Source organism: Lygodium microphyllum, chromosome 15 (genome assembly GCF_053477565.2).
Source record: "Lygodium microphyllum isolate KBCC chromosome 15, Lygodium_microphyllum_v1.1.10, whole genome shotgun sequence".
In the NCBI taxonomy this organism is placed as follows: Eukaryota; Viridiplantae; Streptophyta; class Polypodiopsida; order Schizaeales; family Lygodiaceae; genus Lygodium; species Lygodium microphyllum.
This window is the reverse complement of record NC_141149.1, coordinates 100286531-100430709: the sequence shown is the minus strand read 5'-3', so window position 1 is coordinate 100430709 and position 144179 is coordinate 100286531.

The window sequence follows — 144179 nt, the reverse complement described above, 5'->3', positions numbered from 1 at the left end:
ATGTATCTAGTACCAAGAATGTTGGCATTAGCTATCGTGGGGGATCGAGTGCTAAAATCACAATACAAGGCTACTGTGATGTCTATTGGGCATCGAATTTAGATACCTGATTCTCTATAGGAGGGTATATCTTTCTTATTGCAGGTGGAGTTGTATCATGGAGCAAGAGACAAACGACGTGTCATTATCTATTTGTGAAGTTGAATACAAATCAGCTTGTGATGCAGCAAAATAAGTCATTTGGGTTGGAAATTTAAAGAAACCAAAGCAATTGGAAAAACTGTAGCATCTTGATATTCAAGACCGTTTTATTCGTCAACAAGTGGAAAACCAAATTATAGAGCTGGAATATGTAGCAACAATAGAGAACGCTATTGATTTCCTCATAGTCCCTCTCAAGGGATAAGCTAAATGCTTGCAGTGTTTTGGCTAGATTGAAACACATTTAAACCCTGTTTTATTTTATGGGGAGTGTGAGAAAGTTTAAAATAAAACATATAAAATATTAATAAATATTGCTAAACCAAAAAATAATTGAATAGATGTTAAAAAAAAGGGTCACACCTATTCAAGTACGACCCAACTCTTTGTAAAAAAAAACTGATTATAATTCTCTCTCTCTCTCTCTCTCTCTCTCTCTCTCTTGTATGAACAATTCAGTACGTAAATCTATGTAGTACTCTGGTGCCCACACCCCCTTCCTTCGCCCAACTCAACTCGGCATAGGGCTGCTAGCGCAAAAGACAGCTCGAGCAACAAAGGAAAGTGGGCACAGCTGTTGGCAGGACAGACCTGGTGAGATGGATTGGGGAATCTGGCAGTCGAATGTAGCTAACAAGATAGACTGGGAAGCAACAGTTCACTAGGATTCAATCCATATATCACCAACTTAGCAGCTAGATGTAGTGCTGCCAGTGTAGAAGATAGTCGGAGTAGCAAAAGGAAGCAGATCATATAGCTAGTGGGACAAACTTGGCGAGACGGATTGAAAAAGCTGGCAGTCAAACACATGGGAGATAGATGCAACCAAGTATCACTACCTGCAAGGTTGTGTATCACCACCTTCAAAGTTTGAGGGCAAGACTTGCAACTGCGATTGCAAAAGAAATAAATTGAGTTATAATGGTGGCTCTGTTGGCAGCATGGCAGCTGCACTGAACACATCCGAATTAAAATTTGGCAAAGGAAGATCTTGGTCAAGTTTGGGAGTATGGAGAGAGGTTCGAGAAATGACAAACTAAGAGCTTAAATAATAGTATACACTACAAGGATATAGGGGCATAGCAACATGCAGTTTTGCGATGCATAGTGATGCAGATAGCAATGGTACTCAGAGAAAAAAAAATCAAGCGAAACCTGAGCGTGGCATTTTTTCGCAAAGAGTGAAAGAGAGAGCGAAAGAGATCGTGGCTTTGGGAGGGAGAGGGAGAGGGAGAGGGAGAGAGAAAGAGAGAGAAGGAAACCTTCTTACTGCCATCGCCGTCGCCGTCGCCATTTGCGAAGAAGAGGAGGAAGTGCACAAAGGAAGAAGAGGGGCCTCGTGAAAAGGAGATGAAGAATCCATCCTTGGGCATTTGTGGTGAGTACATTATTGCTCCCTCTCGATTTGTTCTTGTTCTTTCTTCTTTTCTTTTGTTTATTTTTGTTTTGAGAATGAGGTGTATTGAGGGAGAAAGAGAGGAAATGAGAGAGAGAGGAGAAGAAAGAAAAAGGAAGAGAGAATGAGAGAGATAATAAATATGAATGATAACAAAGAAAGAGAAAGAGAGAGAGAGAGAGGGAGGGAGAGAGGAGAATGAGCGAGAAAACACGAGGGGGTGGAGAGAAATAAAGAGAGGGTTTGTCGCAAAGAGGAGACGAACAATCCATCCTCCTCTTGGTTTGTTCTTATTGTTTCTTTTTTTTTGGTTTGTTTTTCTTGAGAATGAGGTGCATTGAGGGAGAAAGAGAGGAAATGAGATAGAGAGAAGAAGAAAGGAAAAGAAAGAGAGAGAGAGAGAGAGAATAAACATGAAAGATAACAAAGAAAGAGAGACAGAGAGAGGGAGGGAGAGAGAAGAATGAGTTAGAAAACATGAGGGGGTGGAGGGAAACAAAAAGAGGGTTTGTCATGCGAAGAGAGAATAAATATGAAAGATAACCAAGAAATGGGGAAAGAGAGAGAGAGGGGGGAGGGAGAGAGGAGAATGAGTGAGAAAACACGAGGGGGTGGAGAGAAACAAAGAGAGGGGCAACAAAGAAAGAGAGAGAGAGAAAGAAAGAGAAGGGGGAGAGAACATAAAACAAAGAGCACAAAGAAAGGTGCAAAGAAAGGGGGAGAAAACCAAGACTTTAGTTGACGTTAATTTTGTTGAGTTACAAGAGAAGAAGTCCCTTCTTCTCAAACAAATTAAGAAAGAAAAAGAGAATGAGAACAAAAACCAATTGTTTGTCGTAATGTAGACAAAATGAAAATTGATAATGGTCGTGATGTTCAAGATCGTGAGGCGTATCTTAATCAGTGTGTCCCATGTCCTTGCTCTCAATGCAAGCTGGCAATCAGATGAAAGTGTTGTTTGTCTATAGAACACATATGATGCTTCGGTGAGTTTTAATTAGAGATAATTGATCATGGGACCTCAGACTTTGAGCAAATGGTAAGAAAAATGCGTATTAATTATGCCTTATATTCGTAAACTAATTGAATATTATATACAAAAACATTAGATGTAGCAGTAAAATTTGTACACGGAGGTGACGTCTTATCCCAAGGAGGAATGTACCTATTGCGGCCGGTTAGAAGAGTTCATGGGCATGCGATGGATGGAGTGCCTGAGCCAATCCACCACTTGGAAGGCACAACCCAATCTATACCATCAATACTAGAGGAGACATGTAGCCTTTCAGACTTTCCTATAATCTTGGAGCCTGAGAGGGAGGCAATGATCGATGCATTGATACCCATGGATGCCGAGACATTTGATCCACTAAGAGAGAAAGCATCCATACCATTATATGATGGATGCTGAGTATCTCACCTGAAGACGTTGCTTGCACTCCTAAGTGTGCAAGTAAAATACGGGTGGAGCGATGCGAATGTGACCGAGTTATTCAGGTACCTTCTACATATGCTTCATTGATTTCTTTTTGGCACCATTATAAAAAATAATTGTGCTTTTTCAAGGTTTTTTATGATTTATTTTAGGTTGATAAAGTATCATATATTACTACTTGGAAATATCATGCCCGAGTCTCATGATGATGCGAAACATGTTTTACGAAAGCTTGGTATGGACTAAAATATTATCCATGCATGTGTCAACAATTGCGTGCTATTTCAAGGAGAGTATAACACTATGAACACATGTCCAAAGTGTGGTGCTCACAGGTATTGACAAGACTTGTAAGGGTAAACCATCCCTCAGAAAGTTCTTAGACAGTTTTCACTTATCCTCCATATATGTCACATGTTTCGTACATCGGGCATGGCGAGCTTGACAATGTGGCATGCACAGAATAGATCCACAAATGGAGTCCAATGAATATGAGTGGATTCACACACATGGAGCCACATTGACTCTACCTTTCCAGGATTTGCAACATGAGAGCCAAGGAATCTTTGGCTCGGTCTTGCTATGGATGGCATGAACCCATTCACCATGTAGTGTGTGGCATGTAGTGCTTGTTAACTATAACATCCCGCCATGGCTTTCTACACTTGATCCTTAGCTTGCTCATTCGTGGCCACTACAAAGTCAAGAATATGGACGTCTAGCTCCATTCATTAGTCGATGAGCTTAAGTTTTTGGTGGGAGGAGGGGGTCTTCGTGGAAGATATTAGGAAGTGCGCCGGTCGATGGTCTAGAAAATATACAAGCCATTCTCATGTGGACCATGCATGACTTTCTGGGATTCAGGGAGTGCTCAGGTAAGTAGGCTTCTGTTCTTGTTGGTCATATCTATCATAGCTCATTTAGGTTTGTGTTCACTAAATAGAGGTGTTGGGATAGGTCTGGTTATCTCATGTTATCATGCATGTCCATTGTATGGGCCATAGTTAGACTCTCGAAGGTCACAAACCATGAAGAAGATAGTATATCAAGGATACACCTCTTTCTTGCCGGAGGATCATAAACTGAGAGAAAGTTTTCTTGGATGACCTCTAGCACGAATGAACGCCTAAAGCTGGTATGAGTTGAAAATGGTCCACACGGAGTTGCATCCAAATGAAATGCGACGGTTCTCAATTTTCTATGAGTTGCCATATTGAATCCACTTACATATCAACCACTTGTTGTATCCCATGCATATTTTCAAGAATGTGGGCAACTTACTATGGGAGCACATCACAAGAAAGAGAGACACTACAAGGGTACGAATAGATTTGAAGGACGTAGGCAAGATGGATGCGCTTTGGCCACAGTCAAGTGTTGATGTGGTGGCTTGCAACTACCTCGCGCTCCTTGGGTTTTTTCCATTAAAGAAGAGCACATTGTGAAGCAAATTATCAGGTCTATCCACACTTTCTCTCAAATACACTTTTTCTAAAGACGACCAACTATTACTATCATGGCTAAAATCCCATGATTGGTATAAGATATGTCAGGTTTGTACTACAAATGGATTGTAAGTGGCCTGCCTATTTTGCTATTTGAAGTTTATCCAGTGTTCGTAATGCTTCTTCATTTGTGGTAGTTTATACTACCGATCACAATCGCAGGATGCCTTACTCCAAAAATACGTAGGGCGATTTATAGGTTGTTAAATTTAGTGCAATGGATCTCACAGAAGAAGATTAAGACATCCTCTATTGAATCCGCAAGGTGGGGAGCAGTGGAGACAGTCTATCTCTTTGAGAAGTACCTGCCCACTAGCATGCTCATGATACAAACCCACCTCCTAGTGCATGTTGTAGATGAAGTGGAGATTGTGGAACTTGTCCATACGTGATGGATGTTCTTCTTGGAGTGCTTCACGAAAGACCTGAAAAGCTTTGTGGGACATCAAGCTCGACTAGGAGGTAGCATGGTTGAAGGTTGGTTAGTATCTGAGACGTTAGTGCATATTTCACAGTGGTGGCTACCAATGGTGGATTCAGACAACAGTATGCTATGGTGCCTAAAGGACGATGATAGATTGACCGGAGATGTGGTGGTTGGAAATGGGGTAGAAAAAAGAATGGATGTTGCAATGGAGGAGAAAGTGAATTGTTTTTGTATGTTGCACCATGCATCCATGGAGACGTGGCTCGTTAGGTACAAGTAAGCTAGGAAAGATTGGAAAGAAACGCGGTCAAAATTTCAACGCAGTACGTGCTATGGACCAATTTGATATTTCGAGGGCATGGAGGAGATGCTGCGGCTTATGTCTATGCGATGGTTATATGGAGCTTTGATCATAGCCTCTCGCGAAGGGATGGAGATCTCTACTGAGGAGTGGGAATTCTTGAGGAGATGTAGTTCAAAGGTGACCACATGTTTTATAAGCTGTCGTATCTAGATTTTACATGTGACAACTAATCTAACTGTTTCAATATACAATACAAAATATATAACGCGGTGTGGTTACGTGGACAATGTTTTCGTGTCGAGTGCATCGACAAAATGCACTTAACGAATTGTGGTGTATGGCAAAGTTTGAGAAAGAGAGCCGACGGCGAGCCACGGATCCAAACACCGTTATAGAAGAGATGGAGTATTTTGGGATTATCATAGCTTCTCCATGATCATATTCGATGTGCAGTGGTTCAAAGTGGTACTAGAAGGAGCCGGGGCAACTGTTCTATGAGGTCCGTTTAGATTTCTCAAAATAGATTCCAAAAAAAGATAGACGGATCTGCACGACACGTTTATCTTGCCGGCCCATTGTGAATAGGTGTATGAACTATTTTTTAAAATTTTATTACAACATGGTATATGTCACAAATGTTGAATCTCTCTTGCCGTGATTTTGAACATGTAATTTTCTATCCAAACCCTTGACAACCTCGATGGTGGTATTTTGTACCTTCAGCTCCCCGAAGTACGAGAGTGTATGATGAAAGCAATGTTCCCAGCATAGATGAGGACAATATGTAGATGGAGGGGCTGATATTGCAAGGGATGGAGCTCGAAGATGGCTTGAAGCATGTAAAGGAGGCAGAATTAAGTAACGATGATGGAAAGACAGGAGACCAAAAATTCTTTGAGAACGAGGTGGACTCATCATTTTGTGGTGACCTATCTATTGACCTTCTAGTATATGCAGAGTTGTGCCAAAAGATTGACATGAGACCATAGGCTATGTCATACTTGTAGCATCCTTCTACACAATTCGTTGATGAATCACTTATAAAGGTACTTTAGAATATGCATTTTAAGTAATATTATTTTTTTCAGAGTTATTATATCGTGCTTTGCTTGAATCTTTATATTGATTATGCTAACATCACTTTTTTTTTGTGAAGGTAGCCTTTGACGATATTTTGGAGAGCAAGATGAGTCAAGGGATGAATGACAAGGAGTTGTAGGACATATTTATACGTATGTCTCCAGATCAGATGGCTCGATTTAAAGATATGGCAAACCAAGAGCTATCTCGGACACCGTTAGGCTGTTTCGTTAGATCTACATCGGTACGCTCTGATGCTTCGATTTCCAGTAGACGAGGTCATTGCTCCAGACTTGGGCATCATCACTTGGGCCAGATGATGGAGGGAGTAGTTTTGGGGGATGCTGTGCAGATGTGGATGTGGTGAGCCAGTGGTTTGCTTGAGATACATGTGCTGCTTCTTGCTCTCGTACAGGTTTGAGAGAGGATGGCTCATGTGGTTGTTGTGGAGGCACTGATGCAGTGTCTTCGTCTCATTGTCCTGGTAGAGTTGCGTCACCTGTAGGATCTGTCACACCTGTGGAGACATCTACTCTAGTGACTCCAGCTTTTGCTTTAGCTGTCCGTAAGTGACACAACTCTACCAGAACATTTTGCATTCATTTTGACGACCATTGTACACTTAACATGTAATTCATTTGTAGAATGTAAATACAATACATAGTACTACATGTGCAAGCTGCCCTATCACAAATTTTTTTCCTCTGTAACCGTCGCTATTGGTGTTGTAAATTTACTTCACACATCACTATTGGCATTGCAAACCATCGCTATCGGTGTTGGTATTTGCATCGTTATTTGTGTCACTTTAACCATGAAAATTCCAACGCCGATAGCGACTCCAATAGCGATGATTCCATGGAGACACTAATATCGACACATTTAGCGATGACGACGAGGGCAAATTTTTTTGATGAATCTTTTCATCGCTTTGAACGTCAGGATGAGACCTGTATCTTGTAGTGATAGATATAGATATAGATATGTACATCCCTACATGTAAGAGATTAAGATCATAGAGATTGCTTATTTTTCAAGGACAAGGCTTTAGTGCTGCCTTCAAGGCAAAATCGAGATAAACCATTCACAATCCAATTAGATGCTCTTTGATACCTATATAGAGCTCATGATGGGAGACTCACTTGAATATACTATGTTTTAACATTCAAAATGGCTTGTAAGTCTAGCCATCAAATGATATATTTGAGTATGGGAAGATCAATTTTCATTGAATCCTTAGGTTCTATTCCATGTGATACAATCAAGATACTTCTAACTGGCTAGGTGGCAAAAATGACACATTGTTGGACAAAGGCCCATTCCTCAACATGTAATCATCTATTTTTTCACCATTCCTTGAAAGGTGTTATCATCTACATTCATGTCATGTGCTTTTGAGAACCATGCGCTATAGGCCTCTTAATATGATGCTTCATTATGTATGCTCCACTTAACTTGCTAAGACCTTCCTAGTTAAACATCATTGCATTCCATAACATTGCCAATCTCCTTAACCCTTGTCTATGTAGCATATCATTTAAGGTTAAGCATTGGGACTAAGGTGCTATCATTATACGATACATTTAACTGTGCGGAGGGATGTAGAAAGGAATATCACTTTATAGCAACACCCTCCCATCTAGCTTTAAGAAGTGCACCAAGCCAAACATTAACTATTAAATTCAATATTTCAAATTGTTAACATGGCCCTTTGATGGTTTTTCCATCAAGCTACACCACTGAGCGTGAAGTCACTTAGCACATCTCACATCGTGTCAAGTCACTTAGCCTAGTGAGATTGATCCAATTTTTAAAGCAGTGCTCCAGAGGACGAAATGATTCTATGCTTTAGTGCCATCAAATACAATGCTCTACCCTATGTAAGTCATACATATTCTTTGTAGAAAGTAATGTTGTACAACTAAACAAAATGTCAGTGTTGTAGATTCCAATACCTCCAACCTCTTTGTAGGAATGCCACGGTTAATTATCAACTCCCATTCTAGGATCTCTCAAAATAGGAGATGTGGAAGTGCCAGCCAATTATGGATAGTAGTAAAGCACTAGGATCAATGTAAGAGGGAAAGTTTTCCACGTAGCCATCCTTTGTTTAATTTTCTCATAGCAATCAAGATAAATTTCTTTCATATCTCCAATAAGTAAGAGAAGTTTTTGGTTTTAGAGACCCTAAGTGCAATAGGGCATTCTAGATCTCTACTTATTCTACCAATGCTACATTAATGTGGTTGAGATTCTGAATCACATTAATGTTATCTTCATAGAGATGTTTCAAGACTTCAATCTTGGCCAAACTAACTACTACTAGAGGCACATTGGTCTTTGAACTAATGTACCAAAATAGGCCAACTTTGATGCCTTTCCATTAAGAAGGTTATAGTTAAAATATTGGCTACTAGATTAGGATCACAATACTTTGCTAGCTTTGCACGCATTTCACAGCCTTTGAAAACAGTATACTAACTAATATTGCGCACTCACTAAAATCCAACAAGTGCGAGTCATGGGCTTGCAAGTGGTTTACAAAAGATATAGTTTAAGAGTTGTCAAGATAAATTGTCTAACTCCTACATCCTAACCATTGGAGTGGGAAAGAAGGATCCCCCTAAAGATAGGCAACATGAGGCAAAGCAAGAGTTTTAAAACAAGCTCAAATCAAGGTCCCTTCATTCTTATAAGTACTGTCTAAGCAATTCTTCCTTGAATATTTCATCTCAATGAGTTCATTCATGCTTAGAAACTAATCATGAATATGATGCCTCTTCATGTTTTAAGCATGTGGATATCAACTTATCATACTCTAATGATCCAAGTACTATATGGAACTAGCATGTCCGATTAAAAATGAAGCAAAAGAGCAAAGATTCAAACCTCCTCTGCTGGGAGTCATTTGGTACTATAAGTTGAGATGAGATCCAAAGAAAAGCAAAAGAGAGCAACAGAAGCGATGTCCTATCACCATCCCAACATTGCTTAATAAGTTAACGCATTGCATATCTTCGTGTTGCCTCACAAACTCTAAGCAAATGGTTGAAAGCATCTCATTGCCATTCATCAATCCATTCTAGCACACAAACAACTAGTGTCCTCACTCTCATCCCTTGGCTCATGACATAATCAACGATACCGAGTTCGAAAGGCTGCCTTGTGGCTTATGCCACACATGCTATGATTTTCCGACCGTTGCAACAACATATAGAATGATCATTTAGAAGGTTAATTTCACCCTCGTTAGCAACACCTACCATTCACACTGTGAGTGCAATACAAAAAGGGCTTGTCGCAGAGCTAATGGCAAATCGCGCACCTGTGATTGGAAATTTCTCCTAAATTTCATGCATGTTTGTCTCCATGCAAACATTGTGATTTGTGGAAAATGACGTGCAGTTAAAGTATAGGCGGAGTACTCAGCTCCTGAAGAAGTTTCAGCATATAGCACAGCCACTAGCATTGATCTCTGTGATGCCTCCTGTACGACTGCATGGAAGTTTCCGCGTATAAGACAGCAGCCTCTGGCGGTCTGTGAATCCATAGCTATCAAGATGCCTTCTGTAAGCATTGTGTCCAGCGATAGATCCAGCTGCCATAATTAGGAATACTGGGAATTGAATCCAGGACGTAGTGCCAGCCATTCAAGTAGAGAGGGTGAGCAATGCTGATCACGGCCTGCTGTTCTTCGCAGACGTCGCCCACCATCTGCACTTTGCAGTGAGCATTATCACAGTTGCAGAGATACCTAGCCGTGATACATTCCTTGCAGCAGCGTTAGCACCTTGCAGTCGAGATAGATGGCAATAAGCAAGTTTCATAAATTCCAAAGGTCATGAAAAGCTGCTGGACGACGCTAGACATATTCAGTACAGAAAATTTCTATCCACTGAACCGCACCCTCTAATGACAACGATGGTCGGCAGGGAGCGGAACACTCCGGCCTTAGCTTTTGCATTCCCCTGACTCGCTAACCCTAATCTTTATTATAGAGACCATTTTACATTTATCAAATCCTATATGGATATGGTTGGGGGGTTGATTTCACTTGCTTGACACTTTCCTATGGATATGGTTTTGGAGTAGGTGATCACTATGATTGCAACTCATTTCAGCAAACTCGAGAGCGCCCTACCTCAAAAAAATATACTAGGCACTAGGGTAGATGTGCGAGTATAAGGTCATCTAGTATCACCATGCAAAAGAACATGACTATGGGCTAACTGGACCTCCTATGGGTGCACGGGAGGCATCTTCTACGTGTCCCTCCCATGCAAATTTGATACAGGCCCCACTACCACGTGGCTTACGATTTTTTGGATGAAAAAATAAAAACTTATAATGTGTGGAAAACGGGCAATGGAAGATAGCTAGGAACTGCCACATGAAGCCACCTTGTTGACTAGGTGTCCTATCATGGCCTTGCATGTAGAAGTGTGGGGGGCACATTGCAACTTGTCGACCTTGCCCCAAATGGAGGTTGCCTGATCTTGCACATGTGGATGGACTTGCTTGGGAAAAATGCTTGCTCCTCTCCTGTGCTTTCTTTCCTCCAAGCCAACTCATCATGCTCACTTAGATCTTGTCCCCTCATTACTTGCATCCACACTCGTTGAGCCACCTCCCCCTGCACCTATCTCTTATCAGTCACACAAGATCTTCTCCCATGGGGTAAGAGCACTTTTTCGCTTCCTTCTCATTCTTGATACTCATAGTTCAATGTAGGGCTTCTCGTTTGTTTCATTGGAAGTGACGGTAGAACATAATTATTCCAAATTGTGGACATTTGTGCGGGAATTGAAGTGAACATGAAACTTTTTGGTAATGCAACGTTGTTTCACTGATGTTCCATTGCATTGCATGATCCAATTCTGGGATCATCTTGCATTCAAAGTGGACACGTATTATTTGAAGCTAAATTGAGGGGTGAAAGAGTAGGGGAAAGAAGACATGTAGCCTTATGTAGGTAATGCTCCCTTGTCCATATGCAAATGTTGCATTTCGTGGGCCAATTCCCTATAGGGCATTCCCTCTCTCGATCATGGGATGATTTTGAAACATTCCATGTTCCGTACATCATCATTTGGAATACTTTTGATTGCTTGGTTGTGCAAAAAAGTTGTTTACTTTGATGCAACTATTTTGCTTTGTATCCACCACCTAAATTTTTCCTCTTTACGTCACTACTAGCATTTTAGTATGCTAGTTGTGCTGATATTGAAAAAGCTAGTGGAATTTCATGCTAATTGAATATGTGTTTGGAGCACATGATTATCCCTCTACTGGTGTTTCTAAAGTTGAGCACTAAAGTTGCATCGAATTCACTTTTGGAAAGTCGATTCAGCGTGGAACCACTCAACTTAGCCCCAAGGCTTTTAGGCGCTTCAAGATAGAGTTAGCAAGTAAATATGATGGGGATACATATCATTTGATTGCAAAGAACTACAACCACTTCTGTAATGATGTTGCAAAATAGTTAACTGGCTCATCAATTCCTAGTTATGTGAACCATTTTGCAAAGCTATGTATGTTCTTTATAGCATTTTTGATTTAATTACTGATACAAGCATTGGGTCTTTAGAAAATATGCAATTATGCCATTGTTGTTTTTTGCTTTATCATGGTTAGGCTTGTGGTTCATACCCAAGGAAGTTTGAATTTTGATTCATTTCCAAAGCCAATTTTTTTTTCTAACTTGGGGCATGTTGTGTAGTGAATGCATGCCATTGTTGTTTTTTGCTTTATCATGGTTAGGCTTGTGGTTCATACCCAAGGAAGTTTGAATTTTGATTCATTTCCAAAGCCAATTTTTTTTTCCAACTTGGGGCATGTTGTGTAGTGAATGCATGTCAAATGCAAAAACTTGTCCTCTCTACTGCATGCCTTGAGTAGTAGTCGTGCTAAGTAGATAGTTTATACACCAGCTCAAATTTTTGAAAGACTAACATGTTGAACTTAGTCATTGTTTGAACTAGCAGTCTCTATTTGCAACTGTTTACTCCTTGATAACCTCCAATTCAACACTATTTGTTGCCATACTTCAGATATGGAAGGTGAGAAAATAGTACCTAAAAGCTCTTGCATCGAAGCTTGTATTAATAATTTAGTTTATTGCTGCATACTTTCATGCTATGTATAGGCATTCTATGCTTATGGTTGTTAATGATTGGTTATATGTATACATATTCTATTTTGATGATTGGTTCTAGTTTCTACTTTGATTAGTCTTGGAGATCACCAAGTAAAGTAGGTAAAACTCTCACTCTTATCTCCATCTTTGTTTGATGTCTTCCTATTCACATGTAATTCTGTACAAATTGGGAAAGGCGGGGGGGATAGGAAGACATTCCCCTATGTTGAGCTAGATAGGAGGCATTGCTAGGGAAATTAAAAAATGGTTTATAACATGTTGTTCCATCGATAGTGGATTAAATCTACTGCATACTTATGAAGTTTAGTTGCTACAATAAATGTAAAGTTAGCATGCCATACAAAAAATCGTAAATGCTAGGCTTAGATGGCTACAAGTAGAGCCTAACAAACATTGCTTTAGGTTTAGGGCAGTCCTATGGTGAGCATGTGGCTATAGCATGACGTGCTTTGGTAGCTCTATGCTTGGCAAGCCTTACCAACCTCGCTTCAAATGAGTGGATGGATGGTAGGCTAAGGGGCCTTAGATATTCGATAGGAATGGGTTGACCTTCCCATAGGATAGCTTGCAATCTACACTCATTTATGGCATGCTGCCAATCCCACTCTTTGTGAGCTTGTCAAAAGGCAACATGCTTTCCTCTTTGTCATTTCTTTGCCTTCATAATGACATGCTATTTGGCTCTCTTTTGGGACTGACCTTCATTCTTTCCTTCCTAGCTCTCTCAGCTTCTTCTCACTTGCAATCTTGGCCTTCATGCTTTGAATGTATTGATTGGAGGTCAATGTAAGTGAATGGGTGTAATCCACCATGAATGTGCACACTCACTTTTACATGAGGCACATTTAGGAGCTCCAATGTTTGTGGAAGTTTCTCAACCAAGGTGGCTTGCACATTGGGCAATGATGGTTGCTATTGAAGATCAGCCAACATGATGACAATAGCCTCCTCTTCATTTCCCATCTTAGGTGTGTTGGGCCCATCACTACAAGCCTAACTATCCAATGCTTGCACATTCTCTTGCATGGTTGTATTCATGGCCACAAACTCCATGTGGGCACAAGGGTGTTGATCAAAGTTGAGTGTGTCAGAGAGAGAACTAGAGAGAGAAAGAGGAGAGAGAAGACTGTAGAAGAGAGAGAGAGACTGTAAGAAGAGAGAGAAAGAGAGTGATGAGGAGAGAGAAATACTAGAATTAGAGAGAGAAAGACATGAAAGAGAAAGAAGCCATAGAAGCTGTGAGCAAAATGGGAGAGAAGGACAATAATTGTATTAATGTATCAAAAAGATATGAAAATTAAATATCCTCTCCTTTTATACCAATGTTAGTGTGACATGGCATAACATCAATATTATTTTTACACTAAATCCTTATTCTTCCGAGCTTCTTATAATCCATCCCTTCCAAAAGGTTTTTGCCCTTTAAAAAAACTTGAAAGACTAGAAAAGGATGGATAGAACAGAGTACTACTTTATTTTTACAGCTTTACAAATGGAAAAATGAATGAAAAATGACCAATATATGGACTAAAATTGAAGAACAAGAGTAGAACTTAGCTACATACATGATTTAGAATACTTCAAGAGTATATGGAGCCGTAAAATCTTCAACAGATAATCTCAAAATGAAGGAGACAACTTGCTATGTAAACAGACCGTGTTGGACCAAATTTGCCATAACTTCTAGTGGAAGGGTGCAAATAAGGCGTGCCATATATCAAAAGTAGCTCTTGAAGAGTACTTTAAGCCCATGTATATAGCTTAATTCTGAAAATTAGGCACAATAAAAATTGTTCTAAAACAGCGTGCTGTCCTGATCCTGTCTACACCAAAACTAACTCCATAATCAATAGACTTCAGCCATAATGTATCCCTTAAGAAAGGAAACTCATCCAATATAGAATCAAGCGTCCAAGAAGATTCCTCGAGTGGTAAACCTCTCCATTTGATCAAATATTCCATGATAGAATGAGATCGAAGCTTCTTCTCACGCTGACCTATATAAAAGCCTCTGGGATGATGTACTGAATAAGACCTTCTTCATCAATATGTGGTAGCTCATCAATTATATCCACTGGATCACCATAGAAAGGCTTGAGCTGACTAACATGAAACACATTGTGAATCTGGGAACTCTAATCTGTATGCTAAGTCTCCAATGCGCTTTAGGATCCGGTAGGGGCCATAAAATCTATGAGCAAGCTTATTACTAGATCCATCTTTTAATGTAGAGTACCTAGACTTGGGCACCTTTAGTAAGACCAACTCTCCTTCTTGGAACTCTAAAGGCCACCTCTTCGCATCAGCATACATCTTCATTCGGTCTTGAGCTTTCTTAAGATTCATCTTACATTGCTGAAGAAGGGTTTGCATTGTTTCCAACTCTTCCTTCCCGTGAGGGTTGATCTTTTCATTAAAGATGATTGTGGGTAAGGGCACCTTGTAGCCATACAGAGCCTCAAAGGGTGAAACTCCAATACTAGCATGGATAGAGTTGTTGTACGCAAAATCAGCCAAGTGTAACCAAGAATCCCATGAAGTTTGGACATCATAGCAGAAATGGCAAAGATTAGTGCCCATAGATGTAAATACTGTCTGTCAAAAGTTACTCATAAACTTTGAGTCTCTATCATGAATTGGCCACCTGAGAGGCAATAAACTGGATCTTGGTTGGAATAAAATGGGCTGCCTTTACTTGTGGAATAGGTAATGACTGTAACAAATCTCCTGGCTTATGAGTGCTGTCCTTATTCTGTTGACAAGGCATACACTCCATGATAAAGTCCTTGACATCTTTCCACAGTCCTTTCCAATAGAAGCTTTTGTTGATCCTATCATAGGTCTTGAAAACTCCTAGATGTCCAGCTAAAGGCGAAGAATGTAGTTCCTCCATAATTTTTTGTGTAAAAGAAGAGGTAGAAGGAATGACAATCTTGCCTTTCAACCAAATAAGGCCATTTTTAAACTGATAATGCGAGTTTTCTTCCATAAGACCTTGCTATAATTTTTGGAAAATATGGTTGAATTCTTCATCCAAAAGATAAACCTCTTGTAGTTCTTCAATCCAATCATTATGCAGTTCAGTCATAGCTGAAACTTTGCAAGCCCACATACGAGAAAGAGAATCAGCCACCATATTGTCTTTGCCCCTCATATGAGTGATTGCAAAATCATAATTCTGTAGTGTAGCTACCCACCGACGCTGCTTAGGAGTAAGATTGGACTGAACAAGGAAATACTTAAGAACCCTGTGATCACTTTGGACTCTGAATCGGCTGCCATACAACTAATGGTGCCATTTCTTTATTGCATGCAAGATAGACAAAATCTGCTGGTCATAAACATTCATGGCCATTTCTTTATCTGTAAGGTTATGGCTCTCAAAGGCAATCACCCCATGCTCAGGTAACAAAATAACCCCAATGCCATGGCCACTAGCATAACACTGTATGGTAAATTCTTTGGAGAAATCAGGGCATACTAAGATAGGAGCAGAGGTAAGGACTCCCTTTAACTAGTTGAAGCTACTATCTGCAAGAGCATCCCAAAAGAAAGCCTCCTTCTTCAACCTGTCAATCAAAGGAGCTGCAATAGCCGCATAATGCTTGATGAATCGGTGATAGAATGAAGATAGACTAAGGAATCCTCTAAGAGAGGTAGTAGTAGTGGGTGTTAGCCAATCTTTTATACATTGCACCTTCTTGGGATCAATGTGTATCCCTTTTTCACTGACAATATGTCCCAAGTATTCCACTTCAGTTTGCATGAAAGAACATTTCTTCTCCTTAGCAAAAAGCCTATAATGTCTCAATACATAAAAAACCCTTCTCATATGTGCTGAGTGATCTTGTAAAGTCTTTCTGTAGATCAGAATGTCATCAAAGAATACCAAGACAAAATGAAAGAGGAAAGACTACAAAATCTTATTCATCAGGCTCTGGAAAGTAGGTGGAGCATTTGTAAGCCCAAATGGCATCATTAAGAAATAATAGAGCCCTCGATCAGTTTTGAAATCAGTCTTGACTTCATCTCCCTCTCACATGCGAATCTGATGATACCGTGACCTCAAATCAATCTTCATAAAGAATCAAGCAACCTTGAGCTCATCAAGAAAATCATGAATCCTAGGTATCAGATACATGTTCTTCATTGTGATCTTATTAAGATCCCTGTAGTCAATGCACAATTTGAAAGATCCATTTTTCTTTTTGACTAACAGAACTGGAGATGCATAAGGTGAAGAACTTGGTTCAATGAATCCCATCTGAAGAAGTTCCTTGATTTGCTTGGCTACTTCCTCTCATTCACACTTGGATAATCTGTAAGATGGCTTATTGATTGTCTTTGAGTTGGGCTCCAAATCAATAGGGTGATCTATTGCTCTCTTGGGAGGCAATGAAGTAGGCATCTCAAACAAGAGGGGAGACAAATACTTCAGCCATAAGTGCCTTGAAAGCTTCCCAATTCTCTACGAGTATGTTTTCCCTTTTTATATACCTTCACCAAGTATGGGCAAATCCCTCCAAATGCAAAGAAGCAAAATGAGTCTTCATGTCATCAGTTTTGGAGAATATGTCAAAGTAAGATTCCATCTTAGAGGTCCACTCCTCTAAATCAGATGGTGAAGATGACTGACCATTAAACTTGGCTAAAATGATATTGCCCTTCAGTTCTCTTTCATGGAATGGTTGTTGTCCCAAAATAGGTTGATCATGAGTACCATGCATTGAACCCCCAAATTGAGATGGAAATATCCCAAAAGGTGGCTGAGAACCACTATGCAATCTTCCCGTCGGTAGAGGACCCCTAGGAAGTTGAGTATTTAGCCCAAAAGCTTGAGAGTTGGCTCCATTCAAACTGTCCAAATAGTCATCATGCCTTTGTGAAGTCTCAACTACTTCATATTGGCTATTTGGAATGCCTCTTCGTCCAATAATTCCATGACCATGACCATTTTGGTTAGATGGCTGAAGTGGGATTGAAGGCTCACTGTTTGAATAGGCTTTCTCCTTGGCTTCTTTAGATCCCATTTACATCTGCATCCATTGGGAGAATTGAGCCATAATTTGAGCATTGGATTTCACCAACTTGTCAATAGAAGCCTTTGTTTGAGTCGTTGAATCTACTAACTTCTCAATGAAAGACTTCATTTGATTAGTAGACAAAACCATTTGCTCCATTCTTGAGATAGTAGGGCCTCATGACGTTCTCTATGCCTTTGTTCATGTACACACAAGGTATCATTGAGTATACTGATTTCCCCTTGTTGTTGAGGCTCTTCAAGGCTCTCTTGAGGTACATTATCCAACATGGAATCTCTGATTTGCTGAGCATAATCATCTTGGACCTTATTTTTACCCTTATGCCCTGCCATAATAGTGTAGTCTCGCAGTACCCCCTGTTAGAAAAATGGCTATAACTTTTGCTTGAGAACTTCGATTTTAAGTTTTTTTAGTCCAGATAGAAGCCAAGAATTCCCTCTTCGAGATGAGCTATAGCGCACTATAACAGATTTAGGACAGAAAATTCTACAACTGAATCTCTGAGTCTGAAACTGTCCAGGCTTGCACCCTGTTTTGACCTATAAATGCCATGTTTTGACCTTGTAAGGTAAAATAGTAACCCCAAATGGTTACCAAACCTTGTAGAAGGCTGAGTAGGACATGTGGGTACCCTATAGTACCGGCCCCTGTACTTCAGTAATGAACAGTGTACTTATAACAACCTGTAAATGTCCTATAAAATCCCTATTTTACCCTATTTTGATCGTGAAGATACTTGAGCCTTTGGAAACTCTTCAATCTTCAATTCTCCACTCGCTGTACCTGTGTGAAGGATAAAACGGCATGATAGGCTCCCTACACGGGCTCTGAATCATCGGGAGGTGGGCAAAGTTCCCCCCAGGTCGGTTGGTTGCACCCCTTCGGGATCTTTGATAGTGAGGGAGGGTCACCTCTCTTTTGTCCCACTATCTCCCCTAGCATCCACCTTTTTCCTCAGTGGGTACATCAACATGGCAATGGCATTCTATTCTAATCAACCAATATGAAATGCATTGTTGAAATATTCATTTAGCCCCTTTCATGAGATGCAATTGAATGAAATTTGGAAAATTTGGATAAGAAAAGAGTCTTACCAATGCAATTGAATGACTCACTGATTTCTTTAGTACTTACCCTTTTACAATATTTCAGCTTGGGCAAAAGAATTCAACCAAACAAGTCAAGGTTATGCATCAAACTTGGCAAATGACACCTATGATGAGGTTATGATTGAATCAATACTGAAATTCAATGGAATAGGCTGAGATTAATGGAAATAACACTAATCTCTGATCTATTGATCAATTCAAAGAATTAATTGATCAATAATGTCTCATCAACAAGTGGAAAAGCATTAGCAAGTAGATTATTGAGAGATTTCAGAGATTAAGTAAGAGAAATACATTGATTAAGCTTGAAGAGGATGATAGATGTCAGCTCCAATCCCATTGATGGAAGAATTCTTCAAAATCCACCATAAATCCACCATGAACTTTGAAATATCCACTAAATCAGTCCATATGAGCTCCAATATGCTCAAATCTGTGAAGAATCAATGCCCCGGGCTTGCTTGAACACTTGGATACCAATAATTCAAGCCTCTTGAAGAAAAGCCCCAAAATAAACCTTCAATATGAGCTCCAATGTCCTCTATAATGTCTTCAATCTCAAAGTCTATCCGACTTGTATATGGTACTAGAGAAGCCTTGGAGGTTGGAGAAGTCCAAAATTTGAAGAAATTTGAGCTTCCAGGTCTGTGGCTATGGCTGCCTTGCTGTGTTTTAGGGTTTTGAACAAAGGAGATGAAGATTAGAGTTCATCTCTCAGTAGAAGTTGCTGAATATGTGCCTAATGAAGTGCTTCAAAGCATGCAACAATCTATAGACGATCTAGAGCAGATTAGGAAGAGGATTAGATCAGGAAAATCTGCGCATTTTTCGGCGTAAATTTTGGGCTGTTGGTTGCTCCATCTGCTGCATCAATCACCTGACCAGGGTACTCAACTTGAAGCACAGAAGATAAAGAATCTTTGCTCCATGGTTTGGCTGTGAGAAATGATCAGTAGAGAGGGAACTTGAAGGATTTCTTGGGAGCCACCATTGAAGCTTCAGCCAAAAGCTTGGAAGAGAGAGAAGAGAAGCTCCCTTTTGAAAAGTAATTGGAGTTTAACCCCAAACTAAGCTCGGCTAAGTCTCCTTTACCCTGGTTACCTCCAGTTTTGCATGAAATTTGATGACGACTTGCTACTTTAGCCTGCTGCCACCATATCCAACCTTGAAGATCTCTAAATGTAGTCTCTTACTAATTGTAGATGGTCTGCAACTCTCCACTAGTCATTGTCTTTACCAAGTACTTGTCTGAAATTGATTTTTGCTGGAGAAAATAGGACTGAAAATAGAAGGAAAAATGGATCAAAGACCAATGCTCTGATACCACTTGTCAGAGAGAGAATTAGAGAGAGAGAAAAGAGAGAAGACTACAGAAGAGAGAGAAAGACTACAAGAAGAGAGAGAAAGAGAGTGATGAGGAGAGATAAAGATTAGAATTAGAGAGAGAAAGATAGGAAAGAGAAAGAAGCCATAGAAGCTGAGAGCAAGATGGGAGAGAAGGACAGTAATTGTATTAATGTGTCAAAAAGATATGAAAAATTACATGTCCTCTCCTTTTATACCAATGTCAGTGTGACATGGCATAACATCAATATTATTTTTACACTAAATCCTTATTATTCCTAGCTTCTTATAGAGTGCATGTTGGTTGATAGGCCAAATAATTGTGGATTTAAATCTTGCCTTTATATTCCCAATTGTCATGGCCTTGATTAGTGCCCTTGAAGAAATGCTCACAATAAAAACCTTGGTGCCTACTGCATCACCATCCTTCAATGGCCAAATCACCCTTTCTTTTTTGAAGGTAGTCTTGAATGCCTTAAATATTGATACATCCAATCATTGAAGTTGGTGGGATGTATGAGATGGGACTTAGCAAAACGAGTTCTAACCTAATGTGGCTACCATGACCATCTAAGACTAGCAAGTGATGATTGCTCATCACATTGACACACTATTTGGCACCACACCTGTCTAACATGCTCCATCCATGCCAAGAACGGTTGCATGGTCATCCATGCATTGTTTTGCATTTGTAATGTAATTTTGTGCTTTAAGTATGGTATTGATTTGGTGAGGAAGTCAACAACATTGTCACAAGAGGGTACATAATCAAGGGTGATATAAAAGTTTTCTACCAACTCTCTTACAAAATGATATCTAATGTTAATGTGTTAGAGTTCAAGACTTAATTTTGGTCCTTGAACCACAGAGATGCATGCTTTGTTGTCACTAAAGATGGGAATTAGTTGAGGGTTCTTTAGAAAAAACATAGTCCCACATGAGATGTAGCCTTGAGATATCTTAAGACTCTTTTTGGTTGCTTCCAATGCTCGTGTGTTGGTTGATGCATAGCCTTGGAAAGACTATGTCCTACATAACACAAATTTAGGCATGTGCAAGTAGTTAAATACCTTACGTATCCAAGTGCTTCCATGTAGGGCATAGTTTCCATTTCTTGGGCTTGATTAGTGGAGAGAGAATGAGATGAAGATGTATTAAGCTAGAGATTTCAAGCAAGAGGAGTGACCATGGGATTACAATTGTTCATGAAGTATAGGAGAGAATAATATGGAAGGTATGTTGATGCATTTTAATGGATGCAGGTGGCCGATCTATTTCAATGCCGACAGGGTAATGCATAGGACCATAATCTGTTATATCAAATTGGGAGGATATTATGGATTTGGCCTTTGACATTGCATAATAAGAGTTAGCTAGGATAGGAATATCATCAATATAGAGTCCTAGGATAATGGCTGTGTTTCCTTAAAAGAGAACATAAATGTTATGATTTGTATTTAACCATCTAAAGCCATGGTGTACTAAGTGAGTATGAATTCCAATGTACCATTGCTTGGGTGTCTACTCCAAGCCATATAGAGCTTTATGTAAAAGATAAAAATGGTTAGGAAATTTGGGATCTACAAAGTTAGGAGGCTGGGATATATAAATTTCTTCATCTAAGTGACCATGTAGAAATGTAGTTTTGACATCGACATGATGCAAAAGTAATTTGAAATGAGTAGCCATCGAAACTAATACCTGTGAGGAAGTCATGGAGTACACTGAAGAGAATGTACTTCCATAATGTAGGCCTTCTATCTCTTCAAAATCTCAAGCTACCAGTCAAGCTTTGTACTTGTCAATGGTGCCATCTGGTTTTAGCTTCTTCTGAAACACCCATTTGTAGTTGATTGTGCTGATTATATAGAGGAAGAGGTATCTTTGCTTCTCTTATTACATGTTGGTTCTTGATTGTGCTATTCAAGAGATGAAGAGAAAAAATGAGATTTCTTTGAAGCTGAAGACAATGAGGATGGACTAGTGGGTTGTCATGTGCCTACCTGTCAGTTCCCTAGTAGCACGTTTTAGTGGTCCATCAGGGAACTATCCTAGATGGCTTCGCCCAGCACTCGTGAGAATGCATACGAGCTATCGTCTAGGTTTCCCAGAGTCCACCTCATAACGGAAGGTACTGGCCATCCCCACGAGAATCAACCTGCAAGCTCGGGGTCCTAATTTGACAATTGAGGTCTTGATGCATCAACTAGCTCCATCGGAGGTGTCCCACAAGGGCTTCTTGTCCAATTGGAGTGATCGTAGTTACCCTTGGTTCATGGAGTGCAACACTTTTTTCCAGCAACTAGTTAGGATTCAGGGAACCTTAACGGAGTTTTAAGACCCAACCCTAGGTAAGTCAATGCTTGGCTCTACCTAATTTCCCCTAATTAACATTTCATTCAATCTCTTGAAAGAAGCTCCTAGCTTACCGAGACCACTCATCCGTAGGACGGATCCATCAGGGATCTCGCCCACCCGCTTCCCACAACTGGTTTTCTTTAGTTTTCTAATTACCTATCACATTAAGTTATGACATATAAAAGTAGCTTCATTAATTAACCCATTATCATAGGTTCCTTTGCATAATTTTACAACACAACACACAGACAGAGAAAAACAATCTTTTGGCAAAACATATTTATTTATTATTTTGTAAAAGTTATTTACAATGCTTTTTCCCTTTTGCCTATGCAAAAGATAAATCCTCCATTCATCGGAAAATCCCTTCTATCTGTGCAGAAGAAAGCAAACCCTCCAAGGTTTTCGTCCCTTCACTAGTACCTAGGACTCTAGGATCCCATCCTGATTCGCATGAGGGTTAGGCAGTTCCTAGGAGCGATCAAGAGATTTATGGCCAGAGTCCCCTCGCACTCCCGCCTCCTCCTGCCTACTAATGGATTCAACCTCTCGCCATCGGGGCCGGTCCAACGCTCCTCGTGGTGGTACAAAACAATCCCCCTTGGATTAGGGTTTCGCATTTTGCCGTGGGGGAGGCATAGCGCGATCTTTCCTCTTATTATCCTAATTATATATTTACAATCAGATCTAACTATTACAAGCACAATTAATCATTCTTGTGCAACCAACAATACATGCACTAATTTTTTTAAAAAAAACAACAAGTGTTTTTAGCATAGGCAGCAACCCCACCCAATTCTAGGGTTTCTCTTTTAAGGTCCCACCTTATTCTTAGGGTTTTGCTTCCTACTTGCAACTCTTTTTTCTAGATTCACAAGTTATTTCGTGAATTTGAAGTCTATTTCATCCTTATGAAAACTTGCTATTTTCGCCTTAAAATATAATATGGGCATTTATACCTATGGCAAGCAATTCATGCGCTACCCTGCCCTAACCCACACTTAGCAGGATTTCAAATGCTTTCCCAAGTCTGTTTAGACATTAGAATTTGTATCGACAAATTCTTATCAATATCCAATAAGTCTTATAGACTTTCGATATTTATTTAATTTCTTGATATTTATAGTTTCAGGGTTGTTGAGTATTTCATAGTTGTTTTTGCTTCAACATCCTCAATATTTTAGGTAAGGTTTTCTCGTTGATTCATATGTGGGTCGACTCATGATATTGACGCTCTCGCTAATATAACCATTAATATTAACATTGTGTGTATTTTCAGCAAGAAAATAATTTTTATTTTATTATACTTGTATTCTATGGTTTAATCGACGATGTCCGACTATTTGTCAAACTTTCAACATTATCTAGGAAGATCAATTTTCATTTAGCTATGTCATAAATGCAATGCTAATTTTTTTTCTGAAAACTTTATTATAAGCAATGTAAAAATCATAAGTGTAATTTTTCTTTCATCTTTCAGACATCAAATTATATTACTACGTACCTAATTTATGCGCGTCTAGTATATATTCACCTATATAAATTTTTGTTGATGTAATGCATTGATTATTTCATGATATTATCTAAATTATTTTCTATAAATTATTATAAGACTCATATGCATCTGTTTATCATTAGTAGAATGAAATAGAGATAGTCACTTTTAGGAAAAATTTATAAAATATTCCCTTCCCTAACACCGTCTACCTTTTTTTAGTTATTATAATCACATGCGTCATTAACAAAATAACAATAAATATCACGAAATAAACCATAAGTACAATATTTTCTTCATGATAGGCATATAATACTTTTTCAAGTGAAAGATTATTTTCATTGAATAGTTTATTATTATATTACTTAGGCCATTTTCTTAAGTGGCAGTTCATATGCATTTTCTTTAAAATGTGTTTATAATCATTTAAAGCCAAATATAGCGATAAGCTTATAAAACATTATTTTTTTCCAAATTGATGAGATGTTACCTCTATCAGGTTTGTAGTAACGGGGGTTTCGCCAATTCCTACCGCATCATTTTCTCCATCGACCGTGTTTCTTGCTTCTTTTGCTTCAAATGGGCTTCTTGAATTTTTGCGACCTCGTGGAGACATGGATATCAGGCGAAATTAACGTGGTAGCTCGGGGAGAGTTGGTGGTTGTCTAGAAAAATTTTACCAACGTTTTGCTTAGGATATGGTTGTTTGGAAGAAAGGCATAACAAGGGGTAGAGAAAATGGAAATGAGGTAGAAGAGGGATATTTTTCTTCTTCAAGGCTCAAGCTAGAATGGAAAAGAGATGTAAAGAAATTTTTCCATCATCAGGAGGTCTTCCTTCTTGCTTTCTTTGTGAAGGAGAGGGGTTGTATTTATAGCCATGAGAGGGATGCATGCAGTCACTCATTCTTTTGCCTACTTGTCAAGAGCTAAGTAAGCTTGATAAAAAATTGCTTTTTGATTACCTACATGTTGGATGGTAGTATGGGGATGATTTTAAAATGCTTTCTCTCCCTCCAGGCATAAAAAAGGTCATGATTTTTGGCATATTTTTTAAAAAACGTCTTTTTTTCTTCAAAACAACTTCATCTGGTAGTTTTTGGCCAAGTTACCTCATGACTTATCTAGTTTATAAAGTCATGCCATCCTCTTTGATACTTAACTTACTCAATATCATGCTTGTTCTTGCACGTTCTTTGTCTACTGATTAAGGCTTTTGCGATTTGTCTTGCCGTTGCAAAATCAATGCGATCTTTGATGCATTAAATGGAATTGGAAATGCTAAATCAAATATAATACGGAAAATATTATGATCAAGCCGTCGTAATATTATTTAGGAGGCATATTTGCTTTTTTGTTGGCTGGGTTCATTGAGGCGTCTTCTCGTGTCGAATTGCAGAATTGATTTAAAACAAGATTTGATATTACATACGGTCACTTGTGTGATAACTCAATGAGTAATTTTTAAAACATTTCAACCCGAATTTGTTTTATGAAGTGTTATGGCGAGAATATTACATAGGTGAATTCCTAAGTGCTCCTTACTTGGGCCTGCTATTATACCTTCCTTCTGGGGATCAATGCTGAGGTGGAAGAGAGGGAATGAGGAGTATTCAACCTATGACCTATTGTACCAAGGAGTGGAAGAGTGATAATGAGGAGGGCAAAGCTTTGAATATGGCTAGGGGTAGTAGCTAGAATCGTGGATTGATGAGTTGAAAGCATAGACTTATTTGCTAGAATTGTGGATTATGTATAGAAGGTGAGATGATTGCTAGATTGTGTTGATTATTGAGGCTTGGTTCAAGCTACAAATGATGATAAGATAGCCATACTTCATAAAAAGAGTAGTGAGGGAGTGGAGAGGAGAAGAAGGTACTGTATATATGGGCCATCGGGGCAGTACATGTAAAATCAAGGCAAGAGTTGAAAGGAGGATTTGATGGAGTTTTGGCCTTTAGTAAACCTTAGATTGGAAGGCATTAATTGTGTTTGAACATGTGGAAGGGGTTTGTTCCATGTGATATGTGTATTGGAGGTCTTATGAGTAGAGAAATGGAAAGATAATATACAAGACCCAATGTTTGATGTGTGATTAGTAAGGGATGAGTTAGAAGATGTTGATTCAAAGGATGCATCACTCCTACGATAAATGAAAACTTTATTCTTTGAATTATACAATCTGTAGGCTTTGTGGCTATAATGCTCATCATATATGGTGAAGACAAGCTATGTGGTTCTTGGTGAGAATTTTGATTTGTGGTTGTTGACTAGAAAGGCTATGCATCCAAATATCTTGAGATGTGATAAGTTAGGAGGGTGGCCAAACCATATTTCATAGGGAGTGTGATTGCAAAAAGAGGTAGAATACAACTTGTTTTGGAGATAAGTTGCAGTAGCAATTGCTTCTTCCCAATATGCTTTGTCAAGGTGGGCCATTGAGAGCATAGCTCTTGTGGCATTTAGCAAAGTGTGGTTCTAATGTTTAGTAACTCCATTTTTTTGTGGATGATATGGTATGGTAAGCTCATGGATGAATTCTAAAGGCTTTGCAGTATTCTTCAAACTCATTGAAAGTGCACTCTCCTCCATTATCCATCCATAGAGCCTTGATTTGTAACTTGTGCTTATTCTCCATCGCTTCTTTGTACTCTTGGAACTTTGAAAATACTTGTGATTTCTTTGTGAGAAAATATATAGCAGTATATCTAGAATAATCATCGATTTAGCACCATGAAAGATTTTGCTTCGATGAGTGATGAGGGATTGATAGGACCACAAATGTTAGAATGTAGTAATTGGAGGGGGATTGAGATGTAACCGAATGAGATTTAGAGTAGGGAAGGTGTGTGGATTTTCTTATAGGACAAGCTTGACAAAATGGAAGTTGAGAGAGAGAGGATGGGATGCCTAGGACAATTTTCTCATGGGGGATAAGTTGTTGGAGGACATGTTGAGAGGCATGACCAAGTCGAAAGTGCTATAAAAGAGAGTCTTGAGGTGAGCTTGAGAGTGAGGTTGAATTAGCAAAAGCATTAGGAGGAGGTAAGAATTGAATAACTAAGAGTGTAAAGCTTACCTAATTTTAGACAAGTGATTTTGAGAGAAGGTGAAAGCAGCTATAGGATACATTGTCCTTAAAGAGGTGAGCAATGAGAGAGGCTTGATAAGTGAGCTCATTGATTTTATTGAGATTTGGAACATAATAAACTTTGTGTACCTTGATGATGTGGTTGGATGAAAGCTCCGCTTGAATGGTACCATAGCCTTTAGGTTGTTGGATGCTATTGTCCCCCATGGCTATACTGTGTGGAGTAGACATATCTTTAAAGTTTATCAATAATTCTTTGTGGAAAGCCATATGATGAGTAGCTCTAGAGTCTAGGAACTAGATGTATTCTTCTTTGAAGTCTTGATGAGATACCTAGATACTTATAGCTAAGCTCATGATTGTGTTTAATTGATCTTTTATATCATAGTTTCCAATGCTAATAAAGTGAGCTTGTCCTCTTGAGTGATATTTATTAAATCTATCTCTTTGCCAACAATCTTTTTTGATACGACATTGTCTTTTGCAAACATTGCATATGAGATGGTAGTGAGGATTTCTAGAAATGGATAAGGATTGAAACGAGTAATGAAAATTTGGTTTGTGAGATTAGGATTGCCGAGAATTCCTTTTAAGCTGGATTGAGGAGAGAACTTTGTTGATATGGCAAGCTCAACATGTGCAGACATTGACAATGGGTTGACTGCCTAGTTAGATGGGTCTACACATGTATACTTAGCACATTAGTGGTCATTATAATTCTCACATGGCCACTGACTTATCACTTATTATATTTAGTTTGTTGCATCTACCTACAACTTGCATAGTTATAGCACTAGTTGATTAGTATAGCTAGTTATGCATTGTTAGACTTAGTAGGCCAGTTTCCTTTATGTTGTAACTTATCTATACTTTGTGTACATTGTATTATGTGAGAAAAAAAAAAAAAAACTAGCAAGAAAATTTTTTGGCCTCCATCTCTCTTCTTATGTTCTTATGTGAGCTTCCTCTTGTGTGTATGGTGCACGTTTGGCATAGTAACTCAAGCAAGTCCCCCCATTGCGCGATTCTTGACATGATATCAGAGTGGTGCCATTGAGAGAGGCTAGTTTTGAAGGCCAAAGTGAAGGAGAAGAAGCAAGGATTCAACCAAGCAAACAACATGTAAGAAGCTATCCAATTCTTCCACTCTTTCTCTTGGATAGTGCCTATTGGATGCACCAGAAGTAGGGTAGTTAAAAAATCCTAGATTGTTGTGAGATTTGGTGTGCAAGCAAAGTATTATATACTCTACAAATAAGCCCTTTAATGATTTTCCCCTAGTTTTTTTGCCATTTGAGGTCATTTCAAGCCTCATATTAAATATGTAAGGCAATAGTTTCAAGGCATACTGCAATTTCAATTGTGTCAACCGAAAATGTGCCTTTCTTCTTTTGCATTTTTCTGAGGTTGCCTTTGCACCTTTTGCCTTTTCTCCTACTTGTTGATTTCATTGGGTCCGTATTTTAGAATTTTCTTAGATTTATTTTTGCTTTTCATTTTTCTTGTCATGTACTGGGGTTAACATTACCCCCCTCCTAGTCGAGTGTCAGTCCCATGGCACTTGCAGTTCTTTATTGATGAGGGCTCGGTGAGTTGAAGGGTAGTCGCATGGGTTGATGATGGGGCCTTGTGGGGATTGGTCATGGGAGAGAAGCTTTGTTGAATGATTGAGGTGGTAAAGGGCAAGGGTGTGTTGAGTGAAGGATGGGGCCTCCGAGGTCGGTGGTTGGTCACCTTCATCTTTACCTGGAAGGAAAATAAAAGTGCATTGCCTAGAGAGTGTGTCTACCTTACCGTGCGTTGTAATGTGCTTGTGTTAGTGGAACTGGGAGCCGGGTCAAGGCTTGGGTGTTGTCCCACACTTGAGAACCTAATTTATGCATAAGGGAGGTGCGATGGGTGAAGCTTAGGGAGACATGTTTAACCATAGGTGAGTGTGACCTCCCTAGGTATGTCTTGCCCTTGATCTGCCCTAAGCATGAAGTGGAGAATAAAAAATAGGCTAGGGGGCTAGGGATGGGGCTAGCTAATTGAGGCCACCGAGCACACCTAACTTAAGAACCCCTAGGTGCATTGACTATGGTGCTCATATAGTGAGTTTCTTACTTTCTCTCAATGTGATTTCTTCTTTGTTTTCTTACTCTTTTATTTTCATTCCATTTCTTTTCCTCTTTTTTTTGAAAGGAATGAAGAACTAATCTCCGTCATCATGGTCGTGAGAAGAAGTTGGGGGCCTAAGGGATCTGCTAAGAAAGGATTTTTCGTGCATATATCCTTTTAGGTTCATTCTAACTTGGAGAGGAGTTGTGGACAAAAATGGGTGGTTGCAGCTAGTGAAGCGGCTACGATTTATAACCTCTAAGAGGACCATGCAAAAGGATAGTAAGAGGGCAGATTACATCACCAACCTAGCCATGGCACAAATATTTGTGCCAGCATTAAGATAAAAAAATAGGGGCAGGAGGTGGTACTCTTGAGGTGTAGGATCTTGTCTAAGTAGTACCCTAAGTAATCTAAGATAGTTACAAGTAGTAATAAAGGTGGGATTTGGGCAAAAAGTGAACTGATTGAGAAAATGAGCAATCGAGTCTCGTAAGTCATTCTTAGTGAAGTTTAGGGTGTTCTCCAGCTTGGTGGCATTTACATTATATACTTTCGGGAAATCATATTTGCTATGGATGTTAGGTTGAAGTCTACCCCTACCCTTCTCAGATATGGCATGTACGTGGAGTTGTTCCTCTTGAAGGGTGGTGTGTTGCAAAATGACATCTAGGCATCCATGTTGCTATCCCAGATTCTCCTCCTCCACTTTGGTTGGGACTCGTAGCCTTTCATTGTCTTGGGAACCTCCATGACTTTGTTTTCCCAGTAATCAGGTGCTTCCATTCCCCAATGCATTGGATTCTTATCCCTGTCTTGGTTCCACCTATCACTGAGAGCCTTCCTCCCATGCTTATCACCTCCTCCACATGGAATGGGCACTTCTAGGGCTACTACTGGTTGGGCTTTTAATCTTCTCCTTGCCTGCTCTAACATATTCATTCTCTTATTCTTGATTTTTGCTTTTTTCTCAGTAGTGGTGTCCACCTCTTGCTATGTTTCTGGTCATGGTGGAGAGGGAGGTTGCAGGACAAGCTCATCGTCTAGTTGCCCCATTTCGAATTCTAGCCCTACTTCTGGAAGTGGCCTCTACATTTCATCTTCTCTCCTAGGCTCTTGTGTTTCTCCTTCCTTGAAGCCTAACAGGTCCACATCTTGGACTGTTAGCCTTGCCCTTAGCAAATAACTTCTTTGATCCTGTTGGCTTAGGTTGGTCCCTTCTCGTTGCGATTGAGCACACAACCCATGCCTTATGGCTCTGCGGGCAATCTCCAGCTTTTTCTTCAGTGTCTCAATGTCCTCCTCCTCTTCTGATTGTGTGACATCCAAGACAGTGCTAAGGAAGGCACATTGCTGGGCTTCTAATCTTGTTTGTGTGGCCTCTGCCACCCTACTTTCTACTAACACTCTATTTCCTTCTATAAGGACTAGGTGACTCACAAGGTCTTTCACCCTTCTCTCACTCTTTGTCACCCATTCATCGACTTTCTGTTTCATTTCTTCTAATCTTTTATTCAGTCTTTGCGCGAAGGCCACTATGTTGGTTCTTGCTCTTTCCACTTTTTTGTTATTTTCTTCTTCTCCTTCTTCAAGCATTTGATCTCTCCCTCTCTTTCTCTCTCTCTCTAATCTCCCTTACTCTTCCATCTCCATCAGCCTACTTGTCATTTCATCCATTTGTTTTGTATGCTCTTCTCCTTCTTGAGCTTTCGCTGCTTCTTATGTCATGAGCCGATCCATGGCTCCTTGGATTTTGTCCATCCACCTTGTCAGCTCTTCATTTTGCACAACGAGGAGTTTGTACTATCTTTGCAGGCCCATCAACTCTCAATGCTCTTCCTCGAGCCATTTTCTCTACTTATCTTCTTCACCTTCTTTTTCCTTGAGTTCTTCCTTCAGCTCAATTATCTCATTTTGATAGCCTGCCACTTGGCATGTTCTCTTGAGTTGGTAGGCTACTAGTGTCTCCTTCTCAGCCTCCAACTTAGCTATCACTATCTTCTTATCCTCATTTTCTTTCTCGAGTTGTGAGAGAAGCTCTTTTATGTATTTGTCATTTCCCATGGAAGGTAGCATGACAATGGGGATGGAAGTGGTGGAGGCCTCTATCTTTTTCCTCTTGGGTTCTTGTCTCGAGTCGTCATCTGCAGCCATCAATCTCTTGGTTCCAGTCAATGGGATTCTTGCATTTACATTTGGGGCTATCTCCTATGCCCTGTCCACTAAGAATTGCACCTAGGCCATGAGATTGCTAGCATCTACCTTGGGCATAGTGCTTTGGGTGGTTGTGGTAGCTGAGGTAGTCGGCACGAAAGTGGGGGAGACTAGGTGAAGAAAGCCCTTGCCCTTACCTTCTGCCATCAGGGGTGGCATGATGTCTGGCACTTCTAGTTCCTGGGCCTTCTTCTTTAAAAGGGCTCATGGCAGCTAACTCCTCCTCCTTGGAACATTGCTCTACTAACATGCGGATGGCCTTAGCCATGTCCTCATCTTCTCTCCTTCTAAGCTCCTTGGCCTCTTCATCTACCTTTCTCTTTCTCTCCTCTTTGGCCTTCTTGGACTCCTTTTGTGCCTTGAGGAAGTTGGATTTTTCTTTCTTCCATCTCTTTTCTTCAGCATTCTTTTGGGGAGTCATTTTCTTTTGCTTCTTAGCCCCTCCTTGGCTAGATTGTGTCTTGTGCTCTCCTTCCTCACTCACCATTCTCTTGCTAAATTGTTCTTGCTCCTAGAACAGTGACTTGTTGGGTGTCTCTCCAACAACCTGTTCTTTGCCCTACACCTCTCCTACTACCTCCTGGATGATGGACTTTAATACCCCACCAAATCCTATGGTTGAGGCATTGGAGGATGACTTCTTCCTTGCATTGGAGGCCAGGGACTCTCCACCTGCTAGTCTTCCACCTATGGCTAGTGCTTTTCCTGAGGTTTTAATTGTTTTTCGCATGAAACCTTCCAGGTTCACTTCCTCTAAGGATTTGGCTGCAATGCTTTCCAGCATAGATACGTTGATCTGACTCATTAGTGCATTGTACCTATGATTGGAGAATAAGGCATTTACCATCTTCGCTTGTAGCTGGACTTCCGGATTTGGGATATCGGCAAGACTGATGTCGTCATTGGTGTGGACCAGAATCTTGTCCATTCCCAGCATGATATACACATCCCTTTTGGGTGGTCTCTTGATCTTGTTGACCACGCCCAATGCTCTCTCCACCAACTCAGGGCTCAACTTGACTTCCACTCGGTGGGTTTCCTCTTCTTGTCGCATAGTTATAGTGCTGTGGTTCCTGTTGAAGGTTCAAAGGAATTTCACACTTTTCGTAGTCCATTGACTTTCTCCAAATACTTTTCCAGATTGCATTGTTTCACAATCTATTTTATGGCTTGTTCTCCCATGGCTACATCCTCCAAGTTCAAGACATCCATGAGCTTGAACTGGTCGAAGGCCCTTCTCTCTACTAATAGCCTGTACTTTGCTTGTTCCTCTTTTGAGAATAGAATTTTGTTGCTTTTCTCCTGACCTACCATTGTGGGTATGTGTCATAACACCACATCTCACCATTAATTTTCTTAAGATGATTCCTTACAGGAAGACGAGTAGAGAATGATTGTGTGCTTATAGAAACATGAAATGCTTAAGTACAGAAAAATAAATTTTCTTCAAGCAATCTGCACAATCCAACAAAAATCCATGAAAATTTTCTTAAATTATGTTTTTTCCATTTTCCTTAAAGTATGTTTTTCCACCTTACCCCCTCCCCCCTTGGAAATGAGAAGAATCCTTCCTAGGATTAGAGGGTGAAGGGTTAAGGGCAATCAATATGCATTCATGGTGCATTACTTTTGCATAAGCCAAGTGTAGAATTACACGTTGTATTCCAAGTAGGCATGGCAGTCCATGTCAAAAGGTCGAATGCCGACGTGTGTTATGTATGTCAGGACATTCGTTAGAAAGTCACTAGAGGCGATTCAGCTAACAATATGTAATTCTTCCTCAGTCAAGACATAGTCTAGGTAGGGATCTGCGAGTTCATGGTCACGATGAGTGATGGCTAAGACTCTAAATGAGGTAGGAGTCACGTAAGTCAGATCATACTCTCTGATGCTTTAATTGCACGTCTTTGCTTGGTGTTGTTCATGATGTTGCAGCCCTACTATTCCCATTGGAGTCAGAGAGCATACCATTTACGCAAGAAGGTAGACTCAGTGTCCGTTAGGGCCTTTAATGCTTCAATTTTTTGGGTTGTAGTAGAGATCGTGCATGTGCCATAAGATGTGATGAGCCATCGTTTGTGTGCTTGCTCGCGAGAGATTTCATTGTCAATTAACTCTTCAACTACTATGGGAGCCTTAACAAATATGAATTCAAATTCCTCCCAGGAGCAAGGTAGCGTGTGCACTTTGGTTGCTAAAGGCTCATCTAAAAGAATTAAATCTAATCAATCATAGCTTTTAGCAAGCATGGTGAATGTAGCATCTAAGCGTCGAATGCAAGTGACCAAGTCATCCCTCGTATTGTCAACTAAGTCCAAGGCCAAGGTAAGGATAGATCGCCACTCATAAGAGGGTTAAGGCTTGCAAGAGGTTGGATGGGGCTAGATAGCTCAGCCAGTTGATGTCTAGAGCTTCTGTGGATTTGGAGGGATCGGTTTATATTCTTGAGAGATGGGCGTGGTTCACGATTTTGTTGTTGTGCTGCTAGATGTTTGTGAGGCTCTTGAAATGCTAGCAGTGCTAGGTTGAGGCGGTTTGGAGTGGGAAGCTACATATTCGGCTGGTAGACTTGTTGAGGCTTTGTAGGCTTAGTGAGTTTAGGCTTTATGGGCCTTCTAGCTTGAGTCTTTTGTGGCTTTAGCTCCTTAACTATTATGCTATCCTAGCTAGGAAAGTTTGAGGGTTGCACTTGAGTAGCGCCCCTAGCACTCTTGGCTTTCGGCACCCACATCCAGGTATTGCTTTCATAATAGCCTTGCGCTTGACCGTGCATCGATGCCTATAGTGACTTTTTTGCCTTCTAGGTTTTGAATATGAGTCCTTAGCATTGAGAGATTGTGTCTACTTATTTCTAGGTGGTGGGCCTCAGGCCGTAGGTACCCATTTGAATTTGGGCTCACTAGCTTTGGTTGCACTCTCGGTCGTGTGCTGGCATTGAGGCTTGGTGGATTGTGATGAAGCACAACTCCCCTCCTCAGACTTGGTTGTAGGTTTCTCTATTAGTGGCTTTGCGGGCTCTGGTGTGGTTGCGCTACCCTTACTGAAAGTCATCACTATGTTTACATTGGCGATGGAAAGGTGAATGTGCTGTGACTCGTAAATCGACATTGCAATGTGTTTGCTTCTTAAATGTGCATCCTAACATCGATTCCTTACCAACATCCTTTGTGTTTGGCAACACAGAAAATACCATGGGTATACTCTCAGATTTAATAGAGACCACAAGTTTGCACTTTTCCAAAAGTTCATATGATTGACCCCCAAATGGGTTGAGTTTAGTGTTCCTGGGTTGTAGTTGTGATTGATGAATTAGAGTCCAATGATCGTGAGTTGAGGTATTAGAGTCGGCTCCCTCATCCAATCAAGGCATCGAAGGTATGTGTCTATTGGGTAGTGATCATTATTCATAGGTAAGTGAGTGCTACTACTTCCTCATCTTCGTCCTCAATCTCTATGATTGTGGTAACTCGTACGTTTGCAGGGGACTCTAGCATCGGAGGTTCATGTGATGGATGCATGGGAGGATAGTACTTCTTTATGTGATTACCATTGAAGAAGCCTATGCCCTCATTGTTTAGGGTCTCAAGCTCTACATTTCCAATTCCGACTGATGGTGCAAACTCTGAAAGGCCCTAATCCCCTAAACTTCATCTTTTTTTTATGGCCTTTCAATGGGTATACAACACTAGGTTCCCCTAGTCAAAGTCTCGCTGCTTGACTTGCTTGTCAAACCAGCTCTTACATCGTTCCTTTTCGCAAATTAGTGCATGGGTGGCTAGAAGTCGATTCTCTCATAGGCATTCTAGCTCAACTAGGTGTTCCATCCATGTCTCCTTTCCATCCTATCTCTCTTGGATGGCCACTCTTAGGCTAGGGACAAAGAATTCTACTGGTAGAATGGCTTTAGTTTTGTAGGTCAGCTTAAAGGGAGCTTGCCCCCCACAGCCATTTTATAGGCTATTCGATAGGCCCATAGAGCTGCCCCCCATGAGCTTGTTGCCCCAGTTTTGTTACTGCGAGAAGCAAAGACTACCTTAGTCAAGACATTCACTAAGATCTTGTTCATGGATTTAGCCTGGCTGTTAGCTTGAGAGTAGTAGGGTGAAGATTTCCTATGGATCATGAAAAAGGTAGACAGGAGGTAGACAGGAGGTAGACAGGAGATGGGCAATCACTTCGTTGATGAACTGCATGCCTTGATCATTGACTAGTTCAATGGGACAGCCAAATCGTGAGATTACTTCTTGCTGCCAAAGGAACTTGACCGAGCATCGTTTTTACTAGTGGCTCATGCTTCTGCCCACTTTGTGAGATAGTCCATGGCGACTATGATGTACTTAGCCCTGTAAGTATTGTGTTGCAGGACTAATCGGCCCAATAAAGTCAATCCCCCATTTTTCGAATGGTTGTCTTGTGATGATTGGGGTGAGCTCCATCTTGTCCTTGTGGACAGGGACCTTGGTCCATTGGCACTCATCACAGTGCTTCACGAATCATGCTACATTACGAAAAAGTGTGGGCCATCATAGTTGAGATTGCAACACCTTGCATGCTATTGTATCTCTACTGAAGTGTCCTCTCGTGATTTCATTGTGTGCCTTTGCAAGTAGATCATGCATCTCATGTTCACACACATATCGTCATAGTAAGCCATCTTATCCTAACCTATAGACTTGATTGACTATCAATTGATAGGGCTGTACCTTAAGGATAAGGTGCCAAAGCTGGGCTTTCTCAATAGGTCTTTTGGGTAGTCTATGCTCTAGCACTTAGACTATGTCATCTGCCCAGTATGGCATCAAATCGGCTCTAAATAGGTCCTTTTCGCAAGATAGGTTGAAAAGATGTACATCTGGTAAGTCATCACTATACCCTATCCACCACATCGGCTTCTCCCATGGGTATGCGGGACATGTGATCAGCCATGTAGTGTTGCTTCCCTTTGTATATGACCATAGAGAAATCAAATTCTAAAAGCAGAAGTAACCATTGAGCAAGGTGTCACGTAGCACAAGGTTTATTCACAAAATAAAGCAAGGCTTAATGGTCAACAAAGAAGGTGAAAGGTAGTGTCGAAATTTCTTTATGGCAAAAACCATGGCCAAACCCTCTCTCTCAGTCAGCAAGAAATAGTTCATCTCAGTATCCATGAGCTACCTACTAGAAAAACTCACAAGATAGTCTAAGTTGTGTTCTCCAGGCTAACACAAAATAGCTCCCACAACCAACTTTGAAGCGTCAATGTGTACATGGAAGGTGATAGTCCAGTCTTGGGCTTGTAGAATGGATGCAATTGTCAGAGCCTTTTTCAACTTTTCGTATGCATGTTGGCATTCCTTGGTAGATTCAAATATTTTCTGCAGTTTATTAAGTGGTCTAGCGATTAATCCATAGTTCAACACGAATCACTGATAGTATCCCGTATGTCCTAGGAAGCATTGAACTTCCTTGTAGCTGGTTGACGGTGAAGGCCAACAATAGCCTTGACTTTGGGAAGTCGGTGGCAATGCCATTCTTGGACACCACGTGCCCTAGGATGTAGCCATGTTTCACCTAGAATTGGCACTTAAGGGGATTCAACGAGAGATGATACAATCTACATCATTCAAAGACTGTGGGGAGTTTGTCTAGGTGTTCCCTCCAGCTCGAGTGAGCACACAGATTGCCAATAAACACTTTTAACTCTCTCCTAAGCATGTCCTTGAAGATGGCGTACATGAGCCGTTGGAATGTGCTGGTGCATTTCTTAGCCCAAAAGGCATGACTATGTAGGCGAAAACATCCCATTCGGTAGCGAATGCAATCTTATGCCTATCAACATCAGGATGGACTTGCATCTGATTGTAACCTGAGAAGCCATCTAGGAAACTGTAGGCTTCTTTGCCAGCCACTGTCTCGAGCATATGCTCAGTGTACAGTAGTGGATATTGTCCGTTTTCATAGTAGCATTGACTTTCTTATAATTAATTCACACTCTGACTTTTTCATTCTTCTTTAGGAGGATTACAATGGGTGAAACCAAGTCCGTGTGCTCAATTTCATAGATGAATCCTACTCTTAACAACTTGTCTATCTCCTCTTTGACTGCATGAGCCTGCTTGGGATTCATAGGGTATGGTCATTGCTTGATCGGTGTTGCGTCTAGTGTCATGGAAATGCTATGAGTCACTATACTCGGATCTACTCCCTTCAGCTCGTTGAGGGACTAAGTGAATACATCTATGTACTCTTGTAGCAGTGCAATGAGATCTGCCTCTTCCTGCTCGGTCAGGTCATCAACTCTATGAAGATGGGTCAGGGTTTCTCTCCTTCCCCAGCGGGGTTGACCTCCTTGGCCTTGGCCAGCCATTCCACAGGTTTGTTTGCTTGTCCTTGCCTCTTGGCACCAAGCAAGATCACTATTCTATCGGCTTTCTTAAATTTTGTGAATTGATGTGATAGATATTGCGGCTTTTTCTACTCCTCAGCATTCGATTCCCTAGGTTTCCTCTTTCTTTTCTCCTTCAACCATATGTGCCTTAGGTGGATTGGTAGGTCCCCCTTGGTGAGTTTGGTCTTAGGCGGTTGAGGTATCTTAGGGTCGCTATCTGAGCTTGCTTTTGACTCAAAGTTGAACTCTTCGTCTTCACTAGGAGAGGGAGTCTCTCTTGGTGGTCATAGCTCCAAAGGTGATTCCATCCTAAGTAGCAATGAGGCACTTGGTTGGGCGAGCCTTGCCTATTCGTATAGTCAATCACTTCCATGTGTTCCAACCACGTGCGATCATACTCTGTTTGCATGATTCCTCTCTCGACTCTAAAGGTACTCACTTTCGGCGGCTTGGAATCTACTCGTATTTACTCAATCTCATGTTTATTAGTGTCATACTTTATCGTGTCAATCTCTTCTTTGCTCTCTTCACTAAAGAAGGAGCAATTCTCGTACTTATCATGTGAACTATCATTGTCCAACTGCTTCTACACTCCTCTTTCTTCTCATCCATGTGACTAAGGCCCAATTGTACATCAGGTTCAGATCATGCACCTTGATCCATTTCCACTTGGGTTCATCCATGAGGTCCTTGAGGGGTTTCAGATTATCAGCTGGGTTGCCACCTAGCTTTTCCATCAAGTACTGTAAGATCTTGTGGAGCTCTTGCTTGTTTTTTGGGATGTGGAATATGACAAGGTTGGGCTGGCTATAAGGGCTTCTAGCCATCATGCATAAAGGTACTGAGGACTTATTCATGGGCTTATCGGATCTCTTAGTGACTTGCTCATATTCCTCCTTGTTGTCTACTGTGAGCTTGTTATCCCAGTCACTTGAGAGGCAAGAGACCACTTTAGTTAGGATATTCACTAGGATTTTGTTCATGGATTCCGCTTGACCATTGGCTTGAGGGTAGTAAGGTGATGATTTCCTATGGATGATCAGGAATGTGGATAGCAAATGAGTAATCACTTCATTAATGAAGTGCATGCCTTGGTCGTTGCTAACTAGCTCGATGGGGTAGCCAGATCATGAGATCGCTTGCTCTCCCAAAGGAACTTAGCCATAGTCCTAGTGTCATTCTTCTGGCTTGGGAGTACTGTGACATAGGGCTCATCAACGCAATGAAGCCGATTCCCCATTTTTCAAAGCGTTGTCATGCTATGATCGAGGTCAAATCCATCTTATCTTTACAAATAGGGATTGGTCCTGTGGCACTCATCACAATGCTTTACAAATTTGTTAGCATTGTGAAATAGAGTGGACCACCACAATTGATATTGTAGCACCTTACGGGCCACAATATCTCTGCCGCCTGCTGAAGTGCCATCTAGTGATTCCAACATGTGCTTCAATCTTAGTGCATCATGCATTTTGTGCTCACACATGTATCTTCGCAATAAACCATCCTGTCCCAATCTATAGAGCTAGCCAACAATTAATTGATAGAGCTGAATCTTGGGGATAAGGCGCTTTAGCCTGGCCTTTTCTATAGGTCTTATAGGTAATCGTACTCTAAGATCTGGACTATGTCATCTACCCAATATGGCATTAAGTCTTCCTTGAATAAGTCTCTTTTGTCGGACATGCTAAGCAAGTGCACACATTGGGTAGGTTGTCTACAATCCCCTGTCCAGTAGCTTCTCTTGTGTGTATGTGAGACATGTGATCAACCATGTAATACTACTTGCCCTTGTGTACTACCACAAAAAATGCAAACTCTAGAAGCAGAAGCAACCATCTAGCTATGCATCATCCTGTAGTGCAGGTTCTATTTACAAGATAAAGCAAAGCTTGATGGTCAACGAAGAAGGTGAAAGATGTAGCCAAATGATAATGCTAAAACTTCTTTACAACAAATACCATGGCTAGGCCTTCCCTCTTTGTCATGGAGTAATTCATCTCTATATCCGTGAGTTAACTACTAGCAAAGCTCATTGTATAGTCAAGATTTTATTCACCAGGCTGGCATACACGTCAAACTTTGATACATCAATGTGCACATAAAATATTATGCTCTAATCTAGGGCTTGTAGAATAGGTGTGGCAATGGGGGCCTTTTGTAGTTCCTCATATGTGCGTTGGCACTCCTCGATCCACTCGAATACGATCAACAACTTGTAAAGTGGTTTAGCAATCAATGCGTAGTTCAAGACAAAGCGCTAATAGTACCCTGTGTGTCCCAAGAAGCATTGAACTCCCTTACAATCTGTTGGTGGTGGCGAGTCGACAATAACCCTAATTTTGGAGAAGTCTGTGGCAATGTCATTCTTTGATACCACGTGCCGTAGGATGCATCCATGTTTTACCTAGAATTGGTACTTTAATAGGTTTAAAGAGAGACTATACAATCTACACCATTCAAAGACTGCACAAAGCTTTTTTAGGTATTCTGCCCAACTAGAGTGCATATATAGGTCATCAATGAATACCTCTAGTTCTCATCTAAATATGTCCTTGAAGATGGCATACATTAGACGTTGGAAGGTGGCAGTTGTGTTAATCGGCCCAAATGGCATGACTACGTAAGCAAACACACCTAAATATGTCCTTGAAGATGGCATACATTAGACGTTGGAAGGTGGCAGCTATGTTAGTCGGCCCAAATGGCATGACTACGTAAGCAAACACACCCCATTCAATGGCAAACGCTATCTTATGTCTATCATTGAGGTGCACTTGAGCTTGGTTATAGCTCGAGAAGTTGTCTAGGAAATTGTAGGCTTCTTTTTCCACTACTCTCTCAAGCATGTGCTCTATATAGGGTAGTGGATAATTATCTCTCTTAGTTGTGGCATTCACTTTTTTGCAGTTTACGCACAGTTGGATTTTTCTATTCTTTTTCAGGACAATCACGATCTGTGACACCCAGTCAGTGTACTCAATCTCATAGATGAATCCATCCTTCAATAGTTTATCGATCTCTTCCTTGATGGCATGAGCATGCTTCTGATCCATTGGGTGAGATTACTGCTTTACTGGTGTTGCATTAGGAGTCATTGGAATGTTATCTGTTACGAATCTCAGATTGACTCCTTTGAGTTCATCCAAGCACATCTATGTACTCTCGCAAGAGAGCAACGAGATCAGCCTCATCTTGTTTAGTCAGGTTATCGGCTATAAACATGGGTTGATTCTCCCCTTCCCTGGCCAAGTTGGCTTCCTTGACCTTGGCATGCCCTTCTATCGGTTTGCTTGCCTGTACCTGCCTCTTCGCTCCAACAAGATCACTAACCTATCTCCCTTCTTAAATTTAGTGAAGTGCTTTGATAGATCTTGGGGCTTCCTTTGTTGTTCAGCCTCCAACCCCTTTGGTTGTCCTCTCTTTTTCTCCTTCAACTGTCTGCACCTCAGATGGACCAGCAAGTCCCCCTTGGTGCGTCTGGTTTTAGGTGATTCGGGTATCTCGGGATCGCTCTCAGAGCTTACTTCTAATTCCAAGTTAAACTCGTAATCCTTGCTAGAGGAGGGAGTCTCCCTTGGTAGTCGCAACTCTTAGGCTGATTCTGTTCTAAAGAGAGGTGTGGCACTTGGATGGACTAGCTCACTAGGGCTGCTCCGCAATTGTGTTATCTGAGTCACTTTGTGAGAAGCTTGCTTAGCGTAAGATCAACCTCTAAGGCTCTTTCCCTCTCAGTGTTTAGTCCTATCTTGGCTCTATTGGCGAGAGCTAAGACACATTGAACCTCGTGTATTTCTATGTCCTTCCTCAGCCTTTGAGCTCGTTGTTCCTGATTCTAAGTAGCTATGCCTTGTAGCTCTTTTCTTACAAACTTCCATTATTCCTCAAGGTCAGTTATGATGTCCTTAGCTAGCCTATGATGATGCTCCATCTTGGTTTGTAGGTCATATTGATATCGATTGATCATCTATGTCGACTGGGAAATCTCCCACGTCAAGCAATCAGTTTCGTGATTAGTGCTAGAGCCAGACATGTTGACCATTTCCTAAGCCACTAAGGTGTCGACCAGGTTGATCAAGTTAGGCAATGCCGAGTCCATAATGGTGTTGTTCCTCTTTATCTCCTAGCAGTTTGACTCCTTGAGTCTTGATGCAGACCTATGGCTTTGGTCCCTATCTGGGTTTGGTCAGGTCAGATCATGTCAAAAATTGGGTTTTGTTCATTTGTCTGATTCCTAGACTGTTGAGCGTTTGATTCTTGCGTCTAATCCAATTTTGGCATCTGATCCAATCCGAGTCTAGGTCCACTTTTGGTTGTCTAATTTTTGAGTGGGTGTCCAATTGGACAATAAGACCTAGTTCGATTCCAATTTTTAAGAATCAGATGCCTTTGGTTGAACTGGACCATTCGATTCCATTGGTGGTGTGAACTCACAATGTGGCTCAAATTTGATTTGTGACTCGATTTGCCACTCCAAGGCCCTTCAAGTTCCAAACACAATCTATGACACCTAAACAACTAATGTAGCTCACTTGTAGGTGTTGTATGTGCTCTAATTGCACAAATCAATGCGATCTCCACTCCCTTGGTCTCCTGCACCAACCTGTCAGCTCTCTCTCTCTCACAAACTTGCAAGTAAAAATGAGCTCTTTCTCCCTTCCCTGGGATCTTAAATCCCCTTGCCAACACCCCTTCGATGCCCTTTTCTCTTTCTTTCTAGAATCCAACATTTTCCTCTTTGCACCCCGATTTAGGCCTACTATTACAACAAAACCCTACTGTGTCTTTCCTTCTTTTCCCCCCTTTTTTTCCTACCTAAATGCCTACGAATGCCTAAAGCTCACAAGAAAATACTGATGCTAATCAAATTGACCAAGCTAAACTTCAAAAATCCAAAACACTTACTTGAAACAATGAAGATCAAACACCCCTTCTCCTACCTATCTACCTCAAGCACTGGTTCGGGGAAAACCCTACTTCAATGCTCGATTCAGAGTGTGCAAGCACTCAAGGTCTGAATCCATTGGTCCTGGCAATGAAACCAAAATGTGGGAGCCTTTGCTTAACCACCAAGATCCATGGACCACTTATTGCTTCAAGCATTTCAAGCCAAGTGCAATGGCTACCTCTCACATAGCCGTATGTGCTCTCACACCTAGGAGTGTAGTGAGCTTCCCTCCATGCTTGATTAAGCTCCTTTTACCACAAGCACTTCGGTAGCTCCACAATCCAAGGTGCAAGCTCAAGCAAGCTTGATCCTCAAGCTCAAAGCTCCATGCTCCATTGCCACGTGTGAGACAAGAGAAGAGAAGAGAAGAAAAAGAAGAAGAGATGAGAAGATGGAGAGCTTCTCCACCATGGTTCCTTATACTCTCACACTCACTCCCTCATACTCCCTCTCTCAAGAACAAGCTTAAGCAAACAAGAACAAGAAGAAGAAGAGAAAGAGGAGAGCTAGTTTTGGCCACACACAAGAATGAGCTTCTCCATTCACTTTTTAGCTTTTATACATGCCCTCATCCCTTTTAAACACCCACCCCTTTTTAACATGACCGGTCATTTTAGCCTGGGTCCTCTTTTCTTATTCCCTTCTCTTTACATTGTGGCTTCACCCATGCCCGTTCACTCTTTACAAATTGCACAAGAGGGAGCTTGGTGCTCTTTTACAAATATTTAGGGGCACCTTTTCATTTTAAAATGCACCTCTTCCATTCTTGCACTCGCCTTGGGTTTTTAAGGTGTCTTTATACTTTTGGCAATTTTCCCTCTTATTTCTGTTGTTGGGCCACTTTTTTCTGCTTTGCCTCGTATTTTAAAATTTTCTTTTGCTTCCCTCTTTTTATTTTTGGTCTTTCTTGCACTAGGGTTATCAAATGGCATTAGGCATGGGAAGGTACATGTCTAGGAGGACAGAACCAAGAACCCATCGCATGCTACCACCCAGGACATATCTCACCTCGCTACCCCAAAAGGGAGCAAGCTAATCAAGACAAGGCCCAACCTCAAATTTCCAGAGTGTGAAATCACACACTTGTATGTCCTAGGTGGAAAACCTCCACTAGTTTGGCAATTGTGCCATTCGTACCATTGGGGTTGTTCGGAGTTAAGACACTTGATATTGAGACCACACGGATTCCGTTGAATGTCATGACATGAGCACAAACTAAGTAGGCCAATATTTCATTACCTAGACCTACCAAACTTGACACAACTTCAATAGGGAAAAAGAGTTGTAGGAGAAGGAGAAAGAGGGCTGGGGCAAAAGGTTACACTCAAGATAGATGGTACCACCACATTACCCAAGGGGGGGGAAGCAAGTCACGAATCCAAAAGTGGAACCATCTATTCCTAAGACATCAGAAAATGAGAGTGCCAAGATTGGGGAGTATCCTGACTCGAGGCACCAATTGGAAGTAGTAGATAAGGTCAAGGAGTGGGTGAGAGAAGCCCAAGAACACCTAAAGGATGCTAAACCCATCATTGAAGACGAGATCAATGAGCTCTCTAATGTAAGCACACCAATCTTGCCTACATGGGTAAGATTGAGAGAGGCATTCACACACCATATAGCACCCCATAGACAAAAACTAGATGCCATAGGCAAGAAAACCACCCAAAATCACTAGCAAAAGAGTGTAGAGCCTAATGAAAAGCAAGTAGTTGGCAATTTACTCATGACATTTATATCAGCCCTCGTGACTCTACCTCTCAAAAAGCTGGTTAGGCAGAACCCAACACTATGGCAAGTGTTGAAGCAATGGTGGATAGAAGGACCTAATGAGCTTGGACCAATCAACTTGCTTGACCACAGCGTAGAAAAATAATTATCAAGCTTAATCCTAAACTTAGTGCCTAAGTCCTCGCACGTAAATGCTTTTTGAAAAGGCATAGAAATACATGCAATTTTACATGTCATAGTATTAGGACATGCCATGAGAAAGGGAATCATAGATATAGAGCAAGGGTTAATGTGCTCAGCCATACAGTCCCGTAGGCCTGGGTAACCCACCTATGGAGACTGCAAGGTCTAATGTCACGCCGGCTAATGGAATGAAGGTTACACCATTTGGAGTACAAAAATATTGGCCCTTGAAGATAATAGAAGTTCAGTTCTCAGTGAACTTCATAGTCATGAAGGGAGTGGACTACGACATCCTACTAGGCCAACCCTAGATGTGAAACACACGAGTGATAGAAGATTGGGATAACAATCTAATATTCTTAAGCAATAGATCAAAAGCTATGAGAGTAGAGATGGATACTTGGAAGACCACACCAATCAACCTAGATGCTATCTCTGCCATTTTGAAAGGAGACTCGCAAGTCAGAAATTCCTATAGGCCACTAACAAAGTATATCCCTTGTCTCGAGGATGAGCGAGATTGGATGCATGTGCTAGCCACCATTGATCTACTATTCTCAGATGACAAGGAGGATTATAAGCAAGCTGTGAGGATAGCCAATGATTCCCACAAAGCCACACCATCTCAGCCCCCAAAGACTAGGACCACACAATCACTACCACTTTGCAGGATGGCTAGGAGCTCTAGCAATCGATCAACACCTGTCCCTTTCCACATTCCATCTAACAAATTCAAACTCCAAGGGATTCTTGAACACTTGATGATGAGAGAGCTAGCTAGTAACCCAGCTACCAATCTCAAACCCCTCAAGGAACTCATGGAGAAGCCAAAGTGGCAGTGGACAAAAGTTCATGACTTGAACCTATTGTACAATTGGGCACTAATCATGAACAAAAGGAAAGATGAGAGCGGAAGCTTAGGAAATGATGAGCAATTGAAATATGATGATTCAAACAACGAGTATGAAGATTTCTATTCTACAAATGAGGAAAGTGAGGAAGAGGCCAAGACAATAGAGTATAATACAAATGACCGAGTGATTGAACAAATATGAGTAGACTCCAAGCCACGAAAAGCCATCTTTAGGATCAAAAGAGGAGTCATCAGGATGGAATGCGATCGTACTTGGTTAGACCACCGAGGTGTAATAGACTATGAGCAAGCTGGATTAGTTCAACCTAGTACTGCACCACTTGTTAGAACTCTGAGTCGTAAGTGAGCTCCGAAAGCGATCTAGAAATACCCTGACCATCTAAGATCAAGCCCACCAAAGGGGACCTGTCAATCTCCACCTCTGAGGCGTAGGCCAATTGAAGGAGGAAAAGAGGAGGCATTCAAAGGGGTCAAAAGCGAAAGAGCAAAGGAAGCCCCAAGATCCACTTCATAAAGTTCAAAAAGGGCAACAAGCTAGTGATCTTGCTGGGATCTAGGAGGCAAGGACAGGAAAGCGAACGAATAGAAGGGATTGCTAAGGTCAATAAAGTTAACTTAGCATGGGAAGGGGAAAAGCCTCGACCCATATTCATAGCACATGATGTGATTGAGAAAGAGGAGGCTGATCTCATCATTCTCATGTGCAAGAGTACATGGATGTGTTTGCTTGACTAGATCCAAGGGCCGTGACTCATAACATCCCTATAACTCCCAATGCAACACGAGTTCAGCAATGACCATACCTAATAAATCCAAAGCACGCACATGCCATTAAGGAGAATATAGATAAGCTGTTGAAGGCTGGATTCATCTATGAAATCGAGCACACGAACTGGATGTCATCTATAGTAATTGTCTTGAAGAAGAACAAAAAGATTTGAGTGTGGGTGAATTATAAGAAGGTCAATGATGTTGTGACTAAGAGAGAAAACTATCCACTACCCTACATGGAGCACATTCTTGAAAGAGTAGTGAGGAAAGAAGCTTATAGTTTCTTGGATAGCTTCTCAGGCTACAACCAAGTGTAGGTACACCTTGACGATAGACATAAGACATTTGTGACCAAATGAGGCATATTTGCCTACATAGTCATGCCATTTGGCCTAATGAATGCACCAACTACCTTTTGCCAAGAATCGCATGGTGGGGGGACTTGCTTGAGCTACTGTGCCAAACACACACTGTACAGACAAGAGGAAGCTCACTCAAGAACACAATAAGAGAGATGGAGGCCAAAATATTTTCTTGTTTTTTTCTTATTCTTCCATACACAATACAATGTACACAAAGTATAGATAAGATACAACATAATGGAAAGTGGCCTAGTAAGTCACTATGCATAACTGACTATACTAATCAACTGGCACTACAACTATGCCAGTTGTAGGTAGGTGCAACAAACTAAATATAATAAGTGATAAGTCAGTGCCCATGTGAAGATCATAATGACCACTGATAGGCTAACTATAGACATGCGGACCCATCTACCCAAGTGGTCCATCATCAATGTCCGCACATGTTGAGCTTGCCATCTCAACACTTCCCCTCAAGCTCAACTGTATCTCAGCAAGTCCAAGTAAACTTCAAAACTTTCGAAGCTTCTCTGCATCCAATGCCTTTGTGAAAATGTTTATCAGATCATGTGTGCTGACATATACCAAGTCAATCTCTCCTACAATTTTCTCTCTCACAAAGTGGTAGTACACCTCAATGTGTTTTGTCCTAGCATGGGGCACTAGGTTCTTAGCTAACTGTATGTTGCCCATGTTGTCATAGTAAATGACAACTGGACCATCTCCCTATACATCCAAATCGCCTAATAACTTTTGTAGCCATATCACCTCACATGCTCCCATAGCAACATCTCTATACTCAACATGTACTCGATAAAACAATTGTAGGTTTCTTTTTTCTGCTCCATGTAACTACTGCACTACCAAGGGAAAACATGAATCCACTAGTAGATCTTCTATCGGACCAATCTGCAACTGTGTATCCAAACATATATATATCCTTACCTTCCTCATAAAAAAGTCCATGAGGCCAACATCATAGCTCAAGTATGTTCGTGTGATAGTCACGTAAATCAAACTCCCTACTATCCTCCTAAACATAGTAGAGTCTTCTATTTCATCCCCAACATCAGAGCTTAACTTTAAATTTTTCTCCAATGGTACTAAAAGAGGCTTACATGCTATCATACCATACTTGGGTAGCATATCCAAGCCATATTGCCTCTGGGATAGCCATAGACCATCATCAAAGTTGATCATCTCAATACAAAGAAAGTATCTCAAGTCACCCAAATCCTTCATCTCAATCTTTTTCTTCAAAAAGCCAACTTCAGTAATCCCATTGTCACTGTCACTTGTAATAACCAAGCCATCAACATAGATGACTATAATGACTAAACCTACATCTCTCTTTGTCACTATCACTTATAATAATCAAGTCATCCACATATATGACTATAATGACTAAATCTACATCTCCCTTTCTCACATAAAGTGAGTGATCAACATTCAAAAATATAAAAGCCAATATTGACAAGATACTCTTTGATCTTGTCATACCATGCTCTAGGTGCTTGCTTCAACCCATACACTACCTTCTTTAACCTACTCACATATGTGGAATGCTCTAAATCCTCATAACCTATTGGCTGCTCCATATACACCTCTAAGGCATTCTTGACATCCATTTTCTATACAAACTCCAACCTTCAGCTATTGCCAAAGCAACCATGCATCTAATAGTTTTCATCCTAGCAACTGGATTGAATGTCTCTTCATAATCTATGCCATATTTTTTAGCATAGCCTTTTGCAACCAACCTAGGCTTATACCTGCTAACCGAACCATCTGCATTATAATTGACTTTGTAAAACCACTTATAGCTTATAGCTTTCTTGCCCTTAGGCAAGGATACCAAATCCTAGGTCTTGTTGGCTTCTAATGCATCCATCTCCTCATCCATTGTGTTACATCCCAATGAGCATGACCAACAACATCCTCAAAACAAGTAGGCTCACCATCCTCAACTACCTTCACCATATAAGCATAATGGTGAGATGCATAACCTTCAAAACCAAATCTTTTAATAGGGTATCTAATTCTACTGGACCTACGTACCAATGGATCACTCAGTGGAGCCTTTACATTACTATGTGCTCTCTATACACCTAGTGTCCTGAAGACTGGAGGAAACTCGTCTTCCAAGCTTTCTGGACCACTAGAATCTCCATCAAAGCCCAAATGGCTAGTAGATGTATCATTACTATCTAACACTTTCTTTTTTCTTTTTTTTTTACTTGCAACACTTGTAGATCCACGTGAAGATGTGGGGCTACTCCTTAATCTCCTAGTCCAAGGGCTAACTATAGGTGTAGTACCAAATGATGTTTCTGGTCCACTAAAGCTCCGTGATTCTTGCTTTTCTTTCTACACATAGCTATCATGATCATTATCATCATCTAATACATCACCGATAGATGCATACCAACTACTCATCTCATCAAAAATAACATCCCTGTCACTCTAAACTCACCAGTGTGACAGGGTTATAACAACAATACCCTTTCTACTCTAAAGAGTATCCAATAAAAATACATTTTTCAGCCTTTAGATCAATCTTCTTTTGTATCTCATTTGACACATGAACATATGCAATACATCCAAACACTTTCAAGTGTGACATATCAAGCTTCTTGCTTGTAAAGCATTCTTCGAGGGTCATCCCATGAACTGCAACTTGTGGGAGTTTTGTTCATAATATAGACAGTAATATATGAAAAGCTTCAAACCAAAAATATTTTGGCATATTCTCTTTAGCCATCAATGCCCATGCAACTTTTACAATATGCCTATTTTTTATTTCTGCAATCCCATTTTGCTAGTGGAGTATACCTCCAAGTAAACTATCTCTTTATCCCATGAGACCTCAAGAAGCCACTAAACTCATTAGAGAGATACTCTTCCCCCTCCATTTGATCTCAAGCACTTAACTTTCAAGCTTGTTTCTATCTCAACAACTGCCTTGAAAGATTCAAAGTACTCAAATACATCACTCTTTTCCTTCATAAATTATACCCATAGCTTCCTTAAACAATCATCAATAAACATGACAAAGTATTTGCTACCACCAAGAGATACATTTTGTGTAGGTCCCCAAACGTTTGTATGCATAACATCAAGTATATTTCTGCTCACATCTCTATCATACAAAAAGGGTTGTCTTGTCTACTTTCCACATTGGCATGCTTCACACACTTTATGAAATTCTGCAACTCTAAAAGCAGGCAACCGTGTAATCAATTCTTTGGACTACATTAATTTTTGCATTTGCACATTTGTATGTCCAATATATTTATGTCATATTTCAATGTCTGCAACCACTCAGTTTTCTTTAGCATACATAGTAGATTCATTGTAGGAATTCCAGTATCTTAAGTGAACATGCTGCCAACTCTACTTCCTTTGCGACCAACAGGCACTTATCATTAAAGTCTTCTACACAACAATCTTTTGTATTAAATTAAACCTACAAACCTTGCTTTACCATTTGGCCAACTGACACTAAATTCTTTGTGATTGATGGCACATATATTACATTTGTCAAACTCTTTATCTAGCCATCATGCAAGGACAAGGGAACCTTCTAATGTGAGAAATTGGGTGGCATGAATCATCACTTATCTGCACATAACCTAGATTTTGTAAGTTCTACATCTCTCCAAACCATTCAACATGACTAGTCATATGATTAGATGCACCTAAATTGACATACCATACATCATCATGTGTCCCATTTCCTATAACAGCATTCATCATATGTTGCATAACAAACAGATGCCCATTTTTATCTTCATTCTGTCATGAAGACGATGCATAGTTTCCTTGTTCCAATTTACCACTGTGGGTATCATCTTTCTTAGCATAAAAATGGGTTGCAATATGACCTATTTTGCCACAATAATGATAAACAATGGCAAAATTTCTAGAGCCTCTATTATGCCATCCACCTCTTCCTTTAGAGCTCCCCCTATCTATAAAGTTTCCACAGCCTCCTGAAACCTGCATTTCACCAAATTGCTTATTTAATCTATTTTGCTGGTTATCAGTAGCATGTCCCATACCATGGCCTCTCGAAGAGTATTTGTCATATCCCCTACCTAAACTTGAGTAAAATGCTTGGACCTATTCATTATTTATTTGAGATGAGTCACCTTATATATTGATGTATTCGGTAATCATGAGAGAGATCAACTCATCAAAATCTGAAAATGGCTTATGTACATATACAAAAGTGACAAATGATTTTCAAGTCTTCTCATTATTAAGGCCACCCAAAGTGGATGAAACCAAATCATCATCATCATCAAGCATTACATCAATTGTTGCTAAAGCATCTACAATGCTTCTCACCTTCAAAACATACTCATTGATAGACATTTTTCCTTTCTTCAAGGTATTTAACTCTTGCTTGAGTTGAATCTTTTGTGCCTTTGTATATATTGAAAACATGTTCTCAAAAATTGTCCAAGCTACATGTGAAGTTTTTGCATTCTTGATATGTCCTATCATAGAATTATCAATGATTGCAGATAGCCAATACATCACATTTTTGTCTTTTACGTTCCATTATTTCCATGCCTTTAATTCATCCGCAGCACAGGGATACTTAGCTCTGGCTCCTTTTCTTCACCAGAAATGGACTCATAAAGGCCCTTTCCAATAAGGAAGTTTGTCACATGGAACTTCCATGAAGAATAGTTGTTCTTGTATAGCTTCTCAATGATGGGATTTCCACTATTCTTTGCCATTATCACAAAAATGATACAAAACAACAAGCAAGTCTTCTGTAACCTTTCACAACAAGTGCATAGCAATACACTAAACAACCTTTTTCACTAATTGCTCATTAGTACATGTAATCTTAACCTATTTGCAAAAAAAAAACTTATGTTTGCTTCTTGGCAAACACCTTAAAAATTACAAATTCAAAATTTGCAACATGTGCACCCACTTTCGGTCGATACAGTCAAAATCACAGCATACCCTGAAACTATTGTCTGCAACTCTACGACTCTAAAATGGGGCCTTAATTGGCCTTAGATGCCCAAAAAAGCAATGAGAAAACCAAATCTCACAAAAATCTAAGATTTTGACTCTACCCTACTTTCGGTGCCTCCACAAGCACTATCCAAGAGAGAGAGTGGAAAAATGGGAGATCTTCTTATTACCGGCTACTTGCGTGCCCAAATCCTTGCTTCTTCTCCTTCACTTCAACCTTACCCTACACTTCCAGCATGATGAAAAAGGGTTGCTTGTCAAAGATCTCTTTCACTTTCTTCGCTACATGATTATCTAACTTCCCTTCATTATGGTCAAGGGAACCCACTTGTCCTACTCATCAAGTGTATTGAAAGTGACTATGGACTCGATGGAAGCACTAGGTCTTTTGCATCAAGAAGATGCCTCCATGGAGTAGGAAGATGGAGAGTAGAGATGTATGGCTAAGTGGAGAGAAAATAAACAAAAACCCCAAAGGGTGCAGATTGGAGGCAAGAGAGAGGAAATGAGCATTGAGCACTCAAAGATTTCAAATGAAGAGAGGCTTCCACTACTTTTTTCCCATTGGTAAGAGAAACGATTGAAATGTAATGGCAAAACATTACTATTGGAAAATGGTAGTACTCCAGTTTGCTGCTGGAAAGCGACAATTACTCTACTCATTTCAACAAAACTAACAATATAAAAAATGCCAAATTTATTTTTCGAAAATAGAAAATGATTTTCAGAAAAAAAGTTATGTTTCACGGAAGCCTTCTCCTCATTGTTGGGGCACACTCTCTCTCTACATGCTAGAAGGCTGAAAAGTGACCTCAAACTCTCGCTAATGGCTATCTACAACTGAAAGGGTTTAGAGAAATTCCTTCTCTATTGCTCATACCAAGAAAAACCCTAACTGTGGTTTTTTATGTGGTAGACATAGCCAAAGCTTCAAGGCTTGGTTTTTTAAGTTTTCTACTCACTAAAGTCATCAACAATTATTTTAATCACTGATTAAGATTCTGTGGAGTTTATTGTAGACCTGAAAGCTCTAAACTCAAAACATCTTTAACCAAAGGTGACTCCTCAAGCCAGCTACAATCAAGTTAATGTCAAGCGCTTCGCCTATGCTTGGCAATGAGTGCTTCTTAGCACTAATAACAAATTTTTCTATCACTTCCTGCTTATTATTTTTAAAAATTTAAAAATTTTTAGACCTTAAGCATGATTTAGTAAGTGTGTAAGTATCATCATCCCATTGACCATTGTAAGGCTATGTGTTAGTTATAAACACACAAACCATTGTCATCATCTCTTATCTCATCTTGTAGAATATCACATTTGAGCCTACTACTTATTAATGTAAGTATCATTTCATTTTCTTTCGCACTTATTGACCATTGTGTAAAGAATTAAACAGTGCAATTGCCTAGTGCAATCGGTAAGACCTTCCTATCATGGCCCTCTGACCTTGGAAAACACCATTCAATCTTCTTTGGATGAGGAGAAAAGAAATAAAAAAGAAGGCAGCACTAGTCAGGCATCTACTTCAATAGCCCGTGAGCAACTCTTGGTTCATACCATTTCCACTAAATGCTCATTTTGCAATAAAAATGAATATATTGTAGGCAACTATTGGAAAATATATCCTAACAAGATGAAGTGCAACAAATGTAAGAGACAAGGCATATCACCAGTAAATGCCCTACCACCCTTGAAGTACCAAAAGAATTGGAGGCCAACTTTGTCTCCACAACACCTGATGATCATCAACTCTTCTAAAATCTATAAATCCTCTACCTATTAGCACTCTTGTAGCCTAATTTATAAAGGCATTCCATTTGTTTGAGGGGGGGAATATTAACATGTCTTGTAGTCCAATGCCACTCTAGCATTGAGGGGGGATGTTGAGAGATATGCATGAGAACCCAATGTATTCAAGGGTGGATAAGGATAGATGAGTGTGAATGGACTAGAGAGCAGGGAAATCCCTAACCCTAGCTATTCAAAGGCTATTTAAATATCCCTAAGGGGTCACTCTCAAAGGTAGAGAGAGTATACCAGTTGTACTTGTGAACAACTCATTAAGCAAGATCTTCTTCTTGTGCTTGAACTCTCTCTCCCTCTTGTGCACACCTTCTCATGTTTTCACTCTATTATTTCAACATCTACTAGTAGAGTAAACACATGTTAGGCTTGGGTCTTACTTTGAGAAGAAGAGGAATCCAAGCTAAGGTTCTTTTACTCAAGTATCAACATGGAAATCAAATCTACAAAGTTAGGGATATCATCCCTTATATTCATAGATGACCTGAAGCCTTGTACTCATCTCCAAGTCCATCTAGACATGCTTGCACAATATCATCATTATCAACTGCTACATTGATATATCCAAGAGCTTCCACAATGCTCTTGATATTTAATGCATAGTCATTTATGGTTATGGTCAAGTTGCCCCTTTTAACTTTATTTAGCTCTGACTTGAGTTGCAACTTTCTAACCTTTGTGTTTACCTCAAACAACCCCGCTAAATTCTTCCAGGTAATAGTGGGGGTTTCAGATTCCTGCAAATAGTTGATCGACTAATACATCACTTTACTATGTGTCTGCTTCCAATCTTTGTTAGCCTTTATCTATTCTATGACGATAGCATTTCACTAAGGAACTTTGGGTGCCACTGCCATGTCTCCTTCAATATAGTTCCAAATACCTTTGCCCTTAGAGAAATTTATCATCCTAAACTTCCATATACGATAATTATTCTCATTAAGCTTCTCGGTAACAATTTGGTTTATACCTTTTGATAAGACAAGCAATCTTGCAAATCCTACAATTTGACTTGGCAAACACCTCAAACCCCACAAACCTGAAATTTGTAACCTTTGCACCTATAAAAACGACAAACACAACCGAATCTGTAGTATGTCCAGAATCTTCATTCAACCAACTTGTAAGAACAAAACGGAGGCCAAAACAACCTCAAATGGAAAAAATCACTACAAGGGCTTGTTTGCAATATATACATTGCTCTTCATGCCCTCCACCTCACAACAAGTATATTCAACCACCACCCACCCTCTCCTCCTTCTATCTTGGTCTCCTTCACTTCTCTTCTACCACTTGGTAGCCAACACAACCTCCCTCCCCCCCCCCCCCCCCCCCCCCCCCCGACCTAAAGTGCAACAAAATCCCCCCTCTCCCCAAATAATAATTTTTTTTAAAAACTAGAGTCTTAGGAGACACTTGACCATCTTCAAAATCCTTAAGACTACCTAGAGTGGAGCCTCATTCGAATAAGGGGAAAGGCTAAGGTGTAGTGCCATGTCTTGTTAGAATAAGTATGCATAAATAGAGCTTACGAGTTGTGCTTAGCTTCCAAGGGGTACAAACAGTGGAAACAAAAAGATTATATACAAAATGGTTATTCTCTTGAGTAGCACCTAATGCATGTGTAGTTGTATTCTATGCAAAGATACAAATTATGCAAATGATGTAAGGTATCTATAAAATACATAATGTATTGCAAGGTATTTTTGGGATATGGAGATGTATAAAAGACATAATGTTTTCTTGAAATGTACCTTATGCTTATATTGACTTGTTGCTAATGAAGATATGGATCATGCAATGGTATCTTTGTGCAAGCATGGATGTGTATCATTGAAGATAGAGTGAGATAGAGGTCATGCAATGGTATCGACTTGGAGATGTAGAGCATTATGCTTGCATGGATACATTGTGATCAAAGATAGGGATTTTGCAATAATGTTGAATCAAACATATTTGTAAATGCCATAAATTATTAAAAATGGAACTAATATCTAGGCTTGCACCTTGGTATGTCTATTTGTGGATCTGTTATCTTAGTTGCCATGGATGTAATGTGATTAAGAGGAATTGAAATATAATAGATAAAGAGAAGTGAGATAGGTATTGTACTCCCCCCAAGTTTCGCTAGGGTCAGCTTTATCACTTGGTTGGTTGTTACCGTCGAGAGTGTGAGATCACCACCTAGATGATAAAGTCAAATGTTATAAAAAAGGTTCCCTTCCACGATGGCGTGGGGCCAAATTGGGGCTCTGGCCATGTTAATGTTAAGCTTCGCTTGTCTCAGATGAGAGAAGAAATCCTCAATGGGCATGGTGTATGGGTACCAAAGAGACTCCAATTCTAGAAAGGGTTAAGGGTGAAGAGCCTAAAAGGTGGTCTGAAAAATATCCAATAGCGCGATATCAATCTCTCAAACTCAAGCTTGGCTAAAATAAACAATTAAATTTTACCTTAACAATTTTGAAGAGAATGTTTTTAACTATTTTTGTGTTATGCCTAAAGGTGTTCAATGAATCTCATGTAACATGTTAAATAAAGAAGTTACTTTTATATATTCTCACAATATGGTTAAACCCACAATTACGTAATGAAAATACCCAATTGCATGGGTGCAAAGCGGGTGGATAGCTATTACTACGATGCTATCCTATGGATAGGTAGCCTCAATAAGTTGGGTGCTTTCCTAATTAATATTATAGAAAGGGTTAAACATTTAACTGGTCATAGAACTTGGCTAGCATCATTTTGGGGGGCAGAGTGAGATTATGCCGAGGCAAAGAAGTCATGCTTAGCTCGCCCTTGTCTCTCACTCTCTTTGAACAAAGTTCAATGTTAGATTGCTGATAGATACTAATAGGTCTTAGGTCCTCAAGTCGATCCCAGTGGGTTGAGGCCATGATGTTCTAGTATGAGGCAGACTCGAAAATCACTTGACAAACTAAGTTCATGAATCGTAAAGGGGTCCAAATGATGCTACTCAAGAAAGGTATCCGAGCGACTAACAAGCATCCCCCCCTCCCCTACCCCCAACATGACTAGGGGCAGTTATGTCACAAAAGTGAACCCTCGAGTCGACAACTACCAAGTACACCTTGCAATAAACATCAAGCCAATGTCATCATAGTCCATTCGAGATCATTAAAAAAAGAGTTCAATATCTAAATATATCACACTTAGCCTAGTAGAAATTCAATGTGTACCATGGATTCGTCTCCTACCATCTTATCAAAGTGTTTCCCATGAAGAGACAAGATAGGAACAAATGCACTCTATGTCACCACAAATCCATCATCGACATGAAGTCCTACAAGTTCTAAGGTCTATAGTAGTATGCATCCATAGATATATGCTCCAAAACTACATTATATAAGTTGTCAAGCATCATTATCCATGATCACTGCTCTCTCACTATCCCTCTCTAGCCCAAGAACATGTAAAGAGTTCCACTGCAACGATAGCATCCTCTCTAGCCATGGAATCCACTAAAGGAGAAAAGCCACTAGATAGGAGATTGAGAAAGAATACCATTGGTAGCAACAAATAGCTATCTAGGCCTTGAACACGCCGATCCATATGCCATAGAATATGTGTTTATCTCTTTCCACCCACAAAAGCCACCATGATGAAGCACTGATAAGGAATGTAAAGCATAGAAGTCAAACTAACCAATCATAGTTCAATGTAGCAATGTATATCCACAATATATGCCAAAAGAGAAGCTAGTGACCCTCTTTGAAGAGATCACAACTACCGATCCAACTACATGATCCTCACAAAGGAAACAAGAGTATAGATAGGTCACAACCAAGATTATCAAAGCAAATCAAAGAAAATGAGAGAGCTACTAAGAGGTCCTTGACAAGAAAACAATTCACATGTGGCAAGATCCCCCACACTCCACAATGCACATGTATAACAAGAGCATGCTTGACAATGTGGAGAGTTTGGTAATAACATTGAATCAATAGTAAAGCAACATCTCTCAAGATACAAATACAAAGTGAACCAAGTTAGATTAAAATGCAAAAAAGAACTAGTGCAATGTCCAAACACAAGAATAGACTAGTAAAAAACAAACAGAATGCCAACTGCCCAAGCTAGTTTGATGTGAATGATAACAAGTGATGACCCAAGGAGCTTGAAGTGGGATGTCTAGGGACTTGGAGTGCTTAAAACACTATGATTTGACACCTCCTAGCCAAGAAACCCCACCTACCACAAAAACACAAACCTATTGTGCACTCAAATGTAGCATCGACATTGATCAACATTTGACACCATGTGAGAATGTGCATTGAATGCAAGTGATAAGTATGCAAGACAAGATCACAAAAATGAGCTAGGAAAAGACAATAGGCAAGAGATCTCATAGATGTGCAATTAAATCCATATTTTCCACAACAAAAAGAAAGTATAACAATAGTATCAAGCCATCAAGCTTAGGGTAGACATCATCCTAGTTCTCTCTCTCTCTCTCTCTCTCTCTCTCTCTCTCTCTCTCTCTCTCTCTCTCTCTCTCTGTGTGTGTGTGTGTGTGCGTGCGCGTCCACATAAGGCTTCATCCTTGAGGAGAGGCACATATATATATAATGTGAAAGGACCATGTTGGCCAATATGGTGCCCCTTAAAAGACAGGACTGGTTCCCTATGAATGCCACTAGAGCCACTACAATGTGTGTTTGGGACACTACACACAGACAAGCCATAAAAAAGGCCTCAAATCCCCACTGTATACACAATGTTAGGCACCAAACTTAAGGCCAACCTCATCCCTACTCTTGCTCTCTCTCCCCCTCCACACATCTACATAACACTACAATCAAGAGGAGAGACATATAAACAACGTGAGAGGAGCAAGTCGACCAACAAGGCACCACTTGACAGACAAAGTTGATTCCCTACAAGTGCTAGTCAACGGGCCATTACAATGTGTGTCTAGGACAACACCCAAAGACGAGCCATAAGGAAGACCTCACATATCATTGTATACATAATGCTAATAGGGGTAGCATCTACATTGAGGACGAGTAGAACGCTCAATTGACCATCAAAGATAAATTAGATTGAGAGAATTACTCTTGTTATAAGTTCACAAGTTTGATCTAAATCTTGCAAGTTCAAATGAAAACACACGTTTGGTTTCATAACTAGAAGAACTTGCATAGACTATGACCCTCATCACAAAGTCTTCTTCATACCTAACTAAATCAATATTTTACTTTCTACAAAGCAATTCAAAATTCAAATGGGGTACAGCATCTGCTAGTTTTTGGGTCTTTGGAGGTTTTGGCTTCAAAACCAACACAAATAAGCTCATCCACCATTGGTAGCTCATGGGCTAAAGTAGCAACCAAGGCTTTGTGGTTCTGTGAACTTTCTTATAAAATTGGTCGTATAGGTGATAAAGAGTTAAGAGAAGCTCCAGAACGCCCTGATAAAGGCCTAGTATTTTGTATCTCTATTCGTGTCCAAAATTTCAAAATGACTATCTATCCAGATAACTTTACATCATACTTCGTGTACACGAATAGATGTTTCTCTAACTCGTACACGAATGGATTTACAATTGTTTTAGCAATAGATGTTTCGTGTACGATGGAGATCTGTAAATTACATCATTGCCTTCGATCTCCTCTGTTAAATGATCCAAGAATGATATATTGATTTAGAACCCATCAACACAAAGCTCACTTGATCTGTGACTTTTGCATACATCAATGTGCCCAGAATATTCCCATATCAACCATTCACATTCACAACCATAAAGGCAAATAGTTCAACAGCAGGCAACAGAACTGCATGATTTGATCTATTTGAGACCACACTAGCTAAGCCTGAGTTTCCAGATTGAGCACCTTCATAAACACAAATCCATCATGCAAGGAAGCATTTCCATAAGAGAGATTTTTTTCATCCAGAGAATCATATTGAGACATTGGTGCTGATCTGGTAAAATGCAATGTCAGAAGGAATTATTCCCGTCATTGAAAAGTCTGATTCTCAGAAACTTTGGATACAGTCTGATTCTCAGAAACTTTGGATACATGAACTCTTACAGGTTCCTGTATGTATACAGGAGCCTGAAACACATACATCCATATACAAATAAAAGACTAACCATTTTGAGTGTGAGAAAAGTTTGGGGTCAAAGATACTGACTCATACAAGGGCATGTACTTGCTAAATTTGCTCCAAGAGTACAGAGTGCCTGCAAAGTAATTAAGCCCGTGATCTTGCTAAACTTCCCAGCATTTGAGAGAACAGATAGCTGCTAGTGATTTGAATAAGCCCATATACTTGCTGAAATTCTTGCCAAGCGAATGCCAGATCCCGCTGGCCTTCTAATCCAGGTTTGCAAGGGTCCAAAACTATGTAGACTTGAACACTAGGAGACTCCTTCCACTCTGCTGAAAGAGTTTCTGCAGCCCTTTATATTAATCTATCCATTTCTATAGTGAAATCCAAGGGTTTCTGAACTGAAGGGGTAGTCTTCTTCCTTCACATGTTCAATTCATACCCACCGCTGAGCATGCTGGAACTGCACAAGCTGCAGCCTGAAAATCTATTCTCATCTCCACATCTGTCTTTCAGGATGGATCTCCACCACGAGGTTTTGGGCATTCCATCAGCACTTGGGATAATGTGCAGCATGCCTTGGAGATCAACGCTGGCTGCAATTTTACCCAAGCAGCAGAGTAACCTCATTGCAGGAACCAGTATAGGGGCCACCTTCTGCAAACCCTCCGGCTGCCCCCATATCAATTCTATGCCCTTCTGCTCTTGCACCACATGCAGACCTCCATCAGAGCACTTGCACAGCAAATGCAAGTGAGCCCTTCCCCCTGGATTCACCAAACGCTTCAGCTTCCATAACACCACCTTGCTTGCACCACCCACATTATCAGCTGCTCTGGCTGTGGCCTCATCCTAAATCATGAGATATGGGAAGAGTGACGAGTAGCCTTCAAGAAGCAGCAGCGCCAAATGTGTTAAGCATTTTCTGGCAAATTGCAATGTTTCTCTCCACTCCTTCCAACCTTTCCATAACCACATTTACATCCTTCTTAATCTCTTTCACCACATCTACATTCTTCTTAATCTCTTTCAACATCTCAAACAGTGCTTAAAGAGGCTTCCATACATGTCGAATAGGCCAGAAAACTCTTCTGCATTAATCATGTTCTCATCAGTATCCATCTGCCACCATGAACATTTGCTAGATTGCCTGAATCATCTGCACCAGTGTCACTCAAGTCCTCCTCAATCTTGTCAACCATATGCAGCCAATGTCTCATGTATTCCTCCACTATGGAGGGTAGTAAAACTTCCAACAATCTCTTTGGTTCTAAAGGAACACTGTCAGAGTGACTGCCTAGGCCTTGTCCATGAAGTGCCTCATGCTCTGTATCAAGAAAAGCAATATAAAATCTGGTCTCTGGTGATGGCCACCACTCAAAACAAACTCCTAAACTTGGACTGTGGGGATGCCTGCCAACTCATGCTGAGCACCCTTACCTACATAAAAAATGATGGCTTTGACATCATTGTCCCACTTGCCTCATTGACTATAACCACATGGAGATACTTGTGTTAGGGTCAGTTCCAGGAGTTAGGCTTGCTCCCCCAAATCTCACAAGCCCTTCATCAAAATACATTTGAAAGAGATTCTAAACATTCCTTGTGATTTGATACTGGGTAAGATTGTCTCAAAAATATCACGGCACGTCTTTAGAATGGGAGGCTTGCTATTTAGTAATGTGTTTAGAAGAATGTCTTGAGAACTAGCATGTAAGGCTTATGATGAGTTGCTTGTATCACAAGCACCTTTCTTTTGATTGGATGGCCAAACTCCAACACTTTGGAGAAATCCACCAATATATCTACAATTTTCGTGCTTGCTAACTCTAGGAGCTCATCACATGCAACTTTGCTTTGACTTGAAGTGAAATAGTTTTGTGGTTTAGTATCAGCATCAACCAAGATGATCGTCTCAACATATTGTTAAATGACAGACCTCCCATTCCAAAGATCTGCTGTGATTCATTCGAGACAATCTTGCCAGGCATCAAACCACAATGACTGTTTATGCCATATTAAGACCTTGACAGCAGTACTTGTCCTGTGTGTGGATCCAACTCGATATCAAAGCAGTTGAAAACTGCACTTGCAGTGCAGGTTCAAGAGTGCCTCCAAAAGCGATCCACAAACTGATCTGAGTCCGCATTCGAACAATATCCTTCCTTCTCAATCAGGAGAAATGAAACCCACACATCGAATGCGAGGAAGCTGCTGCAGTAACTCTGTCACCAGCCGTGCTGCGAAGGCCACACACTGAACAATTTAAAGAAAGACTGAAATGGGCATTCAATCCACACACTAAACGGTAAAAAAAAGACTGAAATGGGCATTCAATCAGGAGACGCCTCGCATCGGCTGGCCTTTAGTGCTTCCATGGAGGCTTCCTTCATTAAGGACGACGCTTAGACATTCTTCGTGGCAAAAAATGATACTACACAGAGGTGGGATAGGGAGTATTAGGGACAGAGACCTGGGGAGACCGGCGAGGATCCTGGAGGTGGGTCTTGCAGGGGTTCCACCCAACCAGGAGTGAAGGTGCTCGCGGCAGCTCCCATAATCTCTCGGGAGAATTGAATCTCAAGTCGGCTAAGAATGGGTTCGAGCTTAAGACCAGCTGCTGGGGTGCCGCCGAGCCTACCAGACCTGACATCCGCGTAATGTATCTATCAGACACTACTGCATATGATTCGACCTGTCTTCGAGAGAGAGAATTGGTTGCAAGGTTGAAAGGGCACATCGAGTGCAGTTAGGGTTCCAAGTGAATTACATAAATATTTTGTAATAATCTAACTATATGTACTATATATATCATATGGAGCCTTTTTGAAAAACTTTGGATGTGTTTAGCAAGTAGCCTTAGTTATAAATGAAGGATTCACAAAAGAGCTTCAATGAGGGGCCAATAGAATGGCACTCAAGGATGCATTGTTTTAAGGTTTTCAAAATAGAAAATATAAAAAAAATTATGTGGCTCGATTGTCTTACTCACATTAAGCTTACGTATAATATGACAAAAAACTTTGTGCATCTTTTTTGCAAATTTGTCACTCGTTGGGATGGGGTGTGTTTTGCTTTCGGGGGGCATCACTTTATTGGCCCCTTCACCCTACATCGTCACATTTCCAAACATTCACCATACCCAAATACAAAAAAAGTTAAACTCCAAATGCATAGGGAAAAGAGAGAGAGTGTGTGTGGGTGTGCCTTATAAGGAGCAACAAGAAAAAACAAAGTACGCATGGAGAGAGAGAGAGAGAGAGAGAGAGAGAGAGTGTGTGTGTGTGTGTGTGTGTGTGTGTGTGTGACATGTTTTTGCTGAGTTGTGCTATTAGAGTTATATAGCTTATGGTCCATAAACTTTGTTGCCTTTATTATCTTAGGGCCTCTTCCCATGAAGAGTTTCGCAATGGCAAAACTATTGTTTTAATATTTCTCACACATAGTTTCTAAATATTGTGGAAGCCCATGCATTTGAGAAAAATTTTACCCAAAGCTCAAAAGTCTCACAACTTTGCTTCAAATCTATACAAAAACACCAAAAAAGCACAATCTCCGAGATGTGGGAAGGTGAGCCCAACCATACAGGGGTAGTTTGGGGAGTTTGAGAGGGCGTTCTCAAACTCCCTACAAGAAGTTGCTCTAATAGCATTTCTACTATTGATTCATCTGAGTTGACAAGGCAATGATGACATAATGCATGGATAGGGTAAGGGGACCATATAGTGACACATAACTTGGCCCACGATGTGTAGAAAATTGGAGACATAAGGTACTTCGCATAATCAATATGCATCTAAAACAATTCTTTTGTAAATTGGTTCATTCGGAGAGAGAGATCGAAGTCGCCAAATGTGTTCCGTGTATTAAAGACACTCACAAAAGTGGTGCATTGAAGGATAGAGAAGAAAAAACACATGAGAGCCAAACAAAAACGGGTTTTGAACTTCCACCAACCACCACTAGAAGGGCAACATGTCATTTGCAGTGAGCAATTAGGGAATCCCAAGTATCACTATATTGGGTCGAGTCCATATTAAAAATATGCACTATTACTTTGGCCCATGCTTTTACTTTTGCCCATGCCCTAACTCCTGCTTCTTTAAAAAGGAAACTCTAAATCGTATTGCATGTGAAAAATAAGTAATAAAAGGGTTGGGATTACAAAACATATGTTTCACTTAATGGTACTAAAGCAAATAGGACTCAATCTACTACCAACACAAGAGCTATTTAGCTCATAGAGAGACTTCATATGTAGTATTCCATTACTATTCTAGTGAATGACAGTGGGCAAATTCTCAAAAGGCAATTTATTTTTTGTGTACCTTGAAGAGGCCCATCCTTGCCGTGTAGTGTAGGGCCTCTACTTCAATAGTTGCTTGGTCCATCCACACAAGTATTTTCTCATTGGCTTCTCTTTCTTTGCAAATTTTCATTTAAATTTCTTCTATGAATGCTTTGGCACTTATATAACTCGTATTGACTTTTTCACTAGCTTTAACATCAAAGCTCAAAAAGAGGAAGATAGAGACCGAGTTTAGGTGTTCATTGTTTACATCCATAATGTATATGAAAAACTTTTATTCAATCGATAAAAATAAAGAAGTTCGCAAAATAATTGGTTTTGATATTCAAAATTCATATAAATAGTTGGCTTTATGATAAAGATACTTTTAAAAATACATCAACATTATTAATGGCATAACAAAATTTCAACTAATATTTCAAATTTCAAACCAATACAAATACATTACACTATTGTTTCTAATTAGTTGTTAGCATTAGAGCATGATTTTTAAAATCACTTCTACATTTTCTTTAAAGATTGTAAATTTATTAGTTTGAGAAAACTTATCCCTGCCATTTATCAAGACAATGGAATTCTTTTAACTTTCTAATCTTTAAATACTTTCATGTCTTTCTCATTTTTTTAAAAAAATCTAGCTAGTTTTGTTGGGGGTAAAGGTGTTTATGCCTAGCCAATCGTGTATTACTATGTTGACAATACTCGCACACCTATACATTGCAGGTGGTAGGTGACTATCACTATCACTTCATTCTTTATTCTTTCAGTGACATTTGAATAGAGGGAAGGTTGGTCACACATTGTGACTATTAGAGTTCCCACATCTTCTCTCTCTCTCTCCACCATAGCTCTTGCTTTCGCTCATGTGCTTCCACTTCGGGCTCACTCCCTTCAACTAGTATCAGAGCGAACCATTCAAGGAGCTTCTTCATCCTTTGCTTCAGTCCAAATTCAAAGCTTCAACTCAAGGTTTCATGGCAATCATTATTTCTTTCTCTCGTGGTATGCATTGCGTCTTTTCTTTTTCGGCTTGTTCTAGCTTGATCTATGCTTGTTAAGGAGCTTCCTTAGGCTTAGATGAGCCTTATTGAGTGCTTATTAAGCTAAGGAGCAACCATTTTATCCATTTTTGAGTGGATACAGAGCATGCTATAGAAGTCATGGGGATAGCTATAGTAGCATTACAGCACTATCGTATTTTGACCATAACTTTTGCATACGGTATTGGATTTAGGCATTCTATAGTTAGAAATAAAGAGCCAATGCGATCTACAAATCTTGATACTCATAGAGTTGATGCTAAGCAATTTTCTATTCTATGTTTCACACATAACAGAAATGTTCTGGTTTGGACAACAAACATTAAATTCCATAATGCATGTTTGATGCTTCAAGGATGCTATTTTGGTGCAAATGGTATGGTTATGATTTTGGGCTGATCTGAGTATACATTTGGCTCAATTTTCTCAAAGATTTCATTGCTATAATTACAAGGTTGAATGCCATTTATATGGTAAAAGCATATGTCTCTTATCATACTTGATGCTTCTAAGGCTTGGTATTAATGCACAAATGCTCACATGACACTTGGCGATGTGTCTTAGAATGCTTTTGGGCTTTGATTTCACATTCACTCAATTTTGACTATCATATCCCTATTGTTCATAGTAGAGAGGAAGCAATTGTTTGGTAAAGATTATGCTCATTATGCTTTGAAGCTACTTGGGTACCACATATTGTATGTACTAACACTTTGGTTGTCATCTATGCCTATGGATATGTTTATGACATGCTCCTAAGTTGAGATTGAAGCTTGGATGCTTTGACATTGGTTATCATTCCTGTTCTTGGATCCTACCTCGATGCTACAACTAGAGTCTTGCAAACTACTTGGGTTCAATGCTTCTAAATGTATGCTCTACGGATCTTGGATACTCATATATCATTCACATGGTGTTTTGAGCTTTGCTTGCTCACTTGACATCTGAATTTTTCTTCAATGGGAGCTACTTGACTTTATGTATTGAGCCACATTGGCACTTGGATGTACTATAGAGCATTTGGTTTATGCAGTTGTGCTTGAGCTTATTATAGTGAGATATGGGACTCGTTGTGACATGTACATGCTCTCTTGATATTTATTGGATGCAGTTACCCTATCGTGGGTTGATTTGATCTCTTGGCTTGAAGCTAGTACTTATGTCTATGGTATTTATGTGCTTCTTGGTTATGTATTGAGCTTTGCTTGGTGGGTTATGCATCTGGTAGTTTCTTCATTTACCTTTGAGACCTACCCTATGTATGATATCTATGCCTATTGCATATATGGTTTTTTAACACACTCCAATTGTGGCAATCTTTAGTGTCGATTGTTTCTAGCTTCTTTCTTCTTGGTTTCTCACAATTGGTTGTTGGCACATTGTTGCAATTTATTATAGCAACCTATCATTTCATTTCTATGCAATCACATGTACTTTACAATCTTTTGCTTACAGTTTATGGATAGCTCATTACTTTGGTAGTATCTCCAGTCTCCCAATTAATTTAGCAGTGGTTTTGGGATTGATTTGCAGGGTATTACAATAGTTCTCGTCTTGCCCTTCTATATACTTGCTTGGTCTCATTATGGCTAGTGGTTCTCGTGACAATGATATCCTCAATATTGAGAAACTGGATGGGACCCATAACATCTATTGGAAGACCGATTTATGGCAGGTCTTAGTACAAAAATTGTAGGTTAGACCACTTAAAAATGGGGATGACAAAACCGCTGAAAACATTGCAATTGAGGATTGGGATGAACTAAATGAGCTATGCGAGTCCATAGTCATTTTATCACTCTCTAAGTAGGTTCACTACAATGTTGTAACTAGAAATCAGACTGCATATGAGCTTTGGATACATATTAAGAATCTTTATAACAAGAAAAGTCCTGCATCTCAAATCTATTCGATGGCTGAAATAGTTGATGGACCTTTGCATGAAGGAAGGGACCTCTATGTCTACACACTTGAATGAGTTTTACTCCATCATCAACCATTTAGCTTTGTAGGAGATTGAGTTCAAGGATACTTTGCATCCTTTATTTCCTCTTGGTACTCTACTTGAGTCATGGGATACTTTCTGTATGGCTCTCAGTGCTAAGGATGGGCTGAAATTGTAGGATATTGAGAGTGCCCTCTTGATAGAAGATGTGAACAAAAAGAATGTGGATGTTTCCCATACGTCCCATACATTGACTATGAGAGGACAACATGATGGAAATGGCCATGGTAGAGACTCTAACAAGTCTCACTCTAGGACACGTGGATAGTCTCATAGTAAGTTCCATGGTTGTAAGTCCGGTCTTAGTTGTCATTATTGTGGAAAAGCATGTCATATTCAACCACAGTGCCATTAAATACACAAAGACAAGCACAAGGAAAAGGGAAAGGGTAAAGTGCAAGACAAGAATGATGATTGCAACACTGTACCTAGCAAGTCTAGTGTCAAGATTGAGGAGGTTAATGTGGTGCATCTTGATGTATCTAATGATCTTATCTTAGCAGCTTCTTCTTTCGATGCTTCACAATTGACTAATGTTTTTCTAGGATGATATACTCAGTGTTAGTTTATAGATTTAGGGGCTTCCTTTCATGTAACCCCTCATAAAGAGTGGTTTCACTCCTATCGTAGTATGACTGGATCTATTCGTTTGGATAATGACCTAGCATTGGAGATCGTTAGTATTGGTGAAATCCAATTGTGTTTTGGTTCAGGCAACATATTCACTCTTTAAGATGTGCATCATGTATCAGCTCTCACGAAGAGCCTTATCTCTACTACTACCTTGGATGATGCAGGTTATCTTGTCTCTTTTTGTGATTCCTCATGGAAAATTTCCCATGGAAATCTTGTTATTACATGTGGTGCTAAGTCTAGTACCCTCTATCCTTTGCTTGTATTTGGGTCCGCTAACCATGCTTTAGTTGTGGTTATAGTTCCACATGTACCTCTTTGGCATCGTTGCATTGGGCACATATCTTTGAAAGTACTAAAAATGCCTGCCAGTTTGTAGTATTTTTCACCCCTAGACTATAAGTGTTTTGAGTCTTGTGATAATTGTTTATATGGTAGACAGACACATAGTATGCATAAGACTTCTGGCATGAAGCACATGGGTGAGACTTTGGCTCTTGTTCATTTGAATGTATATGGTCCCATGCCCTGTCAATCGCTAGATGGTGCAAAGTACTTTGTCACATTCATTGATGATTACTCACATAAGGTTTGGGCTTTTTCTATTAAGCAAAAATTGAATTTATCATCTACCTTTTAGTGTTGGCTTGCTCTTGTTGAGAGCTAGTCTTTATATAGGCTAAAATGCCTAAGGTCAAATAATGGGGGTGAGTATGTCTCTAGAGAGGGTTATAGGGGCAGTCAATTGACACTTGTAAGCAAGCACCTAAGGAATGGTACCACAAGTTTGATACTTTTATGCATTCACAAGGATATAATTGTAGTGTTATGGATCCGTGTTTATACACAAAGAAGGCTCGTGATGGCAACCTTATGATTTTGGTACTCTATGTGAAGGATGTGCTAATTGATGGGAGAGCTGATGATGAGCTCGATGCCTTGAAAACTTAGCTCAAGAAGAGCTTTGACATGAAGGACATGGGACATGCCTTGCACATTCTTAGGATGTGCATCATGTGTGATTGCTCTAAGGGGCTCCTTTATCTGTCTCACAAAAGGAGTATATCCAGAAAGTCCTTGAGCGGTTTCATATGTAGGATGGTAAGCCTATTGGTTATCCTCTACCTTCTCATGTGAGGGTTAGCCAAGTTGATTATCCACAATCTAATGAGCAAAAGGTTAAGATGGCCAATATCACTTATGCATCCGTCATGGATAGTTTGATGTATGCCATGATAGTCACTCGTCTTAACATAGCATTTGCAGTGCGAGTTGTGGCACGCTATATGGCTACATCTAGTAGATAGCATGAGGATGCCATCAAGGGTATTATGAGGTACCTGAAGGGCATAATAGCTATGTGTATATGTTATGGTGGCCAGGATACAGGAATTGTGGGGTACACCAACTTTGATTATGAAGGACGTATAGACAACTGGAAGTTCACCTCTAGCTATGTCTTCACCTTTGTTGGAGGTATTTTTTCTTGGATGTCTTGGTTGTAGAAATGCATGGCCCTCTCTACCACTACCAAGGCTGAGTATGTTGCAACCACCACTCAGGCTTGCAAGGAGGCTCTTTGGTTAGGCCAAGACCTTGGTATCAATAATATGGTCCCTACACTACATTCGAATTCTATGAGTGCTATCTAGTTAGCCAAAAATTTGGTCTTCCATGCAAAGATGAAATGCACTGAGATGCGTTACCACTTCATCAAAGAGATCATTGAGGTCAAGTCTCTTGATGATGTCTTTCCTCATCCTATTGTACTTATGTACATTTGTACTTTATTACATTTTTCTTGTTCTCTTCTAAGTAGGAGGTTGTTAGAGGTAAAGGCTTCTTAGCTACCCATGTATTACTATGCTGGTAGTACCCACACACCTATACACTATAGGTGGTAGGTGCCCATTATTGTCACTTCGTTCTTTATTATTTCAGTGATATTTGAATAAAGGGAAGGTCGGTCACACAATTGTGACTATTGGAGTTCCCACATCTTGCGTGTCTCTCTCTCTTGCTTTTGCTCCTTCCACCATAGCTTTTACTTCCACTCATGTACTGCCACTCTAGGTTCACTCCCTTCAAGTTCTACTTGTAATGTTGCAATAAAAACTAGCTACTAGCTACCATGAGTCTCCTGTATTTTTAAAGGTGTAACAAAATTCCAACTAGTGTTTTAAAAGTCAAACCAGTACAAATACTCTACAATGATTGCAACTACTGTGATCCCTCCTTGGAGAACCTCATGATGTTTTCATAGTTCATAATGTGGGAATTATATTGGGAATATGTCTTAATGTTCTTGTGTTTTACTAGAGTCAATTACTAAGGCAATAGTTTGTGAGAGATCAATGTTTTATCTTCAAGATAACCCCTAAAGTTCCGTCATCTAGGGTTAATCTAGTGCAGTGAATAAATCAAGAAGGTATTAGTGATCAAAGGATAAGATAGTGATGTTTGACCACACAATATGGATAGCTAGATTGTCCACCTTTGATTACCACATCTATTGTCCAAGGTGATATGTGATCTATTTAATTGAGAAGCATCTCTTTTTATTTTATAAGTAAATTCACTTCTCTACCCTTACATATATATCTTGTGAAAAGTGCTTGATGTAGCTATTTGCAAAACTAAAGAGGGGGGTAGAGATGCTCAACCACTATTTTGGAAGAAGCTAAACCAAGTTATCATGCAACCATGCAATCAAAATACAATTTTTTATGGATTTATGTCAGGAGAGACTCAAGCAAGTTGGCTTGTTGTGTGACAAGTATTAATGGTGGTGAAATGATAGAAGGTAAATAACATTATGCTTATTTCACTAGAAACAGAGCTTGCTATGACACTAGACATATTTAGCAAATATACATCACAATGGGCCTAAAGACACACAAAAGATGGTAGCTTAGTGAATTCTTTGATGAGATTCAAACCTTCTAGAACAACAGAGGGATTTAAGGTGATTTGCTACATGGGTAGTTGACTCAACTATGATGAGTGAGGATTCATTAATGTGTACATTGTAAGATATACAAAGACTATGTTGGCTTTCTTAATCTACTAACCTAAGCTCTAGAAGTGAATCAATATTTTCATTTTTGTTCATTGCTTAAAAGAGATTGTTCCATCCTTGCAACTTGGATAGCTCATTAATACCACAAAGGCCACTCCAATACAAACTTTAAATCTATCAGTCACAATCTAGTTGTAGGGGAAGGATTTAAAAGGAAGATCTCCTTGTAACAAAATAGTGAATGTAGTTTTGTTGAACATGGAATAATTATTTTATCTATTAGACCTATAGTGTAGAATAAAAATGGATTAAACTAATGACAAACACAATATCGACAAGAAGAATGAATTTTCTAATATTGAAGACTACACACATACAACTTGGTGAGAGAGTTGATCCTCTCCCTAATGGAGCAAAACAATGCCAAACACCAAATAGTTGTGGCTAAGGTGGTTACAAAAAAATCACCAAATGTACTTGTGGATTCTAAATGGCCACCAAAAATTTGTGTTTTGCAAACATAACTTCAAAATGCACACCTCTATGAAAGCTAAGTTCACCTAAAATGTGTAATAATCTCATGTCATTTGCAATTTATGCAAAAGAGACCTAAAAAGGGTGAGTGGGTGATAGCTTTGATACTAATTAATTGTGATTGCCTTCATAGCTCGATGGGCCTTCATATAGAATCCTTCACTTTTATCAAAATTTTGATTGTGCATTAAAATGTATGAGTTTTGGCATCTAAATTGATATATGGTTTTATTTATGTGTAGTAATATGGAAGAATTTGGGTTGCATAAATTTGTACATGAAATCCACTCTGAAAATTTGAGCTGAGACATTAGAAGCCCACCCCCCATTTGGGGCCTTCAAAGTGAAACCTGAGGTAGGGCTCCAATGTTCAAGCCTCCCCATGATGAAAAAGAGTAGGTTATACATAAGCCAAAGAGAGAAAACCTCCTTTGGAGTGAAAAAATGTAGGGGTTCCTAAATGCATTCACACATCACTACCAAAAAGTATGCTACATCACCCATTATAATGTAGATTAATTGAACATAAACACGAAGAATCTATAAGGCTCAAAGCATGCCAAAAGACCTTCCATAAAAAAACATAGCAGAGGGTTTGAATATACATGGCTTTTCTAGTGTAGCACCATTGTCCAATCCTAGTACTCCTCATCCCTTAGGAAAAACCTATCGTTAACTCAGGTGACTGACTAGAATCTTAATATGAGCCCATGCACTCACCACAACAAGGTGTGAGACACAAACAATCCTAGTTTCATGACAATGAGCCAAGCATCATTGCAACTCTAGCATCCTATAGCATCACAATTCCCTTGGGCATTTTATTAAAAGGAGGTCCATATTGCTGGAGAAGAAGCACTTGATCAATTTCTCAAGAGCCTCCAAAAAAAGAACACCCAACCTACCCATCACTCCAACCTTATGAGCCCTAGGTGTAAACACCTTTTGGGAAGGACTTGAAATTGTACTATCCTTCCAATGGAAGCCTTTGGTGACTCCATATGATGAGGAATCATTGATATAGATGTGGGAGTGAGTATTATGAACCAAGAATTACTTTAGGCTTGAGAAAACCTCCTTTTGAACAAGTTCATTCTAATCTAATCATAACGTCAACATATTTAAAGTTTGCCCACTAGGTGTGCTCAAATATTGGCCAATCACAATTTCAAAAATCAAGTTCTTTGTCAACTTTGTCATCATGGAGGGGGCTGATTATAATCTATTGCTTGGTTGTCCTTGGATGAGAAATAAAAGACTCATTGAAGATCAAGACAATAGTAGTTACAATTGAAATGGATATCTAGAAAGCCACACGAGTAGGCCCGATGCCATTTTTAGTGTGCTACATGGAGACACAAGCTACCTTTTTGTTGAGAAATAACAAATGATGTATGCTCCATGAAGAGATGTCCTGAATCCCATATGCATAGTAAGGAGAGAGGAGAACCTGAAAAGCTATAAAGACATGTACTTGGTTCACTTTTTTATATATGCTATATTTGTACTTTGTACTTCACTGTGAGTCTCTGTCATGTCCTACTCAGGATTGTGTTTAGGAGTCCAAGTTGTCTTTCTTGGAACCTAATTCAACCAAGTAACATTATCTACATTGTCGTGGTTTTAGTCAATACATTCAAACCTCCATAGCTACAACCATGCTCAAGATCCATGATTTCTTTCATGGTATCAGAGCCGTGGTGGGCATGATCTAGCTCTCCTCACTGCTCCTTAAGCTCCTCACAATCTCTAGTCAATCTAGCTTAAGCATTTAATCTCATCACTTAAGTTACACTTCTTCTTCCTGCTATCTGCCATAGCCAAGCTTCACCTACCTACCTTGGAGTTCCTGGATCTCTCTCCACACACCATATTTGTCTGTGATTTCCTTTAGGAAAACACTCCTCTACTTAGGGTGCACCTGCGAGGCATGATAAAGCCCAACATTGTTCATCGCAGCAACATGCATTGGTGAAATTCATCATTGATTGTGGATGTGCGCCTGTTAGTGGTCATACTGTCGAATCATCCAGCACACAAAGCAAAATACTCTGCGATCATAGGGCTTTTTTAGCCTATCATATGAGCTACCTTCTCATCAATTTCTGGTGCAAATGGACCAAGGATTGTGCAGAAATGAGCTGAAAATCAGATAGGTGCAGAACCCTAACAAAGAGCAGCCATAGCTTGACTCGAACTAAGCTTTCTCTCTCACCTCATTTACTCTTCTATTGAAATCTATGTCATTTAGACCTTTATGTTCTCCAACAAGGGCAATTTTCAAGAAGATTTGGAAGAATCAAATCAACAATCAAGCTTATCATAACTAGTATCTATTGATACTCAAATTGTGCTTCTTGGCACAAAGTTTTTTCTTTGGCTTACTCAAGAGTAACTCATCTTCAGCTACTTCAAAGCTTACTCTCAGTTTGTAATGATTTGAAGCTTTTATTGATCCAATTCCTTGTAAGTCTCAATCTCACTGTAAAAGGATAGACACTACCTGAGTGTTCTTGTGGTAAGACCTCCTTCTAAGGTGATTGAACTAGAGTAGATAGCAAAGTTTAATGGTGAAGGCTTTCATGCAACCTAGAAAGAGAAAACCATTTACCATCTCATGAGGAAAGACCTTTGGGATCTCTTTGAGGAAGATGATGTAGATGACAATGCTAAAGAGGAAGATGCTGCAAAAGATTAGCCTAAAACAAAGACATGAAAGAAGATGAACAAAAAAGCTCTAGGTATTATTGCCTGGGGTCTATCCGATGATGTACTACATCATATTTTTTTGGCATCAGGGATGCAAAGAAGGCATGGGAAGAACTTGACAAGATCTTTGGTATACAAGCAAAAAACTTGAAGGTAAAATTACTTATGCAGTTTTATAAGTTGGATGTAAAAGACAGTTCATCTATGACTGTACACATCAATAAGTTCAAGAGCCTTAAAACTTAGCTAGCAACTCTAAAAAATAACATTGATGAAGATGAGGCAATAGCAATGCTACTTGCCAATGTTAATCATGAACCGTATGAGAACCTTGTTTCAACACTAAGTAATGTTCCCAATCTCTCACTCAAAGACATTGAGCACTCACTGCTTGATGGAGAAAGCAAATCTAGAGTAGCTCACCACTCTTGTAGCTCAGTTAGCTACCACCCTAGCCCAAGAAAAGGTGAATGAATCCAAGTGCGAGTCTCAACGATCTCCACCATTTCACCCACTACATGGTCCACAAGGCATTCTTGGATCCAAGGGTATTTCCCCTTCTACCTATGAAGTGGGTGAACCCTCTCATGCTAATGGCGAGCCTCTGTTGAGCTCCCCCATTATCCATGTAGCCAACCCTCTAGTGAGACCCTCACCCACTCATCCTAGAAGCCCTAATGGAAGTTATATGGCTTAGCCCCATCATGGGTACTATGGTATTAATGGCAAGTATGGCAATAATAGGTAGCATGGCAATCATGGGAAACATGGCTATAATGGATAGCATGGGATGAATTTAGAACATGGTATGTATTGACAACAAGGTTTCCATGGGCACAAGGCTCTAATGATCTCCATAACAAGATCCTTCTCACTAAAAGTACAATGGGCAATCCCCATCATCATCAAATTTGGAAGAGTGGACCTCTAAATTAGAGTCCTACTTCAATATTTACGCCCACATGGATTATCACAAAATTATATTTCTTTCTCTCCACTTGGTAGGATCTGTTCACACATGATGGTGGTATATCAATTGAGAGAATCATCAGTTTATTGAATGAGAATACTTTAAAATGCATATGGTTCAAGTATTTGTATCCCACGTGGAAAAAGAATTGTAGGCAAGATGATGGTAGACTAAAGCAAAGATGTAAAAGAGACCAGCTCAAGGTAAAATCTCTTATATACCAGAGGAGCTACTGGACCCAAGGGAAGAGGTCGAGGATTCAACACCGACAATAGAAGTCGGATGACATGTCATTATTGTGGTAAGAATGGCCATATTGCTAGTGAATGTTTCCACAAGAAAAGAGCACAACAGATGTAGATCCATGTTATCATGTGGGGGGGCAAAAACCAGCCAGTGTAGGGACTCATCATTTGAGGGTGTATAATGAGGATTATAAATTATAGGGAAATCATAGCGGCCATGGACACTAGAGTCAAAATCCATTCCCACCCTTCGAGGGTAGGGCATAAAGGTTGGGTCATTCCGCTCAAAGGGTTGAGTGTTGCAAAAGGCCATCCAAGTGTCCAGGTTGGTGTCGCAAACCCTTCTTCTCCATTTGGGTTGACATTTGTAGCCAAGCACTGACCTTGGCACTTCAAAAACCTTATTCTGCCAAAATTTGGCATCTTCAATGGCCCATAATGTTGGGTTCTACTCTCTCTCCTCTAGTCATTTTTGTCCAAACCTACTTCTGATGTCAATCACCTTCTCCACCACCTTCATGGGCAAAACCCTACGCAAGGTGGTGTGGAATTGGAAGTTAAAGTCGAAGGGGCTCCTGGATGCTTCTTGCCTCTCCCAGATTACAAGGTTGGTGTGGAAGCTTGCTGGGGCATCATCCTCGCATGATGGGATAAGTGCCCGGGGTGCCCTCACTCCCTTGGCATTCCATTTTCTCATTGTCTCCTCCACCATTTATTTTTGTCTTTTTCTTAGTGCTGCCTTCCTTTCTGTAGAGGTGTCTGCATGTTGCCGCTCTTCAGGCTGTAGAGAAGGAGGCGGAGGGACAAGCTCTTCTTCATGTGGTCCCATTCCAAAGTTTACATCCACCTCCCTCTCCTAGCTTCGGCTCTTGTTGCTCTTCTTCAATGAACCCAAGTGTGTCCACTTCTTGCAAGGTTAGGCTTGCCAATAGGAGATAGTGGCGTTGCCAGGCTTGGGCCAACTCCACTAGGTTGTGGCGGCATTTGCAGTCCTGGTCTCAGTGCTCTATGAGCCATTCCCAGTTTCCTTTTCATGGCATCTATGTACTCTCCCTTCTCTGCCTAGGTGACGTCCAATAGAGTATCCAAGAAGGCGCATTGCCGCATTTGGAAGCTCACTTGGGTGGCCTCTGCTCTGCTTTCAGCAAGTATTTTTTCTTTTTCTACTTGAGCGAGACGGCGTGCCAAGGCTTTAACTCTTTGTTCATTCCGGTTAGCCCATTTTTTGCTCTCCTTTCCATGTCTTCGAGGCTTCCCCCCTGCCTTTGAGCTAGCATTGTCAGCCTTCATTCTTGATCTTCCATGTTTGTCCTTAGCTTCTACTGCTCTTCTTGTGTTGAGGTAGTCTCCTGGTTTAATCTTTCCACCTCTCTTTCATACTTGCAAGTTCTTTCCTACCTCAACTCCTCTAGTTCTTGTGTGGCTTTAGTGATTTTCTCAATTTCAGCTTGTAGATATTTGTAGATGCCACAATCTCTTCATTGTGCCATCATAGGCATTGTATGGCCTTAGTTTCTTCATTCAATTGCACATGCCATTCCGCTTGTGTCTCTTCCTTAGCTTGTAGCTGCTCCTTTAGCTCGTGAACTTCCCTTTAGGCCATGGATATTTGGCGTGTTTTCTCCAACTAGGATGGAACCATGGCCTCTTTTTTAGCTTTGAGCTTTGCTACCATGATTTTTTTCTCCTCCTTGGCTTTCTCTAATTGAGAGAAAAGCTCCTTAACATACTCGGCATATTCTTTGGGTGGCCTCGTTATTGTGGGGATGGAGGTTGTGGAGCCTGCCACCTTTTGCCTCTTAGGGTCTTGCCTTGACTCGGCGTCTGCCACAGCCGGGGCCTTTTGGTTCGTACGAGGGGGGTTCCTTCTCCTGGTCCTTGGCCCATTTCTTTATTCACAAAGTAATGGACCCAAGCCATTAGGTTGCTACCATCCACCTGGGTTGTAGAGTTGGGTGTGGACATGGTGGTGTTGGTAGCGAGTGTTAGGAGAGTGGGAATGGGGGTGATTGGGTCCTTGCCCTTACCTTCTCTCATTGCAGGTGGTACAAGCTCTAGCAAATGGGTGCTTGAGCTCGGCCCTTCATCTTTGATTGGGCTCATGGGTTTCACTGCTTGGACTGCTACTTAATGTGGCGAGGGCCATGTCTTCCTCCTCCTTTTTTCTCAACTCCTCCTCGTCCTCTTCCTGCTTTCTCCTTCTTTCCTCCTCGGCCTTTTTGGACTCCTTGAAAGCCTTTTGCTTGTCCACCTTTTCTTATTTCCTCCTCTCCTCTTCCTGCTTTTCTAGTGCAATTTTCTTCTTCATCTTCTTAGCCTTTCCCCAACTAGTCTACTCTTCTTATTCCCTATTTTCTTCTTCCACACTCAGTGTCCTTTCGTTGGACTGCGGCTCCTATTCTTGGTGAGGTGGCAACCTGCTTGGTGTTTCATCCACTCCTTCTCCTACTTCTTCCTGCCCTTGCCCCAAGGCTTCCCTGATGATAGCGGTGTGAATCCCATCGAATCCAATGGTTGTAGCCTTTGAAGATGAAGCTTTCCTTTTAGCCTTGGTGGCAGGAGATTCTCCTCTGGCAGGTTGTCCTCCTATTGCCAAAGCCTTTGCTGAGGTTTCAATGGTCTTCCTCACAAAACCATTGAGGTTCACTTCATTTAGCGACTGTGCCCACGATGCTCTCTAGTAGGGGAACATTAATGCGGCTCATGATGGTGTTGTTACTCTAACTAGAAAATAATGCATGCACCATCTTGGCTTGCGTTGGACTTCGGGATCTAGAATATCCGCCAGGCTGATGCCCTTGTTGGTGTGGACCTTTACCTTGTCCATTCGTAGCAAGGAATATACATCTATCTTCGGCTTCCTCTCTACTTTGTTTGCCAAGACTAATGCCTTTTTCACCAGCTTTGGGGTCAATTCAATCTGCACTTGGCGAGTTTCCTCTCCCTCATGCACAATTACAGTGTCGTGATTCTTGTGAAAAGTCCTCAAGAACTTTGCATAGTGGATGTAGTCTACCCCCTGGCCTACTGCTTCCATGTATTTCTACAGATTGCATTGCTCAATGATCAGTCTCATAGCCCGTTCTTCAATGGCCACATCTTCTAGGTTGAAGATATGCCAAAACTTAAACTGGTTGAAGGCTCGTGTTTCCATTGAAAGACTGTAATTTACATGTTCTTCTTTTGAAAAAGGCAATTTGCTAGCCTTTTCTTGGCCTGCCATGATGGGTGCCTGTCACAAAACCATATTCGCCATTAATGTTATTCAGAATAATCTCAAACAAAAGGGAACAATTACATATTTGTTGAACTAAATTGCTCGAGTGTAGAAATTGACTTTTCTTCCAATTAGTCTATTGATTTAAAATTTTATTGACCTTTTCCTCACTCACAAGTTGTTCCATCCTACCAATGTGTGCCTTTCCTTTATTGTTTTCCCTATGTGTTTGGTTTGATTTACCTTACCCTTACCTTTGCCTCCTTCCCCTTGGAATTGAGAAGAATCCTTCCTAGGATTGAAGGCTAGAGTGTGGACGCATTGCGCATGGGTATAGTACTTTACTTCCGCATGAGCCAAGCATAGAAGTTTGGATTATATTCCATGTGAGCATACCGGTCCATGTCAAAAGGTCAGATGCCAAGCTGAGTGATGTAAGTAAGGACATCGAGCAAGAAGTCACCGAAGTCCATGTGATTAGCAATGTGCAGCTCCTCCTCGGTAAGGATGCGATCTAAGTAGGGGTGTCCCTGAATATGTTCTTCCATGGGTCGGTCACAAATGGTCGTTAATACCCTATAAGAGGTTGGAGCAACATAAGTTGGTTGTATTTCGATATTTTAATTGCACGATGTTGCTTGGCATTTGACATGACCTAACATCCCTTGAGGTCCCATTGGAGGCAAAGTGTGTACCATTTTTTCAAGAAAGGGGAGTTGTTGATTGCAAGTTGTTTCAAGTCTTCTATCTCTTGATCGTTGGCACAAGCTGCGCGCTTGTCATGTGAAGTGATGAGGGGTTGTCATTGTGCTTGTTCACGGGAAACCTCAGTGGTGGCAATCAACTACGCAGCTGCATTGAATTCTTTGACAAACACGAATTCTGATTCTTCCCAAGAACAAGAGAGTGTCCATATTTCCATCGCCACAAGTTCGTCCAAGAGTCTCAAGTCGAAGTAGTCATAGCTTTTAGCAAGCGACATGAAAGTTGCGTCCAAGTGTCTAAGGAAAGCAACCAAGTCATCCCTCGTATTTTTAACTGAGTCTACGGCTAGAGTTAGAATTGATCGCCGTGCATAAGAGGGTCTAAGGCCAGTAGTAGGTGGTTGAGGTTTGATAGAACTAGAGAGTTCAATAGCTAATGGGCGTAGCTTGGTTTGCTCCTTAGGTTGTAGCTTGCCTTCATATTCGATGAGTTTGGTTGTGGTTGCAATTATCATGCTGTTAGATGCTTTTGAGGTTTGTCGGGTACCATCAGCTCTAGATTTTGGCATTTTGTTAGTATCAGGTTGGGATTTTGGGCGATAGATTGGTTTAGGCACTACTGAGCTAGGTTTTGGCAGTTCTATGGACTTGGCAACATGATTCTCTTGTGGCCCGAGTGTCTCTAACCCATTGTTTTGTGTGGCCAAGATCAAGGGTGGCGTTTGAATTGGAATTTTGGTTGTTTTGTCTTTAGGTAGCCAAATCCAAGGGTTACCCTCATAGTAGCCTTGCGCTTGCAATAAGGTTTTGGGGACCCATCGTGGCTTGTTGACTGTGCGTCGATGTTTACAGTTTCATCTTGCCCTCCTAGGTTTCGAGTGTGGGCCCTTAGCTCTGTGAAGACGTGGGTCTCTACTTCAAGGTGGTAGTCCTTGACGTTTAGGTACCCATTTGAACTGGGGTTTCTTGGGTTCAGTGTTGGGTGTAGCAGGTTGCCGGCATTGAGGTTTGGCAAGTTGTGATGAGTCACAACTCCCTCAAAATTGATGATGGGGTTCTCTACCAGTGGCTTTGTAGACTTGGAGGGGTTCAGGCCACCCTTGTTGAAAGATGTAATCATTCGGATGTTGCCTATGGCTAGGTGGATATGTTGCGACTCGTAGTCAACAATACAATGAGCTTGCTTCTTAAAGGTTTGTCCTAATAGCAATTTTGGGCCTGCATCTTTAGTGTTGGGCAACACATAGAAGATCATTGGCATGCTTTTAGACTCAATAGAAAGTGCAACCTTGCACTTTCCCAAAAGTGTGTAGGGTTGGCCTCTACAAGGGCTAAGCTTAGCATTAGTGGGCTGCAACTGCGGTTTACCAATTTGGGTCCAATGGTCATGGGTTAAGATGTTAAAATCAACTCCCTCATCGATCAATGCATTAATGGTGCATGTGTGCTTGGCAGTGACCATTATGCTTAGGTAAGTTGGTTCTATAGATTCCTCATCCTCATCGTCCATTTTAGTAATAGTGGCTACTTGTACTTGGACAAGGGATTCCAGCATTGGAGACTCATGCAAGGGGTGTATGGGAGGGAAGTGCTTCTTTATGCGGCTGCCATTGAGGAAGCCTATGTCCTCACCTTCTAGGGTTTCAAGTTCTACGTTGCTATTTTGCTAATGGTTCGAACCCTAAAAGGACCTAGCCCTCGAAACTTCAATTTTTGCTTATGTCCTTTGATTGATTACAGTAGTACCAAGTCGCCCTATTCAAAGTTGCACTGCTTGACATGCTTATCAAACCAATGTTTTCATCTTGCCTTCTCGCCTGTTAGCACATGGGTGGCTAGAAGTCGGTTTTTCGATAAGCATTCAAGCTCAATAAAGTGTTCTGTCCATGCTTCCTTCCCGTCCCATTTCTCTTGAAGGGCTATCTTGAGGCTAGGTACGAAGAACTAGAATTGGCTCCGTAGCATAAGTCAACCTAAAGGGGGTATGTCCTACAACTATCTTGTAAGCCGTGTGGTAGGCCCATAATGCCGCCATCAACTTGTTACCCAATCACTGTGCGAGGCAGAGATGACTTTGGACATGATGTTTACTAAGATTTCATTTGTGGATTCAGCTTGATAGTTTGCCTAAGGGTAATAAGGAAAAGATTTTCAATGGATGATTAGGAAGGATGACATGAGGTGAGCTATCACTTTGTTGATGAAGTGTATGCCTTGGTCACTGACTAGCTCTCTGGGGCAGCCAAACTGTGAGTTCATCTGCTCCCATAGGAACTTGGCAATGGTCCTAGCATCATTTTTTCTTGTAGCTCATGCTTCTGCCAATCTTGTTAAATAGTTAGTGACCACAATGATGTATTTGACTTGTGAATAGTGTGCTGCAAGGCTAATGGGTGCAATGAAGTCAATCCCCCATTTCTCAAAGGGTTGTCGTGCAATAATTGGGGCTAGGTCCATGTGATCTTTACAAATAAGGACTTTAGTTCATTGGCACTTATCACAATGCTTCACAAATCGTGTTGCATCTCAGAAGAGAGTAGGCCACCACAGTTGGGATTGCAACACTTTGCGGGTTGTCATGTCTCCACTGAAATGTCCTCTTGCGACTCTGTTGTTGTGTGCCTCTGTTAGTATGTCATGCATCTCATGCTTACACATGCATTTGCATAGTAACCCGTCTTGCCCCAACCTGTAGAGTTGGCTTGCTATCAACTGATAGGTTTGGATTTTTAGGATGAGCCGCCTACGACAGGCCTTTTCTATCGATCGTTCCGATAGTCTGTGCTCAAGTACTTGAACTATGTCATCTGCCCAATATGGTGTCATGCCGGCTCTAAACAAATCCTTTTCACTAGATAAATGAAATAGATGCATGTCTGGCAGTTCACCCACAATGCCTTATCTAGCAGCTTCTCCCGTGAGGATGTGAGGTAGATGGTCAACCATGTAATGCTGCTTCCCTTTATGCACTGGCACAGAGAAGTCAAACTCCAAAAGTAGAAGTAGCCATTTAGCGATGCAACCTGTAGCGCATGGTTTGTTAACAAGATACGACAAGGCTCGATGGTCAACAAAGAAGGTAAAAGGCATAGCCAAAAGATGATGTCAAAATTTCTTTACAGCAAATACCATGGCCAAGTCCTCTCTCTCAGTTGTTGAGTAATTAATTTTGGTCTCAGTGAGTTGTCTGCTAGCAAAGCTCGTAATCAGTTGGGGGTGGAAGATCGACAATGATCGTGATCTTTGAGAAATCCATGGCAATGCCCTTCTTGGACACCATGTGTCCTAGGATGCATCCATGCTTCACCCAAAACTAGCACTTCAAGGGGTTCAATGAGAGATGGTACAATCAACATCGGAGTCTATCTAAGTGTTCTCGCCAGGTAGAGTGAACACACAAGTCATCCATGAAGACCTCTAACTTCTTCTTCAGCATGTGTTTGAATATTTTACACATCAGTTGTTGAAAGGTAGTTGGCACGTTAGTCATCAACCCAAAAGGCATGACTATGTAGGCAAATATGCCCCATTCAGTGGCAAACATAGTCTTATGCCTATCGTTAGGATGCACTTGCACCTGATTGTATCCAGAGAAGCCATCCAGGAAATTGTAGGCCTCTTGCTAGCTACTCTCTTGAGCATGTTCTCGGTGTATATCAATGGATAGTTATCTCTCTTTGTTGCCGCATTTACCTTCTTGTAATTGACACACTCTCTAATCTTTCCATTCTTTTTTAATATGATGACGATGGGGGAAAACCAACCCATATGTTCAATTTCGTAGATGAATCCTACTCTCATTAGCTTATCAAAATTTCCTTGATGGCGTGAGCATGCTTTGGATTCATGGGATATGGTCGCTGCTTGACCGATATTACGTCAGAGGTGTCATGGGTATGTTGTGAGTCACCACACTCGGGTCTACCCCTTTGAGCTCTTCTAAGGACCAAGCAAAGATGTTTATATACTCTTGCAAGAGAGTAATAAGAGTTGCTTCATCTTGCTCAATCAAGTCATTGGCTATATAGACAAGTCCTGGGGTATCCCCTTCCTTGGCTAAATTGACCTCTTTGACCTTGGAGGGTCCCTCTATTGGTTCACTTTCTTGCCCCTATCATTTGGCTCCTAGCAAGATCACCACCTTATCTCCCTTTTTGAACTTTGTGAATCGCTTTGGTAGGTCTTGCGGTTTTTGCTGGTCCTCTGTTTGCGTTTCTTTAGGCAGTTCCTATCGTTTCTCCCTTAACCGTCAATGTCTTAGTTGGATGGGTAGGTCCCCCTTAGTGCATCTAGTCTTGGGAGGTCAAGGTATCTCAGGATCACTATTTGAGCTAACTTGCGACTCAGAATCAACTCTCTATCTTCCCTAGAAGAGGGGCTCTCTCTTGGTGGATGTAGCTCAGAAGGTGAGTCTGTTCGCAGCAGTGGTGCATCACTGGGTTGGGTTAGACCTGCATGCTCATAGTCAATTGCACCTGTGTGCTCCAACCAAGGTCATTGATCACAGTCCTTGTGTCTGACTCCTTTATCTATTCTAAGGGCACTCTGCTTGTGTGGTCTAGAGTCTATTCATATTTGTTCGATTATACGCCCCCTAGTTTCGTATTCTATAGTATTGATTTCTCTTTCGCTCTCATCACTGAAGAAAAAATAGTCCTTGTATTCGTCATCAGTATCTTTGTCTGATTGCTCATCATTCTCCAAGTTCTGATATATCTCCTCTTGTTGGTCGAGGATTAAAGCCCAATTGTACCTCAAGTTTAAATCATGCACCTTGGACCTTTGCCATTCAAGCTTGTCTAAGAGATCTTGGAGAGGCTTGAGATTCGTTGCTAGATTGCCATCCAACTTGTTTGTCAGATATCCTAGGATCTTCAGGAGCTCTCATCTATTGTTTTGGACTCTGAATGTGAAGGGGTTAGGTCTTCCGAGTCGGCTTCCAGTCATCATGCAGGCTAGTACTAAGGGTATGTCCTTGGGCTTTCCAATTGCCTTGATGGCTTGCTCGTACTCCTCATTATCCAAGAATGGTAGGTCAATGGTAGCAAGAACATGCATCCAGTCTTGCTCGTCCTTCGGGCACGAGATATACTTGGTAAGGGCCCCATAGGATCTCTTAATCTATCCATCACCCTTCAGCATGGTGGAGATGGCATTTAGGTCAACCGATGTAGCTTCCAAGTGTCCATCTCTACTCTTACAGTCTCTGTTCAATTGCCTAATAAGATGAGGCCATTGCCCCAATCTTCTATGACTCTCGCGTTGCACATCCAAGGTCAACCTAGCAGGATGTCATAGTCCACTCCCTTCATGACTATAAAGTCAACAGAGAATTGGATTCCTGCGATCTTTAGTGGCCAATTTTTCAACACTCCGAGTGGTCTCCCTTCATTCCATTAGCCAGTGTGACATTGAAATTAAAAATATTGACCGGTGGGTTACCCCAAGTTTGGAGTACAGCATGGCTTAGCACACTCACTCGTACCCCTGTGTCTACGATCCCCTTTCTTGTGACATCCCCAAGAGCTAAGACTGGCAGAACTGCATGCATTTTTGTGCCTTTCTAAAAAGCAATCTATGTGCAAGGATTTAGGCATGGAGTGCAGCGTCAAACTCGGTATTTACTTTTCTGCATCGTGCTTAGGCAAGTTTGTAGTAACTGGCTCATCTGATTCCTCGGCCCACTGTTTTAGCTCCTACCATAGCATTGGATGCTGCCTAAATAGATCGCCTAAGCTTAGGGACACATGGGTGGTCACCAGTGCATTAAGGAGGTTTTAGCTACTTAAATTTGCGGTTCTTGGCCACTGCCTCTGACTGGTTTGCTAGCCCGGAGCATTTAGACATTGTCTAGGTGGCCCTGCATGTGGTGCCATTGCCTCCCTTGATTTTGGTCATGGGAGAGAGACTGGCATGCTTATGATTGAGAGATCATCGATCTTGTCTTCTAGTATGGGCTCAGTGTCTTTTAGGTGCTCTTGGGCCTCCTTCACCCACTCTTTCACCTTGTCGATGGCATTCCCCGACCTTAGCCCTTTCTTTTTCAGCCATTCGTAGAACTGACGTTTCTTCCTCTACATCAATGACTTTCCTTCCAACAGGTAGTGGTGTGGCACTTTCGGTTTTGAGGGTGACCTTAGTGTTTGGCCTTTTCTTCCTCCATCTCCGACTCTTCTTTCCCATTGAGGTTGCATCAAGGTTGCTAGGTCTTGGCAATGATATGCTAGCCTGCTTCATCTGTGTGTGGTTCATGACATGCAATGGGATAGGCGTGGCCTCCCCATCGAGCATCTCAACACCAAACAACCCCAATGGAACTGATGGCTCATTTGCCGAACTAGAGGATGGCCTTCGTCTAGGGCAATTGACAAAGAGATGAGTGATTCCACACTCAGCGCATCTCAGGTCAGCCTTATCTCTATTTCCTTGCTCTCTCTCGGGGCAACGCAAAGAAATGTGTCATGGGTGACTACAAGTCCAGCATGATTGGCTCTTGGGTCTATGCTCCTAGGCCCCTGCCTCTCCCTCTACCTAACACCATCACCGGCACTAGCTGATAGTCCATAAGAACTATGTTGCCTTCCTCATTGTACGATACGTAAGGGTTTACATAAGGCTTGTCGACGCTAGGCTTGTCCACATAGTGGATTGGAGTATCACTTGGTGGTTGGGTCACGTAGGGTCCAGGTGGTCTAGGGATACCTGTAGGATTTAACTCCATATTATGGATGGATGGCTTAGTATCATTAGGTGTCGGGAGAGCCAATGGGGCTCCCCTTCCAAAGAAGTTCGGTGGCCTATTCGCAAGGTAGGGTTGATTGTAAGGCTGTGGGTATGGGAGTCTTCGAGGTAGTCGACAATGCATGGCGTCATGACCGAACCTACCACAATTAGCGCAAGGTCGTGACCTAGGGTCCTAATACTCAACTGGCAAGTGGTTTCCACCACAATGAACGCATTGGACGTGTGGGCGCATTGGCCATCTCATCATCTCTTGCAGTTTGGCTATGTCCATTCTAATCTCTACTAGCTCTTGTCCCGAATCGACGCCCTTCCCTTTGTCCTGTGCGCTTGGGTCTGCTCTCTCACTCGGCATTGAGGACCTCTCGGAACTCTTGGCACTGGACTCTTCTCGATTTGAGCCTTTGGATCTTCTTTCCTTGAGTTGGTCTTCCACTCTAATAGCTTCTTCAAAGACCCTTGCCACAGTGCGTCTCGCTACTGCAAGCTCAAGTTGCTGGCCAAGGCTTTGTAGAGCTCTTCACTTCGTATTCCGTTGATGAATACCGTGGATACCACTCTTTCAATTGGTCTCTCACCCATAGGGATTCTCTTGAAGAGGCTCCTCACATGGGTCATATAATCTCAAATATCCTCTTTCTCTCTTTGCTTGATGTTCATGAGTCGCACTAGCAGGTTATTAGAGTACCTAGCTAGGCTCAGAAAATATCTTAATGAAGAGATTTTTCAAGCCATTGAAATTGGCACGCTCTGTAGCGTCCAAACTCAAATACCAGGTTTGGTCCTTGTTGCCTAAGCATAGACTGAAAGGTTGGGAGCATTGAGTAGGATCAGTGAAGCCATTGGCCTCGCAAACTTGCTCGAACTGCTCCACAAAGCTATATGGGTCGTCGTTTGCTTGGTATTTGTCTAGTTGCTTTGCCACCATAGGAATTTTTTATTGGATCTTAGAGACTTGGTTGACTCCTAACCCTGCTAGTAGCAATGTTGCTAATGTTGCAGCACTTTGCTCTTTTTTCGTATTATCTAGCAACCACTTTGAAGCTCGCTCAGTGTGAGGTCTCCTTCTAGCACTCTCTCACTCTCTGACTGATTTCTACCTGTTAGGGCTAGCACTCTCTGGATCTCTCACATTTCCATACTCTAGCGCAAGCTCCTAGTTTGCTAATCCTGGTTGTACACAGCTAGGCCTTGCAGAGCCCTACGTGCCAGCTTCCTCTCCTCCTCAAGATTTGTCATGATGTCCTTTATAGGTCTACCACGATATTCTAGCCAGGTTTGAGCATTGTATTTGTTCACTAACTACTGGACAGCCTCAGGAAAATCTCCTAGGTCAAGTTCTTTGTTGCTCCTATGTCTTGAGCTACCCTCTTTCATGTCTGAGATTTCCTGCTCTACCAAGTTGTCAATTAGGTTGATGAGGCCGGGTAGATCCACTTCCACCATAGTGTCTGTCCCTGTTGTGTTCAACTTTTTAGCTATGTTCTTCGCTTGATCCTACTTTTGGCGATTCGATCACCCTTTTGTGTCTTGGGATATTCTCTTACTGGTGAGTTCCTTCAAGGTTTTATGTCTGAGTGAGTTCCTTGTTAATTACAACTAGTCCTCAACTTACCCTTACTCTGTGCGTGTGTGTGCCGGCGTATTCTTTTCAGTGCACTGTGCGCAACAGTTCTCTTTGCTCTCTTTAAGTGTATTTTGGGTGCTGAAAATCAAAGTGAGTGAGAAAACAAAGTGTCTACGCAGCTCTAGCCCTCTTGTCTATGGGGCTTGAAAGGGTTGTGTTCAGTTTCTAGCTGTCCTTGCCACCTTTTAGGGTACTTCGCCGTGCTATTCTATTTAGCTCGTTTAGGGTCAAGTTGGGGTCTTACAACCATCCCACAACACCAAATACATCAAGCTTGTGGAAAACGCTATTGTACGATTCCAGACTGTTCGGCCACAATTTCTAGGTCTGTAACTACCTACGAGGCATTCGATGGGTTCTGCTTCTCATTGGCTGGGTTTTGTCAAATTTCTAGATTTTCTTTCTTAGATTGTGTCCAATTTTGAAAATTGGATATTGGATTACCAGTGTCTGATTTTGGGAATCGAATACACCTTTTCCGATTGTCACAATCGGACAAGCTGTGTCCAATCAGATAGCGTGGGTTGGTTCGATTGGGATATGTCCAATTCTCAAAATCGGACAGGGGTGCTTGGTTCAATTAAAATGTGTGTTCGATTGAACAAGTCACTGGACCTGATTTTGTGGTCCGATTGTCGCGATCGAATAGGTGAGCATTCGATTGGACAGAAGTGGTGTGTTTGATTTCTTCTCGTCTGACTCTCGAAATTGGATAGAAGTGGTATGTCCGATTCTACGCATCTGAATCTTGGAATTCGACAAGGTCTTCTATCCGAGCATCTGATTCTGCGGAATCGAGCATTCGATTCTTGAAATCGGATGCTAGGAAGAGCATCCAATTCCGCCAATCAAAACGCATGTTGGTCATGATTTGCTGAAAATCTCCACTCTAGTGCCGCCACCACCTATAAGAACTTCCAGAAATCAAGCAAGGATGTAGGCCAATGGCATCCTATATCTGAATCTTGTAGAAAGCTCATACATGCTCCGATTGATCTGATGTGGACTTGTGACCTGCAAGCTCTCTCTCTCTCTCTGTCAAAGCTAGTACTGCAAATGAGGCTTTCCCTGGTCACCTAGGACCTTAAACCCTTGCTAAGTACCACCTTAGCCTTCCAGATCACTCTCCTTGCAACCCTGACACATCTGAGGACTTTTTTTCCATTTTTTCCCTGTTAGTGCCTTGTTCGGTCCTGTTTTACAATAGCGAATCCTAAGCTTTCCACTCCGATTTCTCCCTCCTACCCTACTCTAAATGCAAAAAAATCAAAAGCAAAGTATTGAAATGATTTCTCCTACTCAAATAATAATCAAAAACCAAAAATACTTACTTGTAGCATGGATTAAAAACCCAAAACTTCCTATCTATCTCAAGATCGTGTTTGGGGATGAAACCCTTACTTCGATGCTCGATTTGAAGCACATAAGTGCTCTAGCTTGAATCCATTGGTCGCGGCAATAGAATCAAAATGTAGAGGTGAGCTCTCACTCAATCGCTAAGATCCACGGACCGCTTATTGATCAAGCGGTTCAAGTGAGAACCAATGGCTACCTCTCACATAGCCGATGCACTATCCCTCCCTATGTGTGCAATGAGCTTACCTTAATGCCCAATTGAGTTACCTCCTCTCTCAAACACACCAATAGCTCCATGATTCATGATGCAAGCTCAAGCATCCTCAAGCCTCTTCCTCCAGGCTCCATCCTCCATAGCCATGCATGAGATGAGAGAAGAGAAGAGAAGAATAAGAGAGGAGATGGTGGAGGGCTTCATCTCCAAGATCCCTCACCCTCATACACTCATTCCCTTACTCACTCTCACTCCCTCCCTCAAGCACTCACAAGCAAGCAAGAGAGGAGATGAAGAGAAGAAGAAGAGTCCACTTTGCCACACACCAAATAATGAGCTCTCATTCACTTTTTGAACTTTATACACATGCCCTAAAATCCCATGGGCATCCATCTCCTTTTTACATGGCCGGCCTTGGCCCTTTTTTTCCATTATCCTCCTATCTTCCTAGCCTCCTTCCTAACGCCCATCTACCTTTACAATTTGCACGGGTGAGAGGCCAATGCTCTCAAAATAAATCATGATGCAGTTTGCACTCTTTTACAAAAGTATTAACTTGAGCTTTTTCTTGTGCACCTTTCTCCATGATTTAGGATTTTTCTGTGCTTCTTATGTTTCCATATTTTTCTTGGCACGCCCTCGTCTTCCAGTTCACTATTGTCTTAGCCTTATCTTCTGCTTTAGATTTTCCAGATTTTCCACCTTGTTTGTCTGAGGGTCAACACAAGCATAATGCAAATACAACCAAATGAGAATGATGGATGGAATGAGTGCCTTTTATATGCTTACAGTAGGTGGTATTGGTAGGTGGAAAAAGGTGGAAAGGGACCATGGTATTCACCAACTGTGGTTTTAATAAACCATGCATACATGACCTAGTCTAAGGCTTTATTTGCAATGTGATCTTTTGTCTTGCTGTTCATTACAAAGAGGTTATAGTGGGTTTGATTGCACATTTCTCAATACCCCTCCTCAATCTCTTGGGGTGCTTACTTCTCCTTTGCTCTTGATCTTCTTTTCCTCTTCCAAGGGAGAGGCTTTGATATCCATAAGCTTCAACTTTGTATGTTGATTAATGTGGTTGACACATTATCATACTTAGGTGGAAGACTTTTGAGAAGTACTCCAATGCAAATGTCTTCATCCATCTTCAAGTTGATTCCTACAAGTTGTGTCAATAAGCTTTCCATATAATTCAAATGATTGCAAGTGAGGTACTACTTTTCATGTCAAGTCTAAAAAATTCAATTAGCAAGCCATATTTGAAGGATTTTGAGTGAACTCCAAACAAGGTTTCCAATCGATCCCATGTTGCTTGAGAGGTTTCACAATCATCAACATGATGAATGTAGATGGCACAAGTTCAAGCTTGATAATAGCTTGAGCCTTATCATCATTTTTATCCCATATTACTGAGAGTGCAACTTCCCTTGGTTTCTTCTCTTGACCACTTGTGATTGACCACAAGCCTAATTCTCGGTATATAAAAGGTCTTGAGATGAAATTGTTAAAGGAATACTTTTCGTAATAAAACTAACTAAGTTTTTTTTTTTGGAATTATCGCAGGAAAAGGACCCTCGAAACTCCATTGAGAAATGACCATCACGGAAGTTGTTCTCAAAAGTAGAAATCTTGTTTAGATTCAGCCCGAACTAGATCCCAAGGGGAGGGTAATGCGAGAAGATTATTGGAGGATATTGCCACTTACGCTGAGTTTTGCATTGATATTATTATTTTAGGAAAGAAAAGATTTATTTAAAGTTTACATATAATGCATTCGAAATAAGATATTTGTGATTGTAAGTTAGGTACTAATCTTTCCAAAAATCATGAGGCTAAAAGATGGATAATGGGATACAAATCGCTGATTGAGACAATATTCTGATGAGCACAGAATGCCGACTGAGGTAGTGTTCTTTGTTGGCACTAGACCTCCCCAAGGTCAGCGTGAATAAAACATACTCCAACATTTTTTTTTCGCGTTAGTGATGAGTATAGACCATACATGACATGAAATGTCTTATCGTAGGAAACTCTAGTTGGCAAGAGGAGGTGAGGATACCATGGGGCTCTAGTCATAAACTCAGACTCTTACAAATTGCCAACTACCCTTCAAATTCTAGATAGTATCTTGTAAGTTCCAATAGTAGTCTAGGAACTGAACTTGGAGAGAATAATACCTTTGGGGTGACATCATATCAAGCTAGAACAGAAAACATTGCAAAAAGCTATTTTTCTTAAAGGAACTATTGAGAAGGAATTGCCTTACTCTGTCTTAGTGTTGTGAAATAAAGGCATGTAACGAATTTGTATCAGGAGATAATCAAGGAAGCTATTTTTATATATTGAATCTAAGGTGGTAGGTAATTAGGTAATTAAAAATACTCTTTCGAGGAAAGCGAGAGGATGGATCCCTGATGGATCCAAACCTATAGTTGGGTGGACTCGGTAAGCTGAGAGCTTTCCTAAAAAGGAAAAAAGTATATTTTAAATAGGTAAATGCATGACAATTAGAGATTAGGAAGCCTCACTTGCATCATTTTAGGGGCTGGAATGGGAATTTGCACCGTGGTCAGAAGGGATCGAAGTGCTACACTCCCCTTCATCTCCCATTGTCTTTGAACCAAGCGCAATGCAAGTCCGTTTCACTCGAGAAATTCTATAAGAAGTGGAAACTCAAACTGTGACACTAATGAACGGTTAGTAGTTGATTTGACTCATAATAGGAACCAAAAACTCAGGTCGATCCTCGTGGGGATAGCTCAAACTTCCACTCTGGGGTAGACTCGAGTGAGCCTAGATAGCTTCAAGGTATTTCATCGAAATCTCAGATGGAATTTTCTAGTACATCTCTTGATGAGTTACTTTGAACGTACCGACGAGAAAGCAACTCGGGGAGGCATGTTACAGTTGGTATTAGAGCGCATGTTGATATGGGATACAACGCAAGAAAATAAAACTAGTTATAACTACAACATAAGATATCTTTCCCTTAAGTTGTGAAAATCTTCTCTTATTAATATATCTTCTTGATTTTTGGCAGAGGGACAAACCTTGGGAACGATTCTTTATTTTCCAAGTTATGTTTATGTCAGCAATGCACTCCTCTAGTTGGAGAAACCAGATGATGCGAATATTAGATTGGATATATAACCCTTCACCCTTGTATTACAAAAGAAGATGGATATTAAGAGGAGGGTATTGTTACATTGACACAAACCGTCTTGACCGAGTCATGGTTGTAGGACGCTTGAGTTGCTGCAACTACAAGGAAGATGGATTATTTGATCTTCTCCTAAAAGATAGATTTTTGGATATCCATTCTCGTAATCCTAATTACTATGTAATGGATGTATCATAATTCCATGCCTAAGTTGTAGTAGGGAATCCTCTTCCAAGAATAATATGAGTTTTTGAGCTACTTGAATAATGTATTCACTTCCTATTGACGTAAAGAATTATTTTTGTCTACTCGTTGAAATCAAAACTGGTTGTCTCCTTAGTAATTGAGAATAGTGGAAATATATTATTCGTTTTTAAAACCCTAGTAGAAATAGAGGTAACTAATAGAGGTGACAAAGACAAAAGAAATTCCTTGCATTTCAAGACATGTATATAACCACCAAGCATTCAAACGATGAAATAATTTTTGATTATTTTATAATGAATATATGGTTCTTATCTCTCTTATCCAAAATGGCACTAACCGCCCCGACTATACCAAAGATCAACTGAATCCAATGGATGGAGAACTCAAACGCTCGTTGAACTATCCTTTTTTGACAACCCTAGATAGGACCCCATTCTTCACGAAATCATCACGTAAGTAGAAAACCAACTAAGTTTGTCTTGATCGATGGAATTGCTATTTTAGGATGTAATCCTCATCATAAGGATATCTAGACCTTCCCATAGAAATACCAAAATATGGATATACATTCCATAACTCTAGCAGATGGGGTGAGCTAAGTTACCAGAGATTCATGGGTAAGTCGAAATAATTTCTAACTAAGATTAAAACTCTCTTTTAAAGTGTAAACCTTGATCATTATCAGAAAGATTGAGTAGTACATAATTTTCTTCCTAAATTAATGAGGTAGATTAAACAAGTTAACATCTTTTTGAATATTATTGGAGAGAAAATTGATCATGGAAATTATGTAAATCCCTAGGGCATCACCTCGAACCTCAAGATTACAGAAGCTCAAGAAAAGAAATTTCTTCTCAAGTAGTACAAGCCACCAGAGTTTGATGGTGGCAAGGGGAGGGATATTCCAATTGAAATAGAAACATGGATAGAATCTATGGAAGACTATTTCATTGCCGTAGGGACTACATCGTCAAATCAAGTAATGATTGCAAATCTAAAACTCATAGGAGATGCCCGTCTTTGGTGGACAAAATGATGCAAGGACAAAAGAACGTTTAAGAATGCTATCACTCGGGACAAGATTAAGGATACTGTGCATGAGAGATACCTTTCACCCACATATCAAGCCCAGAAGATGAATGAATTCTTCAACTTAAGGCAGTTAAACCTAAGCCTAGAAGATTACTACTCCAAATTTGTAACACTCCTAAAATATGCACCTATGATGGATATTTCACAACAAGTATCCAAATTTTGCAATGGTCTAAATCCACCCCTAAATACGCACCTTGAGTCAATGAGACCATCAGATTTACAGGATGCATTGATTTGAGCAGTCCCTATAGTTTAGGAGATAGAACAAAGGCCAAGAAAGGCAAATATTTGGAACAGAAACCATTAGAATAAGGGCAACTTCCAAGGATATGCAAAAAGAGCCCAAGGGTAGTATCAACCAAATATGACAAAGAGAGCCAAGTCAAATGCAGTGGGGAACTTTATACCCACAGGAAAGAGCAATGAGGCTCCAAGGTGCAAGAGGCAGTGCTTAAAGCTTGGCCCCCAAACAACCACCAAGGTCAGTTTCACGGGCAAAACCAAGATGCTAGGGGCAAAGTAGCTGGAATAAACTCGAAAGAGGTCAGTAATGATAATGATCCTACAATAGAATATGATATGGAAAGAGCGAAAGTACACGCCACTCTCAGTAAGAAGGGTCAAAATCGCCAATTCTTAATAATTCAGGCACCATCAAATCATCGAGGTAAACCCTTGTGAATTTTAATCGACTGTGGAAGTACCCACTCTTTTGTATCACCAAAATATGCAAAAAGGCTAGGCATAAACACTACTCTTGCACCTAGTTTACTTGTGGAGTTAGTAAACGACAAAGAAGTTCTATCACAATACAACAAACTAGCAATGTAAAATTTAGCTTGGGTGGCAATTCTTCCAAAATGAGCTTCTAGATTATGAACCTCGGGGCTTATGAATGCCTACTAAACATGGATTGGTTAATTCCAAATAATGCCCATATCCATTGTAGAAAGGGTCAAATTACATTTCAAAACTCAAAGGGAGAACAAGTAACCACTCAGGGAGAAGCAAGGAACCCTAAGATTCAACTGGCTAAAGCTTCCCGAATAGTAAAAGGACTGAAGAGAGGATTACTCATCTATCTAATTAAACTCAATAAGGCCGAGCAAGATAGTGAAGCCAAGGACCAACCATCTTGGCTAAGAGACTATGCAGATGTTTTTCCAGAAGACCTAACAGAGCTTTCACCAATAAGAGAAGCAGACCACGAAATCCAACTCATTTTAGGCGCTGCCCTCGTTGCTAAAAGCGGCCCTACCTGGATGTCAATTCCTAAAGCCATTGAGCTAAAAGAACAACTCAAGCAGCTATTAGACCAAGGATATATCCGATCAAGTAATTCACCTTGGGGAGCCCCAGTACTATTTCAGAAAAAGAAAGATGGAACCCTCCAAAACAAATATCCAATCCCTAAGATAGACAAATTGCTTGACTCACTCTAGGGAGCAAAGGTATTTTCAAAGATCAATCTAAGATTAAGCTATTATCAAATAAGAATCAAGGAGGAAGGTATCCCTAAAACTTCTTTTAACACAATGTACAATCATTATGAGTTTATTGTGATGTCATTTGGATTAACAAATGCTCTTGCCACCTTCAACAGGTTGATGCAAGACATTTTCCAACCCTACCTTGATGATTTTGTCCTCGTCTTCTTTATGATATCTTAACATATTCCGAGAATGAAGAAGACCATGGACATAGCTACGAGTAGTTCTTGACACAATGAGAGCCCACAAGCTGTATGCTAAAAAGAAGAAATGTGCCTTCTTCAAAAAGCAGATTGTGTTAAAATATTGAGAATGCATGCTCAGGAGGATCACTTATGAGCAAATAGACAATCATAATGAGACATAAACATTAACAAAGAAGAACAACTGATATTATCCAAGCATAATGCAAGTACAACTGATGAGTATGGCTGATGGAATGAGTGTGGGATGAGTGCCTTTTATAGGCTTACAGTAGGTGGTATTGGTAGGTGGAGAAAGGTGGAAAGTGACCATGGTATTCACCAACTATGGTTTTAATAAACCATGCATACATGACCTAGTCTAAGGCTTGATTTGCAATGTGTTTCTTTGCCTTTTTTGTTCCTTATACAGAGGCTATGGTGGATGTGATTGCACATTTGTAAACACCTCTCCTTAATCACAACCAAGAAAGACACTGAGTATATAGAAGCTATCATGAGTAGAACCTTGCTAAGTATAGACATGGAAGAACCAACCATACAAAGCTAGAGGCTATCATAAGGCCTCACTAAGTGTGTAGAGGCTACAATGTGCAAAGGTTACATGACGAGTATAGGAGCTTATGGTGGGAACATTAGGCAAGTCCACATTTTAAACTTAAAAAAGTCTATCAGAAAATGAGCTACAAAAGAGGGATTGGTGAGTCCTATCCTTTTGTTCTTGGGGTTCTTCTTCTTCTTCTTCATTTTTGTCTTCTTCTTTGGCTGTAGCAAGATATGCTCTTTGAGACATTTTCTTAGCATAGACAAATTTCTCAATATGCCCACTTTTCTTACAAAAGTCATAGACTATGCTTTTCTTCCCTTTCACATAGAGGAGTCTCCTCTTGGGATGCTTGTTTCTCCCTTGCTCTTGATCTTCTTTTCCTCTTCCAGGATAGAGGCTTTGATATCCACAAGATTTGGCTTTGGCATGTTGATTAATGTGGTAGATACATCATCAAACTTGGGTGGAAGACTCTTGAGAATCTCTCCAATGCAAATGTCTTCATCCATCTTCAAGTTGATTCTTGAAGTTATGTCAACAAGCTTTCCATATGATTCAAATGAGTTGCAAGTGAGGTACTACTTTTCATGTCAAGCCTGAAAAATTCAATCAGTAAGCCATATTTGGAGGATTTTTAATGAGCTCCAAACATGGTTTCTAATTGATCTCATGTCGCGTGAGAGGTTTCACAATCATCAACATAATGAATGTAGCTGTCATCAAGTTCAAGCTTGATAATAGCTTGAGCCTTATCATCATTTTTATCCCATATTACTGAAAGTGCAGCTTCCCTTGGTTTCTTCTCTTGACCACTTGTGATTGACCATAAGCCTTTCTTCATCAGGATCAGTTTGATCCTAGTTTGCCATGTATGGAATCCGACACCATTGAATTGAGCTATCGGTGAGTCCTTGCCCATGTTGAGGTTGCAAGATTAGTAGCAAATCAACTCCAAAAATTTCAAATTTCAGTTGAGCACAAGTGCCAAGAAGCACTAGGTGATTAGTATTAAGAGATACTAGGTGATTAGGTGACTAATATGCCCTTTGAACTTGGGATCTTCAAGGTCTTGCAAGTCTGAGTCTTCCCCTCCTTGATTTGATGCTGGAATTGCAAAAAAAAAAAACTGAGAATAGTCTAGCAGAAGAGTTGAATTTGAGTGTGTCAAAGGACACAAGAGGATTAGTGTTAATCAACACTAGTATCAAGAGATACTATGTAGTTGAAGCACTTTATGTTGAATCTTCTTCTTGCCAATTTGAAGTGGTAGCATAGCTGAAAACTCAGTGTTGTAGTAGATCAGAGAGTCATGACATTACTGAGCCAAAGGAAGTAGGAAAATGAAGTAAAAATTGAGCTTTGAGATTAATGGCTATGGCTGCCCTCTTTAGGGGTTTTGATAGGCGACTGGTTTTGTTTTTAAATTGCAGCACGTAGACATAACCATTTCATAAACCCTCTAAGCTAGAGATAGCTTAGTTGTATAGCTTCAATTGCCATATGGTAATGGACGGCATCATTGCATGTGTAGGTAGAATAGACGGTACGAATCACAAATGGTGCGAACTGACCTGTGAGCTGTTACAGGCGCAATGCTGGAGTATAGAGCTATTAATGTTGGACTTTGAAGTGATAAGCGAGGAGCATCTAGAGCAAGGGAAGAGTTCCCCAAAAGAAAGTACGAACTAAAATGGCCCGGTTTCAAACCCTCCCACTGAGGGTGGGTGGCTATGGAGGTAGGTGAGAGATTCATTTGAAAGTGGAGGGAGCTAGCAATTCAAACTGGAATGACCCAATTAGTGGCCTAATGACTCATTAACTTGAGACCTGCTCTGATACCATGTTAAAATATTGAGGATGCATGCTAAGGAGGATCACTGATGAGCAAATAGACAATCATAATGAGACATAAACATTGACAAAGAAGAACAATTGATATTATCCAAGCATAATGCAAGTACAACTAATGAGTATGACTGATGGATTGAGTGTGGGGATGAGTGCCTTTTATAGGCTTACAATAGGTGGTACTAGTAGTAGGTGGAGAAAGGTGGAAAGTGACCATGGTATTCACCAATTGTGGTTTTAATAAACCATGCATACATGACCTAGTGTAAGGCTTTATTTGCAATGTGTTTCTTTGCCTTGTTTGTTCCTTACACAGAGGCTATGGTGGATGTGATTGCACATTTCTTAATAGATTGAATATCTAGGATTCATAGTATTAGCAAATGGCATTTCAGTGGATTCTGCCAAGGTCCAAGATGTACAAGATTGGCCACCCCCAACAATGGTCAAGAAAGTGTGAAGCTTTCTAGAGCTAACATGTTGGTATAGAGTCTTCATTAAAGACTATGCCTCGATTGTTTGTCGTGCCTCTCACCGACCTTCTCAAAAAGCAGGTCTTCATTATATGGGCATCCATTGAACAATCTAGCTTTGAGAAGCTTAAGTAGAGTTTGATAACCGCCCCTATTTTAAGGCTACCTAACCTAAGCAAAGAATTCAAAGTCATAATTGATGCAAGCTCTCTTGCTTTGGGTTGTGTGCTTATGCAAGAAGGACATCCAGTACCCAATGCTTCAAGAAAATCAAAGATCCACAAAAGAAACTATGCCACACATGATCTAGAATTACTTGGTGTAATTAATGCCTTTAAACTATGGAGACATTACTTGCTTGGTAATAGGTTTTCTTTAGTTGCTAATCATAAAAGCCTAAAGTGGATTTTTACTCAACTAGACCTCAATATATGAGACAATGCCGATGGATTGAGACATTGCAGGAATTTGACTTTGAAATCAAATATAGACTAGGCAAGGAGAATGCGATTGCAGATGCCCTAAGCCATAAATCATTTCTTAATACTCTAATCGTAGAGGAACCCTCTAGGGTAGGAACTCTTGCTACAATGATTTGAATGCCCAGTAACCCTCTTATAGAAATGGTTAAAGAAGAAGCAGTGAAAGATCCAAGTTATCAAAGAATGTTAAGAGAGATTTCCATTAAGGATTAAAGTCCAAAATTCAAGATTCAGTATCAAGATTTTTCCATAAACGAGAAGCTTGCCTATTTTAAGACGAGACTATGTATTCTTGCAAGCTAGGAACTCAAGAAGAAAATACTATGGGAAGCTCACGATTCTCCATTTTTGGGTCATCCTGGATATGCTTAGATTCTTAATACAGTCAGAAGAAGCTTCTATTGGGAAAAACTCAAGGGTGATGTACTCTAGTATGTCACTAAATGCCTAAACTGCCAACGAATTAAGGCCAAACGTGTCAAGTTGCCAGGAAAACTCCAGCCACTTGACATCCCTAAAATGAAATGGGAGTATATTAGCATGGACTTCATAGTTGGATTACCCCTGGTATAAGGAGGATATAACTCCATAATGGTAGTCATTGATATACTAACCAAAGTTACACACCTTATTCCTGTAAAACCCAATTACGAGGCTTTTGATATCACTAGGCTTTTCATAAAGGAATTTTGTAGATTACATGGATTACCCCAAAGAATCATCAGCAACCATGATTATCTCTTCACAATACTAGTCAAAATTTATTGACAATGGTGGCAATAGACCTTAATTTCCCATGTGAAGGATTTGTCTTGCCACTCAGCAACCTGATACCCTTTGCTCCACGAGATCACTTGACCTTGGTGGTAAAGTTGCTCAAGGTATGGATGCTCCAAATAAGGAATGGTGTGTCCCATCCACTCGTTGTGGTACCTATTGCATGTTAAAGCTAAATCCTGAAGGACTTGCACAGGCAACAAGCTCAACATTAGCCCTTACACATAGTAAGGTTTCAGCTTATTAAAGTTAACTTTAGTCTTAAATTCTACCCCCTGCAAATCTACTAAAAGGGCTGTAGAGCCATTCTTTCCTAAACGTACAATCTTGTATGGTCCATCCCATTTGGGTTCTAACTTTCTTGGAAAGAGTTCCCTTCGAGCGTCATAATACAGCACTAGCTGACCTTTTGCAAATTTATACTTCTTAGCCCAAAGATCATGCAAGACTTTCATTCTCCTCTTTCCTACTTCTTAATGTAATAAAGTCTACAAAATTGAATCTCATCAAGATGTGCTAGGGAAATATACCATTCCAGTAATGGTTCTTCCTCTCCTAATGAATGATTGAGGGCAAAACACATAGTGGGGAGCTCTATTTCTAATAGCAAAACACACTCCTTCCCATACACTAGCTTGAATGGGGTGTGACCTGTGGCTCTCTTGAAGGTCGTATTGTAAGCCCACACTACCACATATAATTTCTTATCCCAATCATGCTTGCTTTTTAATATGATTTTAGATAAGATTCCTACCAATTGTTTATTCTACTCTCAACCTAACCATTTGCTTGAGGATTATACGGGGTAGTCTTGTTGTGCATAATCTTCAAAGCTTTAGTCAGTGCCACTATAACCTGGTTCAAGAAGTGTCCCTCAATCAGACACAATCTCCTTCGGAGGCAATATCCAGCATGGAGAGCTTTTTAGGCAATAAGCCGACCAACAAAATTTCCCCCACATGCTAAATCATGGCACTCCTCAAGAATAAATGGTACCTCATCGAGCACTACACAACGATGATAGACATCATCTACTCCTCTCCGATACAAGACACCTGATATGATAAAAAAGCATAATGCTTGTTTCTTGTTTTTTCTCTTTTCATACTTCGATAACACAACCCCAAATCCTCCTGTAGATAAATAATGTGTTATCGCCGCATACCAGGAAGGGATGGAAGCTGTATCAATTCTAAACAAACCCTCACTATCACTTCCCTAAGCCAACATTTCCTTTGGCTCCCCGAAATCCACAAGGCATTCTACAATACCCTACAGCTTCGGTGGCTTGCTCCTAATCTCATAATCAGACTCTTGCAAAGTGATTAACCGCTTCGCTAAACGATCAGGTGGCTGCAACTTATTTATCAACAATGTGAGTCCTTTTGCCTTCGTAAAGAATACTACCTTCTCATAGAGAATATAAACCCTGAATATAAAGACCATCCCAAGGCACAATTTCTCCAGTATGTGTAGTTAACTTCAGATATCCCCAATTTCCTACTAGCAAAGGCAATTGGATGATACCATTTCTCCTCCCATATTTGGGCTAAACAACTGATACTATGCATTGTGGCTGTTGAAAATATGTAAAAAACTTCACCTTTTCTGGGTGCTTTTAAGATAGGAGCTTTTGCTAATTCCTGCTTCACATCCTCAAAGGATACTTGACAGGCTTCATTCCACTCAAACAGACAGTTAAAAGATAGAAGATTTGTCATGGCAATGCTCTTTCTGCTAGTGCCTTGATAAATCTTTGATAATATCCCACTGATGAGAGAAAGTTGCGCACCTCTTGTGGAATACACAATGGGCTCATAGAGACTATGACCTTTATCTTTTTGGGGTCATTTATTGCAATACCAACTGAACTAACCACATGGCCGAGTAGCAACCTATATGGCACTCCAAATACGCACTTCCTAGGGTTAAGAGCAATGCAGAATTGTCTACAATGCTCAAAACACTTCCTACGAATAACCAATTGTCACTCCCTTGTGGTGGCTGCCCCTAGATCATCAATAAAGACTTTTAACTCCTCTGGAGAAATATCACCAAAGGTCTTATCGGTTGTTTGTTGCCAAGATCTAGGCACATTGCATAGACTAAAGGCCATCACATGATACAGAAAGGTACCAAAGATAGTAATAAATGCCGTTTTCAATTTTTCTTCCTCCGCAATGCCCATCTATGTGGAAAATCAAAGTTGGAAGCATGAGAGTGTGCACAAGAGGGAGAGAGAGAGCTCAAGTACAAGAAGAAGATCTTGCTTAGTAAGTTGTTCAAAGGTACAACTGGTACACTCTGCTCTACTGTGAGAGTGACCTTTAGGCAGTTTATATAGCCTCTGGAGAAGTTAGGGTTAGGGTTTCCCCTTGCTCCCCTGTCCTCCAGTTCATTTACACCTGGCTACCCTTATCCCCTCCAGTATAAGGAGAGCTCACATGCTTACTTCTCAACACCCCCCCTCAATGCCAAGTGGCATTGGATAAAGCATGATAGGATGCTTACTTCTCAACACCCCCCCCTCAATGCTAGGTGGCATTGGATAAAGCATGATAGGATGCCCCCCCTTAATCCACAATGAGATGCCTTTATAAATTAGGCTACAAAAGGTGGTTATAGGTAGAGAGTTTATAAGACTAAAAAGAGTCAATCATCTGTGGATTGGGGGGAAAAATTGGCCTCCAATTCCTTAGGTACTTCTGGAACACTTGGACACTTGCTCATGATATGCCTAGTCTTTTTGCATTTATTGCACTTCATTTTTTTGGGGTACTTCTTCCAGCAATTACTTACAATATGCCCTTTTTTATGACAGAAGGAGTACCTTCATTATGGTTACTCTTCTCTTCATCCAAGCATGACTGGATGGTACTTGCCAAAGTTAGATTTGAGATATTAGTAAGGGTAGTAACAAGGGTTGGAAAGACCTTCTTTACAGACTTAGAAGGATGGGAATGGCATCTTCATCATGAATTAGTGCTTGAACAGAGGCCAGTTGTGCCATGAGCCCCTTCATATGTGAAATAAACTTACTTAGATCTTCTCCATGTTTATACTCCAAAGCTAGAAAAATCAATCTTTAGAAAACTCTTGGAGTTCTTCCCTGTAGTGCCATAGAGCCTTTCAAGCTCATCCACTCTCCTTGGCAGTGGAGAGTTGGTCAATATGATGAATTAAAGATTCATCCAAATGAAGCATGATGATGGCCTGAGCTTTTTCATCGTCTTCTACATCAAGGGGATTTGATGGGTCAATAAATTTGCTCCCTTTTATGAAGGGCTGATAGCCTCATTCCATCATTTTATATTTTACCAGGACTTGCCAGGGATGGAAATCTCTTCCATTAAACTTGCAGATTTGAGGCCTTACATTTGTATAGGCCATGGCCATTGTAGGAAGGTCTTACCTATTGCCTTAGGCAACAACAGTGTCCAGTCCTTTACAAGAGGCCAAGTATGAACCAAATAACAGAATTAATAGCCCTACAAATGATAGCCAACTTTAAAGCTGTAAGGATGAAAAAGGCTAGAAATCATACATATGTAATATCTCAAGGTAAGATTTTGGCGGTTCCGTCCTTTGTTAAGTTTCATTGTTTTCCTAGGTTTCAATGAGGTGAACTTTGACTAGACTTCGGGCTCCTCCCTACCTTGTGGTTTAGTGTACGAACATTTGATTGAGCAAGGTCAATTAATGACTTTGACACTTGGTGTACAAACATTTGGTTGAGCAAGGTCGATTAATGACTTTGACACTTGGTGAAGAGTCCAAGGAGATTTCAAACACATCAATATTCATGTTTTGACATAAGGCAGTAGCATTGATGTCACTAAATGCCTTTTCAGTGCTTAGAAGCACTCATCTCAAGATTGAGATGTTTAGGTATTTACCCTGTCAAGCTTGTTGAGACTTGACTCATTACCGATTTTTAGAGCACACTTCTCAGTGAACTTATGATGTCCCTCGAGTGTTAGAGGCACTCATAGATCAGGAACACACTTCAAAGAGTATGCTTCAGTTATTAGAATCAGTGTTAATGATTCCAAAGTGAAAAACCATGGAAAATAGGAAGCTTGAAGCTTCTTGGCTATGACTAACAGAAACCCACAGTTAGGATTTTGCTCACAACAGTCAGCAGAGGAGGAATTAGTGCAAGCCCTCGTAGGCGGAGATGGCCCACTAGGGGGGACTAACAAACCCCCATGGTAGCTAGGAGGATTACGTCATCTACAGGTCATGCCGAGCTCTGGGACATGTCACCTATAGATCTGCATCGTTTTCTACGTTTGCTGCAATGCTGCCCTCCACGTCGCCTAGTGTCAGCGAGAGATGCACCTGCTGGAGTGTCCTAAGCTGAGGATGGTCTCCAGAAGAAATCAGGACATAATATTGGCTCCTTTGCACACAACAGCTCCTTCAAGGTCAGGGGGTCAGGCTGGCTATGGTGGAAAAGAAGGTAACTAAGAAGGCAAAAGAACTTCTTGTGCACTTAGGTTAGGACATGGTTGAAGGAAGCTTATTGGATCAGAGTCCAACTCTGATACCATGTGGAAAGTCAGAGTTGGAAGCATGAGAGTGTGCACAAGAGGGAGAGCTCAAGTACAAGAAGAAGATCTTGTTTAGTAAGTTGTTCAAAGGTACAATTGGTACACTCTCCTCTACTATGAGAGTGACCTTTAGGAAATTTATATAGCCTTTGGAGAAGTTAGGGTCAAGGTTTCCCCTTGCTCCCCTATCCTCCAATTCATTTACACTTAGCTACCCTTATCCCCTCCAGTATAAGGAGAGTTCACATGCTTACTTCTCAACAATCTAGTTATATCCAGCAAAGCAATCCATAAATGAATAGATTTCCATACCTGCTAACTAATCCAAAATCTAATCAATGAAAGGGAACATGTATTATCCTTAACCGTCTACTTATTAAGCTCTCTAAGGTCTACACAAAGCTGAATTTGATTATTTTTCTTCTTCCTGATAACAAGAGGTCAACACCATTCAGTGTGCTAAACAAGGAAGATTAAACCAGCTTTTTGCAATTTTTGTAACTTCTCAAACAACTCGTCCCTTAGTCTGAAAGGCGTATGCCTTACTTTCTAATGCATAAGAGAGCTAGCTTCCTTTAGAGGAATGGTATGAACAGCCAAGCTAGGAGGAATGCCTCTTAGCTCCAAGCAAAAATATCGTGGAATTCTTGAATCAAGGACACATAGTCCTTCCTTTCTTTCGAACTGAGCATGGACCCTAATTTGATTGGCTGCAAATCATTCATCGTACCAAGGTCAAGTTCGATTACATTCGCATCCCTTATCCTCTCTTGAGCCTCTATTGGCTCATTCAAGGTAACTTGGTAGATATCCTCTATAGTGGACCCCTCATTGGATTCATTGCTTGATGACATCTCACTAGCAGATGGAGCATCTAGCATATCAAACTCCGACGAAGACAAAGGAACTCTCTCACTTTGAGGAGATTCAAGATAGGTGTCTACTACTACATGTCTAGTACCTCAACGAAAGATCAATCGACCAATGGATATATCAACCTGACAGTCTGCTTGGAGGATCCATGGCCTACTACCTAGCAACACTTGATAGCTAGGACGCCTTGCAAACCTAATGACCCTAAATTCCAGAATGCATTCTACATTAAACAGTCACAAGGACTTTAGTAATGCAACCTTTGGGTTGTCTTAAACTATCATAGCCATTCAAATGATTGTGGAGGCATCTTTTTTTATTTCTAATCCCAGTCTCTCCATCAATTTTGAACTCATAATGTTGACAGAAGATCCCGTGTCACAATAGCATGGTCCACTAATATTCCATCAACAAATACGGCTACCATTGGGCAATGCTTTTCAGCATGCTCAAACCAATCATCTCCTACTCGCGCTATTTCCAAGGGCTCAATGATATACCCAGTGCGTAGAATCTTCTTAAATTCCTTGCACACTCTTGGAGAAAACTTAATCAATTGTAGAAGATTTACATCTGGCTTAACTTCACAAAGAGAACTTGCTAAATCGAATTCACGATAGCTAGCAAGAGCTCACTTTTTTCACCAGACCATTCTCTCCTTTGGTCTTTGAATCAGCTTTGGTGCTTCTTTCTTAGCTTTTGCCTTCTTCTTTGGTGACTCCCTATCCTGCTTGGGTTGGCTTTACCATCCACGGTTTTGAGAGGTCCGTCTTCCATACTGGGATTAAGGACTTCGTCCCCTTATAATCTTGTTTAGGGTTTCCCTCGATCGGTTTTGCCTTAGCTTTGTCGACTTCTTTACCCTTTTGACCTCTCATAACAACTCGCAGATTAGAAGCTTCGGTGCCATTGGCACAAACAACTTCTATTAGGCTAACTCCACTACCGTTAGATAGCTCCTCTACCATAGCTTTCCCTCGTTAATATTTGCTTCAATTCTCCATCTTGCTAGAGATTATTCCCTTGTGCTCAATGATTAATCGGACTTGGATATTAACTTCCTTTTGTTGGAGAGAGCTAATCTTACTCCAACAGGTGTACTGGCTAAATGGCCGAACTTCCCACATATGTCACATTTGATATTTGGATAATTCCTAGGGAAATGTTGACCACTGCACCACTTGATGGGCCATCCTCTTTGGGGTGTCGACTCCCTATCAAGTTATGCTGCTTCTTAAGAAAATTAACATCGACGACTATTTGTCTATATTGTTTGCTAATCATATCAATATAGTGCTTCATCATATCCTTAACTTCGCCAAGGACATTCGATGCACTTGACTCATAGCCATGATCATCTATTGGTTATTCCATTGGCCTAACAATTTGATTGGGCATTGGTTGTTTGCTGACTCACAGGAACAACGTTAGGGTTTGATGCTTGGCCTCCAACATTTGGTGGAGCATCTAACTAGCCATAGGCATAGTCACACTGGGAGGAGTTCGCAATAAAGGCACATTTTGGACCATTGCTTCCCCTCACTTTCGGGTTAGTCATAGCTATCCATTGACTTCCATTGCCATTGGTCAATGCCAGATTATTTCTCGAAATTAGACCCATATTAAGATTGGTTTCGAGAGGCATAGGCCGCTTGTAGCTGGGATTCTACTTCTTGTGCTCGTCTAATGGCAATGTTTATATCTAGCAAAGTGACACTACTCAAGTACACCTGAATGTTGAAATCAAGACCATGCAAAAAATATTGCAGTTGGGCAGCTACTAGGATAGGGATAGAGGCTTGCAATTTTCGAAAGACCTCTTTTAACTTCTTGGCATATGCTCAGATATCCTCATGCGGCTCTTGACATGTCACATTTAGTACACATAGCCAATATTGACCACCCCTTTTAAGGGAAAACACCCTTTGAAAGGCCGCAAAGAATAAATCGATTGTGGTTATGGATTGAGCCTCTAGATTGTGATACCACACTGTGGCATGTCCTTTCAAAGTCATATTGAAGAATATCATTAAGTGTCCTTCATCTTGAATCTGACAGTTGAACATAACTTTTGGAATTTGTTAATGTGCAATTCCGCATCTTCTTCTGCTATGTTTACTGCCCTTTTTATGCAGAATGCATAAAAGAACAGAGAATACTTCACAAAGCAAATACTCCATCATGCCCAGAAATCATAGAAACTCAGAAATAATCATATGACAACATAGATTTATTCTACTCAGCACTACAAATCAGAGAATAAGAACCATAATGCATAAAGCATGATGTAAATAGAACATATACACTAGAAATTATGGCGCCAACCGCCAAAGCCTTCATATTTCGAAGTGAATCCATCATACATCAGAAGTAGATATTATTAGATAGACAAGAAGAATACATGAAAATACCTCTATGGTCATGTTTTTACAACTACCAAAAAATGCACTTCATGAAGCAGTGAACTTCATGAGACATATAAAGGCTACTTCACACATGAAATAACAACGACTAAGGTAATACACCATTCTAAGGGTAAATGTAGTGTCAAGCCAACTGGTGGGCTCTGATTCAACTGATGTTGCATGGAGAGCCAGGTAGTAAGCCATCAGTCATGGAAAGCTGGTTCAACTGATGGCTTACTACTTGGCTCTCCATGACTTTTGCAGGTAACTCAACAAGAACTACTGTTGCATGAGGCACTACAGCCGTGATTTGCATAAAATTGATTCTGACTATTGGCTGAACTTGTGAATCCTTATGTGGCTCATCATAATCAACTTGAACAATGTCCCCTTGCATTCTAGCCAAAATGAAAGTATCTGCACTATTGACAGATAAGGAACCATAGTTCTATAGTACAACCATTTCAATGAAATATGCCAAGGCGGAGAACTCATCATATACAATAACATCCATAGTATATCATAGAGAATGAAGATATAGAACCATAATAGAATAAGTAGATTATAGCTCCAACGGCAAAGAATAATTGCATTGACTTGAAAAAATATCAATGATGCTCTAGCATTTTCATCATAATAAATGCATGGCAATGTACCACCCAATTTGGATCTTGAATAAGACACTGCATATTGAAATAAATATGTAAGATAATCCACAAAAACTTGCAAATGGTGATTTTCAAGTACTTGGAACCAGTAATCATTATGTGGTTGTCGTATTTTCTATTTTTAAGGTTGTTGTAGCACTTCTAACTGCATTTTAGCTTGCTGTAGTACATTTTGCTATTGTAGGAAGTACGAGAATTCAGCTTGCTTCTGTAGGTACTGTAGAAATTCAGCTTGCTTCTATAGGTACTGTAGAAATTCAACTTATTGCTGCATGAAGTTTGGTTGCTGCTGCATGAATTCAAGATATTGTTGTAGGAATTCAGAATTTAGCAATAAGAATTGCTGAAATTTAGGTTCTTGCAGATCATTTTGAAGCTTTCTTGATACAGAAAATTGTAACATACACTTGCTACAAGCATCCACCTCATACAACATCAATACTTTCATGCTTAAAAACCAATCAACATGAATAACATCAACCATTCCTACTACAATATGAACTGCATAGATATCCACTGTAGGTATTTGCATACTTCCAGATACTTCAACTTCAGTGATAGATTGATTAGAGTCCTCAAAGAATTCAGAAATAGAAGTTTGAATTGAAACATCAACAACTTGATCATTCAATGCATAGAGATCCTCAAGAATAACATCTTGACTTGAATCATGAGAAAATACCCATAGTGTATGCAAATAAGCAATTTCATTATCCTTCTATAGAACAACTTCCTCAAGAGCATGAATGACTTCAAAAGAATCAGAAACTTGGAAATCCATTACATTCCTCAGTTGAGAAACCTCTTGTTGTAGTAATGATTTCTCCTCTTGAAGCCGATTAATAACAGACAAAGCTTCAATTGCTGCAACATTGGCTGTATTTCTCTCCTTTTCAAGCTCAACAGAAAACCAATGAATCATCTCAACTGGAGATTGAAGCATAGAATGTATCTCATGGGAAACTTCAGAAAAATGATGCAAAATGACTGCATTCTGCAACGCTTCATATTCAACCAACTCTTGCAAATGAAATGTAGTGCAAATCTTGCAATCTTGCTCTTCCTGCAAAGGGATTACAGTGCTAATCTTGCAATTCCTCAATTTTGGGAGTGGAACACTGACTTGTTCTTCAGATCCAGCAATGCAATGACCTGAATTATTATCTTGCATGTTGGAAACATTGGTATCCTAAACAAATACATCCAAAGATGGTGCATTTTGCACTATAAGTAGTGGCACTTCTTCAAGTTCTAGCAAAGTTCCTTCATTGAAATCCAACTTAGTAGTTGCATTATCTTCCTTAGCATCAATAAGAGAACCAAGAAAATCATGCACAATGACATCCTCATTGCAACAACCATAATCCTTAAACTTATCATCCATAATAGCATCATCTGCTTGAATAAATGACTGATCTTGTTGATCACCAATATGATCATCTTCATTGTACATAACTACTGACTTGATTTCTTCTTGATTAAAGATGACTGGAGATTGATTATGAAAGTTTGCAAAATACCAAAATATGGAAAATACATTAAGATTATTGATGCAAAGTGTATGATGATCCACTCTCCCATTGGCAAGTTGCTCTGTGGGGTTTGGGGCACTAAAGGATTCTTGGCTTCTTTGGCTCTTGTCCTCTCTCACTCCCTTTACCTCAATATTTGGCAAGACCATGGGTAAAGATCACCAATAATCATCATCATCACTTGAACTTGAATCAGAATCAGAATTGGAATCCAAAACATCTTCATATCTTTCCTTGAGCTTTTCAACTGCTGCAAGCAATCTCCCAATATGCTTAACACTTGAACAAGACTTGACTTTCCTGCCTTCATGATCATCATGCCACTCATAAGCATCTTGAAGAATATCCTCAAAAGAATCCAGCTTCTTGCATGCTTTATCAATCTTTGAACTTGAAGCCTTCTTTACTGTTGATGAAAACCTCTTGCGGATACCATCAAACTCATTGCATAAATCAAACATGCAAAAGTACTTGCAGGATTTTTTGTATTTCCAAGACCCATGAACATAATAACAATGCTTTGAAGTATGTCCAGAATCAAAATAAACTTTGCACCACTTTTTCTTCTACTTTGATTTACTCGTTGCTTCAGGTAGTTGTCATTGCTTCAAGTAGTTATCACTGCTTCAAGAAGTCTGCCCTGCCCCTGCTTCATCTTGACAAAAATTTCAGATTTTTAGAACATTTTGCTTCATACAGAAACTTTGCCTCATGCAGGAAACTGCTTCATGGAGGAAATTGATTCATGCAAAAATTTTGCTTCATGGAGGAAACTACTTCATGCAGGAATTCTGCTTCATGGAGGAAACTGCTTCATGTAGGAATTCTACTCCATGTAGGAATTCTGCTTCATGCAGAAACTACTGCTTTATGTAGGAACTTAACTTCAAACAACAACTTTGAATTTTTGGCCTCAATCTTTGCCATTTTTAATGGTGTTTGAATACAGAGGCACAGAGAATCAATGGCAACATATACCAATAGAAAACCCTTCAAACTCCATACATCAAATCCATTTTTCCTCCATAAAACAAAGTCATTTTTCACAAATCTCAAGTACTTCTTCAAATCTTTGCAAAATTCTGCACCCAAAAAACCTTCCAACAAAGAATGAATCATGCAAAAAAAATTACTTCATGAAGCAACCTCTGCTTCATGTGGAAAATTCAAACTTCACAGAGTCGTTTTTGATTGGGTCTTTCACCACATGATCAAGAAAAGAATGACATGATCTATATGCAAAAAACCCTTTGAACTGTATACAGAAAATTAGGTTTTCTTGCCAAGAATGAGTTCGTGTTTTGAAAAAGCTTTCAACCAAAGGTTTGGATTGACAATGGCAAGATCGCCAAAGTGTTTACTGCCCTTTCTATGCAGAATGCATAAAAGAACAGAGAATACTTCACGAAGCAAATACTCCATATCATGCCCAAAAAACATAGAAACTCAGAAATAATCATATGACAACACAGATCTACTCTACTCAGCACTACAAATCAGAGAATAAGAACCATAATGCATAAAGCATGATGTAAATAGAACAGATACACTAGAAATGATGGCACCAACTGCCAAAGCCTTCATATTTTGAAGTGAATCCATCATACATCAGAAGTAGATATCAAAGATCATCAGATAGACAAGAAGAATACATGAAAATGCCTCTCTGGTCACGTTTTTACAACTACCCAAAACTGCACTTCATGAAGCAGAGAACTTCATGAGACATATAAAGGCTGCTTCACACATGAAATAACAACGACTAAGGTAATACACCATTCTAAGGGTAAATGTAGTGTCAATCCAATGGCTAACATGCTAACCCATTAAAGATGGGGAAAGGGAATCCCAAAGATGGAAAATTCACTATTCCAATAGGTATAGCAATAGGTAGTGCCACCATGGTAACAACCTGATTCACTACAAGGGTTCGAATAACCGAAACTATAGCTCCACTTGAAGTGGATGGACTGATTGCAAGGGGGGAAGTACTAGAGCTTCCTCCCCCTAAAAGACTGTGCGTCAAACTAGGGTTACCAAGACCCCACACTTGTAAGGATATCGGACCACTCCTTTGTGGAGAGTATCTTTTGTTTATCTTGGCCTGTCATCTAGCTCGTTTAGTCCTTTCTTACTTTTGGAGCTCCACTTGACGGTCTTGTGAGTCTAGCTCACTAATTTTTGGCATACACTAAATAATAGGTCCCAATTGACCAAAGTACGAAAACCGCCACTTGTAGGCAGCTCCCGGAAAATGCACCACCTCTCAAGACCAAAAATGGGATCGACATTCGCTATAGGCACTAGCCGGGCCTCTATAACACTCATAAGACAACCCCAAATAGCCTCGTGGCCAAGAGCGTCCAAGGGACACACTGCCCTAATTACTAATGTAAATATTGTGTTTGTAGTGGAACATAGTACAACAATTGCCCTTCCTTACTCCTCAGAGGGAGATCCCACACATCTTGGTATAATATACCATGTAACACAAACATAGGAGGCAATGCCTCGGTTGAATGCGGTGGCCCCACTACAGCTCTCCTACATCTCGGGGATTAGCCCCAAGATGTGCTACTCTAACATAAAGCACACATGAACAATCTCCACTCTTATATATTTCGAACGATCCACGAGATTTGATATTTCCTTACTAATTTTGCCCCAAAAAACCATTCATCTACCCTACAGCTCGAGTTTCCTTACACACTCCACGTAGGTCAATGTTTGAAAAACAATTGCAATGCGTCTAGGTTTGATACCATGTTATGCTCAATGCAATTGTGGATGACCATTGTGCTCAAGCATTTTATAATTAGAAACTAGCTAGGTGAAGTGCAAAAACAACCCTTCAATGATTTTCCAACTAATCGTACGTGTGATGTTGATAGAGACTAGCACTGAATTTCTTCGTGCTACTAGTCTCCTTAACTTAACAAATGATAGTCTGTCCTATATGTTATGCATAGACAAATAGATCAGAATTTGAATAATTTTATTGACAACTAGCATTGTGAAGGTGTAAAAACATCTCTCCATGCCTTTTCTCTAAACCGTGATTGCTGCATTGCCTAGGGCCAGCACCAAGTATACTCATGTTACTGGACCCTCTTAATTTTAGAAAAACAATGTGTCCTATATGCCATGCATCAGAAAAACATCAGAATTCCGTGTATTATCAGCACTCATTTTTTCTTCACGAAAGCAATAAAAACCCACTTTAATATGGAGATAGGATTGAACTAAGACTAAACCTCAGGATCAATCTTAACATACATTCACAAATGCAAATCTTAATTTTTTCTATTTTTTGAATACAAAAAAACCTATTTTTCCATTTTCTCTTATTTTTTGCTATTTATTTATCGATAAAGACCAATATTTTTTATTTATTGATTTTGAGTGATTGATCTTACTGAGAATTATTTTTCTATCATATTACCATGTGCCCTAGGATACATCCATTCTTTACCCAGAACTAGCACTTAAGGGGGTTCAATGAGAGATGAATAGCGATATAGTTTGCATTGTTCAAAGAATGCACGAAGTTTGTTTAGATGTTCTTTCCAACTAGAGTGAAAACATAGGCCATTAAGAAACACTTCTAACTCCTGCCAAAGCATATCCTTGAAGATGGTACACATGAGCCATTGAAATGTGGCTAGTGCATTATTCAGCCCAAAGGGCATGACTATGTACGCAAAGACACCCCATTCGGTAGTGAATGCGGTCTTATGTCTCATCAAGATGCACTTGCACCTGATTGTGACCTAAGAAGCCATCGAGAAAATTGTAGGCTTCCTTGCTAGCTACTCTTTCGATCATATGCTCAATGTACGACAGTGGATAGTTGTCTCTCTTCATAGCAACATTGACTTTATTACAGTTAACACACACTCTAATTTTTTTGTTCTTTTTTAGGATGACTACAATGGGAAAAACCCAGTCCATGTACTCAATTTCGTAGATGAATCCTTCCCTTAAGAGTTTGTCTATCTCCTCCTTAACCGCATGAGCATGCTTGGGATTCATCGGATATGGTTGTTGCTTGATCGGTGTTGCATCAGGTGTCATGGGGATGTCATGAATCAATATACACGAATCCACTTCTTTGAGCTCATCGAGTGACCAATCAAAGATGTCTACGTACTCTCATAGGAGAGCAATGAGTCTTGCTTCTTTCTGCTTGCTCAAGTCACCAACTATAAAGATCTCTGGTCGGGGTGTCTCCCCTTCCTCAACCAAATTAACCTTTTTTATTTTGGCAGGTCCTTCTATAGGCTTGCTCGCTTGTCCTTGTTGTTTGGCTCCTTGAAAGATCACTACCCTATTTTCTTTCCTGAATTTCATGAATCGATTTGGTAGGTCTTACGGTTTTTCTATTCTCTAGCTTCTGACTCCCTAGTCTATCTCTTCCTTTCCTCCTTCAACCGTTGGCGCCTCAGGTAGACTGGTAGGTCTCTCTTGCCATGTTTTGCACTGGGGGGTCGAGGTATCTCAAGGTCGCTATCTGAGCTTACTTCCAACTCAGAATCGAACTATTTGTCTTCGCTGGAAGAGGGAGTGTCTCCTAGTGGTCTAACCATGACTCCGTTCTCAATAGGGGCATGGCACGTGGTTGAGCTAACCCTGCTTGCTCATAGTCTATCACCCTACATAGTCTAGCTAAGTGTGATCACACTCGATTTTGAAAACCCCTCTTTCAATTCTAGATGCATTGGTGCTCTTCGACTTTGAGTCTACTCTGATCTACTCAATCACTCGACCATCCGTGTTGTATTGTATGGTCTTAGTCTCCTCTTCACTATCCTCATTTGTAGAGTAGTAGTCTTCATACTCATCGTTTGAACTATCCTCATTCGACTGCTTGTCACCTCTTAAGCCTCAATGCTTCATTTCTTTCTTATTGGTGACTAAGGCCCAATTGTATATCAAGTTCAGATCGTGCACCTTGGTCCACCTCCACTTAGGTTCATCCAATAGATCCTTGAGGGGTTTGAGGTTAGTGGTTGGGTTGCTAGTAGCTAGCTCATTTGCCAAGTGCTCTAAGATCTCGTGGAGCTCTCACTTGTTGTTCAGGATATGGAATGTAATAGGGGTGGGCCGTTCACTAGGGCTTCTAGCCATCATGCATAGTGGTGTTGAGGGTTTTTCCTTGGGCTCATCGATTGTGTTAGTAGCTTGTTCGTATTTCTTGTTGTCCGAGAACTGTAGATCGATAGTAGCTAGCACATGCATCCAATCATGCTCTTCCTCAGGGCAAGGATATACTTTGTTAGCAGTTCATAAGATTTCCTAACTTGAGTGTCACCCTTCAGCAAAGTTGAGATGGTATCGAGGTCGATTGGTGTAGTCTTCCAGGTGTCCATTTCTACCCTTCCTACTTCTGTTCGATTTCCTAAGAAGATCATACCATTGCCCCAATATTCTATGACTCGTGCATTTTGCATCGAGGGTCAGTCTAGTAGGATATCATAGTCGACTCCCTTCATGATGATGAAGTCTAATGAGAACTGGACTCCTATGACCTTCAATGGCCAAGTTTTTAGCACTCCGAATGGTCACATTCATCCCATTGACTAGCGTAACATTAAACCTAGCGTTCTCAACAGGTGGGTCACCCAGGCCTGGAGCACCACGTGGCTAAGCACATTGACTCCTATCCTCGTGTCTATGATTCCTTTCCTTATTGTGTCTCCTAGTGCTAGGACTGGCAAGATTGCATGCATCTCTGTGCCTTCCCAGAAAGTGTTGACATGTAAGGACTTGGGCAACATTGAGTGCAGCATCAAGCTTGGTATCTGTGTCACTGCATCATGTCATGCAATTCAACTACCTCTTGTTGAAGTAGCCCTTCCACCCACTATTTTAACTCTTGCCATAGCATTGGATGTTGCCTAAGCATTCATCATATGAGACATAAGGGTTCACATATGCCTCTTCGTCATTTGGCTCCTCCACATAGTGGATTGGAGCATCCCTCAGTGGGTGGGTTACAAAAGGGTCGGGCGGCCTCGGTATGGCTATGGGGTTAATTTCTATCTTGGGGACAACTCATTTTGCATCATTAGGTGTTGGAAGAGCCAATGGGGCTCCCCTCCCAAAGGAGTTTGGTGGCCGACTCCCTAGGTATGGTTGATTGTAAGGCGATGAGTATGGAAGTCTCCTTGGAAGTTTGCAATGCATGGCATCATGATCGAACCTACCGCAATTGGTGCAAGGTCGAGATCGAGGGTCTTGACACTCTGCTGGGAGGTGGTTTTTGCTGCAATGCACATATTGGACATGTGGGCGTGTAGATCTCCTTATCATCTCTTGCAGTCTAGCTAGCTCCATCTTCATTTCTACTAGAACTTGACTCTAGTTGACGCTTTTCCCTTTATCTTGGGTGCTTGGGATTGACCATTTGCTAGATGTTGTGAGCCTTTCTAAGGATCTAGCATTAGCTTCATCTCGATTAGAGCTCCAAGAGCTTCTCTCCTTGAGTTGGTCGTCCAATCGTATGGCCTCTTCAAAGACTCTAGCTAGTGCGTCTCTCTGCAGGCTAGAGTTCCTTTCCAAGGCCTTGTAGAGTTCCTCACTGCTTATTCTGCTAATAAATACTATGAAGACCGTTCTCTGGATGAGTTGTTCATTAGTTGGGATTCTCTTATAGAGACTTCGCACAAGAGTAGCATAGTCCCTAATGTCCTGTTTGTCTTTTTGCTTGACATTCATCAGTCAAACTATGAGATTGTCGGAGTACCCAACCTCAGAGAATCTCTTAATGAAGAGATTCTTGAGGTTGTTGAAGTTGTTGCATTCTATTGCATCCAAGCTTGTGTACCATGTCCTACCCTTGTCGCCTAGGCATAGGCCGAAAGCTTGCAAGTGCTGAGCAAGATTAGTGAGTTTGTTAGCCTCACAGACCTGCTTGAATTTCTTGACAAAACTATACAGGTTGTTGCTCAGCTGATATTTGTCTAGCTAGTTTTGCAAGGATCTTTGATTGTCTCTTGGAGCCCTAGGTGACTCCTAATCCTATAAGCAATGAGGTTGCTAAGGCTGTCGCACTCTACTTTGCTGACATATTGTCAATAAGCCACTTTGTAAGAAGATCACTTAGCGTTAAGTCCACCTCTAGCCCTCTTTCTCTCTTCGCGTTCAATCTTGATCGATTCCTATTCGCTAAAGCTAATATGCACTGGACTTCTCGCATCTCTATGTCCCACCGCAATCTCCTAGCTTGCTGCTCCTAGTTGTAGGCTGTGATGCTCTGCAGTGCCCTATGTGCTAATCTCCTCTCCTCCTTGAGGTCTGCTATGATTTCCTCTAATGGTCTACCATGGTGGTCCATCCAAGTTTGGAGATTGTATTTACTCACCATTTACTGGATTTCAACTGGGAAATCTCGCAAGTTGAGCTCGTCGCTTTTGTGAGTTGCATTGGTTCCTACCATATTTGTGGCCTCTTGGTCCATTACTATGGTTGGTCAGATTGGGTAGTGTTGCTCCTCCAATGGAGTTGATCATTCTATGTGTCTGGCTCTCTATGTCAAGTCTCTCTCTTGGTCCTACAAATCAAGATTCTTGATGGCTTGTCTAGGTTTGATGGTGTTGTCTCCTATTGGTGGTTTATTCTACTTATTATTTTTGGGTGTGTTCCTTTCTTTATCACAAACAATCCTCAACTTATGTACATTTCGAGCGTAAGTGGTGTTCTTTTCATGCACTGTGCGAAATCAAGCCTTCAATTTTGTTAAGTGCAATTCAAGTGTAAAAAACACTTGTGGGGTGCGAATGCAGGATGATAGATGCAAGTCTCTCACTCCCTTGTACATTATCAGCCAGGTATGCTTCCACACTCAGTTGATGGCCACTCTCAGGGATCTTTGGGGTCTCTATTGCATCTTTCAGCTCGGTCAAATCTTAATTGGGGTCTATGGGTCAATTTGTGGCTCTAAGTAGGTTAGATGGTTGGCGAGTTAGTTAATGTTGCTTCTAGATCTGTAGGTCTCACCACACACAATCAGGAGGCTCCATGAGCCTTCCGATGCATCTAAAAGGCTACTAGAAGGTTTTCCTGCTATGAAATGTACAATGTGTTGCCCGGGATTGCATTGGTGGATTAGTCAATTTTCACCATCCACCTTTGGTCTGATTTGACTGGGTCTGATTCTCAATGTCTGATTCCTAGAATCGGTGTTCGAGCGCATGTGGTCTGACGATTTTTGTTCATCTGATTTCGACGTGTTTGATTTCAAGGCTATCCAATTTTAGGCATCCGGTTCTCATGAGCCTGATTATTTGAATGTCTGATTGTTCGATTGTTTGATTGTTTGAATTGGACGAGCCATGTGTTTGATCGAACGGCCTAGGCTAGCAATGTCCGAGTGGTTTGAGTGGTCCAATTATCCAAAATTGGATGGTTTGAGTTTGGTTCTAGGAATCAAACTCCATCAGCCACGTTTGATTTCGATGGCTGTGGTTCTAGTTGATGTAAAAATCGAATCGATGGCAATGATTTTGGGCATGCCAAGCCACACAAACTTTCAAAAAGCAAGAATAGACAAGGGGCAAGGTTTCTAAATACCTGGTCTGGGTAGAAAATACCCGTACATGACAATCAATCCGTGCTTTGACCCTAGAATCTCTCTCTTCTCTCTCTTCTCTCTCTCTCTCTCTCTGTGCAGAAGCTAAAAATGAGGCTTCCACCCCCTTCCTTGGGTCTTAAACCTTTGTTCTAATGCCCAATCATTGCCCCATTAGTACTCATGCCTTGTTAATGGATTTCAACCCTATTTTCGCCCTATTTTTGCCATGTTCTGGGCCTATTTACAATAGCAATCCTAAAGCAATTTGCTTCGATCTCTCGATCCTATCCTACTCTAAATGCAACAAAAATCACAACTTAAGTACTTAAATGATTTATCCTACTTGCCTAATCATCAAAACACCAAAATACTTACTTACATTGAAGATTAAAGTCCAATATCTCCTATCTACATCAAGCACCAGTTTGGGGATGAAACTCGACTTCGACACTCGATTTCAAGCACACAAGTGCTCAAGCTTGAATCCATTGGTCTTGGCAATGGAACCAAAATGTAGTGGGAGCTCGCGCTCAACCACCAAGACCCATGAACTGCTTATTGTTCAAGTATTTCAAGTGAGCTCTAATGGCTATCTCTCACCTAGCTAGCGCGCCTCCAATCCCATGGGTGTAGTAAGCTTACCTTCATGCCCGAGTGAGTGGCCCCCTCCCGCAAGCACTCTGGTAGCTCCACGATCCTAGTTGCAAGCTCAAGCAACCTCATACCTCCTCCTTCAAGATCCATCCTCCATAGTCATGCACAGTTCAGGAGAAGAGAAGAGAAGAGAAAAGGAGAGGAGAATATGGAGAGCTTCTCCACCATGGTTCCTCACCCTCACACACTCACTCCCTCACACTCTCACAATCCCTCTCTCAAGCACAAGCACACACAAGCAAGAAGGAGAGAAGGGAAGAAGAGAGAAAGAAGAAGCCACTTTAGCCCCACACCAGAGAATGAGCTTCTCATTCACTTTTTGAGTTTATATACAAGCCCTAAATCCCTTGGGCACCCATCCCCTTTTTTTACATGATCGGGCATCTTGCCAAGGTCCTCTTTCCCTATTCCCTTCTAGTTTCCTTATCCCTTCACCTATGCACGTCTAGATTTTGCAATTTGCATAGGAGGGAGCCTTGCTCTCTTTTTACAAAATTTTGGTGACGCCTTTGCAAATAAAATATGCACCTTCACCTTCGACTTGACCTTTTGCACTTTTGGCCTTTCCTCTCTTATTTGTTTTTCGGACTGCCCTTTTTCGCATTATTTCTTATTTTGAATTTTCTTTTTTTCTGTCTTGCATCGGGGTTAACATGGTTGTAAATCATAGTTTTGTATTGTTGACTTGTTCACTGTAATTGATGAATTCACTACCTTTTTTTATATGTCTTCATCTTATAAAGGTGGTGGATTTATGAGAAATAAGGGGGATCAAAATGAAAAATATGCATGTAAGTTAATGGAAATGTACAAAAATGAAAATATCAATTGTGCTATGTAACAATAGATGGAGATGCAACCAAGATTCACAATCATTCGCTTGGATTTCTTAAAGGTCATAGATCACAGGTAGGTCTATGTATGGCTACTAGAGCTTTAACATCACAATGAGACATGCTTTGAGAGCTATAGTCATGAAAAAGAGAGAAGGCAACAAAAGAGGCTACACAAGCATATACGAACAAAGAAAGAGAAAGAGGTAAGGAGGGGCAAGTGATTCTCAACACACCTACCAATAATCCATCTTCATTTGAACCATAAAGAAATATGCATCCAACTCTTGAGAAACATTGCTATGTGGAGGGATTCTTGTGCTCCTTTGGTGACTTTCTCTATAATGGTTGTTAGCACACCCTTGAATCCTATTAAAGTGTCTTTGGTTCCTGCCTTCCTCCTTTTTGCCTCTCTGTTTGCTACTAACATGGGTCCTAATTTTTTATACTATTATACTCAAAATCTAAGTGCCTTTGCTACATCATGGATGGTTTTTATGACGAAGGCATTGAGATTTTTTTGTCCATCACCAAAGTACCCACAATTTTCAACATTAATCTACCTAAATCTTGCTCATCAAGGAGTTGCACTTATTTCCAAAGAATAGAGGATGCATTAATTTAGCTTGAGTTTTAAGTGAAGGATCTAGGATGTCTTTCAAGTTAATGCCATCTTTAGTGAAAACCTTCCACTTATCCATCCCTCTAGTATTGCATAAATATCTCTCTTTGGTCATTTCTTCTTCTTATCTGATAGGTCCAAGACTTTGTGCACTTTTGATTAAGAGGGACTTCCACCTATTTTTGTCCATTGTTATCACTTACTATGATTGATCCACTATGTCTATTGGGATTGTAGGTCATGAGAAATTCCGTGCAATGCTCATAATTTATTTTTTCTCATACTTTTCCATGAACTCATTCACTGGTCCATTGGCATCTAGATGTTTTACCATCACCTCTTTTAGGTTGTGGATTTGTTTGTATCGCAAGTCCCCTAACTTCCTTTCTCTATTGTCATTTATTTGTTCTTTTTTAAGAAAATAGTGTCTGGGACTTGATCATCTTTTCCTATCTCCCTTTATCTCCTTCTCCTACCATAATCAAAGTCAAACAACATCTTGTGGTGAGATTTTGAGAAGGATTGATTTTTCTAAGATACATTTATAAATGAAAAAACATGGGTGAAAGCATGCTATGGTGTATATACTATTGGCAAAAATCCTTAGTACCACAAGAAATGTATTTTAATGAGCATGAGAATTTGTGTCTTTATTACTAGCACAGAATGCCATGGATAGAATGAAGCTTATAGAAAAAACAAATCTAGACTAGATACCCTAGAATCATATGTAGATAGTATACATCCCATGCTTCGGAAACTATGTATTTGCTTTTGACATTGTTTTGAATTCGAATTTGAAGCACACTCTGTCATGATTGATGATGTTATTCTCTCTCTTTATATATATATATGTGTGTGTGTGTATATATATGTGTGTATATGTCATTAACACAATATTAGTGAGTTTGGGAATCTCCCAATTCTCATTTTTTGAATACTAAAAAGGTGGCACCCAGATAACATGCCCATAAGTTTCTCAAAACCATATGATGTGACCTATCATTGGAAAGTGCTTGAAAAATGGAATCTATTGAGCTATAGAGTGCTCGATTTGGAGTTATAGTGTTCAAGTTATGGCAAATCCAAAGATTTGACCACATATCCCAAACTTATGGAAAATTTCCATATTCTCCAATATGGTGTTCATTGTGTTTGTGTGAAGCTAGCTCTATGTGTGTTTGTGTGTGTGTGACTATTTGCATGCATCCCCAACCATGGATCAAGTATGATGAAAAGGCAACAATGGACTTCCCTACGAAAAGAATCATTGATGTGAAGAAATCACCCATGAAGAGTCAGAGAAAGGCAAAGATCAACAAGCAAAAGACTTGGACTTCACATTGCATTTTTCCTCAAGGAGTCAAGCTCGAGTGCAATTTATCCTTGCAAGCCAAGCTAGAAACTCACTAAGAGTTGGAGGAGTGGTTGATGAGAACATGGGACTCATCACATCCTACAACACGCAAGGGCTAGCACATTAGTTACTAGAAGGAGGGGCCATGTGTCAAATTTTAGAGGCTATACAAGAATATTTACCTAACGGATATGATTATCACAATAATGAAGTTGGCACTATCTTGGCTTGTGTATTCTTTGCATCAAAGCATGGAGGCATCAATGTTGACTAGGATGATTTCACTCAACACAAGTCTGCCCTTTAGAGAGGATCCACCTCCACTACCATAGTCATCAAAACGGAGGAAAAACACAGCCTCTAAATCCTTTAACATAAAGTGATATACTTGAAAAATAGGTTTTCCAAAAATGTGGGATAATTGAAAGGCAACAACATACATTGGTGACATGTAGGTGTCATGTGGAAGATGTAAACTACCCATTTGTCAAAGAGTTAGAGGAAGCCTCCAAGTTGGAGATAGAGGCTATGAAAAAGTGTGCCACAATCATGGCCACTTTTTATTGGATTCTCATCAAAATTCAAAATTTGCAAAGCCAAGTGCTCAAAAAAGAGCTACAAAAGGAGGCTTTCAACATGCAACAAAAGCTAAATGCTACTAGAGTAGAGCTACACAGGCAGTGAAGCGTACTTGTGAAAGAATCGTAAAGTTGATGAAAGGGAGTGATCGGTTTTTGCAAAACACCATGTGCATGGTGATTTCTTTGTGTACTAATGGGTTAAGGACAGTTCACCCTGCTCCAATTGAGCATCCTATAGCCCCTAGCAACTTGCTCCTTAACATTTCATGATCATATGCATTAGGTTTATGTGTTAATATTCTTTTTGATTTTGTACAAAGTATACATGATAATCTTCTTGTGCATTTTCTATGCAATTGTGTGTTTTGTGGCTTGGGATTCCACTTGGATGCTTTGGGTGTTGTGTTTATGGCTTGCATGTACACATATCACATGTTGTGTGCATCACATCACTTCTCCGATTCCAAATTATGCATGGCTCATTCATGTAATCAAAGAATGAGTTGTGCTTCAATGGGTTTTGGACCCCCTATAGGTGTCTATCTAATTTTGTAACTCTTTTACTAGAGTCTCATATACATTTTAAAATTCGCATTTAGTCATATTTTCATGTAATTTTAGCACTTTGTAGTTAAAATATTAATTTGGCAATGTTCATTACAACTCTTTTGCTACACTTTCTTGCACTTTGTATTCAAGTACTCTTTTAGTATGAGCTACCACTTTGGATCAATGGAATTGGTCCAATGGAGAAGTTGAAGAAGTTTGGAGCTGAGGGTTGTGAATACATATCCTCCTCACTCATAGAGTATCAATGAGCTCCTACGTGGCAACTTGTTTGCCTTGACTAGTGGGCATGGGGTGCTTTGGCTATGGTTGCTTGTTCCATGACTGGCCGGTCTACAAGGATCTAGAGTGTGGGTAGTCCAATCGCAATGGCAAGGTGACAAGTTTGAACTTGGCCACCACGAAGCGTGATACACGGAATGGGAGTGAGAAGGAGTAGAGCCGCCAAGGGAACTTTCGCCTTAATGTGATGGATGGAGCAAAGTTTTAATGGATTGAGGGGGGCAGGGGGAGCAAACTTGTCATTAGGGTTTGTGGCTCATGCAATTTGTTGGGCAAAGGTGGAAGCTTGAAGTAGGAGTCAATCATGGCAGCCAGGAGTTCTCGTTTGAGCTTGTCCCATCAAGAGGCACTCCTTTTCATAGTCATGCTAGAGTTCTTCAATTATTTCCAGGTAGAGCATAATTGCGCCATTCTCGTTCTCTTTACTCGAGCTGCACATGCTTGGAGAAAAATATTCTCCCACTCCAATTGCTAGGCTCTACTCTTGACATCATTGGCAAATGCCAGCTGTGCCTATTGGCATGCCTCCAGCCTTTATCAGTGTTCCTAGAGAGCAGTGTCCTTTTGTTAGAACATAGTAATAGTAGTACTAAAGATGCTAGTATTTGGAGGGAAGGCTCTGCCCCCATGGGGGAAAGGGTAAGGGGAGGAGAGGACAATTTTTTGTAGTACTAGCCTTCATTACTCTGAGCAAATACTACTAGCATACTAGTACTAATGACTCCTAAGACACAAATAGTAAAACAAGTTCTGAGAAGTACTGAAAGAGTGGCTAACATGGCTGCATGAGAGTGGTCCTATTTGCAAATTAAAAACCTCAATTCTAAATGAATAGTTGAATACAAGTGTAAGAAATTGTGCCAAAAGAGTCAGAATGAACATTTCCAAATTAGTATTTTTACTATAGAGTACTAAAATTACATAAAAAGAGGACTAAATGCGAATTGTGAAAAGTACATGAGACTCTAGTAAAAGACTTACAAAATCAAATAGATACGTGTAGGGTGCAACATTCATTACTTAGAGTAAATACTCCTAGCATATTGGTACTAATGACTCCTAAACACAAAAGATAGATTGCTTCTTCAAGTTGGCATTCTCCTTCCAATAGAAAATTTGCACCAATATTATACACTTGGTAACTATACCAATGCATGGATTGGATTTCATTATGCACCTTGAAGGTATAATTCTCTCTAGATTAAACAACAAACATATTGCCACATCATCTGGCAGATTAGCATTCTTTGAATTGAGGACCCTACCAATAACTTTGAAAGTTATGGGGGATGAACACATTCAATTGCTCTGTAAAAACACAAAGATAATGTCTTTTGTAGATGTCTCCTTGTAGAGTTAATTTATATGTTTCCTCATTTGACCTCCTCCTATGTCTTCTTTGATATACTCAAAAGTCTTCCACTTTTCCAATTCTTGATTTTCTTCATCAAGTTCATGTGGACAAAATAAGGTTTTGGACAGTTCTTACATGTTCCCAACAAGCATGCAAGTTTATGCCACTCGGTTGATTGTTCTTTTGGGCATATTGCCAACCTCCACAATTTTGACAACAAAGAAAATATGGATGCATGAGTGGTGCACTTTTCCTTTGCATTCAGCCACAGCAAACCATACATGAGCAAACACATATATCTCCATGCAATGTTTTGGTGTTTGTCCTCATGAATGTCACTATAAGCTACAATTCTTATATGGTAAACACAATGGCATGTGTTTCCCTCCTTAAGTTTCCTAACAAAAAATTTAAGCTTTCAAAATCATGAAAATCCGATGCAAATAGAAGGATGCTACTCTTTGTTCACATGAAGAATTCTACCTATGTCACCAAAACACAACAAAAAAAATTAAGAATTACCAAGACAAACTTTGATATTATCAATAGGAGTTTCAATCATTACAATACAATGCTAATAGGACTATCATTAATAATTTATCTCTTCAAACTATCTACATCATGTGTGTTCAAAGAATCTATTAAAAAACCATTTATTTCATGAAAAGCTAAGCCCTAGACAGTTCATTGAAAAAAATAAGGCAAACCTAAGTTATAGTATATTGAAGGCAGTAACATTTAATGTAGACATACCTTGATATGCTCCAAGTAATTGCATGGATGAATTTTTCATTTTATTAAACTTATTCACTACCTACAAACATCCTTCTTATTTGGAGACACCCTTGTATTGCTAGTCCAAATCTAAATGGAGTGAGCAACCTCTTCACTTAGACAATTGGTCCTACATTTGTGACCTTCTTCTACTCATTTGAACCTCTTAGCTTGCAATCAACATGATGTTTCTTCAAAGTTATTGGTTGGATAACAAGGACTTTAGCAACTTTTCTATCACTATATTTTATTTTTGCTATGTTTTAACAACCATTGAAGGGTTGCTCTATTTGCAACTAGGTTATATACACTTTCCACAGCTTTGACCATGCCTCATGTTTCTTCATGTTGTCTATAATTACCTCTAAAATTGTCTCATTAGGGGAGATTTCTTCTTCATGATTTGTTGTAGTTTTAGATGCCATAAAATCCTTCTAAGTATCTTTGACTGTCCTTCTGCATCAAAACTACTAACAATGTTGAGGAAGTAATGCACTACAGATAGTGCAATAGAACATTTGCTTCTATAAGAGCACTTTGAATATCCACTAGATGATCTCATGGATGTACATGGCTCTCTTGACATTTGTTTAATATCTCCAAACATACATAAATGAGATAAAGAACATGTGTGTTAATGGGAGAGGTAGAGAGGAAGGGGATTGATAGAGGCAAATATGCAAAGAGGCAAAGAGGTAAAGAGGTAAAGAGAGGGGGGTAGGCAAAAGGGAGAGGCATGGAGAGAGCAATAGAGAGGAGGAGAGTGGAAGTGGGAGCTACAGGACAAAACTGGGTGAAATAGTGAGGGACAAAGGTTAGTACACAGAGGATGAGAAGATCGTGAATGTGGATTATTTAGTAGTAACACTGGAGTATTGTGGCGAGAAGGGAGGTGACACACACTATTGTGCATGTATAAATTCTAGATCTCTATTATTTTGGCCCAATTTTTGAAATTCTTTTTCTTGCTACTTTTAGTACTATAAGTGCATTTAGCATCCTTGATTTTTTTGCTAGAGATACTTCTAAATGGGTATACCATAGCATGCTTTCACCCACATATGTACATCTTGCCAATAAAACTTAATCACATAGATTTAAATTATATATATATATATATATATATATATATATATATATATTTGTATTTTAGGGAAACAATCAATTTACAAAGTTTCTACAAGTTGTAAGCCCCATGCTACAAGTCCCTTCTCCTCCCAATGGATTGCATACTTCCAAGATTGCACAAGGGAATCATGGTAAGGATTTGATTTGAATGTGCTAGCCCACTTATTATATACAAGGAGACACCCAAGTAATTTTGCGACCACCAATCATGGAAGTGTGGATTATTTTCCATGATGGTGTAATGGTCCATATCATATGACCGGGTGCCAATATAGGTCATATAGATTAGAACATTGGTGAGAAAGTCACATGAATCTATTTGACTAGCATTGGAAATGGGAGCAACATAAGTAGTGTCATACTCTAACATCTTAATGGTATGCCATTGCTGCTCAATATTCATCATGATCTCACGTCCCAGTCTTTTCCATCACACTCGAAATGTAAACTAATGCTGCAAGAATGAGGACTTAGCCTATGCAAAATAATCAAGGTTGGCAAGTTCATCATGTGTGGACTCAACACAATTATATATGAAAGATGTGATTATGCATTATTTTAAGGCCTCCTCTTGTGAAACTTGAGTTGTAATGATCTCATCAGTAATTGAGGAAGCTTTAATGAAGATGAATTCATGTTCCTCCCATAAGCATAGTGGAGACTTCACATCATTCACAATATTTTCATTGAGAATCCATGAGGAAGGAATTATCCAGCCATTAAATACATGTGACTCCCTCTTGTTCCCTCTCGTAAGAAGTTCATAGACTTAGGGGGGGGATTTGAGGGACTCCCTCTCATTCCTTCTCATTGTAAGAAATTCATAGGCTTAGGGGGGGGATTTGGCTTTTGGTGATTGGTTTGATGAAAGGGTGTGATTGCTTTACCTTGATTTGTTGTAGTTATTGAGTTGAGGGTGTTCTTTGATTTACATGGGGGTCTTGTATCCACTAGTTGGATTTGGGTTTGAGGAAAAGAATGGGGCACGCCGTGGATTATCCTCACATCTAGGAATGGATAGCCTATGTGGATTTGTTAGATGAGCAACCTGTGATTCTTTGTGAGTTGTTTGACAAGGTTTAAAGCCTAGGTTTTTCATAGGATTGACTAGTGATGCATGTGGTTCCTTCTTTTTCTAAGCTTGTTGAGGCACAACAGGTATTGTGGTTGTGGTGCTTGTCTACTTGGCTATGGAGGTCCAATGTCCCAAAATTTTGGCTGTGGGGACACTAGGATAGTCTTACATGCAAGCTTTGGCAATCAAATCTACTTATTTCCAACGTACTAGCCTTGTGTCTTGAGGAGAGCTTTAGGAACCCATCGAGTTGATTTTGGGGCATGATCTCCATGATGCCATTATACTTGTTGCCAACGTACTAGCCTTGTGACTTGAGGAGAGCTTTGGGAACCAATCGAGTTGATTTTGGGGCATGATCTCCATGATGCCATTATACTTGGTTAGGGGTCAATTTTCACTAGCAACGAGCATGTGAGTGGACATGTTTACTTTTTTAAGGCACTATTGGATCCCACTCTTAATTGTTCATATTTAATTGAGATACATGACTTAGTTTACTATGGTCAGTTGAGCAAATTGCTAAGAAGAGTGCCATTAATCTCTTTAAGAGGTAAATTGTTGGATATCAGAAGCATCAATGATATTGCTTTCTCATTTGAAGTGGTAGCATCTTTGTTAAAAGTTGTAATAATCTTGAGGTTGGATAAATCCAAGTGGATGCGATGTAGCTTGAGGTCAACTATACACTTAGTTAGTTGTTTAAATGGGCATCCCAATAGTACTTCATTTTACCAACTCCTTCGATGTTAGGCAACACATAGAAGATGATGTGTAGAGTTTTAGTCTTGAGACAATCAATATGATTTGACATTTTTCCAACAGTGCATAAGGAGATCCTTTGAATGGATCCACTTTTGCGGTCATCGAAGTGAGTGGCAACTGTCCAATGCTTGTCTAGTCATTATACATCATAATGCTACAATCATCACCTTTGTTTATTAGGGCGGTGACTTTATGAGCTTTCCTTGCTTTATACATGACACTTAGGTAAGCTATGGGTATAGGGTTTTCATCTTCAAGGTTGAGCATAGTGATTCTAACCACTCGAATGGCCTGAGGCAATAGTGCCATAGGGAGTTTGTGCAGTGGATGTGCAGATGGATAATATTCTTGATTCGACTCCCATTGAAGCAGCCTATTCCTTCGTTGTTTAATGCTTCAATCTCAAAATTACCAATTTTGCTAATCACACACACTTGAAAAGGGCCTACACATCAAATTTTCATTATTTGATTATGACCACTAATGGAGTAGAGCAACACAAGGTTTCCCTTCTTAAAATCCCATTGCTTGATCTCAAATATGTCATGAGCCCAGTGGGGTGTGAGGTCGGTTTTAAAGAGATTTTTTTCTTTAGATATTTTGAACAAATATGCATCTGAAAGGTAATCTATGATGCCCTTTTCTACTAGCTCTCCATTAGGTATTCATGACAAATGATTATCTATGTAATATTAATTTTGTTTTTCTACTATGACTGAAGTCAAATTTGAGAAGAAGTAGCAACCATTGGCTTATCCGATGTAGCACATGGCTTATTAACAAGCTATAGCAAATCCTAGTGATATGCAAAGAAAGTAAAGGGGTGTTGCTAATAGATAACACCAAAACCTTTTTATGACAAACACCATCACCAATCCTTCTTCTCCATGGTGGAATAGTTCATCTCAATGTCATTGGTGGCTAATGCTCATTGGTTAGTCTAGTTTATGTTCTCCAAGTTAGCACAACATTGCTCCTACAGTAAACTTTGGGGCATCAATATGACACCAAAGGTTATGATCCAATTGTGAGGCTTGTAAAATTGATGTTGTGATTAGAGACTTTTTAGTGTTTTGTAAGTGCAGTGGCATTCTCTAGTCCATTCAAAAGCTATTAATAACTTGTATAGAAGTTAAGCAATCAATGCATAATTTAGCACAAACTATTGATAATATCCTATGTGGCCAAGGAAGCATTGGACTCCCTTGTAGTTCATTGGTAGTGGAAATTCAACAATGAATTTGACTTTGAAGAAGTTTGTTGCAATGCCATTCTTCAATATTACATGCCCTAGAATGCACCCATATTTTACCTAGAATTGGCACTTTAAGGGGTTCAAAGAGAGACCATATTGCCTACACCATTCGATAACTACTCATAGTTTCTCAAGATGATCTGCCCAGTTTGTTGGCATGTAGAGGTCATCTACAAACACTTCCAACCATTTACAGAGCATGTTTTTGAAAATCATGCACATTAGTCATTAAAAAGAAACAAGTGCATTGGTTAGGCCAAAGGGCATTATAATATACACAAATACACCCCGTTCAGTGGCAAAAGCTATTTTATGCATGCCATTTAAATGAACTTACTCTTGATTGTACCCTAAAAATTTATCATGGAAGCTGTAGGCTTCCTTTTATGTGACTCCCTTCAAAATGTCCTCGGTATAAGACAATAGATAGTTGTCTCTTTTTGTGACTGCATTAACTTTTTTGTAATTTATGCGCACTCTGATTTTTTTGTATTTCTTTAACATAATGACAATGGAGGAAACCCAATCTATATACTTGATTCTATATATAAATCCAACATTCAGGAGCTTGTCAATTTCCTTCTTAACTATGTTAGTGTGTTTTGGATGTATTGCATAAGGACCTTGCTTAACTAGCACCACATCAAGCACCATGGTAATATTATGGGTGACAATGTTGGGGTCTATTTCCTGAAGTTCATTGAGTGACCAAGCAAACACATCCTTGAATTGTCATAAGAGACGTGTAAAATTGGTCTCCTCATCCTCAGGTCATTGGCAATGAAAATGGGTCTAGACTTGTTGCCCTCAATAGTTAAATTGACTCTAGGTCCTCAATAGGATTGATGGTTTGTTCCTCTTGTTTATTCACAAGTAGCAACACTAGTCGATTGTCATTTCTAAATGTGGGAGATCTTGAGGTTTCTTTTGTTTCTCAGTGTCAGTACTTCTTACAGTCTTTCTCCGCTCTTCCTTCAACCTTTTGCACCATAGGTGGACTAGAAGATCCCCATTAGTACATTGGGTTTTTGGTAATGAAGGAAACTTCCAACCTTAAGTTAAAGTCACAGTCTTCCTTGGATGAGGGTATTGCACCTAGTAGTCATAGCTCAGAAGTGGTCGCAAGTTCATACTAGATTCCCTTGATTAACTCTTGCTTGTTGATAATCTAGTACTCTAGCTAAGTTCTATTGCAATCCATTTTTACTACTTTGTTAATGAGTAACACATGTATTTCTTTAGGTTTTGTGTCAACATTTGATTTATTCAATTGTGTGTTCATTGATGTCATAGTTGATCGTCTTGAGTCACATGGTTGAGGCTTCATCCCACGATTCACAATCAGTGTAGGCACTCTCTCCATGTCTCCTATGTCAAAAAACTCATCATCTGCATCATCTCTTCTACCAACTTAGCATTCTTCTTGAGAAGGTCCCAATTGTAGAGGAGGTTTAGGTCATGCACCTTGGCCCACTTTCGTCATCCAACTTCTAAAAGCTCTTCAAGTAGTCTTATGATTTTTGTACTATCACTTTTACAATAAATTTATGATCTTTGTCAACTTCATCTTGTTTGCAAGTATTTGTGTCATGATGGGGGCTATTTTGTCACTTCTTGCCATCATGCATATAAAGAATGATTGCATGTGTTGGTTTATGACTTTCATTATTTTTTCTTACTCCTTGATTGTAGTGGCTACTTGCTTGTAATCATCCTCATCATCTAAGAAAGGCAATGGTAGCAAGGCTATGCAACCAATCTCGCTTGTCAATTACAACAAGGGGTGTATTTTGTGAGTAGTTGGTGTGGGTTTGGTGTTGCCCTTTAGCAAGGCAAAGAGAAAGATGGTGTCTAGGATGACCAATGAGGTCTTCCGAGTGTCCATCGTAATCCTAACAACTTTTATGCGATTTCCAAAGAGCATCAAGCTATTACCCCAATCCTCAATTTCTATGCATTTCTCATCCAAGATCAATCAAGAAAAATATCATAGTCGACTCTCTTCATGACAATACATTTCACTAACATCTAACTCTTGCAATTTTAATAGGCTAATCCTTCAATGTTCCAAATAGTCTATTGGCCAATGTGATGTTAAATCACATAATTTCTATGGGTGGGTTGCCCCAAGCTTGTAATACTACATGGCTAAAGATGCTAACCCTTGCTCTTGTGTCCACAATCCCCTTTCTAATGGAATCTCCCAAAGCAATAATAGAAAGTGATGTGTGCATTTTTTCTCCTTCCCAAAAGGCATTTATTTGCAAATTCATAGTTGTGGGATGTAGAGTTAGACTTGGTACATGCGTGTCAATGGTGTGGTCTTGTGGAATTGGTAATTTCAACTACATTGGTCATTCGATCCACTTCTTCAATGCATTCCATAGTGAAGGGATTTGCTTCAATAATTGCCCTGATGGTAGGGATACTCGCATTGAGGTCAAACTAGCTAGTAAGCTAGCATTTGGTTTCTCGTGAACATATCCATCGTTGTCTTGTCTCCAATTTTCATGCTACAACTAATTCTCATTTGTAACTATGCTTTCCTGTAAAGGAGATGCATTGAGCATGGGGCTTTCCTCTAGTCCCATGTAAGTAGGAGGAGAGGGTGGAATCATTGTTAAGTCATGCATCCCTTATTCCATTATGGGCTTAGTGTCTTGGAGGTGTGCCTAACCCTCTTTTACTTAGCTTCTCACTTTATTGATAATATCCAATTGTTTCTTGGGATTTAGGTATTCTCCAACTTTACCACTCCCTTTCTCATTCTATTGGGAACTGGAGTCTCTACTTCCACATTAAGAACTTGTTTCACTTTTATCAAGGTCGTTGCACTATTAGTCTTAAGTGTTAGTTTTGCTTCGGTTCTCTTTTTCCTTTTCTTTCAATTCTTTTTGCATATGGATGAGGCATCCAAGTTGCTGGGTTTGAGCACTGCAATGCTTGCATGTTTTTCTTAAGCTCTAATAATGACATTCAAAGGGATCAGTGTGGCATGCTCATTGTGTTTTTTGATATTGAACTTATGGTATGATTGACAAGCTGGTGGAGGTTTTTCAGTGAGGGCAATCAATGTACATGTGTGTGAAACCACATTCTAGACACCTCAAATTTGCCTTGTCTGTATTTCCTTATCTATTCATCTTGGAGAAGTATACATCATTGAGGACAAGGATGAGACTAACTTGTTAGGACTCAAAGGAAAGAAGCATATAGATTTATGGGTAGATAGAAATATTTATTTAGAAGACCCTTCAATATGTAAGTCTCTTCCTTTTTTCAATATTCACAACTTCTTCGTAAGTTATATTGGAGATGGTTGTGAGATGAAATACATGGCAAAAAGAGGATATTATTTTTTATTGGTAAGATAAAGAAATAATTCAATCTTGTATTTTTTAAATAAAAGATCAAATGATATAAATAAACTCTTTCTTCTCATATGATGCACCAAATATGAATAGCTAAAGATACATAGAGCTAGCTAGCTTCCAATACCCTTTACATCCTCTTCCTCGGGCATCTTTCCTCTACAGTGCATAAATTTTCTCCACTTATAGCCAGCTATGGATTTGATACTTATTTGTTGTGCTACTAAAGCATAAGAGGAGAATACTATAAAGTATTTAGCTTTGGAGGAAGAGTAGTCAAAAAGCCTTGTACTATAATCGTGAGTAGCCAAGAAGCCTTGTAAGCACTTGTATACAAAGAATGGGCCATAAGGCCTCATGTGAGAAAGTGCTAGGTAAAATCAAAAGAATATGAGTATCATTCCTCGCAAGATAATTGTCCAAGTGCAACATCCTTGACAAAGCCACTAACACTTCTTGATCCTTTGTTTCCCAAGAAATTATCCTCATCTACAATCTCCAACTAGAGAAAAAGAATATAAGATAAAAAAGAGACGTGAAAAAGAATACGGTGAAAAGGAAATGTAAAATACCTATGGATACTCACATGAAAAAGAAATAAAGTATCATGGGATGACTCCTGAAGAGTGCTTTACTGGCAAGAAACCCGATGTGTTGCAAACGTTCATGTGCTAGATGAGCTACGAAAGAAGCTTGATCCAAAGGCAGAAAAATGTGTTTTTATTGGATACTCTTTAGAGCAGAAAGGGTATCATTGTTATAACCCTGTCACAGGTGAGTTCAGAGTGAGCAGGGATGTTATCTTTGATGAAATGGGAAGTTGGTATACACCTGCTGGTGATGTTTTGGATGATGATAATGATCAGGACATCTATGTGTAGAAAGATAAACAAGAATCACGAAGTCTTAGTGGACTAGAAACATCATCTAATACTACACCTATAGTGAGCCCTTGGTCTAGGAGACTAAGGAATAGTCCCATATCCTCAGGCGGATCTATAAATATTGCAGGGAAGGACAAAGGAAAGAAGAAAGTGTTGGACGGTAATGATGCATCTACCAGTCATTTGTGATTTGATGGAGATTCTAGTGGTTCGGAGAGTTTGGATGATGAGCTTGGCATTCCTTCAGTCAAGACACTAGGTGTACAGAGAGCTCATAGTAATGTAAAGGCTCCATTGAGTGATCCGATGGTACGCAGATCTAGTAGGGTCAGATACCCTATTAAGAGATTTGGTTTTGAAGGTTATGCAGCTCATCATTATGTTTATATGGTGAAACTAGTTGAGGATGTTGAGCCTACCTATTTTGAGGATGCTGTTGGTCATGCTCATTGGGATGCAGCAATGGATGAGGAGATGGCTGCATTAGAAGCCAATAAGACTTGTGATTTGGTACCCTTACCTAAGGGTAAGAAAGCTATTGGCTGTAAGTGGGATTACAAAGTCAAGCATAATGTAGATGGTTCAATTAGCAGGTATAAAGCTAGGCTGGTTGCAAAAGGCTATGCTCAAACATATGGCATAGATTATGAAGAGACATTTAGTCCAGTTGCTAGGATGGCAACTGTTAGATGTGTGCTTGCCTTGGCAGTAGCCAAAGGTTGGAGTTTGCAACAAATGGATGTTAAGAATGCCTTCTTGCATGGTGAATTGCAAGAAGAAGTGTATATGGAGCAGCCAACAGGTTATGAGGATTTAGAGCATCCCACATATGTGTGCAGGTTAAAGAAGGCGCTATATGGACTGAAGCAAGCACCTAGAGCATGATCTGACAAGATTGAAGAGTATCTTGTCAATATTGGATTTTGTATTTTCAATGCTGATCACTCACTTTATGTGAGAAAGGGAGATGCAAGGTTGGTCATCATAGTCATCTATGTGGATGACTTGATTATTACAGGTGACAGTGACAATGGGATTGCTGAAGTTAAGGACTTCTTAAAGAAGAAGTTTGAGATGAAAGATTTGGGTGAGCTGAGATACTTTCTTGGTATTGAGGTGATCAGATGTGATGATGGTATATGGCTATCCCAAAGGCGATATGGCTTGGATATGTTATCCAAGTATGGTATGACAGCATGTAAGCCTCTTTCAGTACCATTGAAGCAAAATGTGAAGTTGAGTGCTGATGTTGGAGATGAGATAGAAGACCCTACTATGTTCAGGAGGATAGTAGGGAGTTTGATTTACATGACTATCACAAGGCTAGACTTGAGCTATGTTGTTGGTCTTGTCAGTCAGTTTATGCAGATGCCTAGAAAGTCTCATTTGGATGCAGTTAGATGTATATTAAGGTACGTGAAGTCCACTTTACATTATGGACTTCTTTATGAGGCAGGTAAGGACGTACAGGTCTGAATACATAGATGCAGATTGGGCTGGTAGCATGTTAGACAGAAGATCTATAAGTGGATTCATGTTTTCTCTTAGTAGTGCCGCACTTACATGGAGCCGCAAAAGCAACCTACAGTTGCTTTATCGAGTACAGAGGTGCTACTATGGCAGCATGTGAGGTGGTATGGTTGCAAAAGTTATTAGGTGATTTGGATATGCAGGGAGATGGTCCAGTTGTCATTCATTATGACAACATGAGCAGCATACAACTAGCTAGGAATCCAGTGTTCCATGCTAGGACAAAACACATTGAGGTGCACTACCACTTTGTGAGAGAGAAAGTACTTTCAGGAGAGATTGACTTAGTATATGCCAGCACACAGGATCAGATAGCTGACATTTTCACAAAGGCATTGGGTGTAGAGAAGCTTCAAAAGTTTCGAAGCTTACTTGGAGTTGTAGAGATAGAGTTGAGCTTGAGGGGGAGTGTTGAGATGGCAAGCTCAACACGTGCAGACATTGATGATGGACCACCTGGGTAGATGAGTCCGCACATCTACACTTAGTACGTTGGTGGTCATTATGATACTCACATGGCCACCGACTTATCACTTATTATATTTAGTTTGTTACACCTACCTACAGCTAGCAAAGATATAGTGCAAGTCAATTAGTGTAGTCGATCATGTACTGTTTAACTTAGAAGGCCGCTTTCCTTTATGTTGTATCTTATCTATACTTTGTGTACATTGTATAGTGTGTGGAAGAAGAAGAAGAAACCAACAAGAAAACATTTTTGGCCTCCATCTCTCTTCTTGGGTTCTTGATGAGCTTCCTCTTATGTATACAGTGTGTGTTTGGCGCAGCAACTCAAGCATATCCCCCCATCACATGATTCTTGACACCTTCTAACTGATCCTCTGAATGTTCCAAGCCATGGGGAGCATTCACTTCTTCTAGATGCTCCTGAACATTTTGAACCTTTAGATGTGCTAGTTGAGGAGCCTTCCAAAGAAGCCCCAATGAAGAGAAAGAGGAATTTGAGGTGGTTTTATATGCAAAGGTGCTTTAGAGAGATCAAGAAAGCCCAAAAGGCAACCAACCATCTTATCCTAAAGGAAACATTTATTAAAGTGGTCAAGGATATTTCAAATAGATTGTGTCCAAGATTTTACTATGATGGACTTAATATGAAGTGGAAACTTTCAGCTATACTTTATTTATAGAAGGTTGCAAATGACTTCATCATTGATTTCATTAATGATGCTTACATTGCTGCTTCCCATGCACACAGGGTCACATTTTTAGTGCAAAGATTACCTTGAGTTATACATGTGATGGATAAGGGAGAGGTGTATTGAGATAATTTTGGATAGGGCGATAACATCGATGGATACTAACTTCTCTCTTCCTCCTAAATCTTCCAAAGGCAAAGCCAAGAGACAAGTGAAAGCTACAAGCAAGGGTAAAGGGCACAGCCAACTCAACCACCAAAAAGATTTCCCTTGCCTCTACAAAGAAAGGTATGCCGAAACTTTCTTCTTTGATCCATCTCCTATGAAGCCTCAAGAGAAGAGGTGTTTATGAAATTCAAATTCTTCCAACAACAAAAAAAACAGCTTGTTGTAAGGAAACTAGTGATGATGAATGAAAGTGATGAAGAAGAAAAAATGCCAAAGAAGAACAAAAGTTCAAAGGAAGGAGAACTTGAAAATTAGAAAGCCAAGGACTAGCCTTGTATTTATCCTTTTGTACATCTGCATTGCAGTTACATTATCTTTGTGTATTTGTACTTCAATTTTGTAACCCAAGTGCAATAAATTTTTTGGATCTTGCTCACATGAATTCTTTGCAATGCTTATGAATATCTATTGAAGAATACCTTTGGCAACAATATTTGTAAGAAAGAAAAAATTAAAATTTGTTTATAAATTCATAGTTCAAAACTCAAAATGCTAGGAGTTAAACACCTCATACAAGAGAAAGAGCATTCAACTCTTCTTCCAATTTCAATGCCATGGATGGTGAACTTATATGTAGGAGTTGTATTGTCTAGAAACTCCAAGGTGTCTCTTACATCCTTTAGACTCCTATTAGAAGTTACATTAACCTCATTTTCTTCTTATCCAATTGCTTGCACCTCCAACTTTCATGGAATTTAATCAATATTCTAATCTAAAGTAACCCAAGTACCATATCTAAGCTTGTACCTCCTATAATCAAAATCCATATTAAGATATTATCGAAAGATACTATAAGATATAGCCAAAGACTCAAGATATGCATTGCACCATATAAAATCACCCATGTGGTCACATTCCCTAAATTTCTAAGATATCCTAGAATGTTGCCCAAATCCTCAATTGAGAATTTTCCACTTAGTTATGAGACCTTTGTTCTTTGTAAAATTGTTGCTTAAAACAAGCTACAAAGTCATGTAAGAGTACAAACCATAATAAGCATATTCTTCTTGAGATCCTTCCAAGAGTCATGGCCTTTTGAATCTTCAACTATTCTAAGTTTGAAGCTCAAGGCTTGGCAATGGTAAGTCCTCAATACGTCCACACACATCTTGTCTTGATAGAACCATATATTGTAGATAATATACAAAAATCCTACCTTCAGTAAAAAAAACCTATGGTTTGATCAGGATAGATAATGTCTACAAATTCTTTATGAATTGTATCGAATGTGTTGCTAAAACTCTCCATGGGCTATCATTCAAAATTTGTCAATGGAAATATATTTAATACTAATAATCCATTTTACTTGGAGCTTTAACAAAAAAACATATTCACATGTAATATTAAACTTAAAACCAAAGTTATAGTGGCTTTGTTGAGAAAAATGTGCATTTGGAGACAAGTACATCTCCTTCACCATGTAAACATGTTGTACCCGAGCAAATCATCCTTGGGCTATACTTTTGAAACTAATGATACATCCCTTCCAATGATTATCGATATCGTCTTTTTTCATTTTCTTCATCTTGTGAGAGCCCTTGCAAGAAGGTGGCAACATGGTAACCCAATTATTTATATTGAATATTTTGGGCTCTCATTTTTCATCTAGACTTTTGTTAAAGACAGTTCAAGAGTTTATTGAATGAGAAGGATTCCTTATGGAAGCCATATAAAAAAGGGAGCGCAATAATGTGCAAAGAAAGAAACTCTGAGAAGAAAAGTCAATCAACTTAAAATGAATGTCAACAAGGCTAACGAAATTACAATGGGCACCAAGAAGAATATTCAAATGCTTGTTAAAAGTTATAAAACTGATAGTATTAATAGCATCTCATTTTTATTACATCTTTTGTCAACTTTAATTAGCTTTATGAGCTATGGGGCTACCAAAAGATGTCTGATTTTAGGGATTTCAACTACTATCTCCACAGTAAAGGAAACAAAAATATTATATTCTTGCACACATAGCAAACTCTCATTGGCCCTTTCCTTGATCCGATGATTAACAAAAGTGTCATTTTTTATATGTATTGGCGCTAATGGCATGATACTAGAGGCAATAATGACTATCGTAATAGAGACCCATAGCAAAATAGATCTAAGTCTAAATCTCATAGGCCGGCTTGTAATCAATCCTGTAGTCTTAAGTCTCCACTTATATGATATTATTGCAGGCAACAAGGATGCATACAGTTGTAATGCCATAAGATACACTAGGATAGGCATGATAAAGGAAAATGAAAAATGCAAGATAATAGTAAATCATTGTATGATTGGTGCATCACTAAATCAACTATCAAGATTGAAGAGATTAATACACTGGGGGACCAATTAGATAACTACATATTGGCTACTTCTTCATTTGCTACCACACTATTGTGACAGATGGTCAATTCTCATTCTCTCACTATTGGTTACTTGATCCAAGGGTTTCCTTTCATGTGACCCTACATTGTAGTTGATTTTAAACCTACCATACCATTTCATGCTCTGTAGACTCGGAGACGATCATATATGTACCATCATTGCCATTGGTAATGTTCGCTTCCAATTTCCTACATGTATTTTTTTAATTTCCTATATGTATTTTTTTAATTTTTTGTTATATATGTCATGTCCTAACTTTGATGAAAAGTAATATTTTTGTTGGACTATTGGATGATGCTCATTATCTTGTCTCTTGTGGTGATTCTTCTTGGAAGAATACTCATAGTGGCAACCTCATTTTTGCTAGAGGTACCAAAGTTAGATGTCTCTTCATCACTTGCTTGTTTCTAGATCTATGGATCATGTATTGGTTGTCACTCATCTTCCTCATGTATCTTTATGACATCATCACCTTAGGCAAATGTTAGTTAAAGGAACGAAAGTTTTGACTCATTTCTGGTACCTCCCACCCCTTGACTATTCTTGTTGGATTCTTGTGATCATTACTGAAATGCAAGTAGACTCGTAATGCTCATAAGAAATGTACTCTATGTGCATGGATGAGTTGTGGATTCTCATTCATTTTGATGTTTTGATCCCATGCCTTGTTAATCTATGGGTGGTACAAAGTATTTTGTTACATTCATTAATGATTTTTCACATCAAGTTTAGGCCTATCCCATAAAGTAGAAATTGATGTTTTAGCTGCATTTGAGCACTTTTTTGCTTTTGTTGTCTAGGTATAGGCTGAAATACCTAAGATCAAATAATGGGGGTGAATATGTATATCGTGCTTTTGAGTAGTTCTGCAATGATCAAGGCATTAAGTGTTAGTTGAGAACTCCTTATACTCTACCCCAAAATTGTGTTGGTGAGCACATAAATAAGACCATTTAGGAGAGGGTCTGTAGTATGCTCAATCATGCAAGCTTACCCCATACGTTTGGGTTAAGATAGTTACTATTTCAATTCATTTGATTAATGGATCCCCATGCAGTGTTTTTGGTGGTAGAGTTGTAGAGGAGGTATGGTCTAGTAAACCTCCTTTCATACGTACACTTGAGAGCTTTTTGCAACTTCTTTATATATAAGCCTTGTGTTTCCTTCTTGACAAACACCTCAAAACTTACAAATTTAAAATATGTAATGTATACATTAGAGAACGATTGACATAGCCAAAATTATAGTATGCCTTGAAATTGTTTTTCACAACCCTAAAGAGCTAAAATGGAGCCTCAAATTGCCTTAGATGGCTAAAAACACAGCATGGAAGCCATAAAGAGATTGCTTTTACTTGCACACTAAATCTCACAACAATATGAGATTTTTTCTCACCCTACTTCTAGTGCCTCCCTAGGCACTATCTAAGAGAAAGGGAGAAAGAATGGGAGAGCTTCTTACCGATTGCTTGCTTGCCTAAATTCTTGCTCATCCTTCACTTCAACTTTCAAAACTGGTCTCTCTTAGTGGCACTACTCTAATACCATTTCGGACTTGCATAGTGGGGGGGACTTGCTTTAGCTGCTGTTTCAAACATACACAATACACACAAGAGGAAGCTCACTCAAGAACACAAGAAGAGAGATGGAAACCAAAACATTTTCTTGCCGGTTTTTCTTCCTTATTCTCCTCACACAATGTACACAAAGTATAGATAAGATACAATATAAAAGAAAGTGACCTACTAAGTCGAACTATGCATAGCTAACTATATTAATCCACTAGCACTATAACTATGCTAGCTGCTGTAAGGAGGTATAACTAACCAAATATAATAAGTGGTAAGTAAGTGATGGCCATGTGAGGATCATAATGATCACTGATGTGCTAAGTATAGATATTCCGGCCTATCTACCTAGGCTATCCATCATCAATGTATGCATATGTCGAGCTTGCCATCTCAACAAAATTTGATTCATGATGTCATGCTACAATTATGGTTTGATCTAATGATTGTAGATACCAAGCATAGGTAATAAAGATGTAGAAGATCAAGCTTTTAAAAGCACCAACAAAGAGAAGGTTCTCTTAATGATTTTAAAATATGAAAATAGCTACAAAGGGGCAATACCCACTTTATAACCTTGCAAATTCAGGAAGAAACTCGAGAATCATAAACTCCTCATATACTATCTTCTTCAAGAAAAACATGCATGGACTTCTACTTCATCAACAACCAACTTTAACAAGAGGAGCTACAACCCACTTTAATAACAACTCAACTTCTTCACCTATACATCTATCTAGAGCTTAGTTCTTCTTTAACAATGCTTTTATCAACATCAATGCTTGTTACTTAAATTAACTTGGCCCTTAATGGTCACAGTGTACAGTTGATTGAATGGAGTAATCCTAAGAGTTGAATTGTTTTCAATTGGCCCTTCTATTCTCTTACACTTCTATCCTTATCCATGTAAGGCTAAAAGGCATGATGTAAGATGATTGTACAATGATGTAGTTGATTTCTTTAAACGAGAAAATAAATTATATGTGCGCACTGTACAACACCTAAGAGGTTCCCAAAAGTTAGAAACACTTGGTGGTCTCTATTGCAACTTCCTCACATACACTCATGGTACATAAAGGGTAAGACATACCTAGGGAGTCTTGACTTGTCATGTCACCCTGAGTCATTTGCACTTCTCTCACTTATACCCTATTCACCCTAGTGCTAGAAGAGCAAACCCTAACTAATAAAATTCCTTTGCTACATTGATCACTCTAAACAAGAAGAATCTTGATGAAGATATTTTCAAATTGCTAACCTATATAATCATGTGCACTCACATAATCATTGCACCAAACCTATAAAAAGGTTGGGTCCTCAAGTATGGGATAGCACTCTAGGCTTGCTTGGATCTTGACCCATCTCCCAATCAACCAAATATGTCCAATGTATGAGAAAAGAAAACTAGTACTCCCTTTAGAGTGAGTATATGTGAGACCTTAATCACAAGTATTGAAGTTTTTGGAGGACCTCAACCCATCACCTCTACTTCTACAACAAGAATTTAACCTTGCCACCCATCCTTCCTGGCCCTTCAAGTTCCACTCAACAAGGAAGGGCCATTAATCAAGTGTACCAATAACTATAAGGCCTATAATCCTCAATGACCCTTATAACTATTTTAACATCAACTTTCATACAAAAGCAAGGCCAACCACATTTCTCATCTCTCAAAATATCAATATATACTTTTAGTAACACCCTTTGCTCATCCCAAAATCTTACAACTCAAGTTCAACATTCTAGGTCTCTTGTGCATACTGCACCATGCTACCTTTGACAACAACTACTAAGGGATTAACATTAGTAGGGGACAAGTGGTAAATTTAGAAATTGTCAAAAATACTAGTTGTGCTAAAACATAACAATTACAAGTGTCCAAATGTGTGAATGAAGCTTCCAAGGGTATTAGTAGTCATTAGAAGCATCAATTGCACAAGTTGCCATAAAAAAGCATCATCCACAAATAATAAGTACTAGAAATATTAAATGATAATTCGCAACTATAAATACCAAGAAGAGACAAAGGAAAGGCTAAGTATTTCCCCATATTGCTAGCTACCTATATGACTCCAATGCAAACCTAGAGTATATATGCTCGGTAGAATGACATAACCTATGTATAAAGTTCAGTGTCTAGAAGAGGCCTTAGATACAATTTGTAAATCATTACATCAATGGTCTCTCTAATATGCTTGTTAGGAGCTCAAGCTCAACTGCCAAGACCCTCGGACCGCTTATTCATTCAAGAGTTTCAAGCGAGCACTAATGGCTACCTCTCATATTGTCAACGCGCTCTCTCTCACTACGAGTGTAGTGAGTTTACCTCAATGCCCGAATGACTTTCCTCCTCCCTCAAGCACACCGGCAGCTCCACGACTCTTAATGCGAGCTCAAGCATCCTCAAGCCTCCACCTCCAAGATCCATCCTCCATAGCCGCGCATAGGACAAGAAAAGAGAAGAGAAGAGAAGAAGAAGAGAGGATATGGTGGAGAGCTTCACCTCCTTGATCCCTCACCCTCACACACTCACTCCATCACACTCTCACACTCCCTCTCTCAAGCACACACAAGTAAGCAAGAGGAGAGGAGAAGAGAAGAAGAAGAGTCTCTTGTTGTCACACACCAAAGAATGAGCTCTCATTCACTTTTTGAACTTTATATACATGCCCTAAAATCCCATGGGAACCCATCCCCCTTTTTTTACATGACTGGCCACCCATTCCCTTCTACTTGGCCTATTTCTTTAGTTTATACCTGTCTACCCTTTTGCAAATCACACAGGAGGGAGCTTGGCGCTCTTTTACAAACATTTTGGGGTGCCTTTCACTTAAAAATGCGCTCTTAAAAATGTGATTTTTTCTTTAGCTTGATTTTAGAGGCCATCCTTGCGCCTTTACTTGTTCTCCATCCTGCTTCTTCCCTTGCCTCTGTATTTTATTTCTTTTTCTTCCATCTCGAGCTGGGGTTAACATTATCCCCCTCCTAGCTTAGTGCCAATCCCATGGCACTTATGTGGAGTGGTTGTGGTAGGAGGGATGGGTGTAGTCGGGTGGCTTTTTCGAGTTAGTATACAAGCCTGTGTGAGGGTTGATGCTGGGTGGACTAGCCCTTGAAATTGAATATGAAGTTGGGGTGGGTCCTTTTTTGTTGCTGGTGTTGAGGGGATTTGTTGTTTGAAATTGAATATTGTGTTGGATAGCGGATCCCTGTGTGGAGAGAGGCTGATGGGTGGATCCATTTTTGAAATTGAAGATGATTTTAGACGGATCTGTCTTTTGGTCCTCCGTAGTTGCCTTCTCCTACACTATTCCAAATGAGCTTCTTCATTCACTTTTTGACTGGGGCTACCTCGACGGTCTATCTCTGTTTTGTTTCGCTTGCATGTGATATCATCGCAAAAGATGGCCTTGTTTGTAAGCGGGTGCTAGTTCCAAGACAATTGCCTTTTTGAGTTGGCGAGGGCTCGATGAAAAAGCGTGGACATGCGAGTCGATGTTGATGGGGTCTTAGAGGAATTGGGCTTGGGAAGAACGGATTACCCAGTGAAGGTGGTGGGGTCCGTGGGCATATTGCATGGATAATGGGGTTTCCAGAGTTGGTGGCTGGGGCCTTTGTTTGTATTTGAAAAGAAAAGAAGGTGCACTACCTAGGGGTGTGCTAAGATGTGGTGCTTGTAGCTTAGGGTGACATGTCTATAACCATAGGCGAGTGCTGCCTCCCTTGATATGTCCTGCCCTTGATGTGCCCTAAGCATGTGTAGTGGCAAATCAAAAAGGGCTAGGGGTTAGACATGGAGCTAGCCACCCACGATCGAGGCCACTGGATGCGCCTGACTTGAGAACCCCTAGGTGCAGTGTGACTGTGATCTATATGCAGCTCACTGTGTCTTCAGGCGATTTATCTTCCCCTTTCCATTCCCTTTTTTTTTAGTAAGTTACATAGTCATAACAAACATTAGGTCTTCATCATCAGAGTGAGGCGGAGAAGGGGGCTTAATAGATTTGTTAAGGAATTGGTGGCTTTGGAGATACCCCTTGAGGTTTAGGCGGACTTGAAGGGTGGTGATGGAGAGGAATGGATGATTGCAGCTAGTGAAGCGACTATCATTCATATCCTCTAGATCCCAATACATGGTTTTCCCCACCTTCCTCAATTTTGTAACTTGAGTCATGTTTGAGGAGTCAAGATCCCTCCCCATTTCTTCTACCAAGGAAGTGAGTCTAAAAAGGAAAAGAA